Raw genomic sequence first — 144,179 nt, forward strand, 5'->3', positions numbered from 1 at the left:
CTTGCACACTTATCAAAGTATAATCTGCTCCACTGTCCATGAGCATTGATACTGGCACCCCTCCAACTAACACAGTTGCATATGGTTTCTTTTTACTGACCTTCCCATCGATGGCATTGACAGAAAAAATAACTTCCCTACCAGCATCATCAATTGATATAAATTCTTGATCTGCATTGACTTCATGTATTTGACCTGAGGCAGTATAAAAATTCCTACAGCATCTAGCCATGTGTCCCCTGACCCCACATTCATTACATACAATGTGTGTTGCATAACATTCTTTGTCAGATGCTTTGTGAGATAGACTCCCACATCTGAAACACCTCCTAGTTGATGCACCTCTAGGATAAGCAGAGTCCCTGCCACCCCTGAATGTAACATTCTCACTGGGCGACCCTCTGGTAGATGATCCTTGTCCCCATGCTCTGGTAGAGGGACCTTGGCGACCCTCAGGTCTCCTACCCATTTGCCAAGGGCGACGCGAAGTTGCCGCACCTCTCTGCATCACTCTCGAAACCTTGTGTATGGCAGCTTCATTGTCATCTGTTTTGGGCTTATCTTGAGATGTATTTTCCACTTGAAGCATTTGTATACATTTGTCTGTGTGTTCTATCATTTTCGCTATCTCAATTGCTCTATCAAGAGAAGGATTTCTTTCCTTCCATAACTCCTTCCTGATGTTATCGTTAGAACACTTAATCATGAGTTGATCCCTGACATGCTCATCTCGACAATGGTCAAATCTACATTTGATGGCTAAACCTCTGAGAGCAGTTACAAATTCCTCAATACTCTCTCCAGTTTTCTGAGCTCTCGTAGCAAATTTGTACCTTTCAAGAATTATATTCTCTTCAACACAGTAGTGTTTGTCTAATTTTGCTAATGTTTTCTCATATGGCCCCCTATCAGGAATGTCTGGAGGTTCTGGTAGTTTTTTGACCACTTCCTGCCCTTCGGCGCCTAAACAGTGAAATAGGAGCGCCTCTTTGCGCTCATTGGAGAAGTTGGGTCCAAATGCTGCCAGTGCATATTTTTGAAATCCCTCCTTCCAGTCTATCCAACGCACTCTAGGCTCACCTGGTGTAGGAAGGAAGAAAACTGGGGCTGGGACGTTTGCCATGCTGTGAATTAAAGAATGTCACCCCCAGACAACAAACTCTGCACAGCCACAATGTCACTCAACTGTACTTAATTTTACAAGGTGTGCACCCATCAGGTAGATTTCTGTGTGATCCACCGTTCCAGGTCCGGCGTCCAACTGCACAACCAGTTGCTGTGTGTCAAAGTACTCGACCGTCTCGTTAGTTCGAAACGTATTATTGACACGACGTAAAAATGGCCGCCACGTTTCCACGTCCCTTAGTCTACTTGCGTGCTGACGTGACCCCAGGCTGCAACATTCCAAGCATTCCTCGCTCGCTTGGTCGACTATTCGTTCACCTGACAGCCGGGTTCTATTCAAAAATAAACAACTGCAAGCTGCAGCCGTGTGTGTAACTGCATGACAGTGAGTAGTCAAGGCAATGGCAATCCAAATAGTGAGTGACCTCAGGTGGGACCTCTGCTGATGTTGTCAGCGCAGTCTCTCGTAATTGCAAATCACAAACCACAAATCAACCTCCTCAGTATTCGTGCTCTGCTCCAGGATTCCTTCGTGATTTACTTCACTCCCAGGCACTGACTTCTTCCTCAGAATTCGTGCTCCGCTCCAGGATGCACCTTACTGGTTTACTCCGCTCCAGGAGAATGGCCGTGTTTTTCGCCTGCTATTACACATGTAGTGTACTGCTCCGTCCAGGTGCATCCAAACTGTAATCAATATTGCTGCTGCTGGGGGCCTTTTCTCCTTGGCCCAATCCTCGTCGCCAATGTTAATAAGTAAATGACCACACTTCACTGCAATCCTTGTCTTTAGTGAGGATTTATTTAGTTAGTTCATCCAAGAGAAAGGCCCCCAGCTGTGGGCTGTCCTCCTGCTCTCAATCCTCTCTCTGTTGCTCGAATCTGGAACCCTTGCTTAATCATAACAACAAAGGTTCTTTGGTAACTAGGTTACATGGCAGCAGCTGAAATGATGTAAGTATAAACACAATGATGTAAATCTAAACACCTCCTAACAGATACGTCTTGCGGTCATGTTCTGCATGAGTTATAGAGGGTGTGGATTAGAAGCAGGGAGGTTGAGAAAAAGGCAGTTGCAGTGCCAAGGGAGTCTGGTCAGAGAGAAAGTGGGAAAGCTGGAGCAAGGGTCCCAATGCAAACAATCTTAGTCCTGCAGGCATTAAGGCAGAGGTTGTTTGCAGCACACCATGACTGAATCATGGATAGACAGTCAGATATGAGTGATGAAGAGGAGGCGGATGAGGATTGCCTGAAAGAAAGTTCTGTGTCATCCACATAACACTGGAATGCAGAGGTGAAAGTGCTAATCACACGTGCAAAGGCAGCCATGTACACCTAGAAGAACCAGGGGGATAGCTTACATCCCTGGGTAACGCCACCATTTGAAAGACCCATAGAAGAAGGAAAGGCTTGGAGTTCCACGTGGGATGGGTGGTCGGAAAAAAAGGAGGTTAACCATGCCATAGCCTGATCGATGAACCCTGCACACCATACCCACTTTAGAGGACCCTTTTTGCAGTGGTGGATGTGAACAGCTAACATACTGGTCAAATGTGTAACATTCCATAACAATCAATATAAAAGAAGATCTTACCTGTCCCCGTGCCATTCAGTTGACAGTCAAATGTAATTACATGAAATAGCCATCATTACCTAACGTAACGACCTGCAGGCAAAGAAAACCTTGAAGATAGTTCATGTACCACATACATGTGAACAAATAATTGAAGAACCACGGGCACCCCTCAGTGACATCAAACACATGCAAACCACAAGTCCCAATACAGCCATCAACATGTGTCTCTGTACACATGCACAAACACCTGCACACCGCATGCAATTCTTTCACACAATACAAACACACTCACACCCAACAACATCACCCACACTCCTGTCCCCCTCAGTGAAATGCAGCAAATCATCATCATTCATTACACAATTTCACATACACAAAGCATACTTCAATCGCCATGCTGCATGAAAATGTGAAGAGAGCACATATGGATATAATTGATCACAACCAAAACATGGACCACCCTTGGAAGACTACCAATTACATGATAAGGATGGCCATCACCTGCATATTATTGTGACAGTGCACTGCACACAGTCATGGAAGCATACTATCAATAAACACGTGTTGTTAATTGCTTAGGCACTCATCCAATACCAACTAAAGTTGCCAAGTGCACACAGGGCAACAAGTTGTGGACAGGTGAATGTAGACAATGATTTACTAACAGTGATCAATAATACAATCTATACTACCAAGAAATTATGACAATAACTGGGAGGGGAGACCAGCCCAAAACTTCTGAGTCTACACAATGTGCAAGTGTACATGTTAGGGTGCTAAGGGAAAAGGTTTGGATTGGTGCATGGAGAACATCTTGTGGTGAAATGGGCAGAAAATAATACACAAACGGCAGTGCTAATTCACGTGGTGATGCTGGTCGTGAGCAAGTTCAGTATATACACAGTGCATTACATGATATATGTAGGTGTTCAGGACACCAAGGACACATAAGGGCCATGGACATCAGACATGCTACTGTATCAATAGCACAGAAGAGAGTGGGAGAAGGAAGTGGAGAGAAAAAGGACTTGTTGATTATTGGATACTTAAGGGACGCAGAGGGAGAGTGAGTCTATTACACAGAGGGCATCATGCATAGGAAATGGACCCACCAACGGCCCTTTAAATCCCAAAGTGCATCACACACAGGGATTAGTTGCCAGAGGAATGCAGGAGTATACACGTGGAGTATTTGATCTGTAAGTGTTGAAGACGGTACATGGACGCAGACAGCCCTGTGGATGATACACAGGGATTGCAATGTAATCCCTGCTAAGTCTGTGAGCCCCTGAAGGCTTTATATTGCAGGATAGATGTGGTCCCTGGGCCTGAGTCAAATTATGAGTCTTGCAGAACTAATCTGGGAAAGCTGTAGGGGTTGCAGGGTGGACCAAGGGACACTTAGGAGTAGGCTGTTGCAGTAGTGTAGCCTGGAGAGTACTACACCATGTGTAACATTGCACCTCTGTGTGAAGGTGTAGAAGGGTACAGTTATTTTGAGCATCAAGAGCTGAAAGTCGGACTTCTTGACAATGTCACGAATATGAGGCATGAAGGAAACGGGTAGAAGATGATTAATCCAAGATTCCTGGCTTGGGATGAGGGGGCAGGGAGTGAGCCCATGGAGGAAGGACATGGTCAATGCCAGAGGTAGGCTGCAAGGGATCCAATATGGACACTCTAATTTCTGCATTGCACCAGGTCAGGATGGCTGAGAGGCAGTCATGGTGAATGAGGGTGCAAGTGTTTCAGTACATTGCTGAAGAGTAGTGTGTCATCAGAATAGCACATGACTGTGTTGTACAATGAGTCAAAGAAGCATTGCAGGACGGAAATGTATATGTCAAACATGCATGCCAAAAGAATGGACAATTGTAGGATGCCACAGGTGGAGGCTGAAGTAGGGGAGAAGAAAGGGCACAGAATGGTTTATTTGGAATGGTTGTTTAGGAATCAGCTAAGCAAGCAAGTCCACTGGCCGTTCATGGAGCATTATAATGAGGATGGAATGTCTCACTGTGTGAAAAGCAGATGAGATATCAAGGAGGATGAGGAGGACAGCAGGGGATTATGAATTGAGGGATGCTACCATTCATTCATGTGTGTTCTGGAGAGCAGGGTCTGTGGAACCGGACCATTTCAATGCACGCTGGTGTCCATGGACATCCCCAACAACAACCACATGGGTGTCTATTTTTTGGGAGGGCAAACTTGTCAAGCAGTATCCCCAGGAAGGAAGAAATGTGCCAGGAAGGCTCTGCATATGGCATAGTAAGGATGGTGCATACAAGGGAGTGCTTGATGTAGGATGGAAACTAAACAACAGGAAAGGAGTGGTTGCAGAGATCAGCAGGAGCAGTTGTCACAGAGGAGATGCTGCCATTGATGGGTCTGTAGGAGCACCGCCACACCAGTTGGGATGACACCTTCATGGAGTTGTCAGCTCTGATGACTTCTTCAGGGGAGACATGAGTGAAGGAGAAGAATGAGGAATGATGAGGATGAATGGTAGAAGGGGGCAGAGGTGCGGACTGTTGTGTTTCAAGAGCCTGTCACAACATATGAGATGCAAGAGCATTCTAATCGTACTGTAAAGGAGTTGGGGCAGAATATACAGTGTACGGTTGGCAATTACTGCAATACTCACCTCTTTGCACTCACGCCAGCACCATGCTTGATGTCCCAATGTAATGCTGCCCCCACCTCCCCCCGAGGGAACTGCTATGGAAGACACAAGCAGACAACACAAAGAAATGTGATACATCAATGAACGATAAAGATCATGCTAAAAGTGCACTGTTAACCACCAGACCATGGTCACAGCATTCAAATGGTCAAGTACTGCATTCAATCAAATGCAGCAGTACCATGCACCCAGCTGCCTTGCAGTAGAATCTGCTAACACCACGGCACATCATGCATGGTAAACCCTAATGTGCTGGTACACAACATATCATCCCACAAACATGCATACATACCAACATGTTTTTGGCTTTAAACTGGTGCTGCACACCTTAATAGTTGATCCATAATCAAAACAGGCCAAATTTGACATACAGCCATGATCCCACAAACCCTACTAGGGATCTGAAATGTCACTCATTACACATGATCAAAGTGCCATGAGCCAACTATCAGCCCAACCATCAGCACCTGCCAAGGGCCACAAACAGCTGACCATGCTACCCACTTCCAAACAACCATGAAAGCCCCAGACAGTTAGAATACACACTTTTTATAATCTGTTAACAGTGGCACAGCAATCCATCTGAAGAACATGGCCATACCCATCATCAGAAGCATCCCCTGTGAAACAACCCGTAAGAAGTAGTGTTGGACCACAAGCTAAGTCAATCCAAAGTGAACACATACAGTGCAACACTCCGATGCAAACACCCCACAAGTGTCAGCAAATGCAATTCACTTACCTTTCCAGGGAACCCACATGCCTTGCATATTGTGCTCACCATCGGAAGACGCTTCCCCTAAATTGCAAACTATGCATATTAACAGCAGAAACAGCATGCACATTCATGATAACACATGATTTTATACAGAAAATATGCAGACACCACCCACAGCAGGAGCAACACAGGGTGCCATAGGGTGAATGGAAATAGATTGTAATCATCCCAGGAGTACAGTTTACCACAATAGAGAGAGGGAGAGAGAGTGACACAGAGAGGGAATCCCAAGGTAATGCCAGATCAAGGAGTACACTGCCTGGTCTTCAGATGTACAATGACATGCTGTACAGCACAGTAGGTGTGGTTACAAACGAATACACATAGGTAGGTAACACAGTAACATGAGCACCACTTAAATTACCATACCGTCATGTCAGCATGCAAAGCACATATAAGATAGGCAAGACATGCAGCAAACATGCACACTAATGAGGCATGCTCAACATGCAAGGTAGTGCTCAAGCTTACCCGCTGACTGTGTCGGCATGGTGTCAATCCTGCATCACCTTCACCCGGAACTGTGTCTCCTAATCAGGTACAGCAAGGACAGTGTCTGGTGGAGGGCATGGGGAGCATGAATGTCAAAGGGTGCAGGGTGTCTACCCCAAGACATCAGTCGCCTGCGCGAACGAAACTGCGAGTCTGTGCGGGTATAAACGCCAGACTACGCCGGCACTCACTCAGAGATCGTACTAGTGACACTACTGCTCGCGGGGGGGTATATGAGATTTACTTGTTTACTTAATCTAAATTGCTTACTTGTTACTAGCAGAAAGCTGCCTTAGAAAGAACTTTTTCTTAGAAAGAACTTTTTAGAATTGTATTTTAAACCACATAATTGTTTAATACGTTTTAACCTTTTTTTCGAGTATGCTATAATTTCGCATTAGAATTGGTTGAACAAGTCAAGTCACATTGGCCCTCATTAAGACCTTGGCGGAGGACCATGGCGCTATTAGCACCATGGTCCATGGCGCTAAGCTGCCAACTCCGCCATGGGGGTTGGCGGACTTACCGCCCCATTCCGACCTTGGCGGGGCGGTAAGTCCCCAATCCCCATTTACCCTTCCCCATTCCCATTTTTGCCCCATAGGGTATAATGGGAGTGGGGAAGGCGTTAATTACGCCACCGTAAATTACGGTGGCGTAATTAACGACAAGGTCCCTTAGCGCCATGGATTTTAACGCCTGCTAAAAGCAGGCGTTAAAATCACCATGGCGCTAAGGGAACTCGTACTCAGGCGGTAAGGGGCGCCATGGTTTACGCCGGCGTAAACCCCTTACTGCTTGGGTCCTAATGAGGGCCATTGTGTTTAAGGCGTGTGTTAGCTCGTCCGATATTCTCGGCACACACGAGTAACGAGAGGCACGGAACTACAAATCCCATCAGGATTGTAGTTTCCGCGCTCTCCACTTATTTCGTCCTCCGGCGCGAACGCGCCTGCGCGAACGAAACTGCGAGTCTGTGCGGGTCCGTGCAGAGACGTGCTGACGTGCTTCCTGCCCGGACTCCTGACCCCATCGGCATCCAGACACTCCATAGAAAATGCAAAGTAAGACTTCTAGCTCCTCACAAAAATTTGTGCCATGCACTTATAATGATGCTATGTCCAACCCTATGTCCAACAGTCGTACTGTTGCACCCTCCCCACTTACCATAACTCTACTGAATACCCGCTGTGCAGTGAAACATGTATTGGACATACATGACTATATTCAGGAACACAAGTTAGATGTCATGTGTCTCACTGAGACGTGGCTCACTGACTCTCATGGGCCTACCATAGAACAGATCACACCTCCAGGCTACGTCTTTCTTGGAAAACACCGAGAAGGGACTATAGGAGGAGGAGTTGCCATTTTATGTAAAAAATCACTGGGTTTCTATGAGGCTAACATCAAATGCACTGGGAGTGATATCATTCACATTAAGATGACTTCCAATCCGAATTTTACCCTTAATCTAGTCTTTCTTTATAGGCCTCCTGAAGCCGACGACAGTTTCAATGAAGACTTTGTCAATACTATAACACCTATGATGACCACCAATACGGGTCTGGTCATTTTAGGAGACTTCAACCGTTGGAAAGGGGACAAAAGGGACAAAAAAGTTCTGGCCTTAGAAAAAATGCTCAATAATCACCAAGTCATAATCCAAAATATGGAACCTATACATAATAAAGGGCATATATTGGACTGGATTGTTACAAACAACATACAGATGGGAGACATTGTGACTAAACCATGTATTTGGTCCGATCATTCCCTTATCTCATGTACTTTGAAGCTTCCCGCTTTAGCACATAGGAAACATGTTCCTACATATAAAGTCAAAGCCCGAAACATTAAAAACATCACTCAGCCCATCTTGGCTGAGTGTACGCAAACCCTGTTTACTAAAACTACCGACTCCGATGATCCGGAGACACTTATAAATAACTACAATGAGGTGATCACCGAAATGCTCGACAAATTCGCACCTATGAAAGATAAATTGGTTAGAGATTTACCAAATCGCCATAAATGGTTCTCCTCTTCCCTAGAAGAACTCAGAACGAATAAAAGACAGGCCAACATACCTGGCATAAAGATAGGTATACTATTAACCTGTTAGATTGGAAACAAAAGGAGAAACAGTGCAAAGTAGAAATCATTGAGGCCAAAAAAACCTTCTACAACAATCAAATCAGCTCAGCTGGTGACGAGACGAAGGAACTTTTCCGTCTTTATAGATCCTGGGAGAAACCATCTGCCTGTTGCCTCCCTATAAAAACGACCAACGATGACTGCGAACGGGTACAGAAGGCCTTCGCAGCTAAACTATTAAAAGCCCAAGACAAAATTAAATCTGAAGCCCTGTCGTCTGCACAAATGCCTACCCCAATCCCTGCCGAGATACACCATACTTGCATACAATTGCCCCAAACTCAGTCAGGTTCTATATCAAGTAGAGATATTCAACCAGATTCTGTTTCAGGTTTCACCTTCAGAGAATCCACCGCTGCTGATATTTTGGATCTCCTTAAATCTATGCGCCCCACTAACTGTCCGGGTGAATTACTTCCATCTAAATTCATCTTGGAACATAAGGAACTTTTTGCACCCTTTCTCTGCAGATTTGCAAACGCTTCCTTCCGTACAAGTGTGATCCCCCAATCAATAAAAAACGTAGCAGTCTCACCACTGCTAAAAAAAGCAGGTCTTGATCCCACCGATGCGGCAAACCTTAGGCCCATCCCCAACACTCTGTTTTTCTTTAACCTATTGATAAGATAGCAACCATCCAGCTACAGGCCCATGCCCAGACAGCTGCCATCTTCCATGCTAAACAGTCAGGGTTCAGAAGCCATCATGGCACAGAAAGCGCGCTTCTGGACCTGCAGACATATATGCTCTCTAGACTAGAAGATAGCAAGCCGGGGCTGCTGATGTTGTTAGACTTATCAGCAGCTTTCGACCTGCTAGATCACAAAATCCTACTCGACAGAATGCGAACTGTTGGAGGTCTCTCCGACAATGGCATAACTTGGTTGAGAGCATTCCTGGAAGGCCGTCGGTCACAGGTGCATTGGGGAGACAGTTCCTCTGGGTCACAAACCATAACATGTGGTGTGCCCCACGGGGCATGTCTTTCCCCATTGTTGTTTAACATCTACATCTTTCCTCTGTGCTACGAATTAGATCTCTTCCAGAACTTTTTCTGTAACTATGCAGATGATTTCCAGCTGGTTCTTAACATCACTGGCAATTATGACAAAGATCAATGTGCAGTAAACGCAGTTTATCAACTGATCAAACAGTGGATGTCCACCAACTGGTTATGTCTGAACGCTACTAAAACTGAGCTCATGATCTTTGGCCCACGCCAGGCACAACTCAAGCTGGGGCAGGAATATACTGGTTTCACGATAGATGGTAGCTTCATCAGCACTGCGCAGAAAGTAAAAACCTTGGGTACATACATGGACAGCAGTGTAGACTGCGAAGCACATGTTGCAGCCATTACTGTCAGCACTAATTACCACCTCAAAGTGCTTAGGCAAGTTGCGCCTCTAGTTTCGGTCGACAACTGCATCAAGCACGTGAGAGCTGTTATCTTGCCTCGTATTGATTACTGCAATGCACTCTTAGGTGGTGCAAGTAAAGCAGAAATCCAAGAGCTACAAATTCAAAACAAAGCTATTCGCATTATTTTTCAAATGAAGCACTCAGAACCCACCACTGCAGCTAGAAAAAAATTGCATTGGCTTCCTGTGGAACGCAGAATTCATTTTAAATTGTTAACTATTTGCCATAAATGCATCTTTGGCAGTGCTCCTGCTTACCTCAAGGACGTCATTGGCATCTACCAGCCCAAGAGAAACCTCAGGTCAGCTGAAGGCCATCTTTTGGTTCAGCACCGAGTTAAACGCTCCCGAGGATCTGGAAGGGCCTTTTACACCCAGGGAGCTAAGGCATGGAATGCATTGCCCATATCCCTGCGCAAGATAACAGATCTTCTTGCGTTTCGAAAGCAATTGAAAATGCATCTCTTCTATTAGAGTATTCCTCTGCGGTAGTCTCTGTTCTCTGTACTCAGCACTCTCGGCGCCTGATGCCTACGGGCTTTGGCGCGGTATAAGCATAATAACATAACATAACATAACACCAGATCACAGATTACTGAAACAACATAGGAGAAGACATTAAAACAGCCATTGTGAAGTACCATTGACACAGCACACACGTGCAACGCAACACCAAACCCATAAATACCTGCACATGCCATCCTGTGCACCACCATGCAAACATGCAAGTTGACGTCACTATGCATGTCTGCATGTACACCACTGCATATGCCTGGGCCTTGAGATGTTAACCACACACCTCAAGAGAAATAAAGGAAAAAAAAAAAAATACTCCAGGAAAGGACAGATCAAAATATACAATGCCAACTTCTGGGCCTGGGGTGTAAAAAAAAAAAAGACAAATGTAAAGATCAAACATGTCCATCATGGACTGGGGGGGGGTCCACCCAGGAGAGGGGAGGGGTAGGGTGCATGTCTACTTCCGCAAGGATGGATGCTGAAAAAATAAATTAAAACCATGGCCTCATGGACCGCACGGGTATATTGGACTGGGAGGCATGTCTCTGATGGCCTGATGGCACCACCTTCCTGGATAGAATCAGAAGGTGGTAGTGGTGCACGAGGCTCACCATGCAGTGCCCTGACCTGTTCCCCAGTGGCAGCGGTCATGCGTGACACTGATGAATGCTCCAGCACAATGAGGCTTTGGAGGTCACCATGCATAAACTTACGGGATGCATGGAGTTCCTCCTAGATGGTCTGCCTCAATTGTTGCATCTCCTGTTGAAGCAGTCTCCTGTGGGCTGCCTCTTGGATTGCAGCTCTGTGGGCCAACAACTCTTGCCTCAGGGCTTCCCTGTGTGTCCAACCAGTTGCAAGCAGGGTTGCCTGCAGAGACCTCAGATCGGGCCGTCGGCTCTTGATGTGGGCCTCCATGTGCAGTCTGTGTGAGCGGCCTGTGGACTGCATTGCCTGCAGTTGGTGCTCCACCTGTGTTGCTGGTGGGATCATGGAACTGGCCACCCTATCCATGCCCTCAGCCAGACTATCATAGGCAGCACCCTATTGTTGCACTGCATGCAACATCGACTGCTCCCACACTGTCCGCCCTGCCTACGCACGTCCGCCACGTGTGCGGGCCCACGCCTGACAACCAAAGGGAGCATGACCCTTGCTGCAATGCCCCTGTCTCTGGTTGCAGGACTGCATCCCTCCCTTGGTCATCTGGCCCAGGACTAGAACCCTATACATGGGAGCATGGCCGTGCAGCCGTAACCACCACAGATGGTTGTGACACCACTGACTGGTCTTGTGAAGGCAACTGACACCCTGCAGACTCACAGGCCTGGACTGCTCCAACACTTGGTGCACTCATCTCCAACAACATTGAGGAGTGCACATCCGGTTCAGCACCAGATCTACTGAATTCATAAGAATCAGTATCATATCTGGAAAGTCCCAGGATGGTCTGTAGCACCAGTGGATACTCCTGGGTTGAAACACCATGTCCTCCACTGGTGGTCTGGACTGGCACAGACTCTTGTTCCTAATCTTCCTCCTCCTCTGCATCTGGTACCTCATCACCTGCACAAGGACATATAAAGACATGATTATTCATGTGAAATGTGTTGACAGTAAACATCTGTATCACATTGCTGCCATGCAACACAATGCCAGGCATGTCACCATGAGAGAAATTGCATACACACACTATGTACAAGAAGCCGTCCGATCATGCCATATGCAGACTTGCAACAACATTACATGTTCCTGCCAATGAAGCCAGTGGACACATTGCCAACAGACATGGTTCTCTGACAGCACATTATGGCACATGGCACATCAAGCTATTGACAAATACATGGTAAATGGGCATAGTCATGTGGCTCAGTAACATGCTATTACATTACATGTCAACACGTACATACATATTAACATCCAAGTGCACAACTCTCACATGCCACACCAGTGTTCAACTGGCACAGGGAGTGCACACAATGTGGACATGGCCTGAGTGTGGAGTCCCAGTTGAAGTATGACTATAAAAGTAACACACCTACACAAGGTGTGTGATGTGGAGAGAGTAATTACATGCATTCGGAGCTAGGAGGAAGGGACAGTGACACACAAGAGGGACGAGGGCATGGACCCATGGAATGTGTGCTGAGTGTCACAGGGTAACAGGGATGAGTCTTCACAACAATTTGACACCAGGGTGATTTCCATAGCTGCAGCAGAGACCTGCATGCCGAGAGGCCTGTTGGTAGTCTACCTGGAAGTTATCTGTGACATGAAACCACCTATGTATATCTGTGAATGGACAATTGACACCATGCAGTGCATGAAGTGTAACTCGTGCTTCGGAAACAAGCACATGTCTAGCAGAGCAGAGTCACTGACATCACTGATGCAACTAACTAGATGGCATGTAGTGGTAGCATATTGAAAATATTGTTTGTGTATGCTGGTGGGAGATGATTACTATCAAAATGCCATGTGCAACGGATGTACAACACATGGGTTGTATCCACTCTAGATTACACTGGACATGAGTCAGTACACCATGACATGCTTCAGCCAGGGCAGTCATTCAAATGCAGGCAGAAGCGCAACACGATCATAATCTTTGATTTGTTTACATACACGTAATTGATTTGTTTACATACACGTAATCATGATGCTCACTCTTGGTCACTCACCGGACGTGCACTCGTAATCTGGCAGGCCTCCCACACCTTGCACCTGATCCATATGAATGAATTTGCTCATGGCCTGTTCATGCAGGGTGAGCTCCTCCTCCACTGGTTACCCCCCTCGAGTTGCCCTAGCAGAGGTGAGGTTGGCACCCAGCTTGGACTTGGTGCAAAGGTTGCAGTCATTCCACCGCTTCATGACCTGAGAAGCAGTGTGCTTCTCATAGCCAAAGGCGTTTATGTCATCTGTGGCATACTGCCAATACACCATATGCTGAGCAGGTGTATGTGTGCTCCCAGGTTGCAAGCACATGTCATGGTGGTGATCGGTCATGTAGTACATGAGGATCTGGATTTTTGCCTCATTGAAGTTCCTCTTCCTCAACGTGCTGGTGTCCGGTGCCATGCCATGGGGTTGAGCCTGTTTGTGCTCTGCAGTCTTCGCCTGCTAGGCACGTGGTGTTGACCCTGTGTGGATGGGACCACTCAGGAACCCAGATGCTGGACCAATAGTGGCCTGGGGCATGGCATCACCCACTGATGCTGGTACAGCAGCTTCCACTGCATGTCCCTTACCCTTCTGGGCAGGGACAGCAACTTTCACTGCACGTCCCTTACCCTTCTGGACAGGGACTGAAGCTTTCACTGCACATCCCTTTCTCTTTTGGACAGGGACAGCAGCTTCCGCTGCAGGTCCCCAAACTCTTGGGGGCGGGGAGGCAGCAGCTTCCACTGCAGGTCCCCAAACCCTTGGAGGAGGCAGCAGCTTCCATTGCACATCTCCGATCCCGACCACCTCTGCCACATTTGCCTCTTGGGGCCTTTCCACTCATGGTACAGGTGTACTTGAACATTGGAAGGCACACCAAGCAATTGTCCTGGGCAATCTGAGTGAGCAGTGTACGTGATGGAAGGCATACTTCTGTGGTTCAGCAAGGCTCAAAGGTACCACTGGGGAAAAAAATAGGGGATCTGTAATGCACAGCCACTGCAAAAAAAATACAAAAATTGTGTAGGAGAGACCTTGATAGCTTCCGTAAAATAAAAAGTGTTACGCCATGTGCAGTGGCACCCAGAAACACATAAAATGCATATGCAAACCCCAGAAAGCTACTTTAAAGGTAAGAATGGAGGTACGCGATACACAGGGGCACCCAGAGTTTGAAAAATGCAAACACGACTCTCTGTTAACCTCTGAAAGAACAAAAGTAGACACCTGCATGCGCGTAGGCAAATCCCCCACCAAAATAAGAAGTTCGTACTGTCCCAGAAGTGAACAAATTGTGTGGCACCCCAAAAATTGCAGTAATCCACTCATCCGTCTACTCCCAATCGCACTTACGGATCGGATTTGCTTCTATGCATGATTCTATATCCCCGATTCTGGCGTTTCCTTGGATTCCACGTATCCATGCTAATTTCGAGCATGCAAAGTAACCATCTCTCTGTTTCTGGCTGCCCACACATTATACACGGAAGACCCGGGCTCCTGTCTATGAGCCTTTAAACCTGCCTCCTACTGCCCTGCGCTGCTCCTATCGAGCCATCTGCTGCTGCCTGCACAGTGTGTGTGCCTGCTGCTCACTTGCCCTGCATTTTGAGTGCCTGCTGCCCAGTCATTGTCAGTGCTCCTGTCTTTTGCCTTGTGACCACCTCAGCTGATTCACCGGACTCCCACCATGCCAAACCATCACTGTATTAAACACATGTATGCAGTGTTGTGGCACAATTTCGCTGAGGTACAGCCTGGGATTGCGTGTGAGGGCATGTGTTTTATCTGGGGTGCAGCCTGGGATTGCGTGGTGTTGTGGTACAATTTTGCTGCACTACGTCCTGGGCTTGCGTGTGCGGGTACGCGTTTTATCTGGGGTGTGGCCTGGGAATGCGAGGTGTTGTGTGCGTGATTTCGCTGGGGTACGGCCTGGGCTTGTGAGGGGGGGAACGCATTTTATCTGGGGTGTGTCATGGGATTGTGAGGTGTTGTTGCGTGATTTTGCTGGGGTACAGTCTGGGCTTGTGTGGCAGGGCACATGTTTTATCTAGGGTGTGGCCTGGGATTGCGAGGTGTTGTTGCGCCATTTCGCTGGGGTATGGCCTGGGCTTGCTTGGGAGGGCATGCGTTTTATTTGGGGTGCGGCCTGCGATTGCGAGGTGTTGTGGCGTGATTTTTCTGGGGTAAGGCATGGGCTTGCGCGGGAGGGCACGCGTTTTATCTGGGGTGCGGCCTGGGATTGCGAGGTGCTGTGGTGCGATTTTGCTGGAGCATGGACTGGGCTTGCATGGGTGGGCTCGCATTTCATCTAGGGTGTGGCCTGGGAATATGAGGTGTTGTCGCATGATTTTGCTGGGGTGCTGGGTCAAGGATGGCGCGGATGCTTGTATGATGTTAGTCCTTTAACATGCTTTTTGGTGTGCGTGGGGGCGTGTTGGGGGCGTTCCTCAAGCGGCTTGCTATTACTTTTGTGATGGTGCCTCTTGAAGATGCGTGCCGCATAGGTTTTTTTCTGTGCCATGGCTTGCACAGGGACCTTCTTTAGAACATCTGCCCTCCCATCAACCTCATACCTCAGCTGAAGTATTAGCTCCCTTTGCTCCACTCAAGCCTTGCTTGTCCTCCAATCTTTTAAACAAGGATCATCGAGCAAAAATGTCAGACTTTTTTCATTGTGAAGAAGAAGGGCCTTAGATCACAAAAAGGTGCCAGTGAAGCTTTAAAAATGAAAGCAGCATTCAAACCTCCACAAATGGATGCTACATCTAGTTACTGTAATATGAGATTAAATTTCAGGAGAGTATCTCGTGCTCAAAACCAGTCTTTTCAATGTGACCATTGGAGTAGTTCAAACAAATCTCCAAATCATATAAGATGTGATGTTTTTATTCTCCAATGATAAGAAAAAAAGCCAGCCGACACGTGTTTCGACCCCTGGTCGTTGTCAAGGCTGTACATTCCATAATCAAACATAAACCCATCGATAATGTACATTGCATTCAAAACATAAACACAAAATCATAGTGGTACATATATTGCAAGAAAACATGGAATTGGATGACTCATATCATATTATGGCCCACGCCAGGCCAGGTTTGGAAGGTTGGAGTCAGTGGCGGATGCAAAATTGATTCAGAAAGAATGGAGAATTTCAATGAGCAATATAACATATTTTGTATCCTCCCATTGTGTCAATTTCACATCAGAATTACGTTGTGACATGGTTTTAGAAAATTATCCTGCACGCAGTAATCAACCACTATCTGTTACAGTTCAAATTGCATTAGACCTCTCAGGTCCCAATGAACTAACAATCTACAATCTAGGCAGCATACATCCTCACAAAAATGTGTACCGACTATTGCTAATTGTATAGTCATTAAGGACTACTCCCAAAAGGACTCCCTATCAAGTGAGGGCACTGACGACACTCTCACTATTGGCACTACGGTCAAAGAAATTAAAAAGAATACAACATCAGTGAAAAAAAGCTTTTAAACCCACAGCCACCCTGAAAGATTACTACTCATGAGGGTAGAATGATGCACGATTTAAACCCTGCCTTAGCACCTCAAGGACCTTGAAAACCCTTGTCATCAGTATATTCATTGCACAATATGTCAAATTCACCTGAAAATGCTTATTTGGTACGAGATTAGATTTTTGTTGAGGAGACCCCTAAGGGTCCGGACAATTTGTATCCTTCTAATAAACCTTTGGTCACTATGGTCAACTCTCATGAAATGATAAATCTAGCCTGATCATGTGATGCACAGTCTTAAATAACACTAAAATTAGGCTTAGAATAATGATTTCCCTCAAAGGAACTCTTACCACTTAGTGGATCAAATATCTTATCACTATTTTGCAAAATACCAACACTGCATTATCTCGACTTTAAAGATATTGATCTCCATTTTTGGATGATCAACGTACTGACTTCGTCCGTTTATATTTCAATTCCCGGATACTGGCTTCTTAATTGTTAGTTCAAACTGAAAGAGTACTCTCATTGGGCTACGACTTATTTATGTTTAACGAGAGACAGTTATCTGGGACAAATGTGATTGAACAAACTGCTGCCTCGGCTCAATTGAAACGATTTGATTTGACAGTATCATGTCCCACTAGCACAACAAAGAAGAGTACAGTTCATTTTGAGTAGTGCTCCAAGGTAAAAAAAATCATTCGTAGGTTATTGATTGAGGCTCCTGGCTGCACTTGCCTCCAATCAAGTGTCCTCATAGCTGTTATACCAATCTCTTTAACACTTGAAATCTGTTGATAATCTCTTGGATCTCGCAATGGCACAACAAACTCTTTTCCTCTATTGACCTTTGCTCTTATCGTACTTCTTTCAGAATAACAATATTACAAAACTATGGCTCATCACTTGCCCTCTACTGGGTGACTTCTCAGCCTTCTATCAGCCTGCCTCTGCTGGTTTGAAGGGCAGACCAGCTGGTGGCCTTTTGACTCTGTTTTAAATTGATACATTCAAACATTTTGAAAGATTGCCATCCAGTAATCCTGAAACTCTGGCAATAAGTGCTAAATCAGCTAGTACTAGCCATTTCCAAAATGGTATAATAATTAATACATTTTGAAACCCTGCTTGTTAAGAATTGTATTACCTCTTATATGATCTTTCTGTATTTTTATATTACGGTTGGAACAAAGAAACTCTGATAATATTCTCTTGGGAGGACACTTCAATAGTTATTGCCTCAACTTAGAGGGGAAAATGTCTGTTGAAAAATCTAACACATTGGCCCTCATTAGGACCTTGGCGGAGATCCATGGTGCTATTAGCACCATGGTCCATGGCGCTAAGCTGCCAACTCCGCCATGGGGGTTGGCGGACTTACCGCCCCATTCCGACCTTGGCGGGGCGGTAAGTCCCCAATCCCCATTTACCCTTCCCCATTCCCATTTTTGCCCCATAGGGTATAATGGGAGTGGGGAAGGCGTTAATTACGCCACCGTAAATTACGGTGGCGTAATTAACAACAAGGTCCCTTAGCGCCATGGAAATTAACGCCTGCTAAAAGCAGGCGTTAAAATCACCATGGCGCTAAGGGAACTCGTACTCAGGCGGAAAGGGGCGCCATGGTTTACGCCGGCGTAAACCCCTTTCCGCCAGGGTCCTAATGAGGGCCATTAACTATTAGCTCAAAGGGAGCAATGAAAAGAGAGCAAGAGTCAGCTAATTTTTTTACACTTGGGGTTTGATCAAAATTGTATTTATTTTATTTATTTATTGAACATTTGTATGGCGCCTAGTGTTTCCAGGCACCACAAGATGAAAAGGGGGGTGGGGGAGGAGGAGAATTAACAATAACGCGCCTACTAGGCCGACATTCGGATCGTGCAAGTGTAATAACTACAAGTGCAGGAGGAGGACGCTGATTGTGGCGAGGGAAGGGGTGAGGAGAGAGGGTGAGGGGGAAGTACAGGTAAGAGGGGATCCCAGGGGCTGGGCAAGTGCTATGGGAGCCAAACGTGCCGGGGTGGGGGGTTAGTGCAGGGATAGGGGTGGCCCAGACTCAGGGCTAGTTAGGGAAGGGAGTCGATAGGCAAGTGCTAGTAAAGGTGTACCTGGGGAGACTGGTCGAGGGAGGAAATATGCAAGGGACATACCTCCTTCCCCCACTTTGCATAATCAATCTTTTGTTCTGCGCATGCATTTTCTTTTTATCTCCTTGGGTGTCTATGATGTCTCTACCCACTTCTGTGTAAGTTATACAAATATACAAAATACAGATATCTTGACGTACGACCTTCTATGATTCCCCAGGCTCTCCAGGTATTATCCAGTGGCAATAGGCTGACTTGGAACCATAGGAGTATCTCAATAGGCTGACTTGGAACCATAGGAATATCTCCGATGTTAACACTAGGAGGAGCTCTCTCTTGAATGGGGACAATGAGAAATTAATTGAAACCTTCTACATCCTGCTCAATTGCACTGTTTCATTAAAGGAAATGATGTACCAGCAACCTTCCAAAAAACCAGAGGAGGGCCCGTAATCCCTAGCATACAAAAAGATTGCACCAATGTGATGAAGACATAGAGTATAAAAAAGAAATCTGCATGCCGCACTGAGGCTACTGAAAGCTTCTGCCTGTGTGGGTGAACTAGTGTATATGAATGCCAAACAACGTCTTAAACAACAGTATAACAATGTGATGGTTGGTGAGAAGTGGAGAATGGACCATGCAATAAACTACTGTGGGTTGGAACAGTAAACTAATATTTAAAAAGCGCAATTGTAGGACTAGTGGCCCAGATTAGCATTAGAGAATACAATGTGAATGTCACCATTGCAGCACAATTGCATTCTCCACTTCTCACCATGTATGTCTTAATTTACAAATATGTTACCAATTTCTTGACATTTAGAGTGCAATTTTATGAAATTGCCAATTTCTGAACACCACTGATACCAAGGCCGCCTAAGGTAGTTTATTAGGGCATAATACATTTTCAAACTAATTTACAATGTGATCTTCAACATCTTGTGTCTTATGGTCCCTGCTTTGGTCCTGCATGAATGCTTGCCCGATGGAATGTTATGGCTATGGAATGTTGTGGTGTGACTGCCCCTGTAAGCTACATGAAGGTCAGTTGAGTGAAGCAGCCTGTGAGAGAGGAGGCTGGTAGATGTCTCCTGTGTACCTTACTACTTACTTACCCTTGGACTTACCTGATGTATGTACCTTGTCACTGGAACTTAGTAAAGAAGTTCACTTCCCCTACCTCAGTATCAGACCTTTCATTTCACTGTGCAACAGTATACTTATATGTTTTCTCTTCAATCAAGATAGACAAATCAATTTTGAGAATCATACTGTAACTGAAAAATTCGACCAAAAAAGAAGGAGCTGCCTAGAAAGTGGCCTTTACCACGAAGATCACCAGCGTGGCACAATCTAGGATCAAACTTTCCTAAATATTTGGGAGGAGTCTAATTTGGTCTCGTGCACCACTACTAGGCATTTAGCACAGGCACAATGCTTGGATTACCAAATGCCTATAAAGTCCCCATTGATTGCTCTATACAAAACAATATTCAGTGTAAAGGGGAGAAAGGGGATCCCAGTGTGCCATTCCCAAATAACCCACATCTGAAATGCATGCTTTTTAGTACTTTTCAAGTGTAATGAAAGCACAAGAAACAAACCTTTGCCCTTGCTTAGTGGTAATTATACAAGAATGGGTGACAGTAAAACAAGTAACTCCTTAAGATTGTGCACAATAAATCCAACTTGCCTTCTCAGATGAAAGAATGGTGGCCATTAAAACAAAAGGCAACGGGTAAATATGCCACTTAACGGCAAACTATTAAAACCACAGTTGTCACCTTACAAAGCAAACACATAAGCTGATGGAAAGTATGAGTGAGGTGGTAGCCATACCACTGCTGCCACTGAGACCAAACCTCAAAGGTATGTGTTTCGAGGGTTTAATTAAACAAAGCACAAATATAATGCCAGGATGGTAGCACTGACCGGAATATAAAGTATTAGTACAACGGCTCCAATGTCCAGGTCTGATGTGATGGGAGAGTCAGTGTCTCTCAAAGAATCGTCAACTTTCCCTCTTGCTTTACAAAGGTTGGTAGGGGAAATGTTCATTGTTGCAAAGTTCCAGAAAACCCAAAATAAATGAAAAATAGGTTTCTGATGCAGTGCGAAGTGTCCCAAACAAAAGAGCTGTTCTCAAATCAAAAGTACAACGTCCTCAAATAGGGTTATGGCACTTCATCTCACTGGGCAGAAGGGGGTTGCCTATTCCTTGTACCCTATATCTGGGTGACTTGGTCTGCCAAACATTGGTCTGCTGTTCCTGGACTTCCAGGTCTTTACTCAGACCTCCCTCTCAGTGATATTTTAGAGGCTTCAAACCAGGCTGGGCTCAGTGGTTTGTTATGGGCCCCTTTCTATGCTCTCCTGCCTGATCCCCAGCATAGCAGTGCCATCTCATACCTCCTACCACCTCTGCAATTCCCATGCATCAACGTGGTCCTCCAGAACCTCCCAAAAGGGTGTGGATACTTGATTGCTATCCTGCCTATAATGTTTGGCCTGCATCCCCCTCTCTAGTTCCCTTAATGTCTCTGCTGATGATTTCTCTTCTCATTCTCCTGTCCACAATACTCTTCCTTTCCCTGTATATATCTCCTTGGCCTTCAAATCTTCTCCTCCCTCCTGTGTACAATAACACTCCACTCTTCCTAAGTCTTGACCTTCTTCCCTTCCCTACTCCTACAATATTTGTCCCATATGTTTCTAAAATGTCATCTCCATCTGTTCACTCTTTTACCATATCGCCTCTCCTGCATAATGTGCCCTCCTCCTTTTTTCAAGATGGAATGCCGTGCTTCCACCCTATTCTATTTTATTTGTATTTTACTTGTTCATTTATAATGTGCTTAATACCAACGAGTCGTTTCTAAGCTCAGGATTCAAACCTGTGTCGCTTCCAAGACAAATGCATTGTTCCTGAGCTATCCTTCCTCGTCCCTATCTCCCTAAGGTGATACCCTACTACCTCTCGTCACAAACAATTCCACACTTGGCCTTCGTCAATTCAGGACATCTCTCCTGCTCTGCCATAGTATTGGTCTTTCAAAAGCCCAAGCTTTTTCTCTTTCGCAATAGTCTTACTTCTCTTTACGGACAGCACTCTTTGCTTTTCTTCCCAAGTTGATGCCCCTCTGTCTCTACACCAAAGCAGTCTCACTCTCTATCTCCCAGAAGCTAGGACCTCCATCCTGTTCCACTCAAGTACTGCTCCACTCATTTTACACCAAAAACACCATCTGCAACACAAATTCTCCCATGACCCTTTAACATACTTACACTTCCTTACCAGATACCAGTAACTCCTGGTGGGTTATGCCCCATCTGTTTCCCTAAGACGGTAGTCGTCTAGGGTCTTCTACTCTCCACCTGGCAACTCTTCCCAAGTATGAGAGGTTCTGACTGGGATGGCTATCTTTTAAAAGCTGGTCTTCCCACCTCTTGAATGGTGCCTTGGATTTTGGTGTGCACCTGTGGATTCTGGGCTGAGTTGGACTGTGTTTAAGGCATTTGATGCTGGTCATGTGGACTGCAGTCGGTGGGCTTGGGGCTAGATTAATGTGAGCTTACATTTTGGTATATCTGACTGCAACAGATGTTTTAGGAACAGCTTATGGTGCTGCTAGCATTCCAGCATATAGTTGTTGATTTGTAAGTACATGGGACACTCTGGGGGAAAGGGGTTGCCTAGACATTAACCATGTCATCTGAGATGTTTAATGTATTATATTAGGTATGTAGGTTTAGGGACTTCTGATGTGGACCCATACATTGGGCATTTTGAACTCACAGAGGTCAGGGAGCCCTGCTTATTTCTGCCCCTGACCCAAATATCTGGGACATTGTCAAAGATGTTACATCCATGGTAGATAAACTTCCTGATTATATTATACCATCTGAAGTCATGAGAGAGGGGCTACCCCCTACAGTTACCATTTCGAGTCATTAGACATATTCACTTCATCATTAATTAAGCAATAAGCCTTGAGCCGGGGGAGGGCATTGCCGAGTCAGGCCATAATTACAGGCCAGAGCGCAAACCACCACGAATTGGGACACAAAATATTTTCTCCCTTTCGATGGTGGCCATAGTAAACAAGAAAGATGACCATCATGGAATGGGAGAAGCAACTACAAGTGTTCCCTTCTCCCTTTCCATGGTGGGCATTATACATATTGCAAAAAAAAGTAAACGAAAAAATGGCTGCCATGGAACGGGAGACAGGAGACGGGACTACACCTGGTCCCTTTTATATTTCCATGGTGGTGTGTCACAGTTCGGGAGCATATGCGCCGCACACAGAAGTGTTACTGTCACGTCTGCTCCCGAAAAGGGGATTATTGCTATTAGCACCCCATCCAGTTAGGGCGGGGTACTATTGGTGTGTTTTTTTTTTCCGTTAGAAGACGCTCTGTCATTTCATGACTGGAAAAAAAGAAAATGGCCACCACGGGTTAGGAAACGAAGAGTGTTCTCCCTTTCCATGGCAGCCATAGTAAACAAAGAAGATGGCCGCCATGGAATGGGAGAAGGGACTACATGCAGTCCCTTCTCCCTTCCTAAGGCTGGAATTAAAAAAATATTGCAAACAAAAGTAAACACAAAAATGGCCGCCATGGGACAGGAGAAGGGACTACACATAGTCTCTTCTCTCTTTCCATGGTGGCGAGTCGCAGTTTGGGAGCATGTGCATCGGAGACAGAAGTGTTACCGGCACATCCGCTCCCGAAAAGGAACAAAAATGAGAAGGTAAGTGGGGCGCGAGGGGTAGGGAATTCTAAGGCAAAGGGGCATGGGGCAGGAAGAGGGGCACTTACCTTTTTCCCCGGTGTGGATGATGGCATCCTACATCCCTGAGGAGGCTCAGGGTGGCGGAATTACCGTCTGGTAATGCCCCCGTTCTGAGCCTCCTCATTGGCTGGGAGACTGCTACCTCCCCACCCCCTTGCCAGGTACTAATTAATTGAATGAAATTATGAGTATCTGTGAATAGTCAAAAAGGTTGCAGAAAATGCAGTCAATAATATCAGTCTTTCTAATAGGGTCACATAGACATGTTATAATCGAATAGAGAGCAGCCATACTAGATACAAAAGCAACAAAGAACATGATCTTTATTTCAAAGAAGTGCCCCTGAGGAGAACAGAGTAAGCAATATCAATAACAATAGTTTATTTACTTATTTTTACATTTGTAAAGCGCATCAACCCTGAGGCACCAGGGTGCTGTTGCGGACCAGTTACATGATATAAAAAGCTTCAACAGAGGAGTGACAATATACCCCTAGAACATCCAATGCAGTAAACAGTACAGATTGGAACAGTAGTCAGTGGTTGGGTTCGAGTGGGAGCACTAGGCAAATAGCCAGGTTACACGGCCTTGCGGAAGGCCCAGTAGGAGTCCTCTGCTCTTAGTTCTGGGGAGGGCGTACCATAGGTTCACAGCCACAGATGGGAAGCTCACTCTACCTCCTTTTGTTCTTTTCACTTTAGGGAGGACCAGCCGATTAGCATGGAGGGAGCTGACCGGTCTGCTGGATTTTGATAGTTCGATTTTCTTGGCCAGATAGTGAGGGGCAGTGTTGCTTAGGCATTTGTGGGTAATTGAAAATGTTTTGAAAATGATCCTTTCCCTGATGGGGAGCCAATGCACCTTTTTTCTGGGAGCTGAGATATGGTCTCTTTTAGGAATATTTAGAGCAGCTTGGAGAGAGTTATTTTGAATAGTCTTTAGTTTATTGGAGGTCCCAGCAAAGGGGACATTGCAATAATCTAGTTTTGCCCTCGTGATTGCTCTTGTGATGGTAAGCAGCTCTCAGGTGACAGGAATTTTCTCGCTGAAGTGCAACGTTTGGCGGTGTAGGCTGTCGATGAGACCACCGCACTCACTTCTTTGGTAAGAGATAGAGAGGCATCCAGATAGAGGCCCAGAGTTTTAACGGACATAGATACTTGGATCTGGATTCCATCAATTCTGAAGGACGTGTACTGGGGCTGAGCTTCTGCATCCTGGAGGGAGAACCTACCAGTAAGATCTCAGTCTTGTGTTCATTCAGGCATAAGACGTTCGTGGCCTTCCAGATTTGGATGGTACCGTATACTTTGTTAATCCTGAGGGAGTCTTCGTCGTAGAAGCCTGACAGGGGAAGGAGTATTTGGGTGTCATTGGCATAATTAGTATAGGATATACTGATGTCGTCTAGTAGGTCGAATAGGGGTTCTGTAAAAATGTTTTACAATGAAGGGGAGATGCAAGAGCCTTGCGAGATAGGCTGGGCACTCCATTGGATCTACACTTTAGGAAGGAAGCGATCCATGCTGTGGCCTCGTGTGAAAAGTTGGCAGAGGTGGTGAGGTGGTGACAAAGGGTTTGTGGCCTACCAGGTTGACGGTGGCTGAGAGGTCCAGTAGAACGAGAATGGCTTGGTTGGCCTCATCTCTGTAGGCATCCAGTTGGATTTGACAATCCAGTAGGGCTAATTCCGTCCGTGACCTGGGCGGAAGCTGGATTGTCGAACCACTAGGATCTGATTCACGTCTAAGTAGTGTTGGATCTGAATGTATGCAGCTCTGTCCAGGATCTTGAGCAGGAAGGGAAAGGTGGTGATTGGGCGGTAGTTGTTAGGGCCGTCTGGGTCCAAAGATGTTTTTTCAGTAGGAGGAGGACACAGGATTCTTTAAGGCTTCCTGGGACCAAGTTGTCAGAGAATGAGGTGTTGATAAGTTTGATGATGAAAGAGACAAGATCTTTGGAGAAATGTTTAATTATGTCTCTTTTACAGTTGGAAGGTTTGAGATGTCTGAGTATGTTGGTTTTACTGATTCTGAGATGTTTCTAAAGTTGAATGGGGCTGTGGTGTGTGTTCTAGAGATGAGTGGTGAACTGGAAGAGGTGATTAAGTTTAGTTTGTTAGCAGTTTTTTGTTGTAGCATGTGTATGTTGGTGCTCATGGCATTCTGGATGTTAGTACAACAGGTTCCATCTTTATTGAAGCCGTCAGGGGATTCTAATTCCCTAAGTATTTTAAATAGTTCTTTAGAGTTGGAGCTGGATTTGGTTATTCTGGAGTTATAAACATCCGCTTCGGCTTCTGAGATGGCAAGTTATCTTATTTTATAGTGGTTGGATGGATTTTTCTTCCAAGTGGCTCTGCTTGTCTCTTCTTTGAGCGTTGCGCTTGGAGGTCAGCAGTGAACCAAGGGTATTTCAAAGAAGTGTCCCTGAGGAGAACAGAGTAATCAGTAACAGTAGTTAATAAGACCAACATGACAAAGAGGCCATTGCAAAAATGGGGAAGATACATTTATTTTTGTCTTGGATTTGCCTTCTGCAGCTGCTCCCGTAGTGGTAGTATGGTCACAGGCAAGCATGTTGACATAATTTGCAAAAGATGATACATCAATCCTAATAAATATGTCCACCCATTGGATAAACATACATTTGAGGGAAAATGACATACATCCTAATGAGGTATTAATGGCTAGGTGGCCGTTCTATGGTGGGACAAAGGGGGAACAACTGGATGGGTGACTGTATTGTTGTGTCCTTCTGCTGACCTGAGGTGGTGAATTACCTGCTAAGTTATAATCTATCAAATTCTTGTTTGCCTAATAGATTGGCACTCTTGCTTCAATACGTTTACTTCAAGCCAAAAGGAGAACCTCAACTAGTAGTAAAGCCCAGTTCCAGTTACACTAATGCAGAGTCTAATAGGAATAGCCTATCTGTTATACTTACGTAAGCCAGATGTATGTATCAACCCCCTTACAGGAGGTAGACTGACTAAGGTTATCACTTCTACTTAAGGAATCAACATCTAGTGCAGGGACCCTGGGACGTCCAACAATTGTACTCATAAAACAGAAGGATGATTGAGAAACTATGGACCCAAGCAGACCAAATAAGGTTGTTTCCCCTTTCCATATTATTTCCAATAGCAAAGGCGAATACTTGCGGTAACCTACTGGAGTTAACATAGCCCCATTTATAAATGGATCCCCACAAGACTTTTTAAAGCCTCCCGAAATCATAATAATAAGTCTCATAATGCTGGCTGAAATCTATGATTTAAAAAACATTCAACCTTAAAGTATGCATTCTTTGGTAGAATATTATGGGTGTGGCCCACTGGCGTAACATGGGCCCCCGCAGCCCCTCGGTGCGGGGGGCCCCGCCAGCACATGTCCTGGGTGGGGCCCCCACTTGTAGAAAAAAAATATATTTTTTTTCTTTTTGAATTCCCTCTGCATTTATAAAGAAATTATTTCTGTAACAGAAATAATTTCTTTATGAAGTCAGAGTGACTTCAAAAAGAAACGATGGGCCTCATTACAGGTTTGGCGGCAACCGTGCCATTGCTACCAGCAGGTTGCCACCAGACCCGTAATGATTTACTGGCGCCCGACTTCCAGGTAACACCGGGGGATTACAACCCTGGTGGTCTGGGAAGTCAGGCGCCGGCAAATGGTAAGTCCCATTTCCATAAAGTCCTATCAGACTCTATGGGAATGGGGACCATAGAAGCACCGGCACCGTTAATAACGTTAATAACGGTGCCAATGCTTCCGTGAAAACTATGCGGGTGGGTGCCGTTCTGCCTGGCAGATCTGACCTGCCAGGCAGGACGGCAACCGCCCGCAGAGCTGTAATATGCCGGCCCGGAAACAACAGTGCCGGGGAGCTTACCAGCACCGTTGTTTACAGTCTGGCATAGTTGTAATGAGGCCCAATTTCTTTTTTAAGTGTTAGGGCACCCCTCAACCCCATAATGTGTGCGTGTGTGAGTGTATGTTGAAAGGGTTCACACTTAAATGTATAGGTGGCTGCCTGTGTGAGATTATGGTGAAAGGGTGCACACTTTAATATACGGGTGGCTGCCTGGGTGTGCCTGTATGGTGAAAGGGTGCACACTTAAATGTACAGGTGGCTGCCTCTGTGAGTGTATGGTGAAAGGGTGCACACGTAATTTTATGGGTGGCTGCCTGGGTGTGCCTCTATGGTGAAAGGGTGCACACTTAAATGTATGGATGGCTGGGTGTGCGTGTGTGTATATGGTGAATGGTGTGTGTGCTTGCGTTCAGGGGCGCAACAAAACCTACATTTCGGGGGCTAACCCTTCAAATGTTGAGAGGGGTGCCAACTTCATGGGCGGTGGGGGAGGGGCAAACTTATTTGTTTGGGTCATCTAATTTCTTTATGCATTTTTATGAGACTATTCTAGTGCAGCTTCAATGTTACAAGCAGTTAACTCTCTCTTTTAAGGTTTAAAGCACCCACTTATGGACTGCTTTGAGAATGAGTGGTCTCCTGTTCCCTCTCTACCCTTCCAGTCACTCCCCTGGCATGCAAGTATTAAACCCACATCACAATTTCAATTGCCTAAAAAATTTGGCATTTGAATGCAGGCACTAACAGTGAATTGCTTTATGTTAGTAATTGTGGGTTCTTGTTAACAGAGAAACCCAGGTGCCGTTTAACATCTGTGTCCTTTTCTGTCTGGCAACTGCTCTGAAGGTCAGCCAGGTCTGGTCAACATAGCCCAACATTTCAGGAGGGGGGGAGTGCTGAATCCCAGTCAACTCAATGGTGTTGCACCAATACTTGTGTTTAATGCCTGGATTACTTATTGGTAATCTTCATTACTCCTAGCCCTATTCTTCCTCGTTCCAGTGTGTATGAAACAGTACTTGTGTGTAAGGCACTCTGCCTCATACACAAGTACTAGGATGAGGTAGAGGTACATGGAAGTAATGCTTGATTTAGCTTGATTTAGCTATCTAATCTTCATTACTCCTAGTCCCACTCTTCATCCTCCCAGTACTTACTTATGAGGCAAGGAGCCTCAACCGTAAACTCTGGGGCAAGGAAGAGGGACGTGGAGGTAATTCTGGGCCAAGGAGCTGATTTTGGAGGTTTGGTGGGAGGGAGAGGGGGTGTGTGGGGGGGGCAGGATTATACGACAAATTATAATGGCTGTCCATGTCCAGGCTAAGCAGGCATGATATGTGGTATTAGTGGCTAGAGAGGCATTTTGGTGCAGCCAGTCTAGTCATTCCTCAGTTTGGTATGACTTTTTTTTAATGGGGCATTTATGATAAAGCAGTCCTGCTAAGTGAATTACCTGGCTAGACTGCTATTTGGGTGCTGCCAGTCAGCCGTTTCTTACTGCAGCATTGTATATTTTTCTGGGCATCTGTGATCAAATGATAAGTCATTTATAACGCACCTGCACACAAGTGGTTCTAGGCGTGACAAGACAAGGGATGGAAGATAGAGGGAGGACAAGAAAAACGATCTTACTAGGCCTTGTGTCATTCAGATTGTGCAAGTGTGATAACGAGAAGCGCAAGGGAAAAGGGACAGGGAAGTGCAAGGGAGAAGGGAGGGGAAAAACAGGGCAGCAATGCTCTGAATAAGTGCTGTCAGGGCAGCACAGCTCTGGGTAGTGCAAGGAGAACAAGGGACTGTAGGGTTACAGGTACAGCCCCTAAGTGCATGGTAGGACCAGAGGCAGTGCAAGAGTGACCGATCAAGAAAGAGTATCGACTCAGTGAGACTCTGAGGGTAGCCAAGCAACCAGTCGGTACAGCAGACAGGTAGGTCAGGTAGGCCAGCAGGGGAGGGAGAGAGAGAAAGCAGAGGAGAAGAGGAAAGTTTTGAGCTACTTCCGGAACTTCAGGAGGTCTGCTAAAGCTTGAGAGGGGCAGGGAGGCTATTACAGAGGGAGGCACCTGTAGAGGAGAGAGATCTACCCCCCACTCTCTTCCTAGAGAAGCGTCTAACCCTTAGAGAATTGTAGGTAGCTGAGCGAAGGGCTTGAGAAGGAAGATATTTTGGAAGAGAGCGTTGGATGTAGTGCGAGCCCCGGGCCCAGAAAGCCTTGTGGACAATGCAAAGGGTCTTGAACTTGATACTTGCAGCAACTGGGAGCCAGTGGAGAGATTTCAGGGCTGGAGAGATACGATCCCTGTGCTTGAGGTCAAGGATAAGTCTTGCAGTCCTTTTCTGGATTAGTTGCAGGGGCTGGATAGTAGAGAAAGGCAGATTGAGAAAGAGGCTGTTGCAGTAATCCAGCCTAGAGAGAACCAGGGCTCTGCAGACAGTGAGTTTCTGGGGGAAAGTGAGAAAGGGAAGAGTCCCTTTGAGGAGGAGCAGCTGGTAGTGGGACTTCTTTGCAAAGTCTGAGATGTGCAGAGAGAAAGAGAGTGGAGTCAAAGATGACACCAGTGTTGTTTGCCTCATAGGAAGGCGAAGAAAGAGGGCTCAAGGCGGACAGCCAGAGTGAGAGAGAGAAAGCAGGGGCAGGAGTCCAAATGAGAAGGATCTTCATTTTACTGACATTAAGGCAGAGATAGTTGGTGGCACACCAATCCTGAATCGCGGATAGACAGTCGGGAATGAGCGATAGATGAGAGGAGTCTGAGGGGAGACTGAAGGAAAGCAGAGTGTCATCCGCATAACACTGAAAGTTAGAGGAGAATGTAGAGTTCAGGTGGGTCAAAGGGGCCACATAGAGGTTGAAAAACCAGAGTGAGAGGATGGAGCGGGGAGAAAGGGACCAAGTTGGACCTGGGAGGGGCAGTCCAAGAGGAAGGAGGTCAGCCACTCAAGGGCCTGATCCGTGATGCCCAGGTTCTCATGGAGTCGATTGATCAGGATGGCATGGTTGACCGTGTCGAAAGCACAGGAAAGATCAAGGAGGATGAGGACAGAAGGAATGCTGGAATCAAGGTTAGAGAGCAGAACTTCACAGGTGTTCAGGACAGCAGTTTCTGTGTCTCTGGCACTGAAGCCAGACTGATGGTCATGGAGACAACCAACAGATTCCGTGTGGAGAGTAAGCTGGGAGATGGCCAGCTTTTTCAACAGTTTGCCCAGGAAAGGGGTGATGGAGATTTGGCGATAGTTTGCCGGGCAGGCATGATCGGCAGAAAGCTTCTTGAGGAGTGGGTGCATAAGGGAGTGCTTAACGGGAGAGGGGAAAGAGTGATTACAGAAATCGGTCAAGGCCAGAGCGAGGGTGTCAATATGGTTCTTGATGGTTCTGGTGGAGCAGGAGAGCACCTGTTTGGATGACACTTTCATAGATCGGACTTGTCTAGAAACCTTGTCAGGTGTTGTCAGAGAGAAAGAGGAGAAAGGAGGATGAGAGGTAGAGATGGCCAAACGGGGGCCGAGAGAGGAAGAGGGAGAGGAAGAGGAGGTGGAGGACAGGATGTCCTGAGTTTTAGCGTAGAAGTGAGATGACAGAGCCATACAGAGGGCCTGGGAGGGAACAGGAGATGTAAAGACCTCAACAGGATTGACCAGTTCTTTTCAGATTTTAAATAGTTTGGCCGTGTTGTTAGAGGCCATAGAGACACAGGCTTGAATGTGTGTTCTATTCTTGATGAGTGTTATTGCTTCGACTGTCATTTTGGTGCAAGCAGTCTAGATATGTCTAAATGTGGCCTGGCAAGCTTTACTATGTTGTTATTACATGTCGACACTGGTCTACCTTGTGCAGCCACTTGGACATGTTTTCATTGTGGCATGGCATTTTTAATAGCAAAGCTTTAATGTTCCTGTGCTCTGTTGGTGACTTGCATCTATTGGATTGGTGTCACCCTACAAAACAATTGCAAACACTCTGGCTTTTTAGCCAATGCTTCTCAGACAGTGTTCTGTATGTTATATTAAAACACATATGTATATCTTTCTCCTAGTGCAGTGTGCGGCATAGCCGTTCAGCAGCACGTTTGTACGTATTGCGCAAGTGTGATAATCTAGGCTGGCCCAGAGTGTGGCGCGATCCTTGATTTGTTGCTGAGTTGGGAGGCCCCCTCAGCATGGCTCGCAGGGGGGCCCCCACATCTTGTGTTACGCCACTGGTGTGGCCAATGGATTGGAAGGTCAAGAGTGGCTTGAACAGATGTCTAAATTCCAAGTGGGGGTCCTTAATGAAATATGAAATACAACTCTGCTAGAGATCAACAGTAATTTTGTTTATGAACAAATTGCATCTAAATCGTGACTGGCCCTATGTTTTACAGTAACGCTGTTCTGTTAGTAGCTAAGTATACATGTTCACGCCCCATGTACTTTCTACTTGAAAGATTGAAATTGTATCCAACGTGGATGATGTAACAACCCGAGACAATTCAAAAGATGTGGACATTTTACTATTGAACTTGACAGCATTTTGACGTACAAATTGGGCTGCCCCCTTGTGCATTACTAATGGGAGTTGTTAAAACCTCTCTGTGAAGATCAATGGTTGAAGTTTGGAGACAAAGGATGGGGAGTAGAAGAAAAGTCATCATTGAGCAATTAATGGAACTGTTTGGAAAAGTTCTCCTTACATTGAGAGCATTCTAGACTATACCTGAAAGTCAAATGCCTCAATGATATTCCCTAGTTAAAAAAATGCCTCTTGCCATTCAGGCCTGGATGTCAAGTGCCTACTTGAAACTCAAACCTTCCAAAACCATTCATCATTTTCAAGGGAGCAGCCAAACACGGCCAAGTTTATAACTGGCAGACACAGATGGATGTTGACAGCTTGTCCTCCCAACTCACCTCTAGTGAAAAATTCTCCAAATTCACCATTGATTGTGATCTCTTTCTTCAAGGCACACATTTCCAAGAAGATATCAACAGCACTGTATCAGCTCTCACCGTTGCGCTGAAGAAAACCCTTAATATCTGCTTCAGACTCCAGATCAGTCAACCAGGGACTGGTGCTCTCCCTCCAGGGTGGTGGCAATTCCATCCTGGCATGTTTTCCAACCACTTCTGTGGCCCCTCTGAAAGCTGTCCAGCATGCCACTGGATGACTCATCAAAGGAATGAAGAAATCCACCCACATTTTCACCACTATCAAAGACCTACGTTGGTTACTCCTCCAAGCTTGCATCAACTTTAAGACAGTCTACATCACCTAAAAAGCTCTAATATCCAAAATGACATTATACTTAGCTGAATAGATATGAATTTCAGGACGTCAATGTAACACCAAAAGCCTATATGTTACCAGATTGGAATCCAAGAAATATACGGAAAAAAACATTATCTTCTTGTGTTGCTATTCTCTGAAAAACCCTACCTGCTGGCTCCTTCGCTCCTGTGATTCAGAAAAGATCTGAAGGCTCTGCTCTTTAAGCAACACATTACCAGCAAATGAAGTCTATAGACTGATAAGATGATCCTCCCTCACCCCTCTCACCATATTCTACACACTTTAATTGTACAGCACTATATTATTTTCTAGCTAAGTTTGTGCTATAAACATCACTGACATAGAAACACACAATGTTACACAAGGATTAGAGATCTAAACTGCCTATACAAATCTAGAAGCCACAATAAGTGAAGAATGCTCAAGTTGAATGTTATTTCCAAATGTTGGGGCATGACAAATCTAATAAATGACTTGATGCAGCCTGTAGACAGGCCAAAGAAGACTTCTGTGGGGCCATTAAGGGAGATGCAGATACACTGATGGTTAGGAATAGGTTCCATGTGTTACTATCCCCACGAAAATATTGCCATACAAAAATGTTGCCATATTTTTGTGGCAATATTAAGGCATGGAACCTGCTGGGGACACCCCTGCAACCCATGTATTATTTAAAGGGAGCGGGGACACCCCCGCAACCCACACTCCCAAAACCTGACCTTATATAAAGCGCTATTTCTGTTGGGGATAATATTACGTAATATTGATATTGATATTGATATTGATATTTTATTTCTATCGCGCTCATACACAAGTGTTTCAGAGCGCAACAAGGCAAGGGAAGGGGAACAGAGGAGAAACAAAAACAACGATCTTACTAGGCCTAGTGACATTGAGAATGCGCAAGTGCATGGTAGAGGGGGAGAGGGAGAAGTGCATGGAAGGGGAACAAAAGGAGGAAAAAAAACATAAATAATAATAAATAAATGAATAAATAAAAAGTCAACAAACAGAGGGAGTGCAGCCAGCAAGTGACGGTGGTAGGTCTGATAAGTGAAGGAAGAACAAAACCAAGGGATGGGGGCTGTATGGGTACAGATACAGACCGGAGTTCAAGGGGTGGGCCGGAGGCAGTGCGTGCGGGTGGCAAGAGGAGCAGGTACCTGGGCCCAGAGGAAAGAGGGTGGCCAGGTGCAAGGTGCCGAGGAAGAGTAGAGTCAGCAGGGAAGAGGGGGTGCAAAGTCAGAAGCAAAGAGGAAGGTCTTGAGGTGCTTTCGGAACCGGAGATGGTTCTCCTCAAGTTTTAGAGTGGCAGGGAGGCTGTTCCAGACGGAGGCCCCAGCCGAAGACAGAGATCTACCCCCAGCTCGTTTCTTTGAGAAACGACTGACCCTGAGGGAGTTAGAGGTAGAGGAGCGGAGTACCCGAGATGGGAGGTATTTGCGGAGGGATAGCTGAAGGTATGTTGGACCCAGGCTCCAGAAAGCCTTGTGGACAATGCAGAGGGTTTTGAATTGAATCCTTGCATCCACTGGGAGCCAACTGAGAGATTTCAGAGCTGGAGAGATACGATCCCAGGGCTTGAGGCCAAGGACAAGTCTCGCAGTCCTGTTCTGGATAAGTTGCAAAGGGCAGAGAGTAGAGGTAGGTAGATTAAGAAAGAGGCTGGTGTAATAGTCCAACTTAGAGAGAACAAGAGCTTGGGAGGCAGTGAGCTCCTGGGGGAATGAGAGGAAAGGAAGAGTACCTCTGAGGAGGTGCAGTAGGAAGTTTGACTTTTTTGATACATCAGCGATGTGGGAGGAGAAGGAGAGTGTGGAATCAAAGGTGACACCAAGGTTATTGGCCTCGCAGGTAGGGATAGGAGGAGGGCCAAGGGATGCCAGCCAGAAAGTGAGGGGAAAGGAAGGTGGTGGTGTTCCGATGAGGAGGATCTCAGCCTTGCTGGCATTCAGACAGAGATCGTTGGCAGCACACCAATCTTGAATGGCAGTTAGGCAATCAGTGATCAGAGAGGTGGAGGAGGTGGCCGAGGGCACCCTGACAAAAAGCTGAGTGTCATCTGCGTAGCACTAGAAGTTGGAGCAGAAAATGGCAATATAGCGGGCGATAGTTGATAGGTATTGGTTGAAAAGCCACAGCGAGAGTTTAGACCCCTAGGGAACACCACAGGTGGAGAGGAAGATAGATGATAGGAAGGACCCAAGTTGGACCTGGGAGGGTCGATCAGAGAGGAAAGAGGTCAGCCAGGCCAGAGCCTGATCGGTGATGCCCAGGTTATCACGGAGACGGTTGAGCAGGATGGTATGGTTGACCGTGTCGAAGGCAGAGGAGAGATTGAGTAGGATGAGGACAGAGGGAATGCTAGAGTCAAGGTTGGAAAGCAGATCTTCACGGATGTTCAGGGGAGCAGTTTCCATGGTTCTCCCGGATCTAAAGCCAGACTGATGGTCATGGAGACAGCCAACAGAGTCAGAATGAAGGATTAGCTGAGAGATGGCCAGCTTTTCAAGGAGTTTGCCCAAGAAGGGGGTAATGGAAATTGGGCGATAGTTGGCCGGACAAGAGGGATCAGCTGTTGGTTTCTTGAGGAGAGGATGCACAAGGGAGTGCTTAAGAGGGGAGGGGAAGGGGATCCTGAGGCAAAGGAGTGGTTGCATAAATCAGCAAGGGCCGGAGCGAGGGTATCAATGTGGTCCTTGATAGTTTTAGAGGAACAGGGATGAACCTGTTTTGATGAGGCTTTCATAGATCGGACTTGTCTAGCGACCTCATCAGGGGAGAAAAGAGGAAAGGAAGAGAAGGAGGGAGGGGGGATGGCTGGAGGAGGGTCAGTGAGTACAGACGGAGGGGGGAGAGGGGAGGGAGTGGAAGAGAGGGTGGCCAAGATGTCCTGGGTTTTTGAGATAAAGTGAGAGGCCAGGGCATTGCAAAGAGCCTGAGAGGCAAGGGGAGGGGTAGAGACTGCAGCAGGGTTGGCCAGCTCCTTGCAGATTTTAAAGAGTTCGGCCGAGCTGTTAGATGATGCAGAGACACGGGCTTGAATGTGGACTCTCTTCTTGGTACGGACAGAGAGACGGTATTGCCTTTGGAGTAGGCGACAGGCCAGTTTGTCAGAGGATGAACAGGAATCCCTCCATTTTCTCTAAGTCGCCCTACACTTACGTTTAAGTGTAGCTAGGTCGGAGTCATACCAGGAATTGCACTTGGCTTTGGACTTGAGGCGGATCCTCATGACAGGGGCAAGAACATCAAGAGTATCAGAAATAGAAGAATAGAGAAGATACAGGGCTGTGTCAGGGTGTGAGTCAGCCAGAGGATGTGGGGGGGAGAGTAGGTGGCAGCAAAAGCCTCGACTGACACACGCTTCAGGGGCCGGATATCCAGGAAGGTAGGTGGCAGTGTTGGGATAGGCTTGGCTTGGGGGGAAGAGAGAGAGAAATAAGAGGAGAGGAGGTAGTGGTCACTCCAAGAGAGGGGAGTGGAGAGAGGGATAGAGAAGGGGAGGCTAGAGGAGATCAAGACATCAAGTATGTGCCCTGCAGAAGGCGTTGGGCCAGAGGGGAGGATAGAGAGGGAGAGGGAATTGCAGAGGTCGCGAAAGAGCAAAGTTGAGGGACAGGGAGAATCAAGATGAATGTTGAGGTCACCAAGGAGGAGGAGTTGAGTGGTTGAGGCCAGAAGAAAGGAAAAGAGGTCAGCCCACTCAGAGAGAAAAGAGGTGATCTGACCAGGGGGCCGGTAGAGAGTAGCAACAGTAAGAGTGGCTGGGAGAGATTGAGAGCCTGCAGACGAGGCATTCGAAAGAGGAGTAGATCTGAGTGGGAATGATAGTGGTAGGAATCCACTCTGGAAATATCAAGTCTACACCCCCTCTGGGCCGAGTTGACCTGGGTGCGGAGAAGATCTTGTAGCCATCAAGTTCTTCAAGGAGGTGGCAGATGTCAGAGGAGTGTTTGACAGCAGAGCGAGTGTTGAGAGTGGCAAGATGGAGAAGGTTGCCAGCCTTGAAGACCTTCCGGGGAGGGGTACAAATCAGAGGTACGCCCTGCGGAGTTGTGGAGGTAGCCAGAAGAGGGGCAGAGGAGGGAAGAGCGGAGAAGAAAGAAAGTTGATGAGGTGAGGGAACCGCCTATCAAAGAGGAGGAGATTGGCCTGGGGACCTTGGACCATGACAGTACCATTTACGTAGACGTTAAGGATGACTCTAGAGGAGTCGAAAGAAGCCATGAGGACTTACCAGCGCGTGCCTCCATTTATGGGAGAGGAGGAGACAGGACAAAGCACAGAGATCATATGGAGAGTCCATAGATCCGGCGATGGAACAACACAGAGGATGTCGGTGAGGGTCTGTCTGGAAGAGGCACTGGTATAAGGTATCAGTGATACCCTCCTAGATATATCGACCAGAGTACCATTTGGTATATTACTGCTGGGGCTCTTAAGTATCACAAGCTGTGTAAAGTGGACTAAACACTGCCTCTTGGTCTCATGACTTTTCACACTCTATCATGATTCCATTAATTAGTTTGGACTGGGAATTGTTAAGAGGTATATTCATATTGAAATAAGGGAATGTGAGAATTTTTCAACTCACATCAATAATTACCCATCTTTCTGCTTGACACACATGCCAAGTGTGACAAGATCTGTAACCTATCCTTGTCAAAATGGGCAAGACGGAAGTCAGACACAAAACAATTCTGAGCCAGTCAAAACCCTAAAGTAGAGAATGGCATCAGAGAGAGCCCCAATTCATGTCTCCTCCCCTGTTTCAGCATGCTCGCGTGTGGACCACTTTCTACTCATGCCATACATTAATTCCAATATATTTGCCAGCAACTCTCGAATTCTTTACAGGCACGCATCCCACACCAGTGAGAGGTTATCCAGCATATGACCTCTGTTTGTGATTAAAAAAAGCTCCAAGATCACTCAGGAGCTATCAAGGCACACGGCATTGCAGAATCCAAATGGAGAGAGAGACCACATCACCTTTGTGGCCCGGTGCTGCAGTCAGCAAGCAATGAGCGGAGAGAGAGCCACAAGTATAAGCCACGTCCGTACGTAGTACATAGTTCATGGAGCCAGTCAGCAATGCAGACCCATTTTTCCAGCCATGGAAACCCACTGGGGACTAATAAGGAGGACTCATACGCCCTCCCCAAATGAATCTATTGGGAGACAACCCGGATACAGGTCTCAGAACATAAAACTTAAACTTCCAACACCGCCATACTCATCACATGGCCAGCCCATGCAGAGAAATTGGGTGGGGCTTGGCCCCCACTTAAAGGCTTTTCCCTGCAGAAACACACCCTGGGAGAGAACGACAGGACTGTATTCGGTAGAGAAAGATGACCAACCAACATAGGAGGAGGGCTACTTTTTGATATTGATATTGATAATTTATTTATAACGCGTTCGTACACAAGTATTTCTGAGCGCGACGAGGAAAGGGAGGGGAACAAGGGAGTACAAAACAACGATCTTACTGGGCCCAGTGACATTTAGAACGTGCAAGTGCATGGGAGAGGGAAAGGAGAAAGTGCAAGCGGGGAGTCGAAAGTGCTAAGCAAAAAACAGATAAATAATCAATAAATTAATAGTAAGGCGACAAACAAAATTAGTGCAGGCAGCAAAAAAGGCAAATGCAAGTAAGAGGCTGCAGACAGGATGTGTCTGATAAGTGCAGAGGAGAAGGGGGGACTGAATGGTTACAGATACAGACCCCTAGTGCAAGGGTTGCCAGGAGGCCGTGGGGGTGGAGGGGAAGGTGAGCAGGTACCTGGGCCCGAGAGTCAGAGGGTAAGCCAGGTGCACAATGCCGAGGGCAGATCAGCAGGGGAGAGGAGGAGCAAAGGCAAGAGCAAAGAGGAAGGTCTTGAGATGCTTCCAGAACCAGAGATGGTTCTCCTCAAGTTTCAGAGTGGCAGGGAGGCTGTTCTAGAGGGAGGCCCCAGCCGAAGAAAGAGATCTACCTCCAACTTGTTTCTTTTAGAAACGACTGACCCTGAGGCAGTTGATGGCAGAGGAGCGAAGGGCTTGGGAGGGAAGGTATTTACAGAGGGAAAGCTTAAGATAGTTTAGACCCAGGCCCAGGAAAGCCTTGTGGATGATGCAGAGGGTTTTGAATTGAATCCTTGCAGCCACTGGGAGCCAATGGAGAGATTTCAGGCCTGGAGAGATACCATGCCTGAGTTTAAGCCCAGGCACAAAACTCACAGTCTTTCTCTGCATAAGTTGCAGAGGACGGAGAGTAGAAGTAGGAAGATTTAAAAAAAGACTGTTGCAATAATCCACCCTAGAGAAAACCAGGTCTTGAGAGACAGTGAGCTTCTGCGGGAAGGAGAGGAAAGGCAGAATTCCTCGAAGGAGGTGCAGTAGGAAGTTTGACTTCTTTGAGACATCAGAGATGTGGGCAGAGAAGGAGATCGTGGAGTCGAAGATGTCCCCGAGGTTCTTAGCCTCACAGGTGGTAGTATGAGGAAGTCCACGGGAGGGTGGCCAGAAAGTGACAGGAAATGCGGGTGAAGGTGTGCCGATGGGGAGGGTCTCCGTCTTGATGGCAATCAGGCAGAGATTGTTGGCAGCACACCATTCCTGAATGGCAGATAAGCAAGCAGTCAGAGATGAGGATAGGAGGTGGCCGAGGGGACCCTGAAAATGAGTTCAGTGTCATCAGCACAGCACTGGAAATTGGAGCAGAAAATGGCATTGCGGTGGCCGAGGGTTGCCAGGTACTGGTTGATGAGCCAGGGTGTGAGGTTAGACCCCTGGGAAACACTGCAGTTAGAAAGGCGATAGATTAAAGGATGGACCCAAGTTGGACCTGGGAGGGTCGATCAGAAAGGAAGGAGGTCAGCCAGGCCAGAGCCTGATCAGTGAGGCCCAGGTTGTCACAGAGACAGTTGAGCAGGATGGTAGAGTCGAGGTTGACTGTGTCGAAGGCAGAAGAGAGTTTGAGTAGGATGAGGACAGAGGAGATGTTAGAGTCGAGGTTGGAGAGCAGATCTTCACAGATGTTCAGGCGAGCAGTTTCCGTACTTCTGGCAGCTCTGAAGCTAGATTGATGGTCGTGGAGACAACCAACAGAATCAGAGTGAAGGTTAAGCTGCGAGATGGCCAGCTTTTCTAGGAGTTTGCCCAGAAAGGGAGTGATGGAGATAGGGCGATAGTTACCTGGAAAAGGAGGGGTCAGTTGTGGGTTTCTTGAAAAGAGAGTGCACAAGAGAGTGCCCCAGAGGGGAGGGGAAGGCTCCCGAGGTGAAGGAGAGGTTGGAGAAATCAGCCAGGGCAGAAGCAAGGGTTTCAATGTGGTCCTTAATGGTTTTGGAAGAACAGGGATGAACTTGTTTTGATGAGACTTTCATAGATCAGGCTTGTCTAGCGACCTCATCAAGGGAGAAGAGAGGGAAGGAACAAAAAGAGAGTTGGGGTGTGGCTGTAAGAGAGTCACAGTTCAAAGAAGGAGTGGGGAGGAGAGGGGGAGGAGGTGAGAGGGTGCACAGGATATCCTGGGTATTAGAGATGAAGTGAGAGGCAAGGGCTGTGCAAAGGGCCTGGGAAGCGACAGGAGAGGTAGAGACTGCAGCAGTGTTGGCCAACTCCTTGCAGATTTTAAAGAGTTTGGCTGAGTTGTTAGATACCTCAGAGACACAGGCTTGGATGTGGGCTCTCTTTTTTGTGTGGATTGAGCATCGGTATTGCCTTTGGAGCAGGAGACAGGCCACTTTGTCAGAGGATGAACAAGAAGCCCTTCATTTCCTTTCAGCCGCCCTACAATTACGTTTAAGTTTTAGCTAGGTCAGAGTCATACCAAGAATTGTACTTGGCTTTTTCCTTCAAACTGATCCTCATGACAGGGGAAAGAGCATTAAGCAGGAGACAGGCCACTTGTCAGCCCCTTGTGTTAGGGAGGGGTGCAGGAAATGCGGGTGAAGGTGTGCCGATGGGGAGGGTCTCCGTCTTGATGGCAATCAGGCAGAGATTGTTGGCAGTACTGGCTTAGGAGTAAAAGTGGTACTTCAGTGTGAGTGTTCCTTGGTTGTATGGGAAGTTTGGTTAGAAAGCTGAATGTAAGGGGTGTGTGAAATATTCTGACCCATTTGGATATGCCCCACTGCATCACTTTACAAATGGGGAAAGAAACAGCCAAAAATTGATGTGCTAAGCCCTGTGCATGAAAAAATCTGCAAAACTGTGTGTGTGTCACAACCATAAAAGGCTGCACACCCCTGCCAGACACAGTCAAAGTGGGGGTAAAAACAGAATTCTCACCGCAGGAGCATGCCAGTGGGCTCTGTTACATTTAACATGAAGCAAGGCCGCAGGATTGGGCTAAAAAATGAAAATGCCTTTTAAAATACAGCTTTGCAACCTTCAAAGTGCTGTTTTGGCGCTAGATTCATTCATTTTCCAGTGAACCATTGAAATTAAAAGGGTACTGAAATTACAGATCATCCAGGTGGCTCAGAGGAACCAGACTTCATTGAGTGACAGCAGCTAAGAAATGTATCTCATGAAAAACCAGCCCTGCAACATTTGTTTTCAGCTCCATGGGGAAAAGATGTGGCTAAAAATGGCAACGTGTAACAATGTCAGCTGTGCAGAGAGAACTCCAAGCAAAGGCTGGATACACACATCCAGATTGCAAACAAATCCCAGCACTCAAGGGAAGAACTGATGCTGAATATAATGTGTGTGCTGCAGAGGAAAATCTGATGTAAAGAACTCAATTGTATGTGCTTTGTAGGAAGGAAGGCAGATTCACCTGTTTAAAAGCATGTTTTTGTTGAAAGGCCTAATTCTTTAAATGTCAAAATCCACCTATAAACTGTGTTCATGTATATGTTTTAATGAAAGATGTAGGTAACCTAAAGTCAAAACACAGTCTTGAGTTAATTAAATAATTAATTCTGAGCTGACAGCCTCAGCCTGAGAGTGGTTGACACCTTACTACTGACAGGAAAGGACTAATTGCTGATGGGATGTTTCCGCATAATCATGACAAAGAACTCATCAGACTTTTGTCTGGGATCAGCTAAAGACAATGGCAGGCTTGAACACTCATCCCTACAGGGGAGGGGCAGGAAAATTTCCTCTCAAGGAGGAGGACCCCCACCCTGATCAAATGAATTTGACAGCTGTTGCCAGTTGAAACAAAAGTAAAAAAAAAACTGCTAAGGAATTTTGGTGGTTAAGTGCCTATTTGTAATTAAGCTTTAAATATCTGTAACTTTGCCACATAAAGGAGGACAAATCTAAAAGTTGGTAGTTGTAAATCTAATTTTATGCTCTTTCTTTGAAGACGTGATTGAACCCTGTACTATATAAGGAACAACATTCATACAGAAACAATAATTGCACCAAGACTATTGATGTTGCAGATCTAATATTTTATACCCGTGTCTAGGGATGATTGCACACATAAGTACCAAATTAGGAATTGTTAGGCCAAACCTTTATGATTAAAATTAACAAAATTCCACAGAAAGACAAAGCCAGATCTCACTGACATGGGAATTGGATGTAAAGGTAACCCACAAAATATGTAATGTATGTGTCCGATTTTATTAGAAATATGTTTTTGTGGGAAAGTTAAATTATGGTCCAAATAACTGTGGGAGTTCCCAAGTCACATCATAAAATATGACAGCTCTTTCTGGCTTCCAAACAGAAGAAGGCAAGTGCCTTTGGCCAATCACAGCCGTGTGGGTGTGGATTGTAATTCTGCCCCTACCATAAACTGAGTGATGTCACTTGGCAGGATAAATAAGGGAACTTAACCACACACAAACACACACTGATTCCTGACTTCATCCTGATTTCTGCGTGATGCCCTGTTCCAGAATTCTTCATCTTGTCCTGATCCCAGACTACTTTGCAAAACCAATGCCATCAGCATTTGCTGAACTCTTTGCAGCTAGGCCCAAATCCTGAACCATCCCAAACTTCGGGGAGATAATTCTGATCCAGTTTGGCTTACTACCATTCATGCTTGTATGCTGAAACTCGCCATCCCACTAATCTACAGTGTCCAGTGACCAGAAGGGCCAATCCAATCCAATCTGAGGTGCAGTCCAATTGACCAGAACCGCCCAGCTGACCATCCCACCAGAAGTGCCCTGATGCTTGTAGACCCGATTCGTGATGCCCAGAACCTGAAGGTCCAATCTTAATTTACAGTGTACTGTAAGTATAAACAGGAATCATAGTAACCCATAGTATATTTGCCTTGTCCTATCCTAATCTCAACCCATCCTCTCTTTAAATTAAGAACCTGTAATAGTGTCACTCCAGTTTTGAAACCTTGCTTTGATTCCTTGTGCTAGTGATGATTTCTTTAAAATCCTTTAGTCTTGTGAAATCCCAAACCCTTAAAATCATCCCACGGGTAATCCGACTGAGTCCTCCAAGGCGGACACGGAGGTGCTGGGGTTGGATTCCGTGGACCACTCTGGAGCTTACTGTGTTTCAAACTGGTAACCAGCCTTAATACCCTAGTTTAGAGCATAATTGTCACTGTAAAAACTGATTTCTGTTTTCATTTTCGCGCCTCCCATTCAAACTTACATAACTTCTTCAATTGTATATCTAGATACTTGATTTCAACTCTGAGTTAAACCTAAGACCTGTAGCTACATCCACAACCAATAAACATCACAAAACAGTGTATTTGACCCGTGAAATGTAGGCAAGAATTTGCAATCGTGCAAAGGTTTTACACGCGTGTTCTCCCATTCAAAGTATTTCCAAACTTCCATTCTGATTTAAAGTGTGTATTGTTGCTCATATGATAGCTTATGTTTGTTAGAACCTGTTCAGTATTGCTCCCATAGGAATTCATATAAATTTAAGGATTTTTGCACTCTTTTCATTGTTTCACAAAGCCATTTTCAACTGCCATTTAAAAAGTGTAAAATTTCCCAAACACTTTTCTCTCTTGTTTGGGGAGGGAATATTATATTCAAACTCTGTACTCTGTTCTTTATTCCTGAATACCTGCTGCTTACTTACATCTGTGTATAATTTCTCATTTGTGAATTTAGAACTTTGGAGGGGGAAACCTTCAACTAAGTGCTATCTTTTCAACGAGCCAAAACTATTCTTTTTCCTATGTTTTCAATTCTGTATTGCTATAAGTGAATTCAATTGCCTTACTTTCTGATTGTTTTGTCACCACATTGGTGATTGCTGCCCCAGATATATTAACTTGTGTTTGATTTGAATTTTAAATAAATAAATAAATAATACATTTACCAACCAGCCTGAATCCTGGTCCACTGCGACCTGGGGGGTATTTTGAGAAGGGTGTGATAATAGTGGTATATCACTCAGAATATTGGACCTTTAGACACAATAAATATTTCATTTGCACATTACATGCTAGGCGAGCCCCGGATGTATTGCCTGATTGAAATCCTTAACAGGTGATTTTCAAGTGGATGGTACTGATTGAAAGGAAGGTGTTTGAATAGTCAGAGGAGAGGTAACATCAATGGGTGTAGGCGAGAGATAGGAGGAATGAAGCATCAGGACGGCAGCACAGCCACAGGAAGAGCAAGAGGAGGGACCTAGAACAATGAGTAAGAGGAAGAGGTGAGCATGAGCATGACTTCACCATCTGAATCCAACAAACTAAGTGCAAAGCTCAGTCCCCAAAACCTAACTAACACACTGGGTTCTCACTTCAATAATCCCCTGAGTATCACATTGGTTCCGATCTCTGTTCTAAAGTCTCTGTTGCTGGCACATTGGTCCAACAACAGAGAAGCTCACAATATTAACTGGTCTTTGGTTCAATCGTACCTGCCTCTCTCTCCCTCTGAAGGGATGGCCTCATATCTTAATTTTGTGACAAATTCATATTCCAGGTCATTACTGTCCTGTGCGAGGCAAAATGTAATATATGTTAAAGCAGTAGCTGCAAGATGGACTACACGTTTCTTGATGGATGCCGCCTATTTAGGCAGCGCTGTTGAAACATTAGCCCATTTAGTGATCTTTTGCCATTTGTATAACGATTTGAATAAATGTGTTCTTTATGATCTCATGAAGGACTCGAGCTTTAGTCAATGGCACCCTGCCTTCCTACTGTTATTGTCAGCTAAAGACGCAACTGGTGCTTTTAAATCTGTGTCCTTTTTACACTCTGCTTTCATTACACCTCGACACTGACTGATTGTGACTTTATTATTTTTAAGAAGCTCTGTAATTAATATTGTGTGTTTTTAACTTTAGATGTGATTGCATGGCAATGTTTTTATCACAATGAGTTATATGATTACATATTCGTAGGTTTTATGGATATAATTTGTATCCAAAACAAGGAATTTTTTCTCTTTCACTAACAACTGGTTAAGAGTAGGGGCGGCTTGGAAGTCCTTAAGGGAGCTTAGAGAGCCAGCACATTAGGGAGCCACCATTAGTACAAGGGATAAATTAGACATTAGGGGTTACCGGTCGGTCGGCTAATGTGAGGTATGGACTCCTGGGCTAGGGTGGAAGTGCAAGAGAGAGAGGGATGGCCAGAGGGCCCACACAACTGACATAAACATCCAGTGTGTTATGCCATCTGTGAAACAGGGTATTTGGTATTGTGTTTCAGGGTAGATTGCCTGTCTGGGCTATTAGTAGAAAAGGCATTGTCACACCCCTGTTGGGGTTCCAGTGGCAGAAAATATACAGGAAATATGCTAGTGCACTGTTTAACTATATATATAATTATGTTGATGACTATCTCAAATAGGAAAGGTTTTTCGCACTTCCCATGATCACATAGATACTTTTGGAAGTGTTCTTCAATATTTGTGTTGTCGTGGGGTTTTCTTAAATGTAGAAGGAACTCATGTCATGAAGTACTGTGATGATCATAGTTTAACTATCTACTCCGAGAAATAAAACGTAATTGTGGTGAGCCGAATTAAACACCCCAAATATATGCTATCTGATAAACGATAATGCTCTTGAGCTAGCAAAATCATTTGGCTATGTTGCAGTCTGTTTTGCAGATAATCAGGGGCCTTGCACATGGCAAAAGTGCAAGCCAATGTGAAACAATGAACTGGAACGATGATGAAAGTAAGAGACCTCCTTTTTGACCAAGCCACAAATCTCTATGTGGCTCAAGCAGTATCTAAATCACTTTATGGTGCAGGTATCTGGCCACTCAGAAAAGGCAATGGTTTGGGAATCACTGAGAGGGAGTTTTTTTTTATTACAAACGCTTGGGAATTGATTGATCAGAAGCAGCCCTAGTGCATACTGAGGCTTGTGTAGACTGAATCATTGACAAACTACAACCTAAGGTGGCAGTGCCCATGGGTAACAGTCTGACAGAGGGCACTCTGGTCACTCTGCAATGATACTGTTGAGGAATTGTATTCACTTCTGGCACGTGACAGGATTAAATGGTTATGAGACAGAAGACCTATTAGGCATGCAAGTGGGTTTGAGGATTTGTTTATAATCGCACAAGTATCCCAGGTCCAGGTGAAACAAATACTAAAATATATGTAGGTGTCAGAGAGGTAGGAGGCCTGGTAGGCCCAAGTAAGTTGGAAGCCCTTTTTACAACAATACCTAAAAATAATGGCAATGTGTAGGACATTGTGTTACCCGAAGGATTGTTCCTAGAGGTGTGTGATAATGCAGCTGAGAGTTCATCAATTATAGTTGTTGGCAGATGCCCATAATTTAGATGGTTAAATGCGGTCATTATTTGGTGGCAGTGATCTATTGATTGAGCTGCATAAACAGTCACAACTGCATTGTCAGGCTATCTATGCCAAGTCGCATGCATGTAAAAGTTCTGTGATGCATCTGAAATTGACCAGCTAATGGTCCAGTGTCCTCTAACGAAGGAATGTTTCTCCAACTGCTTCCCCCTGGCTCTTGATGTATTTGCCATCTCGTTTTCTTCCATTAATGTTCCACACTTTATGATATATTCTAGCCAATGTTGATATGTATGTCTTGTGCACATGTTGCATATTTTACATTTCAATTATTCAATTATTGTGCTCATGTTTTTTTGGATTACATTTTACACTCCAAAATAAACTTGTATTGACTGATTGGACACTTTTTATCTGCAACATTGTTTAAGATCTTGTCGAACCACTCACAACAGGCTCCAAGCAGCTTACATTCACAAGCCACTGACTTGTGCTAACTTATTCGTTCCAGAAAAAAGAAGATAGAATTTAACACCCTACCGTGGACTAACTGTGCCAAAGATGTTGTTTGGCTTGGCTTCTCTTCTCACTTTCTGATTCCTTTTTCCTCCTAAGACTGTGAATATTTAGCAAACAACATGCTGACTTATATTAAAGTACAAGTTAATTGAAAATAAAATTACAAAAGTAACTCTTGTCATGCATAGAAACGTCATAAATATTACAATATTTTAAAATGTGTCAAACTATTATAAAATGGAATCCTCTTTATACGTTCTTGTCACCACACCTTGCTATTAAAACAGGTTCATATGTTTTAAACAGTTTGAGAAGTTCTCAAGATGATTACAAATACTTAATCAATAATGGAGTTCCGTCGATGCGCATATTGCACTTATATAATCGAAAACCAGCACCATTTTTAGTTGTTTTGAAAAGGTTTCAATCTCTGTGAATACAGATTCACATTGTGCACATCTATTAAGTTATGGTATGTTAAAAGCAAGTATAAAGCGCAAATTACGCACAAAGCCATCTTGTCGTTACTTCAACAGACCGGTCACCCAGAACCTATACACTACGTTGATTCAAAAATAAAAGTTTTCAAAGAATGAAGAAAAGAAATGTGATCAGCAGTAGCACGAAGAAGGAGAGGGAGTGACTTCCAAAACCTACCTGCGGCAACAGAAAAAGCAGCCCACCCGGCAAACCGTACATGCTAAACTTGAATGGTATACAACGCCTACGAGCAGAGGTGACGATTAGGAACATACAGGGGAAACTTGCACTGGAGATACTCTGCCCCCTGACAAAAAAGTCACAATGCACTATGCACATTGACTTAAACTGGGTCCTTTACATAAAAGGGAACTGTGCAGTGACCACAGATTGGGGGACATGCTCATTAAAAAGGAGGTCTGCGTCACCAATCTGAACTTGCAGATAGTGCAGCATGTATAATGGCTGAGCCAGGTAAAGAGAGTTGCAGTAAGTTACCACACTCAGCACCAAGGCTGCAAACACTGGGGCATGAAACTGTGGTGGTATAGAAACCAACCCCTTGCACAAAACACTGTGTTTGTAGTGTCCTGATTAACAGACAGACACTTTATTGAGCCTTGATTGACAGAGAGGATGACAGCTTGACTCCTAAATCCTCCACCACAGACACCAGTGAAGGTAAACAGTTGAGAGAAGGGGGCCAATATAAGGGAGTCCATGAAGACAAAACAAAAGGGCGACCCACCATCAGCACCTTAGTCCTGTGCCAATCCAATTTCATCCAGTTGTTGCTCATCCAGCAACCCACAGACTCCAAGCAACTCTGCAGCTAAGACACTGGATTGGGCTGGGAAAGATCAAGTCACAGAATGATTTGAGTGTCATCAGCATAGGAGTAGAAGCAGAGGACGTGAGAGTGTACGAGCTTCATCAATGGCTGGATGTAGACATTGAATAGAATAGGGGACAAGGCAGACCCCTGGAGGCCCCCACAAGACAGACACCAATAGAGAATGAAAAGGAGAAAGAGAGGGAGAGATTGTGCAGGATCAGACAAGCATGATTTAAACCAAGATAGCACCTGACTGGCTACACCCACTCTGGCCAGAAGGTTGAGCAGGATGGAGTTGTATATAGTATTGAAAGCAGCTGATAGATCTTACAAAATAAGTGTCCCCACTCTACCTTGATCAGAGAGCTGAACTAGGTCAGCTACAATAGAGACCAACACGCTCTCTGTACCACGGCCAGTGCTGAAGCTGGATTGAAATGGATCAAACAATTAGAAGTTTCAAGAAATAAACTAAGGACAGGAGAAATTAAAGATTCCAATAGCTTCATAAAGAAAGGCAACAAGAACATAGGATGAAATTGACAAGAGAAGAGGGGTCAAGTGAGAGCATTTTCAAAAGAGGCATCACCATTGCCTGTTTTAAGTCTGATTGAATGAAACCTGATTGACAGGAGTGATTGATTGCCTGGGCCACCCATGATGTGTTGCCTGGCATAATATCCTTACAGATAGCCAGTGGAATTGAATCAAGGGCGGATGCAGATTTCAATTTAGAAGTGGCTGACTCAGGGGAAAAATAAGGTACAAAAGACCACAGACAAGCTGGAGCAGACTCACACAGGACATAAGTACATGCACATCAGACAAACACAATAATGATATGTTGAAGTAAAAACAAAGGTTTGGTTTGAGAGCCAAGGACGTACCTCCTACTAACTGACAATTTATGGTCACCCAATGTTGGGGATTTGTGAATTTAAACAAGAATATTGCGTATATGACCTGTGCTCTCAACTGAACATAGGCACCAGAGGAGGAGAGGATTCTTTAATCAATAAATGTGTACACTTGATTAGAAATGTTAAAGGGTGTTGTTCAATTATACAGGATGTAATCATGAGGCCTCAAGATATCTGGGTTTATACAATTCAGGTTATGACTTTTTGAGCGCCTGGAGATTAAAATCTGTTGGTGACAGTGCTCTATATAAATACCTTTAACATTTAACATTTACCTTTATCCTGCTTAAACTGAAACACTGTAGCTTAGCAAGTGGTTTGTTATTGATTGATTACAGGATCTTTCCACCCAAGCATTCCGTCATTCACTTGAAATCTGCTCCTCGTAATGTAAGGCCTCCCACCTGGTTACCTCTGAATAACAGCGGTTCATATAGGCCATATAAAATAGTGAACGGTGAATTTGGCAGAAGACTAGGATCCCATCAAAGTAGAAGAAAGATTCTTCATTATCGGACATGTGCGTCACTGTTGTAGATGAGACACTACACAAAATGAGTGGCATCGATTGATGGCCTCTCCCCTCTACTAATCTATCCATTGTAAAAGAGATTAGTAAAAACTTGCGGAATTTAGCAGATCCTAATCAAATTCTGTCTTCAAATATCACTGGTGCTAGGTCGAAATTGGATGATACTAATTGGGTACACTTTATCAGGGACTCAGGTTCTCCCTGCTCAGGTTTATATGCTATCCCATACTAGCTTGTAAATAAAGGTATGGCCGCCAGTGTGGGGGTCTCTGCATTTGGGTTGATGTGGAAAGTTATTGATTGATTGATATTTTATTTATATCGCGCTCATACACATGTGTCTCAAAACGCGACATGGCAAAGGGAGGGGAACAGGGGAGAAAACAAAACAACGATCTTACTAGGCCCAGTGACATTGACAACGTGCAAGTGCTTGGGAGAGGGTGCCGGGAAAAGTGCAAGGGAGGGGGGAGAAGTGGAAAGTGCAGAGGAAGGGGAGAGCATAAATAAATACTGATAAGTACATAATAAAACAACAAAGACAGAAAAATAGTAGTGCATCCAGCAAGTGCTAAGTGAAGGGAAGCAGCCAGGAAGTGCAAAGGACGAAGAGGGGGGACTGTGTGGGTACAGATATAGACCCCAGTGCAACGGGTGGCCGGGAGGCAGTGCAGGAGGGTTGAAACGATAGCAGAAGCCTAGGTAGGCCCAATGGACAGAGGGTGGCCAGGTGCACTATGCCAAAGAGACCAGAATCAGCAGAGGAGAGGGGGGGGGGGGCGAAAGCAGAAGCAAAGAGTATGGTTTTAAGGTGCTTCTGGAACCGGAGGTTTTTCTCCTCAAATTTTAGGGTTGTAGGGAGGCCCCAGCCGAAGAAAGAGATCGGCCCCCAACTCGTTTCTTAGAAAAACGACTGAACCTGAGGGAATTAGAGGTAGAGGAGCAGAGAGCTCGAGAGGGGAGGTATTTGCAGAGGGATAGCTGAAGGTATTTAGGACCCAGGCCCCAGTAAGCCTTATGAATAATGCAGAGGGTTTTGAATTTAATCCTTGAATCTACAGGGAGCCAATGAAGAGATTTCAAGGCTGGAGAGATACAATCCCAGGGCTTAAGGCCAAGGACAAGTCTCGCAGTCCTGTTCTGAATTAGTTACAGAGGGTAGAGAGTAGAGGAAGGTAGATTTATTAAGAGGCTGTTACCGTAGTCCAACCTAGAGAGAACCAGAGCTTGGGATACCATGAGCTTCTGGGGGAAGGAGAGGAAAATAGAGTACCTTTGAGGAGGTTCAGTAGGAAGTTTGACTTTTTTGAGACCTCAGAGATGTGGGTGGAGAAGGAGAGGGTGGAGTCAAAGATGACCCTGAGGTTCTTAGCCACACAGGTGGGGGTGGGAGGAGGGCCCAGGGAAGCAGGCGAGAGAGTGAGGGGAAAGGATGGTGAAGGTGTGCCGATGAGGAGTCTTGTCTTTGAATATCCAGGTGATTCTTATACAAGTCAAGTTAGATATCTGTATTGTAATCTTACATTTTAAAATAGACAAGTCGCCTGCATAAGCATAGCAACTTGACGTATTAGTGGAATGGGATTTAACCTATAGTGGGAAGGGTAGAGTAATTAAGATGCTTAGTGGGGACTTGCATTTGAACTATGAATCCATGGATGGTTTCAGTGATGCTGTTGATGATGACAATGTACTGTGGAGAATCTGACCTCCTATGCACGCCAAACCTAAAATAGAAGACCATTTTGCGAGTGAAGTAGCCCAAATATGGATAGAAGCTAATGGTAGACTAGCAGGGGCTCTTCCGGCCAAACACACTTTGGGTCAGGTGTGCATATATCACTTATCGACTACATATTGGTTTATCTCAGTGAGTGGCAGGCAGGGTCAGAATGGGCCATACAATTGTCTTTCGCACCAATGGAAAAGTGGCCCACAGTTGCAAATGGCAATTCATTCCTTTTGTGACACTGTTTGAATAGTAACCAACGGGGAGTATTTTGATAAAGTATGATGCAATTTGTGCATTTTAAAGAATATGTAATCATTAACACTGGTTAAAACTACAAGCCACAGAGTGAATTAACTCATCAAACTGGCCCAAATTTGCGAAACTAGTCTCCCAATTTGACCAATAAATCTAGCCCACACCAGCGTTTTGTGTGTTTGGTTCAGCCATGGGCCTATTGTCCTGTAGGCCAGCCCTGAGCCTGATGGCAGGGAGTATGTACTCTAGAGGTAATCAAAATAGTTGAAAGCAATGTCAGAAAGAGTTGTCAGATTGCCATATTCACTTTGGCTCTCAGGTTTCGCTAATTGGAAGTACATACTTTTATCAATTCCTTTAGATTTCACTAACAATAGTGAGGTTACAAATGGTGGTGGGGGGAATTTCATAAATAAGAGAAAACTATTTACCAGGTCTCTATTTGAAGTTGCTATCCATATCAGAACTAGTACTTTTTGATCCTTGGTGAAAGGTATTAAAAGTGCATGAATCCTTTGATAGAATTACAAATGTAGTAGAAGGCTTTAATACAATTCCAATATAAACAGTATCTAAAGGCACAGGTAAACAGGAAATGTGTTGTGATCAAAATTGTAGGGTATGTATACTCAAATTCAATCATAAGCAAATAATAGTTTAGAAATAGCAAAGACACATATAGAGTATAACAATTAAATTAATTTAAAGAAAGAAAATATGCTGCAAATTATTGGGTGGCCATTATTGAGACAACAAGATGTAATAACTCAGGCATGTTTGGAACACCGTCTCAGTGAGAATATCCATAAAACACAGAGTAACAATAAAAACATGTGTTCAGCAAAGGGGACACACATAAAATAACTAAAGTCTTCAAAGGCATTTTACATTGTTGGGATAGTTCCCCGGTATTCCAGAGATCGTCTGGGAGTCCGTCCGAATCCCAAGTGCCCAACACCCTTCCCCAGAATTAACAGAGGACTCAGCCAACGGCCAGTTAGAACTGTGGTTTATTACAAAAAAAAACAACAGTGATCATACAAGACAATCAGAATTCTCCAGTACATCTCAACTTTACAATGCGTGCTCCCCAGTTTTGATGTGGTTTGTCATCATCCCCTGGGCCCTTCCCCCAAAACCTATGCCCATTGCTGATAGGGTACTGAGAGTGGTAACCCATATAGACATCCCCTAAAGAGGTTATTCTACTGGTTCTCGCATGTCAGGTTACAGACCTACTCACCCCAAGAAACTATCTATTACATTGTTGCAGAGTAGTGGGCTGACCATTGGTTCTTGCCCCTTGACATCCATCCGTGACTTTCTGTCTCGTGATTGGCTGGAGCTGGTCTCCTCAGGCCTGGGACCCAACTCAGTTCTCAGCCCTCTGTGCACCTCTTCAAAATGATGTGAAACAACTATGTGTCTGAATTCTATCTGGTAGTATACCACATTTGCCTGTGGGAGTGAGTCTCCACGTTGCAACACTTGTTAAACCTTCTGTCTGCTCTGCTGGGAACTGCTTGTCTTCCCACCAGAATGAATGCCCATTGTCTAGTTTGGCTGCATTATGTGTCTGTGGACCACACAATTGGGCTCTTCAGTCTGCATTTATGAGGATGCATTACATTTATCTGCAGCTTTTCCCTTGTCATCTAGAGTTTGGAATGTGACTGTTTTTCTCTGACCTTGGCTGTGAGCTTGCACTGCATTTCGTGCCTGCTCCTTCTGTCTGGTGTTCTGTGGTTTGAGGCCTTCTGTAATTTTCATTAGACTTCTAAGGCAATTTCTACATGTTCGTGTTATGCTAGGTTTCCTATAGATCAGTCGCATGTGGTCCTGCCAGGCTCTGTATATACTCCTGTAGTCCAATAGGGTTAATGGCTCTAAGCATCTGCAAACTTGTACAGGATTTCATGTTGCCTTGGGGTTCTGTGTTACTGCATTTGGCTAATGAGAAAAATAATAAAAGCTTTGACAGTATGTATATGTGTCCGTCCTTTATCTATAGAACTGTGTAACCATGTTCTTCTCGTATGCAAATGCGTATTTGTGTAATGCGGTGCAGGGCTGCAATTATTCTTCATGACTATCGTTGCTATGTAGTGTGTCACTAGTGACATCAGCATAGTGGCTTCTTGGCACTTAATCAAGGCAGACCATTAGGGTTTTCCCATCCACAATCTCCATTGAGGCCCCTGTTTCTGAAAGGATATGCACTGGATTTGGTCTGAATGGGTGACTGAGGGGATACCTTTCTGTGTACGTGTCAGCCAGTGGTGCACTTGGGGCTTGTCTGAAAAGGGATGAGTAGATTTGAGTGTAGTGAAAACCGAGAAAAGATGCAAAATCCTACTTTTCAATATATGCTTTGGCACCTTATCCAACATATCAGTCTTACCTAAACACATCCTAAACCCAGCTTATAAAGGTGGGATCAGACAAAGTCAAGCTAGGCTATCTTTTATCATCGGATTCCCCTCTGTTCCTGTCATTAGTGCATGACAGAAAAGAACAGGTCTAGAATGCAAAAGATCCACTAAGTAGGCCACAGCAGTCTCCGGATGGGTCAGATAAACCGGAGTTGATTGTTTAATGGAAATAGAGGTGTCAGAAAGGCTTTTTCGGCTTTCTATAATGAGTCTAAATTTCCTTAATACCAAATTTCACACCCATATGACCCTGTAAGTATGGCCTTACCCCTAGACATGGCCAACACATGGTTGGTTGATCAGTGCTAATTGTTTTTTGCCAGTGGTAGAAGTGTACCAATAAAAGTAGTGGCACTGCAGTCTCGGCAAGGGATAGGGTAGGCGGAAGCATGGTGCAACATGTGACAAGGTGCTGAGGCCGGGGCATTGCAATATTTTAAGTGACTAGTAACTACGGATCCTATTAAAACCTTACTCTTGCACATGGACATGAATGGACAAATCCTCTGTATACAATTGTGAATATGGTCCTGAAAAGTAGAGCGATGGTAAAGCGAAAAAAATATAAGTAGTGGAACACCACTCCCGACCATTCACGCTCACTTCGATCACTGTTTTTTGCAAACCTAAAGATTCCACCTGATACCTGCCTGTTTTTGGTTGTTAACTTTGCTTTTGATTCTCCCATGTTAACCTCGAATTACATCTAAAGGCCCGAGTAGTCAAAGTTTTCACATACTGCAAGTTTTTGACCATCCATATTAGCTGCAGTAAATCTCTTTTTCGTGGTCGTTGCACACATAACAATACATTTGCTACAGTAAAGTAATAAACTCCTGGGAGACATACCGCGTTTGTATTTATCAACCAATTCTTTTATTGAACTTGGCGCCAGAGGCGTTGCTAGTTGGGGCTAAGGGGGTATAGCCCCTGATCTTTTGGTTGTAGCCCTGGATAGAATCTCAGGAGCTACAACCAAAAAACTAGCTAGCCCCCAGTCCCGACAGTTCTGACATCAGCGTAGCCCCGGGTCTTTTCCAGACCTAGCAACACCCCTGCTTGGCGCAGTTGCCAAAAGCACAGAATCGTCTGCAGAACTCAACACTGGGAGCCTCCTTTCCCCACTTCTTGGTACATCTGCTTTAATGGCCCCCGAGCTATTTACAAGTGAATTTATGGGTGTAAAAAGAGGGGAAGCCAGCACACAACCTTTCCGGACCAACTTGATTACTCCAACACATTCGCTTATTTAACCATATTCCCATTGCTGATAGATACACTGGAATTCATATGAAGAGCAGCTTTCATGGAGAGCAAACGTTTGGAGACTCCCACATCGCACAGGGCAGAGACGTGATGATGAAAATACACTTCTCTGCATGCTACTATCCCACCGCCATAATACTACTCCCATTTTCAAGCACTGTATAATGGCAATGAAGAGGAAGAGTGTTTGAAGAGTGTTATCAGCAGAGAATTATAGACAATGACGATGTGCTTGTTTTTGCGATAGTAGAGGTGGTGGCAGCCACAAAAAGCTAATTATTGCGCAAAACTCCAGAGCCACACAACATCCCAGCCGATTTGCTTAATAGTGAGGTAACAATCTAGGCACCTTATGTGACTGCAATTTTTTTATAAGATTGTTAGGGCTGGTGTGGGTCCCAATAACAGGTGATACATGGTGATAGTTGTAAAGGACCGTCTGTACTTTAGCTCTCTATATGGTAGAGGGGAGGCACAGAGGACCCCAGCCAAGATTCTCTATTATTGGTACGTGGTCGAGCAATCAAGGCCTAGCTTCTCAGGAGGTGATGCAGACTGGTTCCTAAGTACAGTGTAAGCCCCAAGCACCCACAAAGGAATGTCCGCACACTGTATCAGTTAAAACACAGTCTTTATATAATTAATATTCAAGGTTATGTACAATATCACGATAACTCACTTTGTACTCAGTTATCTATAATGGCAAATATACAGTTCTACGTGGTACCACAATCACTTTTAGATCTCTTTAAAGTGCATCAACAGTACGGTTAAATGTCACACAAATCAGTTTGTAAGGGAAAACAACAATAGATATAAGAGGAAAGCAGTTGGTTCGAACAATTTGCAGAATACTGGCCCCAATACCTAGACACAGCTCTGTGTGGAGATCCCCCCACCTGGGCAACCTGTAGAATAAAGATATCTCACAAGCACAGTCCATATATTGTCCACAAGAGACTTTCCAATAGTTTTTCAACCCCAAAGTACCTGGCGTTGTAGCGTTCCTCGTCGGTGAATCAATGGCCCTTCTTGAGTGCCCTCCCTTTAAGCCAGGATTCACGGGTCATCGAACGTCCGACGGAGAACAGGGTGAGCTACGACGGTGAAGTGGCAGCTTCTTTCCTAGCGGTGCTTGTCGATGGGGAAGCGTAAACATCCTGCAAGGAAGAGGTTTGCAGGGCACCTCGATATCGATAGTTCTGGACCGCAAAGAGTTTGAAGAACTGTGGCCCAGTAAGGGTGTCGAGTCGTTGGTGTCTTTGTGGTCTTTGGGTAGTGGGAAACCCACCCGCGAATGCTCCTCGGCGTGTCGACGGCCTGGCTTTCTCCAGCGGGATCAAACGGGCGATGATGCAGAAGAGAGCGTCCTTGGTTCAAGCGTTTTTAGGCAACGGGAGCACGGCGGCTCCGGTCGGCGATGGCAGTCATCGACAATGGCAGACAACAGTCCGAGCGCTTCTTTTTGGGATTCCGCGGCAGCCCTCGTCTCCGGTCGGTAGCCTGTCGTAAGTCTGTCTACCATGGAGCTTTGGCAAAGATCAGCTGGTGCACGATGGTCCCTCGTAGCTCAGGAAGAGGGTGCCTTACGAGGTCCTCTCTGGGTCAGTCCTTGGAGACACAGCATCTTTCAGATTGATGAAGGAGAGCAACAGCAATTCGTCTCTTCCAGCAGGGCTTCAAGGTCAAGCGTCAGTTTCACTCCAGTTACTCTTAATAGTTTGGACTTCAGCTCTGAACACTTCTGAATACGATTCCTAGCAGTGAGAGGTCCCCAGATATACTGTTGATCTCCCATTCATTCCACTGGGTCACACTTAAGCATCCAATCACTATGAAGGGCATTCAGCAGTCTGTCAGCCAATCAGGCGCACGGTGCATTCAGGCCATTCTTCTCCATCCAGACACTCACAACACAGAATGTGGATTCAGACAAGCACAACTACACATCTACACACTGAATTCATACCAGTTTTGGGCAGGGCTGTCTCAGTCATTGTTTCAAAAACCAGAAACTAGACATCCATAACACAGAATGCGTATTCGTCACACACTCCATTCACCAGGTCCCACCAACAGGTGTACCCACAACATATGATCTTTGGGAAGGCTCCAGCCAGTCTGTTCGGCACTTCCCCACACTACCATATATGGAACTTCCACCCAACAGCCAGTCAGGGGGAAGGGACAGAGTCAGGGATTCCCGGGACTTCGGGAAGATCAAGGTAACAGGCGATGGAAGGCAAGAGGCCATGGGGGCCATCTTGTCTCCATCAAGAATCTACCGATTCCAATGACAGGGCCTGGGCATCCCAAAATGGAGGATACTCAGGGCACCAGTCAATTCAGCATGGAGCTGCCATCAGCCCGTACCCTGCTCTGTGGGCCACACACAGGTGCCCAAAAACATACACTAGGGGCACAGGGTTGTACCCCCACCCATGGGTGCCATCGGGGTATCCCATGGGTTCACCAAAACCAAAAGAGAGAGCTCCACCGCCAGGAGTCCCATATGAACTGTTGCGCGGAAAACATGACTGAACACATGATAAAAGCAGTAAAGGACAAGAATACAGAGGCTCTGATCCTCCGATGCATTTCCAGCATCACAATATGGTTTATTTATAAAAAAAGGGATGAGAGATTCTCTGTTAAATGGATTCAACCTGTGAAATGCATGAGCAGGATTTGCAAGCCAAGTAGGAGGAAAAGATCGAAGAGAATGGGGTAATTTCGGACCTGGAAACGGGATTCTGTACAGGGACGTATACTACAGAGCAATCTTTCAACTTTTCTTACTGGTGCAGAAATGTGCTTTACTGAGAAAGATGCCTATGTGTATGGCCTTCGTAGATCTGCAGGAGGCTTTGATGGAATAATGTTTGGCTCACATTAGTAAAAAAAGGTCTACCAAACTCCATGATTAGATACATTGTGCCTTTGCACCAATTATTTTTCTATCGTTAGGAGAAGACCATGCTTTAGAGTAAAGAGAGGCGTGAGACAAGGATGCGTCTTGGCCCCAAAACATTTTTAATTTAAGCAATAAACCCTGAGCTGGGGCGAATTAGCACTTCAGGTAATGCCCCGGGCCCATAGCTACTGGCCCTGGGGCATTACCTGAGGTGGCTATGCACCCCAAGTGAGGGACTTATTGCTATTAGTACCCCGGCCTGTAAGAAATAGAAAAGATGTCAGCCATGGAACGGAGAGAAGGGACTATACTTCGTACCTTCTACCTTTCCATGGCGGCCATTCAACAAAAAAGAATAAAGTAAACAAAAAAGATGGCCGCTGTGGAACTTGATAAGGGAATACAAGAAGACCCTTCTCCCTTTCTTTGGTGGCCATTAAAAAGGGCTAAAAAAGTAAAGAAAGAAAACGCTCACCAGGGAACGGGGAGCAGTGACTAGACGCAGTCCCTTCTCCCTTATCATGGTGACTAGTCGGAGGAACATCGGGGGACACAGCAGCAAGTAAGGCTTTGTGGGGCTGGTAAAGACCCTCCGAGGGCCAATCAAATTGTTTGTAACAATCTGATTGTGCTTCGCCAGGTACTAATATATATTATAAAATTTGCTGTGGCAGTGTAGCCCCTAACAGCTGATGTGCTCGTATTAAATGGTCAGCATACTAGTATACTAGTATACTATTCTTTGCAGGTAACAAAGTGATTCCCTTTAAAGCTCTCAGTGGCCCAAATAAACAACTTATATTGTTTTTGGACATGTGCGGGTACAAAGATTTAGAGATAAACCACAACAAAAAGAGGGTGGAGGAATGTGAAGGGAAAAAGAGGTTGGGAAAGTTCAGCGCTCAACTAAATGGTCATCTGTTAGCAGAAGTTAATATTTAGGTTTGCGGTCTACGCCCATAGCAAAGTGGTACATGCACCTTGAAAAGAGTAATTTGACTTTAAACGAACACAGTAGGGTAATTGCTCAATTTGCACAGTGGTGTGGTAATCACTCAATTGGGCCTGCTTCAAAGATTTATAAAATGAAAATGTTCCAGTCCTCGCTTTATGGAGCTAAACGTTGGGGCTGCAATAGTATAATGTGCCTTGTTTTAAGGAAAAATAAGTTCCAAAAGCTGTTTTTAGACTTTCAGCGATCTGCATCTACCCATGCGACACAGGACCACAGGAGACACTGGTCGATCGAACATAGCACATTATGCTACTCCCACGCAGCAAATCCTTTAAGAAGTGAAAACCAGACCCTCTGTGGCAAAGCCTGCATTGGCTAAGGGCGGGGTGTTGTGTGATGCAGGACCGCACGAGATGCTTGGCGATCGAACATAGCTCATTTCACTACACCCATGCACCGAATCCCTTAAGAAGCGCAAACCGGACCCTCCATGGCAAAGCCGGGATTGGCTCATGGTGCTGTGTTGTGTAACCCAGGAACGCAGGAGACATTGGCTGATCGAACGTAGCACATGACGCTACACCCACACAGCGTATCCTTTAAGAAACAAGGACAGGACCCTCCGTGGCAAAGCCTATGTTGGCTAAGGGGTGCAGTGTTGTGAGAAGCAAGGCCGCAGGAGATGCTGGCCAATCAAATACAGCAAGTTACACTACACCCACGTATGAGTATCCATTAAGAAACGAGGACTGGCCCCTCCATTGCAAAGCTTGCGTTGGCTAAGGGTGCAGTGTTGTGTGAAGCAGGACCACAGGAGACAGTGGCCTATAGAACTTAGCATGTTACACTACAACCACGCAGCATATCCTTTAAGAAGCGAGGACAAGACTCTGTGTGGCAAAGCTATTTTGTGCTACACAGGACCACAGGCGATGCTTGCTGATCAAATATAGCGTGCTACGCCCACACAGCATATCTTTTAAAAAGCGAGGACCAGACCCTCTGTGGCAATGACTAAGTTGGCTAAGGGTGCAGTGTTGTGTGACGCAGGACTGGAGGAGTGGCTGGCTGATCAAACGTAGCATATTACGCTACGCCCACACAGCATATCCTTTAAGAAGCGAGGATCTGACCCTCCATGGAAAGCCCACTTTGGCTAAGGGCGCAGTGTTGTGTAACAGAGGTGTTTGGTGACGAAGGGGTGCAGCACAGGGTGTGGGTATGCAGCACAGTCGGCAACCAGCAGCGACCAAAATAATAAGAAAGGTTTGAGCGGAGCAGCCACTTCTGCTCTCAACTAAACTTTCCGGCCTTTATTTGTACTTCCAGGTAACCATTCCACTTAGTGTACTCTGTCTCCATGCAGCCCTAATCTCCCCTATAGCATGTGACCATTTTTGTGTCGTGTCTCTCCGCCAGGTCCCTTCATCTGTTGCTAGCGTTGTGCTGTGAACTGTGTCCTATTAGGTACTCTCCCATCCTCTTGGTCCCATTCAACTCTGGTTATTGTTGTGCTGTGAATTGTGTTCTATTAGGCTCTCTCCCACTCTCTAGGTCCCCTTCAACTGTGGTTATTGTTGTACTGTGAACTGTGTCCCATTAGGCTCTCTCCCACTTCTCTGGGTCCCCACCCCGTTGGGGTCCCGTGTACTGTTTGTGTCACATTTCTGCTTCTCTTGTGTGCTCCCTACTGTTGTCACCCCACCCCGGGCATCCTGCATAATGCAGCGCTATGCTGTGCATCTCCCTTCTCACTCTCGCTCCCTCATCCTCCTACTTTACTTGTTGCACCCCCAATGGTGCTCTACATTTCTCCCATCTTCTCTAACTGCTACTCTATCTCTTACCCAATCCCTCTGACCAAGTCTGGAAGGAAGAGGTTCAAGAGGGAAATACTTGTCTCCAATCCGGGCCTCCCTATAGCTGATACCTACATCAGTGCTTCCTCCAGTCTCTCATTGATATCCTCTTTTTTGGTCCCTCACCAGACCTATGGACCCCTCACACGGGGTCTCTCTCCTATCCCTTCCTCTACCATTAATCGTGGCACTCGGTGGGAAGACCTCTTGGCGTGTTTCCTCTCCTGTAAGACCATCATTAATGTCTCGATCCAGGGCCCTCAACCCAATCTCCTCCTTTCCGATAGGCATCCACCACATCTTCTTAACTTTCTTCCTTCTCCAGCTACTCCTTCTAGCAACTCTCAGGCTCCTCCGCCAGCTCCTTCTTCCACCGCATCTCTGGCACCTTCCTCCTCCTCTCTGACTATTATGCCACTTCCTGCTACCATCTCTGCCCAATCTCGGGCCCCTCTACCTCCTCCGCTGGGTGAACCCAACCCCAGAAGTCTTTTTAATGTGGCAACCTTCTCCACATTGCTACTCTTAACACCCCTGCTGCTTTCAAACACATCTGCCACCTCCTCAAAGAACTTGACCTGGATGTCCTCACTCTCATTGAGACACGGTTCACGGCCTGCTCTGTCATGAGTTTTGACACTCTCCTCCCTAATGGTTACAAGATCCTCTCCGTACCCAGAACCAACTGACCCGGAGGTGGACTAGCTCTGATCTTTCGGGAGTGGGTCCCTGCTTCTGTCATTCCTACTCCTTCTTTGATTGCTTGGTCTGCAGGCTCTCTATCTCTCCTGACCTCTCTCTGACTGTGGCCACCATCTACAGGCCAGCTGGCCAGGTTGCCCTCTTCCACTCTAAGTGGGCTGACCTCTCCTCTCCCCTCCTTGCCTGTACCTCTCAACTCCTCCTCTTCAGAGACCTCAAAATCCACCTGGATATGATATGATAGGTTATTTATAACACGCTCAATACCCAGAGGTTTCTAAGCGCGGACCCAGGGATCGAACCTGTGTTGCTCCGTGTCTTCTTGCTTCCAAGGCGAGCATGTTGCCGCTGAGCTGTCCTCCTGGGGATGCTTCTAATCCCTCCTCTGGGCTCTTCCGTAGCCTCTGCAACACTCTTCCAAATTCCATTCTCCCCTGTTCCCCAACACACTTGGATATTCTCATCTCCTCAGACATCACCCTCTTAACTCTCCTCTCTCTTGGACTGACCACTTTCTATTCTCGATCAGGTGTTAGCCTGTTTCAATTTGGAATGATCAAGGTTCAGTCTTCAATGATAGGTGATACCATTTTGTGCTTTCAGACAAGCTGTTTTTATTGCACCAGATCGTTGATTGCACGTTAGTCAGTAATGGTTGTCACTTGTGCGAAATGCCTCTCAGTGTGCATTTTTCAGACTTAGGTCTTAAGCAGCTGGCTTGTGCTTTCAGTGTCTTGATCATTCCAAATTGAAACAGGCTAACAGCTGATCCAGCACCACAGTACAACAGGGTTCCAACTCTTAAAAAATCATACACATTTTCATAAACTGTGACTGCAGGAGCTCTGTCCCTTTGGAATCCCAGACAAATATCTACTATATATGTATAAAGCAATGTGTGTGCTCTAGCGCAGAGATGCACAGTTTTGTTAAGCTCCAACCGCCCAATCTAACACGTTCTTTTCTCCTCTCACCTGAAACTTTCTGGCCCTCAGGTTAAGTCTTCCCCAGCACTGCCACCCACATTCTTGGTCATTCGGCCCCTGAAGCGTGTGTTAGCGGAGGCTTTTGATGCTACTTTCTCTGCTCCTCCTTCGCTTGCAGCTGACTCACACTCTGACACACCCCTCTCTAATCTGAATCTTTCTATCTCCAACACCCTGGACGTCCTTTCCCCTGTCATGAGAATCCATCTGAAGCCTTCCTCTAAGTACAACTCTTGGCATGACTCCAACTTTGCCACCCTAAAACGCAAGTGCAAGGTGGCTGAAAGGAAGTGGGAGGACTCAGGAGCATCCTCTGACAAACTGGCCTGCCGCCTGTTACAAAGGCAATGCATACTCTCTATCCTGTCCAAGAAGACTGTCCACACTTGTCCACCTCTCTGTGGCCTCTAACAACATGACCAAACTCTTTAAAATCTTCAAGGAGCTGGCAAATCCTTCTGCAGTCTCCACCTCTCCTGTTCCCTCCCAGGCCCTCTGTATGGCTCTGGCTTCTCACTTCACTACTAAAACTCAGGACATCCTGTCCTTTCTCTCCTCTCCTATACCTCTCCTTCTACTTCTCTCAGCCCCACTCTGCCCGCCCCTCCCTCTCCTCCACCTTTCTCCTCTTTCTCTCAGACAACATCTGATGAAGTTTCTAGACAAGTATGATCTATGAAAGTGTCATCCAAACAGGTGCTCCCCTGCTCCTCCATAACCATCAAGGACCACATTGACACCCTCTCTCCAGTCTTGGTACATTTTTGCAATCACTCTTTCACCACTGGAACTTTCCCCTCTCTCCTCAAGCACTCCCTTGTGCACTCCCTGCTTCAAAAGCCTTCCGCTGATCTTAACTGTCCGGCAAACTATCGTCCCGATCTCTATCACTCCTTTATCGGGCAAATTCCTGGAAAAGCTGACCACTCCCAGCTTACTCTCCACACTGAATCTGCTGGTTGTATCCATGAACATCAGTCTGGCTTCAGAGCAGCCAAATGCATGGAAATTGTTCTCCTGAACACCCGTGAAGATCTGCTCACTAATCTCGATCCTAGCCTTACGTCTGTTGTTATCCTCCTTGACCTTTCCTCTGCTTTTGACATGGTAAATTACGCCATCCTGATCAATCAACTCCATGAGAACCTGAACATCGCCGATAAGGCCCTGAAGTGGTTGTTCTCCTTCCTCCTGGACCAACACTCCCAGGTCCATCTTGGGTTCTTTCTCTCCACCACCTCTCTCTCCACATGTGCTGTTCACAAGGGCTCTAAACTTTCTCCTTGGCTTTTCAATTTCTACTTGGCCCCTTTGGCCCACCTTATCTCTACCTTCTCCTCTAACTTTCATTGTATCCGGATGCCACTCAGATCTCTTTCAGGCTCCCCTCAGCTTCCTCTATGCTCTCACACATTCTTGACTGTCTACCCGATTTTCAGGAGTTGTGCGCCTCTAATGATCTCTGCCTTAATGTCAGTAAGACTGAGACCCTTCTCATTTGAACTCCTACTAATCTTGTCTCTCTCTGGCCGCCCTCCTTGGGCTCTCTTCCTTCACCTTCCTATGAGGAAAAAACCCTCTTCGACTCCACTCTCTCCTTCTCTCTGCACATCACAGACCTTGCCAAGAAGGCCCACTACCAGCCACACCGCCTCAGAGGTATTTTTCCTTTTCTCACATTCCCCAGACGCTCACTCTCTTCAGAGCCCTGGGTCACTCTAGGCTGGACTACTGCAACAGCCTCCTTCTCAATCTTCTTTCCTCTACTCTCCGCCCTATGCAAGTAATCCAGAACATGACTGCAAGACTTTTCCTTGGCCTCAAGCCCTGGGATCGTATCACTCCAGCCCTGAAATCTCTCCACTGGCGACTGGTGGCTGCAAGGATTGAGTTCAGGACCCTTTGCATCGTCCACAAGGCCTTCTCGGGCAGGGGCCACACTTCATCCAACTCTCTCTTCCTGAACACTGTCCTTCTAGAGCCCCTCGCTCAGCCACCTCCAACTCTCTGAGGGTCAGACATTTCTCCAGGCAGAGAGTGGGGGCAAGATCTCTCTCCTCTTCAGGTGCTTTCCTCTGGAATGGCCTCCCTGCCCCTCTCAAACTTGAGCCAGATCACCTGAATTTCCGGAAGCTGCTCAAGACCTTGATTTTTGCCTCTCTTTCTCTCTCTCCCTCCCCTGCTGACCTACCTGACCTACCTGTCTGCCGCACCGACTGGTTGCTTGGCTACCCTCAGAGTCTCACTGGGTTCCAGGCTCTCCCTTCATCGGTCGCTGCTGCACCGCCTCTGGGCCTTCCGCGCACTTAGGGCTTGTAATCTGTAACCTCAACAGCCCCTTTCCTCCTTTGCACTTACCCAGAGCCGCAGAGCACTGTGCTGTACTTACTCAGAGCATTGCTGCCCTGCTGTTCCCCATCCCCCTCCCTGGCACTTATCCCCCCCCCCATTACATGTCTTTTCACCAAAAGATTGTTCAACTAAACTTTGTTCATCCAATGTTTTCTGAAGACAAAATGTTCACGGAATGCATTTTCTTTTTAAAAAAATGTTGGGGGGGTTCCCCCTGCGACCCCCACCCCCGTTTAGCACCATTAAAAACCCACCCCAAACATTTTGCAAACAAAATGAACCCTTTACCAACCCAAGCGTATATTCAGTGAAAATGTTTTCGTTAGAAAATATTCGGTGAAACATTTTTCAGTGAAAAGACTGGATACCATTCCCCCTTTCTCCTTGCACTTCTCTTTTTTGCACTTGCACGATCTGAATGACGCAAGGCCTAGTAAGATCATTTGTCTTGTCTGTCTTCCCTCCCTTGTCTTGTGCTGCCTAGAAACACTTGTGTACAGGCGCTTTATGAGTGACATTATAACATATCATATCATTTATTCATCAGTCAAACGATCTTTCTACTGTGGATGTGCCATAATCTCCCAAGTATTATCTAAGAATACCCTATTCTTCAGCCATCTAGTATGTGTGCTATTTAAGACCGTTTCTGCTGGTCCTTCCTATTTGAACCTACTAAGTGCTCAGAGGTGGCTATATGACAACTTGTAGTCGTGCACATGATACTGTCCCAATTTACTTAGAGGAGACTATAAATGGGGCTTGATATGTTCATAATAAGTCACACATGTATTTCCACCCTGGACGGCATGCCCGCGTGCTAACAGGTAAAACCCCCTGGTGGGTGGGCATTACCTGTCAGGTGCGTATTACCTGTCAGGTAATGTGTTGAGGCCGATGCTAAGGCCCTCACACAGCTCTGGGTTTATTTCTTCAGTATTGTCATTGTGCAGGTCTTCTAGGATGGTGTATTTTCATGTGTACTCTTTTTACAACGTTTTTGATGTTTTTCACATAACGTGTTTTGATAACAAGTGAATGCATATACACACCTTTGGCACTGGCTGTTTTAATCCCATAGGACATATTTGGTCTGAAGCTTTTCCTTTCAGTGCCGAATAAAGTGCTTCAGGAATACAAAGTCGAGCCCCGCATCAATATGCAAAGAACATCAAACGTGTTTTATTTTCAGCTCCTGCAATTTTGCGTTTCTCCGACAGAAAGTAGGACCAGCTTTTGGAACTCGGCTGGGAAATCGCATTAGCCAGGCTAGATGTAAAACATTGGGCACCTCCTGTGCTCTAATGGAGCTCGTCGGCAAGCACAGCGTCTCAGGGCAGCCTCCGAGAGGCAGCCATCCTGCACTGCTAGGAAACAAGCGAAATGGAGAGCAAGAATAGTCCTCCAGGCCCACTGGGCTTTGCAATGTGTACTTTAATGAACACGGCAAATGCAAACCAGTCCACATTTTGTTTAAAACAAGAAACCAAAAAAAAGTAGATCTTGCAGAGACGGTACTTTTTATTATGGTTATTCTTTTTTTGTTAGCTAGCTTTAAAGATGATCTTAGTCCTTTGCTGAAGAAATATTAAGCCTATTTTTGCTTCAAAAAAGTGCATTCTCCTTTTTCTTTCACATTTAGGGAACAACCCGAAATTACGGCCAACATATTTTTAGTTTTATGGGTACACGTGGCTGCTGCAGAGACTTGGTTGCAAGATGGGGAATGCAGTTTGAGCCTCAGCCTTTCATCCTGTCCACACCAAGAAGAGAGCCCTCATCCAAGACCTGCGGCATCCAACAACTCGGCTGAACTCTTCAAAATCTGCAAGGAGCTGGCCAATCCTGCTGCAGTCTCTGCCTCTCCTCTCCCCTTCCTCCACACGGCCCTGGCTTCCCATTTCATCTCTAAACTCTCTCTCTTCCTCTCCTCTTCCTTACCCTATTCCACGCTCTTCTTCTGGCCCCTCTGTGGCCACCGCTCCCACCTTCTTCTCTGCCTTTTCCCCTGTTCTCCCCAGGCGAGGTTTCAAGACAAGTCCAATCTATGAAAGTTTCATCAAAACAGGTTCTCCCCTGTTCCTCTAAATCCAGCAAGGACCCCATTGATACCCTGGCTCCTGCTTTGGCTGACTTCTGCAACCAGAGTCTTCCCTTCCCCCTGAAGCACTCCCTTGTGCACCCTCTTCTTAAGAAGCCGACACCTCCTGCCCTGCAAACTACCGCCCAATCTCCATCACTCCTTTCTTGGGCAAACTCCTGGAAAAGCTGGCCATCTCCCAGCTTAATCTTCACACTGAATCGGTTTGTTGTCTCTATGACCATCAGTCTGACTTCAGAGCTGCCAAAAGCATGGAAACTGCTCTCCTGGACATCCGTGAAGAACTGCTCTCAAACGTTGACTTCAATTGCTCATCTTACTTGATCTCTCTTCTGCCTTTGCCACAGTCAACCATGCCATCCTGCTCTCCGTGATAACCTGGGCACCGATCAGGCCCTGGCCTGGCTGACCCCTTTCCTCTCTGATCGACCCTCTCAGGTCGAAGTTGGGTCCTACCGCTTCTCTATGTCTATTTACACCTTTGGTGTTCCCCAGGGTTCTAACCTCTCTGCATGACTGTTCAACCAATACCTGGCACTTCTTGCCCACTGCATTGCCACTCTCTGCCCCAATTTTCAGTGCTATGCAGGCAACAATCACCTAATTTTCAGGCTCCCTTCTGCCACCTCTTCTCCATCTCTCATCTCTGACTGTCTGTCTGCTATCCAGGAGTGGTGTGCCGCCAATGATCTCTGCCTTAATGCAAGTAAGATGGCGATTCTCCTCATCGGTACACCTGCTCCCTCCTTTCCTATCGCTCTCTGGCCAGCCTCTATTGGCCCTCTTCCTTCTCCCACCTGTCAGGCTAAAAACCTTGGGTTCATCTTCGACTCCACACTCTCCTTATCTCTTCACATATCTGACATCTAAGAAGCCAGACTGCCATCTGCACCTCCTAAGAGGTATTCTTCCTTTTCTCTCCTTCCCCCAGAAGATCACTGTCTCCAGAGTTTTAGCTCTCTCTAGGATGGACTACTGCAACAGTCTCTTTCTAAATCTACCTGCTTCTACTCTCTGCCCTCTGCAACTCATTCAGAACCGGACTACGATACTTGTCCTTGGCCTTAAGCCCAGGGATGGTATATCTCCAGGACTGAAATCTCTGCACTGGCTCCTAGTGGCTGCGAGGATTAAGTTCAAAACCCTCTGCATTGTACACAAGGCCTTCTGGGGCCTGGGACCTCAAAACCTTCAACTCTTTCTTCCAAAATATCTTCTTTCTCAAGCTCTTCACTCATCCACCTCCAACTCCCTCAGGGTCAATCGCTTCACCAAGCAATGAGTTGGTGGTAGATCTCTTTCTTTGGCTGGGGCATCCCTCTGGAACACCCTCCCTGAAACTCAAGGAGAACCATCTCTGGTTCCGGAAGCACTTCAAGGCCTTCCTCTTCGCTTCTGCTTTCTCTCCTCCTCTCTCCTGCTGAACTCCTGACCAAAACTGTGCTGATCACCTGGATACCCTCTTTCCCGGACCCAGCTCCCCTCCCCCACCAGCTGCACACCTGCACTGCCTCCCGGCAACCCCTGCACTTGGGGGCTGTTTATGTATCCCTACAGTCCCCACCAGCTCTTGACACTTGATGTCTGCACCTACCCCTGCACTTGCCACAAGCTGGGCGCACTTCTCACCTATTGTTTTTTATTTATTTATTTATTACTGTTGATCCTATGTACTGCACTGCCCCCTCCACCTTCCACCCAGCACTTGCACCTTTCCCTCTCCCCTGCACTTGCATGATCTCAATGTCACCTGGCCTAGTAAGATCATGGTCTCAGTCTTCCCTCTGTTCCCCTCCCTTGACTCGTCGCGTCTTGAAACACTTGTATATAGGCGCATTATAAATGCCACATCATATCATGTCATGGAGAGAAGGGGGGGTTAACCTGGATACTTCGCCTCTGCTTTTTCAAAAGAAAAATATTTCCCAGGCAGTTGTCACTCGTTTGTGCTCAGTTGCAAGAGGGTTTGTTTATTTCATCTAGTTAGATTGAGAACCCCATGTGGTCAGCCGACATGTGTTTTGACCCGTAGGTCCTTTTCAAGGCTATGTAACACAGTCTGGCGCCCCCTATGGTACCTGGTTTGCTAATGTGCATGAGTTCCTATAATTACAGCGTGGCTCTTGTTGGGACCTGGAGTTTCCTGTACCTGCGCGTAATGGCGTCCTGCTATCTGACAGTATCAAACCAGGACCCCCACAGGGGGCGCCGGCCTGAATTACGTAGCCTTGAAAAGGACCTACGGATCAAAACACTTGTCGAGGGACCACATGGGGGCATAAGAGCCCCCACTGTATCTATAAGAGGTGTTCTCAATCTAACTAGATCAAATAAACAAACCCTCTTGCAGGTGAGCACAAACGTGAGACAACTGCGTGGAAAATCCATTTCTTTTGAAAAAGCAGGTGTGGGCTACACCTCAACACAAACGTGTGACCTTGCCACCAATATAACATAAAACAGACTTACTAAAATAGAGTTTAGCAAGGTTGGTTCCACCTCTAGGGCCCCCGTTCTCCTTTTTCATATCATATCATATCATATACTGGGCATCTTGGTGAAAATAATTACAATCCATTTATGGAGTAGAGATGGCAGCCGGATTGGGAGCTATAGCATTTACAAAGTCGAGTCCAGGCTATGGAAATGTGCACTTGCTACGCCGGATTGTGTCCCAATCTCAGCCCTAAGATTCGATCTAGGTCTAACTTCTTTAAGCCGTACAGTCGATTGGAGAATTCTGTCTTCTATACAGAAGAATGATGGTTTCTGTGGTGGATTCACTTCATGAAGATCTAGCTGCAACATTGAAGCCCCCACTCTTCACTCAGTAGTCAAGTTTAAAGAAAAAGCAGAGCTGATCTTGTCTGAAATTGAGATGTCATCAAAAGACCTCATTTACCATGCTAACGAGGTACAAAAAACCCCTCTATTCAGACAAGATTGGATGAGGACAATGTCCATGATGAGAGAGTCGAGATTATATAAGAGCTTGTCGCCCCTGGACAAGCCTCTGGGAAGGATACCTAAATGCCTAAAATAATTCCCTAATGGCTATTGGACATCTGCATTTCTGAGATCTAGACTGCACATACTACCCATGGGGGTAATTCGACAAATTAGATCCTTCGAGAGGGGAATGAAAATGCGCTGTGACTCATGCAAGAATGAAAGTGTGCTGCAAAATAGAGAGCACCTTCTCCTCAAGTGGTTAGCATTGAAAGAGTCCAGGTCGTTTTGGTTGGGCAGGTTTGTGCATACTATTGTTGGGGAGTGAGGAATAGCTCAGGGGCAACGTGTTTGTCTTGGAAACAAGACAGAGCAACACAGCTTTGAATCCCTATGCCACGCTTATGAACCAATCTCTGGTATTAAGCACATTATAAAAGAACAATTTTATTCATAATTGTAGTTTTGGATGAGGTGAACTTTTTCACTCTTATTTCAAGTGGGGAGGAAACTGTGTTAACAATAGCTGTGTTAAAGATATTGCACAAGCAGGCATAGTCATGTTGAGATGGTAATTTCGGTTGTCTGCTTGGATATTGACCATAGTTCTTCTTTTAACTAGATAGTTGTGTAATTAGCCCTATAATCTGTCCCAATACATAATTTAAATTATAGTGAAGTAGAAGTTGTATTTTCTTTGACCACACTTATTCCCAAGTATTAGTGCCCACAAAGGATCTTCACACTGGTGGGATGACTATCCCAAAGTTGCAAATAGTGAGGACACTCAGTCTACCATCTCAACTTCCTCCCCCTACCCTTGACTCAAGTACTAAGAAGGTTTGCGGCAGGAATTAAGCAATAGAACCCGAGGAGCGGGGCATTACCAGTCTGGTAATGCCCCGGGGTGTCAGTTACAACCCTGAGTGAAGCAAGGGCTTCAATGTAAGCCTGGGGCAATACCAGACCGGTAATACCCCCCTCGAAGTGTTCTATTGCTATTAGTACCCCAGGACATCATACCAGGGTACTAATAGCATTTATTTCTCAAACAGAGAAACATCCCAACTGTTTCTCGACTCAAGAAAAAAAAATACGAACAAAAATGTCCAGCAGGTATCGGGCTGAAAGGATTTAGTGCCTTCTCCCGTTGCATGCCAGCCACTAAAATCAATGGGAAAAAAATAAACATAGAAAATGGCTGCCATGGAAAGGGCAAAGGGTCTACACGTAATTCCTTCTCCCTTTCTCCCTTTCCATGGCGGCTAATTGCACACCAGAGATGCGCCGGGACCAGGACTGTTCCCTGTGCCAGCATGCGACAACGCTGCAGAAGGTAAGTGGGGAGGAGGAGGGAGGCCCTAAATATGTGGAAAAGTGGGGTGTGGGTTGGGGGAAGGAGGGGCAGGGAGCGAGCAGACTACTTACTTGATTCCCAGCGAGTGAAGATGGCGGCCTCCGCTCCAAGAAGGCTTTGAGTGGGGTCTTACCCTGTGTGGTAAGTACCTCGTTCCAAGCCTCCTCATTGGCTGGGAGGTCACTGCACCTCCCTAGCCTGGTACTAATTATACATACACCCTGTTTGACAGATCCTTAAAGCTGATTGTTGGCGCAATTCTTTTAACTAGATAATTACAGATGTTCCTGAGATTTCCATTGACCGAACCACACATGATATGGCAACCTATTAACAGGCACATATCTTGTGCTGCATTTAAAGTTGCTTCTGACCTTTTCCCAGCACATGATAAAATGTAAGATCTCTGCATGCTGCTCAATTGGCATTCACATTTGGAATCTTTTGGAATGTGTCAAAAGTGACGCATTCATGATTCACACTCCCCAAGTGAGTTCAGATTACACTTAATTTTCCCTTTTTGATGCACCCACAATTAGAGGCACAAATAACACACATACACACACACTCGCTGTTGTGGCTCACACAACATGTGTATGAACTTTGAAGTGACGTTATAAGGCTATGAACAATGCACAGGTCAATCATTCATGTAGTTCCAATAAATTGAGCATGTACCTCTTGGTAACAGCAGCGCTGTCTTTAGCAAAACATATTCATATGCAGAAAAGAGAAGACAAAGGAAGGAAAAACACAATGAACTAACAAAACCATTTAATGAAGGTTTTAGAAATAAAATAACAAGAACCATGTAATGCAGCACTCACATAAATGTATCAAGCAGCAGGGAAACAAGGATTAGTCACAATTCTCTCTACAATTTGGGAACCCCCACTCACTCCAAAAAGAAGCTCTCACTGTAACAGAGCCTTTACAGCATGCACTCGTTCTGCATCATGGAGCAGCCGGGTGGGAGCAGAGACCCTCTCTACTATGTGTCTTGACGTCCCTATTCAGGCTTTAATATGGAGCCAGTGAATGGTGCATGAGCCAATTTCATTCATTTGAATGGAAAGTAGTCACCTTCTAGCTGATTTATAATGCACATTCGATCCATGAATAATCTGCCAGCAACAATTATTTTCAGCCAATACAGTTCGTCAAGTGATGCAATTAATTTGCCACAGCAATGAATGACTCGAATTTGTATTGTATTTGGATTTTTTGTGTTGGCTGAATTTTGAAGAGATTCGGTTGACAGATTTGGGTTAAGGTCATGACAATGCCATCCTCATTAAATGTAGCCTTAACCAGTGGGTTGGAGAGGTCAGTTCATTCTTCTGCCAGCACATATTTTAAGCAAACAGGGTGTACAAGTAATGAAAAAGATCACAACCTTTGCTGTCAGGGATGCCCATAGAAAAACAATGTATTTAATTGGTGCGTGCCGTTCACCTGGCTGTTTCTAAAACCTAGAAAACAAAATCAACTTTTGGGTTTCCAGCTGACAATTTTATTTTTTTTTAAAACACATGATGTTGAGATACCCTAGGTTGTTGCCCAGATAGAGAGCTTTTAACATTGCAATAATGCCTGATTAAATGGTATTAATTTAAGCAATGTCAGATGGATAAACGTCTACATCATACATTCCTGCCATGTGACTATCACTGCCTCAGCTAGGCTGGCCTTTCCAAAGTTGTTGACTTGAAACCATGGACTTTCCTTAGCATACATTAATTAACCTCTATGCTCCCCATGGACTCAAACACAGTTGGATGGAACATTGTGCACACCCAAGACATGACTTACCTTTCCAAAGCCCTTTTCTGTTATGAATTCCCTACATTGCAATATTATTAACCTCAATAATACTTAGTAGTACCCGGCGAGGGTCAATCAGAATGTAACAAACAATCTGATTGGCCCTCGCCCGGGGCTTTTCCTGACAGGTATTCCCTCACTGGGATTCCTTTCCTTTGTTCCCGGTGGGGGCGTGGCAGCCCCTCAGCCAATGAGGAGGCTCGAAATGGGGCAATCCCTGCTCCGAGCCTCCACACGGCTCGAGGCTTCCATCCTTCCCCCACCGGGGATTCAGGTAAGTGTTTTTTTTCTTCCTCCCCCCTCTGCTGCAAACAATACCTTCCCCGCCCTCCCAAACCCACTTACCTTCTATTTTCTCCTTTTTCAGAAGCGATCGCGGTGGGAGCACTTCTGTCCCCAGTGCTCTGCTCCCGATGGCCGCCATGGAAAGGGTAAAACAGACTCTTTTCCCTTCCCCAGCGGCCATTTTTTTGATATATTTTTTTTCTGTTCCCGAAACGCTGCAGGGTTTTGGAACAGAAAAAGAATGCTATTAGTACCCCAGTCTTGTGGCCCGGGGTACTAATAGCAATTAGCTTCGCTTGGTCCTATAACTATGGGTCCTGTGGCATTACATGACTCGGTAATGCCCCGCGGCTCGTGGCTTATTGTTTAAATGTATCTACGTTCCAGTGAAGAAAAGCAGACCTTCACATGCCTGAGAAGTGCCTCTCCCTATTGGTAGGACACAACATCGCACAATTACCCACATCAGCTTCGCTAACATCGAATTAAGAACCTCCTGAGATGCCCTCTCTGGAAATCTTGCACAGGTGCACAGGACTCCATGCCCTATTGCTATACCCTCTCTTTTGCCTCACAGATGTATTTCCCATTGGTCAACATTTCCACCTTTCCAGCAGCCTTTAAACTTACTGTATGAACTTACTGTATGCACACTTCTTTTCCCAAGAATCAACCAAACCTGGCCAAACTTCTGATGAAATTCTCTGAAGATGTGTAGCTCTTAAAGGAGATTGGGGCAGCTTCAGGCAAATTTGGGCTGGTAGAAAGATCAGTGGGAATCTACAAGCCTGCACAAATCTGACAAAAAGATTGGAGGGAGACCATTTATCACTTTTGAGAAATGTCACCCAGACCTACTTGGAGCTGCCCCTTTCATTGCTATGCCCGCTGGAACCAATCCATAGCATTTTGATGGCATAAAGAGCTGGTAAGGAGTGAAGAAGGAGGTACAATTTTGCTCATCCCATGTGGGTTGACATAGCGCATGAGGTGAAATGTCATTGGAATTTGATAAAAAGTTGGTGGAAGTGACTCCAAAGCTCATGTAGATTAAAGTAAGGGGTGGCCTCTCCTGGAATCCTGGGAGACCTTATAGGGCTAAAGGGAATCTCTTAGCAGCAGAGGTCAAAGTGGGCGGGAGTGGTCGGGAGCGGTGCTCCTATACTTTTTATTTTTAAGTTTTACTGTTCCTATACTTTTATTTTAAAAGAAACCGTTCTGGAATGGTTTAGTTTTAAAATATAAGTGTAGGAAGAAGTTGAAGCTTGCACTTGAATGCAGTGCACTGAACATTCCCATAAACAGCAGGTGTGTTTGTTTCGGGGTTTGGATTGTGTGTCGAAGAGGGGGTGGCGATGGGGTTTATGGGGAGCGGGGCCAGGCCTGTGGGTACATAGTTCCACTACTTCTTTTCATACACTTCGACGAATGCTTAGCAGAGTAGCAAGATGATGAAGGAATTGTTCATAAACTTGATAATCAGGGTAGAGTGGCTTTGCTGTGTATGTGGCAGCTACAGGAAAAACAAAATTATATGCTCTAAAACACATGTGCTTCGCCCAGCTTCACAACACTATCATACTGTGATCTTGAGCACAATTTTATCTTAATCTTATCAGCCACAAACAAACATCATGCAACTGGTAATATTCACACATAAGAAGATTATGTAAACAAGTTTTGTTGGAGAAAATAAATGTTCTCTTTTTTGGGGGGGAACATCTCTTTTCTGTATGTCTTTTTTTAATCTCTTGATGACCATTATCTTTTATCTTCTTTTAATTGGTGATCCCCTGTTTCTGATTTTTTTTACCACCGTACTGGGTTCCCAAACTTAGGTGTGTCTCCGGTGTACCTAAATTTTACTGTGAATCCACCACACAGGGCCCCCAAATCTAAGTGCACCCCCCATTATCTGCATCCATACTACCAAACGTACTGCATTCAAAACCTAGACCTCTCTCCTACATTACTGCACTCTCAAACCTAGGCCTGATCTCTTAACACTCAAATTGTCCTGCTCTGTGAAACCTAGACTTTTCCTGTATATCTCGCCCAACTGCCCGACCGAGCACCATAGACCAGGCAGACACCACACCACACACTGGTCAAAGCAGAGCAGCACACTGGTGAACCAGTAGGCCCCTTGACATCCACTGCAGCCGAGCTCTACCTCTGCCAACACACAGCCCACTACCCCAACACTGCACTCAACTGGCAACCCTCACACCTCTCCTATCCCCCCTCCTGGCCAAACCAACCCACCTCACCTAGATCCACTATCCCCCACTAAGATTCCACTCTGCACAACCAAGAACGGCAAGATGGAGACAGGGAGCAGAGAACATTTCTCCCTGGAACATACAAGAAGGCACAGTGAGCCACATAAAACACCCAGCACGCACCACCCTCGCCACCAACCACTCACTCACACCATCTGCACACACCATCCCTATACTACAACAGCACCTCAAACTTGCATTTGCCCAGCCTTAGCGCAGCAAGAGCAGCTCTTGCCAAAACCCCTAGCTCTACAGCTCTCCCCACTCACACACACACACCCAAGACCACCCAAACGACAAGGAAAGGCAGAGACCAAAGGCACTATATACCCCTCCTAGCATCACCTTTCCTCCAACCTAGCTCGCAAACACTGCCACCATGGTATAGCACCCAAACCTCCCCTCCCATGCCCAACCCAGTCCTAGCCCTATTTTCCTCTCCTTCCACTCCCCTTGTTCCTTCGCCACACTCCGCCACCACCCCTCATCATGCACCACTCTACTCATTGCCCGGCCTCTTTTCGCCCACTGCTATCCCCTTCAGCCCCACTCGGCCTCAACACAGAAGGGCAACTCAGCAAATATCCTGCACCCTCATCAACACCAGGTCAGTTTCCAAAAACAAATTCCACATCTATGACCTCATCACAGATGAAAACCCAGACATCCTCCTTTTCATCACTGAGACCCGGTTTTCCGACAACTATGAGCCCATCGCACATGAGACTTTCCACCTGGCTACAACCTCACTGTGCGGAACAGATCATAAAGGGGAGGGGGGCTCGCAATATTACACAAACACCAAATTCAGCTAATAATCAAGGACACCTCCACCAACACCACGGACTACGAACCTCTCTAGGTAAAACTGCAACTCTCATCCTCTAGATTACACAGTTTCTTACTCATCTACAGACCCCCTGGCTACTAAAACTTAGCAGACACACTTGTTGAAACACTAGCCACCTACATCATCCAACACTTACCATTTTAGGGAATTTCGACATATGATTTGACTCACCCTCAAACCCTATGACCCGTTCACTCACAGACAATCTAGAATCACTCAACCTGACACAATACATCTCCACACATACTCACACGAGAGGTCACACCCTCGATGCGAATTTCAGCACCACAAATATATCTACCCAGACCCTCCACCCCCCTATCATGGATGGATCACTCAGCAAATTACTTCTGCATACTGCTGAACACAGCAGCTGGCGTTCAAGGCCACTCACGACCACCGCCAACCACCCCCCCACCAGTCCTCTATGGAACAAAGTCATAATCAATCCAGACCTAGCACACTCACACCTCAACTCTCTCCGTACACTTGGTATCCAGGAAGGACCTCCAGCAATTGAATCCTTCGACCACTGGCTTACAAACATCCTCACACTCCTCACTCCAACAAAAAAGACCTCCCAGAGATCAGGACCAACACCCAGGTGGTACACCGCCAGTCTCAAATTGCTCAAAACTCTCAAGCACCGTCTTGAACAGACCTGGAGCGCCGACCCTTCAGCCCAGAACAAAATGGATCTAGTAAAAACAGCCAGAACATGACAGGAAATCAAAAAAAGCAAGAAACCATTCTACGGGAACAGTATCCTAAATGCTCATAACCCAATCAAGGCACTACACACAATCATAGTGGAATTCAAAACCCCTGCAAGCCAGCCGCCAGCAATCTCCCAAGCCCTGCGTGACACCCAATCACTGCACTTCTACAATGTCGCCAATGACAGACACTCTGCCATCATTTCTAAATTAAAAGAAATGTCACCACCGCCCGCCCACTGATTGACCTTCAAACACCTCCCATGATACAAATGCTCCACTCTTTTTCCCAATCACACACCAAGAATTCCTCTCACTCGTAGCGGATAGCCACCCTCAGGCGCTCAAGACCCGTGTCCACCCTCACTCCTCAAAAACATCCTAGCCTCCACCTGTGCAGGTAGTGTCTCACACACAATCCTCAACCACTCACTCACATCAGGATCTTTCCCGAAAAGCACTAAAAACCTCTTACGGCAAACCCATCCTCAAAAATCTGACACTCGACCCACTCCTCCCCTAGAACTACTGACCTATCTCTAACACACGCTTCATTGCCAAACTCATGGACCGGGCAGGATGCAAAACAGCTTGGCCACTTTGCCAAGCCAACAACCTTCTACACCCTGCACAATCAGGATTCAGGCCACTCAGGGGAACAGAATCTTCCCTAGTTCCCATCTGGGATGACCTAAAAAGAATAGCCGACGCAGAAAGCTGCGCAGTACTCATCCAGCTGGATCTCTCCGAGGCCTTCGACACCATTGATCACTCTATTCTACTAGACAGGCTAAAAACACTAGGAATCAGAAACACAGCCCTCCCATTGATCTCATCTTTTATCTCAAATCGATATCAAATCATGCACCTCCACCAGTACACTTCCACATTGTGACCAGTAAGGAAAGGTGTCCCTCAAGGAGCATCCCTATCTCCCTTAATGTTCAACTTCTACCTAAAACCCCTGCCTGCAATCGTCTGCTCATAAAATCTTACCTGCTACAACTACACAGATGACACCCAGATCATCCTCAAAATCCCAAAATCTCAAGGATTTGGCAGTCCGTACCTGTCTACATACCTCTCGGATATTGACCACTGGATGACGACCAACCACCTCATCCTCAACCCGGGGGAAAGTGAAATCCTAGTCTGCGGGAAAACTGCCCTCCTCCCCCACTGGCAATCTCTACGGATTCTCAGACATATCTTCCCTTACCTCACCTATCCCAATCGCTTCTCAGCCATCAACTCGATAATCCTGTCCCGCCTAAATTACGTAAACCGGAGCCTCTACCTAGATGCTTCGGCATCCCAACTAAGGAAACTCCAAAAAATGCAAAATGCGGCAGCACGCCTGCTCATTAACCTACGCACCAGAGAACACATCAGTCCCACAAAAAAAGTCCTCCACAGGCTCCGGATTGGTCGACGCACTACCTTTAAAGCCATGTGCATCACCCACTTAGCCGTCCACAACACCGGACCGAATTTCCTTCAAGACAAAATCATGCCCTACCATCCCTCAAGAAATCTCAGATCTCACACAACATTTCGCCTAGTGGTCCCAACTCACAACTCTTCGAGGCTGGGCGTATCGGCCTTCTTCGCCCTAGCACCAATCATCTGGAACTCCCTTCCCCTATACATATGCACCACTGAAAACCATTGTAAATTCAGAAAGGCCCTACAATCCTGCCCCTTCCCATAATATCCCCCTGAATCAGGACAGGACACCCTTACACTAATTACAACACAGAGGCCGGTAGCATTTGCACCGGCTCACCTGACACACTGTCCCACCATACACAAAAACATACATTACCTAACAAATACTCCAGGGAAGCCAGTAGACTTCGCTGTGGCACACTGGAATAAACTCCCCCGCCCTCCTTGCACCCATTCCCTTGAACCTAAGAGACCTCTCAGACTGAGCACCAATCATCTGGAACTCCATAACCCTACATATTCGAAACACAGAAAACCATCAGAAATTCAGAAAGGCTCTAAAAATACTGGCTCCTCCCAATAAACTTCCAGACCCAACATCCGCCTTACTCAAACTAGAACACAGTGGCCAGCAGCTTTCATAGCGGTTCACCTGACACACTTTCACCCCATGCACAAAAACATTCCTACCTGACAAATACACCAGTGAAGCCAGCAGTCTTCGCTGTGGCACACCGAAATAAACTCACCCGCACTCATCGACAAGAGAGACAGTGACTAATGAGACAAATAGACCAGGGAAGCTAGCAGCCCTTGCTGAGGCACACAGCAACAAACTCACCCACGCTCACCATCTGCTCGGAACCTCACACTAGAGAGACCATGAACAATAAAACAATCATCCACACGGGACAAAGATCACTCTAGCAGAACAACTCCGAAGACTACATTATGCATAACCTTTGAAGAATATGGTACGTATACCGAACACCTAATGTTCCTCCTCACCACTGCCACTAGCATACAGTGACTACCAACAAAAGAAAATTCAGAATAGCTGGCCACACATCGACTCTCACAACATTAGCTCTCTATCGCAAACTACCAACAGCGCCCACCCATGTGCCTGACCTCTTTTTGGGCTGCTTAGATGTGCCTAGCCAGCCACCCAAGTCCTAAACCGGTGAATATGAACACAAGTATCTCCTAATGAAAACTCTTTAGAATTTTCCAGCTCATCAACTACAGTCACCAAGGGCATTCCAACCACAAAGTGCATTGGGGCCATACAAATGGGGAAATAGTGCTAAATAAATAACCAAGTACAATACAATACAATACAATTGGTAATCTCCTTTTTTTAATGATTTTTTTCTTTTTTTACTTTTAATTCTTTTGTAAAAATAATAAAAATATATAGTCTTTGTAAAGTTAAATCAGAAATCGTTCAAGAAACCGTTCTTGGCAAAATTAACCTGTCTGGGTAATTTCCCAAGGGCCGGCAGGGCCGTCCACGGACCTCCAGGGTTGGGGAGGCCCCAACTCCTCCCGCATCCAAAGGAGTATGAGACACACACAAGAGCAAAGAGTTACTGCTGTTCATTGCACGAAACAGACAAGGACAAGTTCTCAGATCACCGGCATCCAGGAGACCTCTCGTTCGTGGTGGGCTTGCAGGCCCTTTTTCTAGCTCTATGACGCGACTACATGTGTCACCTGGGAGAACTAGCCCCAAAACCTAACACCATCTCAGGTTGGCTCCCCGAGTGGTAGGGTCAGTATAGGCACATATATAGAAAAATGTTAGTGGTGGAGAAAGGGTCCGGTGGTACGCTTGGGACGGCCCTAATAGTTGCTACAAGAGAATTGTTACAAGGGGACAATTAGTGATTGGCTAAACTATAGTGGCGTCAATGGTGAGCCCCTCGTATTCTGATTGGTCCACCTGCGAACCCCAAGCCTGGGACCATCGCTGTTCCCAGCTCGTGTTGTACCTGGTGCTGGCAACAATGTATGACTATGTGTCAGTGGCGGACAATGGACAGGTCTGACTGGTGTGCGTGCCTTTCCCATCGCTGCCGGTGTCCAATTTGTCACTTTATTGTTGCAGTCTGTGTCCCAGACGTGAGACCCCAGAGCTTCTCTGGTCTTTGGGGCTTGGCATCGTATCAGGTTGGCCTGGTCACATGTTGTGAGACCGTGGCTGGAGCAGAATTATGAGCATTTGATTTGTATTTCCGTTCTGAGGTGCGTTTAGCAGTGGCAGGTGTAACCTTGGCACGGGAAGCGCAGCATGTAGATTGCAACATTGCGGCTTTGGCTGTGGGGTCTCGTCAGGGCTCGTTCTGCGTGATCAGCATCTTGCAGCTTTGTCTGAGCTGCTCCGACCTGGGGACTCTGGCTTTGCGGCCTACCTTGGCCTGGTATATAGGTGAAGGTACATAGTCCATAATATGGGGTCGCGAGGGGCGACTGAGATTCATATGCATTAGTCCATATACAGGGTTACATCTTCATGGTTTTAGTGGCGAGGAAGTGTCTGCAAGCATATACACCAGCTCTTCTGGCGTCTTGCATTTCTGCGGTGCTGTAGTTGGCCTATGTGAAAAAATAACAACGATGCATGTGTGAGTGTGAGTGGTCCTCTGCGTCATAGCACTGAGTATGTTCTTCGTGTGGATTGGTGTATGATCAATGTGCTTGGTGGCACGTGTGTTCTTGTCCGCTGGGTGTGTGGTCATGGCATCTCTAACGATGGCGGTATTTGTGGGTGCTGTCTAATCGAGTTGATCCATATGGTCGGTGTAAGCTCCACCTGAGGTCCCAGCACGTGGTTTGATTGACTTGCAGCTTCCCTGGGTGTGTGGGGCGTGCCCACAGTGGATCTTTTTATAAAAACTTTTTCCCGAACCCCAAGCCTGGGACCATCGCTGTTCCCAGCTCGTGTTGTACCTGGTGCTGGCAACAATGTATGACTATGTGTCAGTGGCGGACAATGGACAGGTCTGACTATTAGCTGGTGTGCGTGCCTTTCCCATCGCTGCCGGTGTCCAATTTGTCACTTTATTGTTGCAGTCTGTGTCCCAGACGTGAGACCCCAGAGCTTCTCTGGTCTTTGGGGCTTGGCATCGTATCAGGTTGGCCTGGTCACATGTTGTGAGACCGTGGCTGGAGCAGAATTATGAGCATTTGATTTGTATTTCCGTTCTGAGGTGCGTTTAGCAGTGGCAGGTGTAACCTTGGCACGGGAAGTGCAGCATGTAGATTGCAACATTGCGGCTTTGGCTGTGGGGTCTCGTCAGGGCTCGTTCTGCGTGATCAGCATCTTGCAGCTTTGTCTGAGCTGCTCCGACCTGGGGACTCTGGCTTTGCGGCCTACCTTGGCCCGGTATATGGGTGAAGGTACATAGTCCATAATATGGGGTCGCGAGGGGCGACTGAGATTCATATGCATTAGTCCATATACAGGGTTACATCTTCATGGTTTTAGTGGCGAGGAAGTGTCTGCAAGCATGTACACCAGCTCTTCTGGCGTCTTGCATTTCTGCGGTGCTGTAGTTGGCCTATGTGAAAAAATAACAACGATGCATGTGTGAGTGTGAGTGGTCCTCTGCGTCATAGCACTGAGTATGTTCTTCGTGTGGATTGGTGTATGATCAATGTGCTTAGTGGCACGTGTGTTCTTGTCCGCTGGGTGTGTGGTCATGGCATCTCTAACGATGGCGGTATTTGTGGGTGCTGTCTAATCGAGTTGATCCATATGGTCGGTGTAAGCTCCACCTGAGGTCCCAGCACGTGGTTTGATTGACTTGCAGCTTCCCTGGGTGTGTGGGGCGTGCCCACAGTGGATCTTTTTTTTTAAAACTTGTTTTATTAAACGGCTTGGCAGCAAAACACAGGCGAACAATACACAAGGTAAGCACAGGGTATGTACAGTTAAAACAGTACAGGCATACAGTCAGTGCATCTAGTATTAACATTTTCCATCAAGGACGCACACAGTGCGAACGCAGTATAAGAGAGCCCTTAGCTCAGGATAGACCACCCGCATGAGTAGGTGTAGTAGTTGGAGAGGTTGTATCAGGTGTCGCATTTAAATCTGACATATCGGAGCGAAACTGGATCCAGACAGCCCTAGGCCTCGAGTGGGCTGGTTGTATGCAGGACCACGCTTCCCCAGTGTCTGAGGCCCATGTGAGAGCCCTGAGCCATTGCGCGTACGTGGGGGGTGCGGGGCGAAGCCAACAAAGCAGAATGGCTCGTACCGCAAGGAGCATGCAAAGGTCGGCCATTTTCTTAGGATTTCGGGGTATCCCTGGAAAGTCATGGAACAGGCCCTTCATTGGGGAGGGGTCAATAGATTGATCGAGTATAGCAGATACGGTTGAGAACACCGTCTCCCAAAATTGGGAGAGGCGGGGGCAGGCCCAGATCATGTGCATATAGTCGGCGCCATCCTGCCCACACCTGAGGCATCTTGGGGAGTGATCACTAAGCATACAATGCAACCTGCTCGGGGTATAATGAAACCTATGCAACACCTTTAGTTGAATCAATTTGAAACGGGAATTGAAAGACACCTGGTGTATACGGGCATACATGTGAGCCCAGCGCTCGTCAGTTACCTCCACCCCGAGGTCCTCCTTCCACGCCCGCCTTAGCCCAGTGAATTTCGGAGTGGTTCTGGATTGCATCATTGTGTATAGCCTAGATATTTTCCCTCTGGTAGGTGTGGGGGAAGTCAGTTATTCGATAGCGGGATCATCCGGTGGCATTGCTGGAAACATGGGGTAGTTTCTTTTAAGGGTTTTACCTAGGGATGAATACTGAAGCCATGCACTCGGGACACCCCTCAAGGGCAGCGGCAGGTCAGGCCACTCTACAAAGCTACCCTGCTCGAATACGTCCCGGAGGAACTCATATCCCGCCTCCGCCGATCTGCGCACAGTCGACGGCGGTACTCATGGGATCCCGGGTAGAAAGTTCCACAGTGGGAGATTGCCATGAAATGGATGAGGAGTATCTAGCAATTTCCACGTTTTCGTTAGCGCCAGGGAGGTGCAAGCCACCGGATTCAGTGTATCCCGTGCAAAAGGAATGGGCTGTATCACCAGGGAGCGGATGTCCCGGTCGCTGACCACCAGCCTTTCAAGTCTAACATGTGGAGGAGGGTCTGCTGTGTTAAACCAGTAGGATGCGTATTGGATTTGAGAGACCAACCAGTATTTAAGAAAATCGGGGGCCCCAAAACCGCCGTCAGCCATCGGGGTAGACAAGGTCCCGAGCTTGAGCCTGACCGCGCCCGAATGCCACAAAAAAGAGTTGGTGGTGCGTGTCAATGCTTGAAAGAAACCCTCGCCCGGCCACAGGGGGACGTTGGTGAACCTGTATAGTAGTTGGGATAATACTATCATTTTTAATAACCCTATTCTACCTGCCAGGGAGATCGGCAATTTGCTCCATGCCAGAGTCTTAGTCTCCAGGTGCGCAAGGTAGTTTTGATAGTTCTCCTCGAGGGTCGTCTCAAACTGACGTGTTATTTCAATCCCCAGTTAAGTGAACTTCGATTGCGCCCATGAGAACCCCATAGTGTCAGGGGGGGAAGGGTGCATTCCGTAAGTGGAAAGAGCGTAGATTTTGCGCAGTTCACCTTGAGGCCTGAGATGTACCCGAACTGAATAACATCTTTCAATATCAGGGGTATATTAGTGGAGGGGGACCGCACTAGAAGGAGTGCATCATCAGCATAGAGGGATACAATATCGGCCTGACCCGCCGAGCGAAGCCCTCTGTGTGAGTGAAGTTGTCGAAGCATGTCGGCGAAAGGTTCTATCGCTAAAGCGAAGATCAGGGGAGAGAACGGACAGCCCTGTCTCGTTCCCCTGGCAATATTGAAGAATGTGGAGCATCTGTCCTCCGTGCAGACACTGGCCACAGGCCTTGAGTAAAGCACCTTGACCCAGGAGCGAAAAACCGGCCCGAATTTGCATTGTTCGAGCACCCGCCAGAGAAATCTCCAAGAGACTGAATCGAATGCCTTCTGCATGTCGAGGGTTGCGGCGGCCGCATGCACATTGGGGTTGATCCTGCTAATTATATTAAAGAGCCGTCTAAGGTTCAGAGCGGTGGAGCGACCTGGAATGAATCCAGCCTGGTCCGGGTGTATAATAGATGGCATACAGGGAGCAAGCCTGGTCGCTAACATTTTAGCAAAAATCTTTGAGTCACAGTTTATGAGGGAAAGTGGGCGATATGAGCTGCACTGGGTGGCAGGTTTACCAGGTTTGAGCAGTACTGTAATTGTGGATTCGCGGAGTGATGAGGGGAGTGTGCCTGTCTCTACCGATTCCTCCCAAAGAGCTATTAAGTGAGGGAGTAAGAGAGTCTTATAGCATTTATAGAATTCAACCGGGATGCCATCAGAGCCGGGAGCCTTCCCCGAAGAGAGAGAGTCTATGGCCTCCGTAAACTCTTCCGGGGTGAGTGTAGAATTGAGGGAACCAGCGGTCTCAGGAGAGAGGACCGTTAGAGGGAGAGCCGCAAGATAGGAGTCCACCTACGCCTCCGTGGCCTCGTCCGAATTGGAGTATAGGGCTTCGTAAAAAGCGAAGAACTCCGAGTTGATGGCCTGTGATGTGATAGCTAAGGAGCCATCCGAACGAACAATCCCAGGTATATGTGGAGCACCCAGCTCATGACGGATGAGTCTAGCAAGGAAGCGGCCGGGGCGCTCGCCCTCTCTGTATCTCCTCGCCAGGCCGGGGCTATCTAGGAATTTTTGTTCCCGTTCTGCCAGAGAGCGAAAGACGTCCAGCTCCACTCCTATAGCTGCAAGGGTCGCAGAGGTTGAGGACCGCGAGCACTGGGCCTCCAGGGTCGACAATTTGGTTTCACTGACAGCGATATCCCTTCGAATAGTTCTAAGTATGCCACTCTCTTTGGACAGTGCTATGCCCCTAATATATGCCTTAAAGTCCTCTCATAGGGTGGCCTGGGAGGACACTGAGTCCTTGTTTATTTCAAAATACTCCTCAATGGATATCTCGAGCTCAGATCTGAACAGGGGGTCAAGGAGAGAATGAGGTTTCATCATCCAGCGTCTGGTACGGTCACCGTCCAGCCCCCAGCCCATGGTGATGGTCACCGGGGAGTGGTCAGATGGTTCCTACGGAGGATCGTTAATTGTACCACATTTTTGATCAATACATCAGAGATTACCCACCTATCAATTCGGGAATAGGAATCATGGACTGAGGAGTAAAAGGAATAGACACGGGAATCAGGGTAGAGTAGTCTCCACGCGTCCACGACCGCAAGGCGGGGAAGGGACTACAGTGCAGCATAGGCTGCCTTGGTGAGTTGGCAGGGCCTGGACCCAGATCTATCAAGGTCTGTATCAAAAATGGTGTTGAAGTCCCAACCCCAGAGGATAGGAACCAAAGGGAAACCATCTAGAAGGGATGTGAGGTGTGTGAAAAACTCCGGGTCATCTATGTTGGGGCCATAGATGTTCAGCAAGATCACCTCCCTATTCTGGAGTGTAGCATGGAGTAGTACATATCTACCCTGGGGGTCTATTTGTGAAGAAATGAGTGTAAATCTGAGACTCTTATGAATAATAGTCATAACCCCACGACTTTGAGTAGAGAAGTTGGTGAAGTATCTCTGGGGGCCCCAGGTTCTGGCAAATCTCAAACAATGTTCCGAACGCGCATGCGTCTCCTGTAAGAAAAGGATCTTGGATCCATGCCATTCCGCTTGCAGCTGTATCTGTCTCATTTTTTTAAAATTGTCCGGACCCTTCACATTCCAGCTCATGAAGGTTAGATTGTTCTCCGTCAGAGGAGCGGTGACGCTCATAACGCCAGGATGATAATGTCCAGTGGGTCGATATAGCAGTCCTGTAGCCCCATTAACACTGCATTACCCTGCGGTCCGCCCTCGCTGCCAATGCCAACCTTTTTAACAAAACACCCATCACAACCCACCCCCACCCACATCCCTCCCCCAACTAGAGGAATGACAACCCCAAAACCCCTTAACCAAATCCAAACCAGTGGCATCAATGCCTGGGGGCCTGTGGGCCGGACTGATGACGCCGCTCCGGGCCTGTGGCAGATCCAGCGAGAACATGGTGCCTACAATGAAGCTTCGGACGTAACTTGACAACTATATTTGGCACAATTTAACTTGGCACAGTCATGCAGAGTAATCCAACTGACAATTGTTGAGAAGTACAAGTGCGGTATATTCTTGGCGTCGGGAGAAAGCCGGTGTCAGCGCCTTCCCAACGGGCAAGCTGAGTAGCTGTAGAGGAATAGCTGGGTAGGAAGGTCAACCTGGGAAATGATCGTCGATAAACCTGGAGGCCTCCTCCGGAATCGTGAAGAATGACACCTGATTGTTGTGCTCCACTCGTAGCTTAGCAGGGTATAACATGGAGTATTTGACTCCGTGATCCCTAAGCCTTCTTTTCACAGCCAAGAAAGTCTTGCACTCCCGCTGGACAGCCACCGAGAAGTCAGGGTATAGGTGTATCCTGGCTCCATCCAGTAGAAGTTCACCTTTGAGTCTTGCGGCTCTAAGGAGGGCATCACGGTCTCGAAAGTTAAGGACACGAGCTATAATGGGTCGCGGAGGTGCACCCGGCTTGTGTTTAGGCGTCAGGGCCCATTGTGCCCGCTCTATAGCAAACTGCAGAGAGAGCTTCGGTGAATCCAGAAGCTACAGTAATGTGTGTTCCACAAAGTCTTCCATCGGCTCTCCGATGCCACTCTCAGGGACCCCAATGATATGGAGGTTGTTACGCCTCGAGCGAGATTCCAAGTCCTCATTTTTCTTCTCCACCTCAAGGACGTGGTTGGATAGAGCCGTGACCTCCGAACGAAGTGCCCTCAGACCGTTCTCAGCGGAGCTCACCCTGGTTTCAACCTCCAACACTCGGCTGTCAGTCCTCTCAATATGGGCCTTGATAGAGGAGATAGTGCCATTCATGTCATCTAACTTCGAGTGGAGCGTGGTAAAACCCTCCCGGATAAAGTCCATCATGTTCTGAGATTCTGAGGTAGCAAGGGATGAGGCAGTGGCAGGGGCCTGCTCGGAGACCTCCTCAGCAGGGCCGACCGGAGTCTTCGTGAACATGTTTATTGAGCTCTGTTTTTTCCCAGTCCCTTTAGTCATTGTGGCGGTGATGTGACTCAGGAGAGAAGAGGGAGAGCTGATGGTATCCCTCGCCTTCACGGACAGAAACAACGAGGTACAGCCCCCAGGGGATCCAGGCCTCAATGGCAGAGGTTGGCAGGGTACAACCCAAGCAGCGCTGGGGAGCCCAAAGTCAGGTGCCCCGGAAGGAGGAGAAGTGGGGCCAGGGCAAATCTTCAGGTGTCGCAAGGTATCTGGCGCGTGGCAGCAGGGCCGGATGACGAAGACCACAGGGGATACTAGCAGGCCGCAGCCAGGCCACCAGGGGTCCGAGCCCCTCCAGGTGCAGACAAGGATCTAGTGCGGTCTGCGCCGCACTGAGAGGGTGCAGGATGGTGTTGGTGCAAACACTCCGTCCGGGGCTGCAGGGGGCACCCTGCGTGGTGATCCGGGACAGGAGCCGGGCCACAGCAAGTCGCTCGGCAGGTGCAGGCTGGTCACAGGGCGTCCTCTATCGGGTGTGGGTGATTGGTGACCCCCCCGGAGCAACGCAACGATTTATCCTTATCTCCGCTCCGGGGCGGCCAGGGGTTAGCAGCATCCCCCACGTACCTTGCGGCTGCTAAGGGTCCGGCAACCTAGTCCACGACAGCGGGGAAGCGCAGCACCCAGCGTCCGTTGGCGTGCCGCAGCTCCACCCGGGGCGCTGAAATCTTGTTGAGCGGGGGCCCAGCGAGGGGGACAGCAGGATGAAGGCCGATGTAGGAGACGATGAGGGCCTGAGTAGGAGCCACCCAGCTTGGGCGCAGGTCCAGCACACAGGCGGTTACAGTTCTAATATCTGCGGTGCTCCGCGCCGGCGCTGTACGGCCCCAGCAATCGCGTGGTTCTCTCCCGGTCGTCGACGCAGAGGTGTTCCACCGCTACACGGGCCTCCACAGGGGTGGCAGGGTGTTACGGTACCACAGGCTTGGACCGTCTGACTCTCCTCAAGTGCTGGATTTCGGTGCGCAGATTCACGGGCAATGGGGGATGGTCGCGGCAGTTCCCGATCACAGGGTTACCGGCACCGATTTTCTTCGGGATTTGGACCAGTTTGTCCCTCGTCCAGCAGCTCGCGAATCGTAGCAGTCTGGTACAAGTTGTAGATCGTAAATGCCCAAGATCAGGATCGAGCGATCTGCCTGCCACGGAGCTCACGTTTCAGGCGGCCATCTTGTTCGGCGCACAACAGCGCCCCCCGCCCACAGTGGATCTTGACATCTGGGGCGGCAGTGAGCGGGTCACATTCCTCTTGCAGTGGGTGCTTGGGTCGTGATGTCCTAGGCCATGGTCTGGATGACAATCGGGGCAAGAGATCGTCACATTTTCCCTCTTCAAACCTCCATTCAGGGACATTATGGAACTTCTTTTGGGGTCATCATCTTCACCCCTTTTTTAAGTGCAGGGGGCTTTCCATGGGACGCCAGTCCAGTGGTATCCTCCAGGAATCTGGAACTCCAAGGATTCAGCGCTGATGGGGATAACAATTACTTTTCTAGAGTAAAAAAAAACAGACAATGTATCAAACACATCAAACGCTTTTCCTTTCTCACTGCAATATTTGAAATCAAATTCAGTTATGCACACAAATGCAGATTAAACCAAATAACATATAATACATCCACGATATCTCCTTATGACCAACTAATAATAAAATGAATTAAACACACAAATATCACATGGTGTCTTTCAAGTAACCGTCTCAAACACAACAGTCCTTTCTCTTAGTTATTTATTCACATTTTTGTTCACTAACTTGATATAGTTTTCCCTTTTTTATTTTTACCACTTTAAAACTCATTTTGACATCTTCACACTATTTATACCTATCCCTCTGCTCTGGTAACTCTATTTAAAAGCTAAGCGCTTCACGGTTTCACTCCCTGCTAGTGCCAACTCGCTCTACCCTTTCCCCTTCATATTTCGGATGAAAGGGCTTAATTTGATTAACATGGACAAACTGTTCCACTGTTAATTCTCCCTCCTTTTTGGCAATTCTCTAGACCACAGGTGAAACCTTATCTACAATTCTCTATGGCCCTTTCCACACTGAAAGGAATTTAGAGTTTTTATGTTTACCCTTTCCGAAGTTAAACTTATATACCTGGTCTCCAATTTCATATTCTTTCGCAGATGCCTTCCTATCATAATATTTCTTCACACCATCAGCGCTTTTTCCAAATTTCTCTGCACAAATGCAAATGCATATTGCAAGTACTTTCTCAATTCTTCCGCATATTCATGAATTATGGATGCATTTACAAGCACCTGTTCATTTGTTCTGTAAAGTAAGTGTTGTGGCAAAACCATTCTTCCTGTAAGATTTCATGGGGGCTGAGATGTGTTGATTTAGAGGGTGTCGACCTGAGAGCCATTAGTGCCAATGGAAGCCACAAATCCCAACTGCTTCAGCTACAAGCGTTTTCAAGATATCAACTATCGATCTGTTACACCGTTCCACTCCCACAGAAGAGGAGGACCAGTAAGAAATGTGTAGCTTCCTCTTCACACCCAAGATTTGCCATATTGTTGTCATTAATGCACTAGTGAAATGACTTCCATTGTCCGATTCTATTCTTTGAGCTAAACCAAATCTTGAAAAAATATGATTTATAAGTAAAGTGGCTGCTGCTTGCGTGCTGCAATTTGGAGCTGGAATGTATTCCACCAATTTGGACATTAGACAAGTGACTGTCAGCATGTAACTGTTTCCCCTTGTTGATCTCCTCATGGGCCGACATAGTCGACTGGTAAATCAGACCATGGGAGTGTCAAGGCCCTTTTCATCAATGGTGCTCTATGAGCTGGTGACACAGGTTGAAACTGTAAACACACTAAACACCCTCTGGTGTAGAGCTCAACATCTTGGGACATGTGTGGCCAATAGGCGTAATCTTTTAAAATGTTCAAAGTTGTCTGTGAAACTCTGTCTCCTGCAGTTATGGCATTGTGGGCATGATGTAACATCAATCCCCGAAAATGACAAAGGCACTATCCATCGCAGAGTGTTGGATGAGTGTGGATGACCTGGGACCGGTGAGCTACTCTCAGTACCCTGAATATCTCTTCCATTGCTATTGATGCTGTGGGAGGCAGTCCCAACTACTGTAACAGCATCACTCCAAACGTGGAGCGTTTCACGGAGTGGTGGACGAGTGTTCGACGAGAGGGCACCATGGATCCAAATTCAATGCCGGACATGCCAAACACGCAAAATCTGCTTGCCCCACGCACTCGCAGTTGAGCAAAACTGCCTGTTGTTGGAGACCTAAATTGCGTGCATAGGGAAGAAGAGAGAAGACCCAGAAAAGAGCCAGCAACGAAGTCAGACCTTCAGGAGGCACCTACCTGGGGGCCAAAGGGAAAGCCTAAAACACAGGTAACCCCAAGTCTGTTTTGACACGTGAATTTCACACTTTCTGCAGACGGGCACACCATACAGATATGGGCCTCAGGTGTCCAAGCCACCAAGGAAAACAGGGAACCCCATGCATTTCCGAAAAGAGGACACACGTGGGAATCTGCAGAGGAATAATTTGCACAAATCGGCCCAGAGTTTATTACCCAGACACCCCCGCAAAGTCCAAAATGTGGGGAAAAAAACAAATTTTTCGCACATTTCACTCGGCTCACCTATTGAAACATGCCGCCAATAACACATGGCCTACTGTCCCGCATTCCCACCGGTGTCCTGATGAAAACGGTACCTCACATGTGTGGGTACACCTACCTGGGCGCCAAGGGGAAAGCCTAAAACACAGGTAACCCCAAGTCCAAGAAATTAATTCAACATGGCAGCCTGCCCTTTAGCGGGGCTGAGGAGCACCCTACACCGCTTGGAAATGTTCTAATGTGAAGGGGGGTGCACCTCTCCACCCCCACCCCAATTGGAGGGGTGGCACATCTCCCCGGGGGCAGATAAGAGGGGGGCTGTCCTGCACTCCTCCCTGGGTTCATGCGTCCCTTCCTATAAGCAGATATCTGGTCCCAGGGAGGGCTGCATGATATGGCACCCACTCCATTGCAGGTGGGGGGTGGAGGGGTCAATATCCCATCCCATTAGATAATTCCCCATCCCTTTGCGGTGCCCCACAGCCCCCCCTAAAATGCGTTCCTCCATTTTCCATTTTTTTCTTTTCTTTACAAAAATGGCCTTGGCGCAGAGGGGCACATTGGTGTGCCAGTCTGGCCCCAGGGTGCCCAACCCTTACTGCTCCACCCACTGGGGGGCCTGTCCCACAATTTTTGATGGCCCTCTCCCCCCTCACCCCAAATGGGTTGCGGGGCACCTAATGCAGCCTCCCTTGGCCTCCTACAAACGGCTGTGTGAGGTAAACCCCCCCTCCATTTGGGGTGGGGGAGAGAGGGCCACCAAAAATGTGTGGGACCGGCCCCCCGCTGGGTGGGGCAGTAAGGTTTGGGCACCCTGGGGCCAGATTGGCATCCCAATGTGCCCCTCTGCGCCAAGGCAATTTTGTAAACAAAGAAAAAAATGGAAAATGGTACACTACACTTTATGGCGGGCTGAGGGGCACCCTAAACCGCCAGATGACTTTCTAATGTAATGTGGGGTGACCCTCTACCCTCCACACCAAATGCAGGGGGGCATCTCATTCAGCCCTCCCTGGGGGCAAATCTCATTCAGCCCTCCCTGGGGTCAGATGCCCCATCCTAGGAGCAGATATCTGCTCCCAGGGAGGGCTACAAGGGGTGCCCCCATTTCCCCTTGGGTTGAGGGGAAGGTGCCCACCCTCCATTTCTGTAAAATAAATCTGTGGTAGCTAGTGGCCCCCCCACTCCCACCCAAAATTCCCTTTTGTATTTTTTTTTATTTCTTTTTTTCATTTGCCCCTTCCCTGGGGGCAGATAATCAGCCATCTGCCCCCAGGGGGGCTGTAACCTGCAGGTCCCATCCTTTGGGGGGCCTGCACACTTATTCCTGGTGGACTTCCCCCCCATCCCCCAATTGGATGGGGGGCCACCTCATGTACTGCTGCCTGGGGGCATACATCTGCCCCCAGGGAGGGCTACAAGGGGTAGCCCCACTTTCCACTTGGTGTGGGAGGGGGAGGGCCACCACCTTTTCAGGGGGGCAAAAAAAACAAGCCCCCCCCACCTCCACCCCCATCCCCATTGATTTATTTTTCTTTATCTTTTTTTATTTTGCCCCCTTCCCTCGGGGCAGATGATCAGCCAACTGCCCCCAGAGTTTATCAGATATGTGCCCTCATGCTTTTGGGGCCATGGGGGAGAGGGCTGCTTACTGTAAGCAGCCCCCTGCCCTCCCACATCACAAACGTATCCCTGGTGATCCAGTGGGTTACTGGTCACGAATCGAGTGCTCTGCACCGATCCGTGACCAGCAATGCATCATACATGGTGTTGTTGGAAAGGGGAGAATCTCCCCTTTCCAATGACACCACTTTTTCCAATATCCCTGGTGGCTAGTGGGCCCCAGGGCCCCAAACCCCCTCCCACCTCCCCCTTCCTTCGAAATTATTATTATTATTTATTTTTATCTTCTCCCCTGGGGGCAGATGATCACTGCCCCCAATGGTCTCCAGCGCTGTGCCCCCATGCTTTGGGGGCCGTGGGGAGAGGGCTGCTTACTGTAAGCAGCCCGCTCCCCCCCATGTCACAAACGTATCCCTGGTGATCAAGTGGGTTGCTGGTCACGGATCAAGTGCTCTGCAACGATCCGTGACCAGCAATGCATCATGCATGGTGTTGGTGAAAAGGGGGGAATCTCCCCTTTCCAACAACACCACGTTTTGCTATATCCCTGGTGGCTAGTGGGCCCCAGGGCCCCAAACACCCTCCCCCTTCCTTCGAATATTTTTTTTAACCTCCACACCCCTGGGGGCAGATGATCACTGCCCCCAGGGGTTTCCAGCGCTGTGGCGCCATGCTTTTGGGGTTTGGGGGAGAGGGGGCCGCTTACCTAGTAATAAGGGGTTAACAGTGCCGGTAAAGGCGCCAGAGCCGTTAACCCCATATCGCCCCTATTATGAGGTCCCCTTGCAGGACCCGCTGTGGACGTCTGGTTTTACCTTACAGACTCAACTGTTTTTGGAGTTTTGGAAGGTGTTATCGCATCTAACTGTATTTCACCAAGAATGGCTAATAACAATTTAAAAGTGTACATTAATCATATTAGTAATAATAATAGGAGAAGGGAAGGGGAAACAAGTGACATATATTGATAGATGAGAGAGTTATCATTTTGTTCATGGAATGTTAAAGATCTGAACTGTACTCGGAAAAGAAAGGAAGTGATGCTGCGAAATTGGAATAGTAAGAGTGGATGTTGCTTTTGTGCAATAAACTCATTTAGTGGAGGATTCTAAGAATGTTATGACCAGCACAAGATACAATAAGACAATGTTGAATTATTGTGTCTCAAAATCTAAAGGAGTGGGAATATTATTCCGCAGGGCATTGGGTATGGTGGTGGAGAGGATAAGTATGGATGATGATGAGCGAGTGATTCTGGTTGATGTGAAATATGAGATAATTCTGTTTTTCCATATTGTCACATTTTATGAGGACCAAACTGCATGGGCATAATTGAAGTTATATCTAGTATGTCGTGGTATTTTGCAGTATTTTTATAGTGCTGAGACTAATTTCAGAATACTGCCTAATAATGATTTCACCATGGTCACTAACAATAAACAAATACTGGACGTAATGCAATCTGAATAACATGGCTCATGCTCTCCTTTGATTTTTTACCTACAACATCACTATGATGCCCTTTTGGCTGTGTTTTGAAATAGTATACATAAAGCATGCAAATTAACTACAAAACTTTCATTCAGCCTCTCTAAGTAAAGCAATTTACCATGACTAACTTTGCTTTGAGATATTTATTACTGCCAGTTTATCTCTCTATGCATGTCACATCAATGAGATTGAATGCAGAAGAAATACACTGAAACTAAATTACCTTTTCAAACGTGTGCTTTGTCATAGACTAGAAATATGCAAGTTTCACAGAATGACATGGGCACACCTATTGGAATTCACAACATGAATAAGGTTTCCTGCAATGGCTTTCAACGCTCTATCTGTGAAAATGTGCCAAGCTCTGCCAAATCAACATTGTCTTTGCAACAAATGTAGGCAGGATAAATATACTTTGATTTGCTGCAAAACCTAGAGAAATACATACACAGTGGTACTGACTCCTTCGTCAGCGGTGCAAGAATAAGAAGGTCTCTCTAACTCTGCCTCAAACCCTTTTCATAATGAAACCTGTCACTCAAGAGCACCTCCATTTGACAAGATCATCCCATTAAAACATCACACAATTTCCTCTTTGCCTTTTAGCCGAAACACACACTGCATTGCTGAATAGAACTTGCTACATTTTTCTTGCGCTTCCTGCTCCAATACAATGCAATGTCTTTAGGAATGGATCTTCACTTTCCTCAGTTTACAGCACAGATCCAGCACGTTTAAATCATTTTTCATTTCCATTTTCATAGCAACATGCATTTTGATCAATCTGCATCCTGCTTATATCATGGACTAATTTGCACTACATTTTATTATGGGAAACAGTTACATGTTAAATGGGGTTGGGTTACTTAGTATATTAGTTTTATGTTAGTATCATATTCCAGTGCAGCTGAGCCCATTAAAATAGCATCATGCAGCAAAGTGATCCTTTTCTTGCATGTGCTCTGTGCATTGGCATCTATTTAGGTCCATCAATTAGTCTTGCACCCTTGGCCCTATTTCAAACCCTTTCATTAATGTAAATGATGAAATGTGGAGTCTAGATGTTGAAATGTGGAGTCTAAATGTTGAAATGCAGAGCCTAGATGTTGAAATACAAAGCCTGGATTCCTACACATGCCAAAGTTTGTTTATGAACTGATAAGTGCATCAGACAGAAAATGATCAATAGGAATCTCTGTTGGATTGGCAGCTAGTAGAGGGAGTTCATTGCTCCACTTGCCAAGATACATATCTGAACAAGTTAGAAAGTATATTTGCTGCTTCTGATTGAGCCTTTGTTGACTTTTCAGGATATTTATGAGAATTATGTGGTAATCTCCATTTGTGTAATTCATATGGATGCTCAAATTGGCTAGAGTCACTATAATGTGTGCGGTTTAACTGGATTTTTGAATAGATATCTCAAGGGTCTCAGGCAACACTGGCAGTGTTATACATGTTCATCATTAGTGAGTTTGCTGTTAAATGTGAACCCTAGATTTCTAGAATGATTTCTGCACACAGGGTGAGTACCCAGGTGTCATGAACACTCTTGAAGCAAGGAGAGTGTTGTTTTGGACTGAAAACAATACTCTCCGTGTTGAATGGGTTCAGCTTTGTCTGATTAGTGGTCATCCAATGGTAAATGTGCAGGAGAAAAGGGATGAATGCTTCTGGTGGTGTTTCTGTTGTTCGTTGTAGCATGATCAAAATCCTGGTATCATTCATATATTTGTAGGTCCTAACCATATGATCAAATGATCTTGATGAATGGAGGAATGAACATATTAAAAATCAGGGAGGATAATGCACGGCCCTTTGAATTCTACATGGCAGTGGGTGGTGTATGAGACTATGAGACACAAGGGGGCAATGCTACCTCCTGTTCAGGAAAAAAATAAAGCTCAACACTAAGAATAATGCATGTTTTAACTCTCATCTAAAAGTGATGAAGACTAATATCAAGACTGTGACTAGGGGGTTGTCCTTACCTCTATAGTTCGAAAAAGTTGCATCAATGATTTAAGTGCAATCTGGTTTTTAAACCCTTTAAGGTACCCATATATTTGGGACAGCCATTGTTTGAAACAAAAACCTTATTGGTGAAAAACACATATTTCTTACTCATATGTACAATTTTTCAGCATAATTTTAATGCAAAATATATTTTCTAGTGAAAATGTTTACAGTGATTACAGCAAAACAAAAACCATTTGTAATTTCAACATGCAGTTTGTTATTCAATAAAATGTGCCAATGCATCAAACCACAAAGGTAGAAATACAGTTAGGGGAGACATTAGGCATAGGTCTCAGGTGCCCGGCTGGAGTCTGACCTCATATATGGTCAAGACTAATATCAAATCACTTAAAAGAAAATGGTGGAAAGATCCCTCTGCAGGTATGGACAGGGCACTGGAATACCTTCTACTTGAATACAAAGTTACCATCACAGAGGCAAAACATATGCATGTTGAGAACCAAATGAACAGTGTACAAAAAAGCCTCTAAGACACGTTCTAGATTGTACCTTAATTCAGCAACACAGATGCTATTTTAGAAGTTATATTCCTGCATCTTCTGGGTGGAGTGATGCTCTGGCATCTAATTTTCAAAAGAACCATCACTAGAAGAGAAATTGCACAGAAAATAGGTGATCATACCTTTATAGATGACAACTCTTTTTACCTAATGAAATAGAAAAGAATTCCCCTCCCCAGGTATTTGATTTCACAGTTGTCACTATAGACCTGGTCTACAGCCTAATATCTTCTATACATTACCACATGTCCTGGTGACCCCTGTCTTTGGAACATCATTCAATCTATAATTCATCTGTAGAATGTTTCAATACCAACTTTATCAATAGGTCATTTGCAAGAGGGCACGTTTCTGCAGAGTTAAAACAAAAGTGGGTTACTCTGCTGCTGAAGAAGACATCACTAGATACATTAGACAATGGAGACTACCAACTAATTGTTCACTTCTCTTGAAAATGCTATATAAAATGTGCCACAAACAACGGCAGGAGCATCTGGAGAGTTATCAACTGCTCGGGGATTTCAGTCTGGGTTTCACCCAGGGAGGATCCCTGAAACAGCACTTGTTGATGTAAAAGACCAGCTCGTCAGTGTTATGGATCAGAGCTCTACAGCTCTACTTTTGTTATTGGATGTTCAGCGGCCTTTGATACCCTGGACCATTCCATCCTGTTTTCCAAGTTGAAAAATGTTGCCAATATTTTGGATAATGCTTCTAAATAGCTTAACTCAGTTTTAAAGGATCACTAAATTGATCAATTCAAATCGAAAGAACATATTCTAGACTGTGAGTTTCCTCAAGGGGCATGCTGGTCCCCGCTTTTGTTTATTGTCTATTTAAAACACCTTCATGACTAGCTGTTGCCTCATAATGTCATCTTCCAGGAGTATGCAGATGAAACACAATTAATTTTCTGTCTGAATTTAGCTGGCTCTGGAAAGAAGCCGGAAGGCATAAACACAATTTTGAATGCATGAAACGTTGCATCGAACGTTTACAGGTTGAGCCTTAACGCTTAAAAAACAGAATGTCTGAATGAATCACTGGACAAATGAAATATTAAGGTTCAACTGATTGTAAAAATCCTAGGGGTCTATTTTGATTTGCATTTGTCTATGTTCCAGCATGTAAACAAATTATTGAGTGCCTCAAACTTTCATTTAATGATCCTCAGGCAAATGTGCTCATTCATCTCTGAGCATCAACCAGCAACTGTAGCCCGAGCATTCATCAGTTATTGGGTAGATTATGGTAATGCCTTACTGCTTGATTCACCTAAATATGTTCTTAACCTGTTGCAGATGATCCAAAATACAAGTATAATAGTTACAGGTGTTCCATTAAGAACGCACCTCTCACCCAGGTTTAGGAAACTACTTTGGCTGCCAGTCTCCACCAGAATTAAATTCGAGTCACTGACCTTAGTATTTGAGATGCTTCAGAATACAGGTCCCAAGTACCTTCAAAGATCATTTCAGTTTCATTTGCATCCATGTGCTCTTAGGTCCTCCCATGCACTGCTCTCATCCAGCTTCAGAGTAGGACTATCAAGAGAAATGGGAAGGTCCTTTCAAGCTTTGGCCATTAATCATTGGAATGAACTCCCTTACGATCTCAGAAAGTCTAAAAGTTTGCTTGATTTTAGAAACAGACTTACAACTCTTCTCTTTATGTAGTTATTCTTTAGACACATTCTGATTGTTTTCCAATGATATTGCTAAAATGCCTTGGCTGTAGACTCTATTTAAATACTGACAGCAAATACAAAATAGAACATTGTGTTCAGAGTTCTTCTATTTGACTAATATTTCTGAATCATAAATATGTTTCTATTTGCAGATATTTTTTTTTAATATGAGAGCAGGCCTGCTTTGGCTAGACATTCTGGCTAAACCACAGTTCAGTATTCAGAGCTGTAGTAAATAATGCCAAACAATTGAAGTATGATGATTTAGGTCATAATTATCAATAATCTCTTGAAAGGTTTATCATAAAACATTGGCGATTCCACATAATATCAAAAAGCATGTGTCCAAATGGGGGTCACCACCATTAGCAACTCTTTTTCATTATTTGCCAAATACATTGTCTTCTTGAATGATTGTAACAGATTGTTGTAGTTACTCTTCTCCTCTGTGGCGTGCAGGTGAGTGGTTCACAGCTTTTAAGACCCTTCCAGGGCCTCCATTATTTGAATACTTGGTCCTGTTTGAGCCCCTAGTCCCGCATTGCTCCCTCTCTTCCCCCGCTCCCTCCCACGACCTCCATTTCCCTGAGCCAGTCCCCTCCCGCCTCCTATCCTGCCCTCCTTTCCGGATTAGTTGCCCTATCTGGGCTTCCAGCCCTAAAGCGAGCAGGATATCCGTGCCTGTTCTTCTCCTCTGTGTCATGCAGCTGCACGGCTCACAGCTTTTTAGACCCTTCCAGATCCACCATAATTTGAATACTTTATCCTGTTTGAGCCCCTAGCCCTGCATTGCTCCCTCTCTTCCCCAGCCCCCTCCTGCGACCTCCACTTCCCTGAGCCAGTCCCCTCCCACGTCTCATCCCACCCTCCTCCACGGATTGGTTGCTCTATTGGGGTTCCAGCCCTACTGCGAGTGGGAGCTCCGTGCCTGCTCTTCTTCTCTTTGGCGTGCAGGTGAGTGGCTCACAGCTTTTTAGACACTTCCAGGGCCTACATTATGTGAATACTTGGTCCTGTTTGATCCCCCATCCCCGCATTTCTCCCTCTTCTCCCGCTCCCTCCCGCGTCCTCCACTTCCCCGAGCCAGTCCCAGCCCTCCTCCCCTGATTGGGTCTAATTCTGGTCTTAAGTGACCTCTCCTGATTAGCCCTCTGCCTTGCAGCCCCTGTGAGTAAGGGCCCCAAGGAAAAGGGCGGCTCCAGGCCTTGTCTACAGATGTCCGCAGGGGAAGACAGTGGCCAGCTGTCAACCAGCAGCGACAAAACAAGGTAGGTGCGGCCCTGGTTAGTTATTAGAGCCTGCACTCTACCCTGACATCCCTGCCTCCTTTCTCAGACTTGTACTGTGAAAGTATTTTTAAAATTGCACTGTGAAACCTAAGCCTTTATCCCCCTTATAGGACTCTCAGACTTAGGTGTGTTTTTCTAGGTGTGCGCAAACAAAAGTGCATTGCGAAAGGATTTAAAATTGCATTGTAAAACTTAGGCCTTTTTCCCCCTTACAGAACTCTCGGACTTAGTTGTGTTTTTCTAGGTGTGTTCAACAAATGTGCATTGTGAAAGGATTTAAAATTGCATTGTGAAACCTTGGCCTTTTTCCCCCTTACAGGACTCTGAGACTTAGGTGTGTTTTGTTTTTTCTAGGTTTGTTAAACAAAAGTGCATTGGGAAAGGATTTAGAAGTGCATTGTGAAACATAGGCCTTTTCCCCCTTTACAGGACTCTCAGTATCTAAATAACACTGTGATAGTAGTGCCATCCTGTGGTTCGACTTCTTAGCTAAGCATTCATCTAGCATCTGTCTACCATTGTCTGAGTGCCACTGTCTTGTCCAACTGCCTGCTATTGTCTCATCTCTCCCTGTCTCGTCTACCTGCACCCCTCCCTGCATCCTTCCCTAGTGTTCTCCCTGCCCCCTTTCCCACCTATTCTATGGTGCTCTCTGTCTCTCCTATCTCTTCTAACTGCTTCTCTATTGACTATCCTTCGCTCCTCACTAAATCTGGTAGGAAGAAGTTTAAAAAGGATATCCTGGTCTCCAACCCAGGCCTCCCTATCGCTGACACCTATGCCAGTGCCGCCTCTAGGCAAACCTTCACCGGCATCCTCTTTGTCGTTCCCTCGCCAGACCTATGGACCCTTCATCTGGTCTCTTTGCTTTCTCCTTTCTCTTCTTCTCCCATCAATGGTGCCACCTGGTGGGAGGCCTTCCTGGCCTCCTTCCACTCCTCTAAGGTCATCATTAATGTCTACTTGAATGGTATTGTCCTGGTCCAAGGCCTTCAGGCCAATCTTCTCTTTGATAGACTCTTCCTGCACCTTATCAATTTCCTTCCTTCTCCTGCCGTCTCTTCTCTTCCCTCCACGGCTACCCCCTCACCTTCCCCTGCTATCTCCTCCTTGGCTACCTTGCCCTCTCCTCCTTCCACTTCTACACTTCCGCAGGGCATACCTCTGATTTGTACCCCTGCCCGGAAGTCTTTCAAGAATGGCAACCTCCTCCATATTGCCACTCTTAACTCTCGCTCAGCTGTCAAACACTCCTCTGACATCTGCCACCTCCTGCAGGAATTTGACCTCAATGTTCTCTGTCTCACCGAGACATGGTTCACTGCCAGCTCTGTCATGAGTTTTGACACTCTCCCCACCGATGGCTACAAGATCCTCTTCACGCCAAGGCCCAACTGCCCCGGATGGCGTGTAGCCCTGATCTTCCCCAAGTGGATTCCTGCCTCTGTTATTCCCTCGCAGGCCTACTCCTCCTTTGAATGCCTCATCTGCAAGCTTGCGCTCTCTCCAAGCAATTCCCTTACTGTGGCTACTATCTATCAGCCACCTGGTCAGATCTCCTCCTTTCCTCTTCCCTCCTGGTCTCAACCACTCAACTCCTTCTTCTTGGAGACTTTAACATCCACCTGCATGCTTCCTGTCCTTCCTCTCATCTCTTTCGTGACCTCTGTGACTCTCTCTAACTCTCTATTCTCCCCTCTGACCAAACTCACTCTGCAGGGCACACTCTGGATGTTAGAATCTCCTCAGACCTTCCCCTTTCTAGCCCTCTCACCACTACTCTCTCCTGGAGTGATGACTTTCTCCTTTCCTCCCTGCTCACCCTCGCTACCCCCCAGGCCAAGCCAACATCAGCACTGCCACTCACCTTCTCAGTTATCCAACCCATGAAGCGTGTGTCAGTTGAGGCTTTCGCTGTCACTTTCTAACCCCCCCCCACTTTGGCTGACTCAAACCCTGACACAGCCCTCTCCATGCTCCACTCTGTTATATCTGATACTCTCGATGTTCTTGCCTCTGTCATGAGGATCCGCTTGAAGCCCAAAGCCAAGTGCAATTCCTTGTATGACCCTGACCTCGACACCCTCAAATGCAAGTGCAACGTGGCTGAGCGGAAATGGCGTGCTTCTGGTAGATCCTCAGTCAACTGGCCTGCCACCTGCTCCAAAGGCAATACCAGCTCTCTGTCCGCACCAAGACGAGAGCTCACATCCAAGCCTGCATCTCTGTGGCATCAAACAACTCGGACAAACTCTTTAAAATCTGCAAGGAACTGAGCAATCCTGCTCTAGTCTCTACCTCTCCTGCTCCTTCCCAGACCCTCTGCACGGCTCTGGCTTCTCATTTCATCTCTAAGACTCAGGACATCTTGTCCTCTCTCTCTTCCTCTGCCCCTCCCCACTCTACTCCCTGCTCTTCCGCTGGTCCTTCTCTGGCCACCCCTTCTCCCTCCATCTCTGCCTTTCCCCTGTTCTCCCCTGATGAGGTTTCTAGACAAGTCCCATCTATGAAAGTCTCATCAAAACAGGTTCATCCCTGCTCCTCCAAAACAATCAAGGACCCCATTAACTCCCTGGCTCCTGCTCTGGCTGACTTCTGCAACCACTCCTTTGCCACTGGAGTCTTCCCATCCCCCTGAAGCACTCCCTATGCACCCTCTTTTTAAGAAACCCTCTGCCGACCCACTTCATTCCTGGGCAAAATCCTGGAGAAGCTGGACATCTTCCAGCTTAATCTTCACACGGAATCTGTTGGTTGTCTTCATGACCATAAGTCTGGCTTCAGAGCTACCAGAAGCACGGAAACCACTCTCCTGAACATCCGTGAAGACCTGCTCTCCAACCTTGATTCCAACACCTCATGTGTCCTCATCTTACATGATCTCTCTTCTGCCTTTGACACGGTCAACCATTCCATCCTGCTCAACCGTCTCTGTGATAACCTGGGTATCACCGGTCAGGCCCTGGCGTGGCTGACTTCTTTCCTCTCTGATCGACCCTCCCAGGACCAACTTGGGTCCTTCCTCTCCTCTATCTCCATCTATACATGTGGTGTCCCCCAAGGGTCTAACCTCTCTCCCTGGCTGTTCAATCAATACCTGTCACTTCTTTCCCACTGCATTGCCGCTCTCTGCCCCAACTTTCAGTGTTATGCGGATGACACTCAGCTCATTTTCAGGCTACCCTCGGCAACCTCTTTCCCGTCTCTCATCTCTGTCTGTCTGCCATCCAGGAGTGGTATGCTGCCAATGATCTCTGCCTCAATGCCAGTAAGACCAAGATTCTCCTTATTGGTCCACCTGCTCCTTCCTTTCCTGTCACTCTCTGGCTACCCTCCCTTGGCCCTCTTCCTGCTCCCATTTGCGAGGCTAAAAACCTCAGGGTCATCTTCGACTCCACACTCTCCTTCTCTCCTCTTATCTCTGACATCTCGAAGAAGTCACACTACCAGCTGCACCTTCTCAGGGGTATTCTTCCTTTCCTCTCCTTCCCCCAGAAGCTCAATGTCTCCAGAGCTCCAGTTCTCTCGAGGCTGGATTACTGCAACCACCTCTTTCTAATATCCTTCTAAATTAGCCTGCTTCTACACTCCACTCTCTGTAACTCATCCAAAACAGGACTGCAAGACTTGTCCTTGACCTCAAGCCCAGGGATCGGATCTCTCCAGGACTGACATCTCTGCACTGGCTCCCAGTGGCTGTGAGGATTAAGTTCAGAACCCTCTGCATTGTCCACAAGGCATTCTGGGGCCTGTGGCCTCAATACCTTCAACTCTCTCTTCCTAAATATCTTCCTTCTTGAGCTCTTCACTCATCTGCCTACAACTCCCTCAGGGTCAGTTGCTTCTCCAAGCAATGAGTTGGTGGTAGATCTCTCTCTTCAGCTGGGGCCTCCTTCTGGAACAGCCTCCCTGCCTGCCTGAAACTTGAGGAGAACCATCTCCGGTTACGGAAGCACCTCAAAACCCTCCTCTTTGCTTCTGCTTTCTCCCCTCCTCTTCCCTGCTGAACTCCTGGCTGAAACTGCACTGGTTACCTGGCCACCCTCTGATCTCGGGCCCAGGTCCCCTCCCCCACAAGTTGCACACCTGCGCTGCCTCCCTGACAACCCCTGCACTTGGGGACTGTTTTCTGAATCCCTACAGTCCCCCACCAGCACTTCACACCTGATGTCTGTACTTACCCTTGCACTTACCACCAGCTGGCCATACTTCTCTTATTGTTATTTATTCTATTTATCCCATGTACTACACTGTCCTTGTGCCCCCACCCACCCCGCACTTTGCCCCTTACCCTGCACTTGCGCAATCTGAATGACACTTGGCCTAGTAGGATTGTTGTCTCTGTCTTCCCTCTGTACTCCCCTCCTTGCTTCGTCGCGCCTTGAAACACTTGTGTATAGGCGCGTTATAAATGCCATATCATATCATAACATATGAAAAAGGACCAATACACTAGGCCTCATTATACACACTGTTAAGCCCGTCTGAAAGCGACTGAAACAGTTTTTCCAGGATTATTTTAAATGCAGTTAATGCCTAGATTAAATACAGTTCAATACTAAATGCAGACCAAGTTGGATTTAGAACTGTATTGTCAACTATTGGCCACATTGTCATACTTGAAATTTGTCACTGTGAAAAATATATCACTTTATGTCACTTTCTTAGATTACTCATAAAACTTCGTCCTGGTGTCTGGAGCTAAGCTCTGTGATAGACGTGGAAGTCCCAAAGAGCACAAAAGAGCTTCTTCCAAACACATCAGCCCTTGTTTATTTTGACCATCCTTGCAAGCTCTCAAATATTCACAACAATTAGAGAAGTTAAACAAGGTTGGCTTCTGCCGCCTACACCATTTTGTCTTTATGTAAACCATGTTGTCAATGCAGTTGCAGTTCCTGAAGGTGCTAAGCAGACCCCCATCTATCTACATGCTGATGATTCAGTGCTCCTCACAGCTGTGGAATTGTACTTTACTGTACCAAATTGTCAATAAGACCAAATAATAAATAATGGTATTTGCCCCAAAACAGAAAAGGAAACTGAATACAAGGTTAACTTCGAATTACATACCATTGAATGAAGCTACAGGATACCCCTATTACAGTGTCACAAACTCAGTAACATCTAGCTGGAAGTCATATATTGCATCAACATTTAGAAAGGCTGAAGTATTTAGTAGAGCCATAAACAAAATAGATTGTAAGGCTAATTAAACCTCTTAGGAGGCACAGTACTGCAATCAAAATATGGGAGTGAAACAGTCTTTGCAGCAGAGTTCAGAGTCCCAGCCAAAAATGCAGTTAGGCTAGGCAGAAGTGAAAGAGCTGTTTTTGAAAAAGCTAATGTTCCTCCCCAAAACCTTGTCCCAAGAGGTATTATCAGTGGTTATTGTCTTTCTTTAGTAAAACACACAGCAGGAACATGTCTAGTGAGGTATGCATTAATAGCAGCACTGTATGAATAAGACAATTTAGTCATGAGGCTTGGAAGTAACATTTGAACTAGAAAACCTTATCCAAAAACCAGAAAGTCTTCAAAGCCAACCTACAGATCTTGAAAAGGAATGACATCCTTGGGATAGAAAGTACTGCTGCACTCAACACAGTGCATACTTCATCCAGATATGCAGCAGCTAAAGTACCTATTCCATAACAATCAAAATAAAAGCACATGTTACCTGTCCCCTTGGCATGCAGTCAACAGTCAAATTTCCTCCCATGAAATAACCATTTATTTATGTATGTATTTATTTATTTGCATTTTTTAAAGCACTCACACAGCCCGCGGACATCGAGGTACTGTTAAATTGTTTGTTTTGTTTGCGTAATTGTTTTTTTTTTTTGGTCTCAGTTGCGTATTTATAACGTGCTTAAATACCCAGAGGTTTCTAAGCACGGACCGAACCTGTGTTGCTTCATGTCGTCTTGCTTTCAAGGCGAACACATTGCTGCTGAGCTATGATGGAAGGAGCTGCAGGCAATGAACAAAATGAAACAGAGTCAGCTAACACATCAATGCACCCAAAAAATCAAGACCCACATGCCCCCCTCAGTGACATACAACACATGCAAACAACAACTAACAAGACAACCATCAACATGTGTTCCATCACACATGCAGCAACACCTGCACACTACATGCAAACCAAAAACACACACACTGACAAATAACAACCCCCACACTGCCTGTGCCCCTCAATGACATGCAGCAAATGTGCATGTCACATACCCACATTAACAAGACGATGGCGCATACACAACATACGCATCAGTCAGTATGCTGCATGAAAATGAGAAGACATCACATGTGCAGATAAGTGAGCCCACAAAAAAGCAGGGACACCCATGGAAGTCTACCAATGACATGACAAGGCATGCCATCACCTGTGTAGTATTGGGACAGTGCACTGAATACAGTCATGGGAGCCCATGTATTTATTTATTAAATTATTGGTCACGTGTTAGGACATTATACAATTAGCAAAACAGCTTCAAAGCTCCCACAGGGCCAACAAGGTGGGGACAGGGAAGGTAGACAATGAATTACAACAGAAAAAATAATTGAATTAATAGTACTAACAAATCATGAGAATAACAGTGAGGGGAGACACACCTACTATGCCTTGTGAGTGTTCAGAACATGCATGGGGATAAGGGAAAAGGTGCTGAGGTGCTCATGGAGAAATGCTTGTGGTGAAGTGCTAAGAAAAGAAAAGAAAAACATAAGTGCAACCTCCCTTGGGGAGGCTGACTCAGAGCAAGTGCAGTATATAGACAGCAGCTTGGATCAGAGATGTGGGGAGGCAGGGCCCTGAGGATACATAAGAGCCCTGTGCATCAGTCATGAGGATTAGCAGGGAAGAGAGGAAGTCAAGGAAAAGGAGAAGCGAAAGGTCTTGAGCCTTTTTCAGAACTTAAGGAGGTCCTGCTCAAGACGCAGAGGGAGAGGGAGGCTATTCCACAGAAGGGAGCCCACAGAGGAAAGTGATAGACCACCAGCTCTCTGTTTAGAAAACCGCTTAACACGCAGGAAGCTGGTGTCGGAGCAAGCCATGAGTCTAGACAGGGACTATTTGATCTGTAAGCATTGAAGATAGAGTGTTCGCCGGACCGAGATAGACTTGTAGATGATACAGAGGGATTTGAGTTTAATCAGTGCTGAGACCCGAAGCTAGAGAAGGCTTTGTAGGGCAGGAGAGATGCAGTCCCTGGGATTCAGGCCAATGATAAGCATTGCTGCCCTATTCTGGGTAAGCTGGAGGGTTCAAGGGGGGGCGAACTGAGATTAAGGAGGAGGCTGTTGCACTAGTTTAGTATGGAGAGAACCAGAGCACGGGTAACATCGAGTCTCTGGGGAAAGGTGAGGAAGGGTAGGGTTCCTTTGAGAAGGGGGATCTGAAAGTGGGACTTCTTCACAATGTCCTGAATATGAGGGATGAAGCAAAGGGAGGAGTCAAAGATGACTCCAGATTCCTGGCTTCGGAGGATGGGTCAGGGGGGGCCCATGGAGGAAGGCTTTAGTGAAGGGGTAAAGTAGGGTGCAGGGAATCCAATAGGGAGAATCTCTGTTTTGCTGGTGTTAAGGCAGAGGTCATTAGCAGTGCACCAGGCCTGGATGGCCTAGAGGCAGTCAGGGATGAAGCAAGGTGAAAGGGTGTCAGTGGGAAGTTTGAAGAAGAGTTGTGTGTTGTCAGCATAGCACTGGAAGTTGGGGACAAGGAGGCAATGAGGTGTGCCAGCAGGGAAAGGATTATATTAAAGAGCCAGGGTGAAAGAATGTAGCCCTGGGGGACGCCACAGGTGGAGGAGGAAGTAGGGGAGGAGAAAGGACCCAGAATGTTTTTTGAAGAAGGGTCGGCTAGGAAAGAGTTAAGCTAGTCCAGTGCCCGCTCCGAGATACCAAGGGTATCATGGAGACTTTAAATGAGGATGGAATGGTTCACTGTGTCAAATGCAGAATAGTGATCAAGGAGGATGAGGACAGCAGGGGAGTTGGAATTGAAAGATGCAAGCATCTCTTCACAGGTGTTCAGGAGAGCAGTTTCCATGCCCCTGTAAGCTCCAAATCCAGACTGGTGGTCATGTAGACTGCCAACAATTTCAGTATGAGCGTGGAGTGGGGGAGGGCCAACTTCTAGAGCATTTTCCCCAGGAAGGGGGTGATTGAAATTGGGCAGTAGTTGGTTAGGCAGGAAGGATCTGGAGATGTTATTTTTAAGGAGGGGGCACACAAGGCAGTGTTTGAAGAGGATGGAAAATAACCAGTAGCAAAGGAGTGGTTGCAGAGATCAGTAGGAGCAGGGGTGAGAAAGGAAATGTTGTCCTTGATCGTTCTGGAGGAGCATGGGGCAGCCTATTTGGAAGAGGCCTCCATGCAGTTGACAACTCTGATGACTTCTTCAGGAGAGACAGGCACGAAGGAGGAGAAAGAGGAAGGAGTAGGGTGAGTGGTGGGGGGGCAGAGTGGGGAGGGCTGGGTTGGAAGAGTGCATGATCAGGCTGTTCAGTATGTCGTATGTCATGGGTTTTGTAAAAGAAGGGAGAGGCTAGTGCATTACAAAGGGCCTATAAAGGAGTAGGGGCAGAAGATACTGTGGGTGAGTTTGCAAGTTCCCTTCACATTTTGAAGAATTCATCCGTGATGCAAAGTATAAGAATGCAAGTACATAAATACTCACTTCTTGCACTCCATGCAGGATCATGCCTGATGCATCAATTCACAGAGGCCAATGTCAGATTGGAAGACTGGCCACTGAGGCAACTGCCATGGAAGGCATACGCAGACATGACAAAGCAATGTGATACTGCAAGCAAACATACATGCATGCTAAACATAGGATGCAAACTAAAACTCCTAAGAAGTCCCACACAATTGGAACTCCCACAATTTTGAATATGAAACCAGTGGCCCCACCAATCCATAGAAACAATACCATGCCCAGAAATTTCACCAGAACCACACCCTGTGAAACATGTACCCATGAAGTAGTTCTGGTGCCCCACAAGGTAAGTTAATCCCAAGTGATCACACACAGTGCAAGATTCCCAGCCAAACACCACACCAGTGTCTGCAAATTCCCTTCATTTACCTGCACAGGGTACCCATTTGCCTTGCATACAATGCAACCCATCGGGAGACACATCCCCTAAATGAAATTACATGCATTGTAACAACAGAGAGAACATGCACATCCATGACAACAGAAGAATTGATCCTGAAAATATGCAGAGCAAGGGGGTGAAAGGACATAGATCATGATCTGCCCATGAGTACAGGGAGCCACAACAGAGCAAGTGAGAAAGAGTGACACTGAGAGGGAAGGCCAAGTTAAAAACACATCAAGGAGTACACAGCCTGGATTGGAGATGGCAAATCACATGCACTACACCACAGTAGGTGTGGCCATAGATGAAATGACAGAGGTAGGTAACACAGTAATATGAGTACCAGTTAAATAACCCATCCCGGCATGGTAGCATGCAAAGCACATATAACTAAAGTTACACATGCAGGAAACATGCAAGACAATGATCATGCTTACCTGCTGCCTACGCTGGCATGATGTGAATCCCACATCACCTTCACCATGAACTGTGTCTCCAAATGAGTGACAGGAGGGACAGTGCATGGTGGAGGGCATTGGGAGGATGGACATCCGAGGGTGCAGGGTATCTCCCTCTGGACAGCAGTCACTGCCAGATCATGGGTTACTGGAAAAACGTGAAGAAAACATTAAAACAGGCATACTGAAGTACCATTCACACAGCACACATGTGCGAGGAAACACTGAACCCATAGTTACCTGCACATGCCATCCTGTGCACCACCATGCAAACATGCAAGTTGACCTCATTATGCATGCCTGTATGTCCACCACTGTAAACGTCATGGCCTTGAGAGTTTAACTGCACAATTTAAGGAAAAAAGAAGTGAAATAATAAAAATAAAATCTGGAAAGGGCAACTCAAAAATAAAATGCCAACATCCGGTCCTGGGGTCAACTAAAGTATCAAAAAATGTCCACTATGGACCAGGGTGTGGGGTCCGCCCGGGGGGCGGGCAGGGTGCATGTATATTAAACATAATAATAAATACAATTCCCTCACTGGCCCATGGAATGCACGGTTATGGTGGACCGTGAGGCATGTCTCTGTTGGCACAACCATCCTGCATGGAAGCAGTGATATAGGCTCACCATGCAGTGTCCTGGCCTGGTCGTCAGTAGCAGTTGCCATGCGTGATACTGATGAATGCACCAGCAGACTGAGGGAATGGAGGTCACTATGCACAAACTCATAGGTTGCACAGGGATCCTCTGTGATTGTCTGCCTCAATGATAACATAACCTTGCCGAAACGTCTTCTGATGGCTGCCTCTTCCTCATGGATTGCAGGTCTGTGGGGAAACAACTCATGCCTCAGGGCTTCCCTGTGCCTGACCTGCAAGCAGGGATGCCTGCAGACAGTGCAGATCTGCCCGTCGGCCCCTAATTTTGGCCTCCATGTGCAGCCTATGGGAGCGGCATGTGGACCATAAGACCTGCCGCTGTTGCTCCACCTGTGTTGCTTGGGGGGATCATGGAACTTGCCACCCTATCCATGCCCTCAGCCAAACTCTCATAGGCAGCATCCTGTCAGTGTGTGGAATGTAACCTCTGCTGCTACACACTATCTGCCCAGCCTGCACACATCCCCCACACATCAGGGTCGCACGCCTGCCTGATCCAAGGGAGCATGACCCTTTCTGTGATGCCGCTGACTCTGGCTGCAGGACTACAACCCTCCCTTGAACATCTGCCGCAGAACCAGAAGCCAATACATGAGAGTGTGCCCTTGATATTGATATTGATATTTATTTCTATCGCGCTCGTACACAAGTGTTTCAGAGCGCGACAAGGCAAGGGAGGGGAACAGGGAAGAACAAAACAGCGATCTTACTAGGCCCAGTAGCTGTAACCAGCACAGATGGGTGTGACACCACTGACTGGCCTTGTGAAGTCACCTGACCCCATGCAGACTAATGGGGTCCAACTGCTCCACCCATTGTTGCACTCACCTCTACCAGCATTGTGGACTGCACATCCGGTTCAGCATCAGAGCTACTCAAGGCCAAAGAATCAGATTCGTCTGCAGCATGGCTCAGTATGGTCTGTAGCACCAGTGGATTATCATGGCCTGTCTGTCAGGTTCTCCACTGGTGGTCTGAAGCGCCAAAGACTCTTCTTCCTTTTCGTCCTCCTCCTCTGCATCCTCACCTGCACATGGACAGAAAAAGACATGGGGAGTCATGTGCAATGTGTCTATAGTAAACATGTATCACATTGCTGTCATGCAACAAAATGCACGACATGTCACCATAAGAAATACAGCATCCACATACTATGTACAATAACATATCTTAGCATGGCATATGCAGACTGGCAACAACATTCTCTGCTCAGGGCCATGCTGCCAGTGGACAGTTTTCCAACAAACAGGGTCGTTAAGAAACACATTATGGTCATTGGCACAGCTAACTGTTGACTAATACCAGTGAAATGCCATACATTGCAGACACACATATCCACATCCAAGTCTGCATCCATCACATGCCACACCAGTGTTGACCTGGTACAGGGACCGTACACAATGGGAGCATGCCATAAGTGTGTGAAAAAGGAAACAGCCCCACTTGATGTATGGCTGTAAGAGTACCACCTAGCCAAGGTCTGTGAAGTGGAGAGAGTAGGACAATGGAGTTGTAGAAAGGAACAAGGTAGAGTGACCCACAAGAGGAAGAGGCACATGGACCCATGTAATGTGTGCTGAGTGTGGGAGGGTAACAGGGATCAGGCCTCACAATGATTTGTATCAGGAGTCATTTCCATTGGGCCAGCGGGGTTGTGCAGAGTTGAGACATATGCACACTCACTCATGGCACGCCGTAAGGCATGTTGGTTGTCATTTTATATGTTCTATGCAGCATTGAAACACCTACATACAAGTGCGAAAATAGATTCTATACCATGCAGGGCATGAAGTGTAACTTGTATTTCGGACACAAGCACATGTCTAGCAGAGCAGAGTCACTGACTTCAAGAATGCAGCTAGCAAGAGTGCATGTTGTGGTATCATGGTGCAGATGTTGTTGGGGTATGCTAGTGGGGGATGAGTACTGTCACACGGCCATGTTCAACTGATGCACAACACATTGGTTGTATTTACTCTTGTGTACACTGGAGAGGGGTCAGTATGCCACAACATGGTTCACCAGGGGCAGTCATTCAAATGCAGCCAGATGTACACCACAATTATACGTCTTGGTGATGCTTCACTTCACATATTCAGGATGCACTTGCTGTGATGCCACTGTCTCTGGCTGCAGGACTGCAACCCTCCCTTGGACTGGGAGTGTGTCCTTGTGTGATGCTGCAAATGCATCGGAGGAACAGGGCCTCTGAATCCTTGTCCTTTACTGCTTTTTATTGTGTGTTCTGTTGTGTTGTCCACGCAGGAGTTCATCTGTGACTCCTGGCGGTGCAGCTCTCTCTTTTGGTTTGGTGTACATACCCAGGGGATACCCTTATGGCACCCATGGGTGGGGGTACAAACCTGTCCCCCTAGTGTATGTTTTTGGGCACCTGTTTTTGGCCCACAGAGCAGGGTACAGGCTGGTGGCAGCTCAATGCTGAATTACTGGGGCCCGGAGCGTCCTCCATTTTGGGATGCCCACGCCCTGTCATTGGAATTGGTAGATTCCTGATGGAGACAAGATGGCCCCTGTGGCCTCTTGCCTCCCATCTCCTGTTACCTTGATCTTCTCGAAGTCCCAGGAAGCCCTGACTCTGTCCCTTCCCCTGACTGGCTTTTGGTGGAAGTTCCATATATGGTAGTGTGGAGAAGTGCCGACCACACTGGCTGGAGCCTTCCCAAAGACTGTATGTTGTGGGTACACCTGTGGGTGGGACCTGGGTGAATGGAGTGTGTGACGAATCTACACTTCTTGTTATGGATGTCGGGTATATGGTGCTTGACACAATGACTGAGACAGCCCTGCCCAAAACTGGTATGAATGCAGTGTGTAGTGTTGAATGGCATGGTACTTGTCTGTATCCACATTCTGTGTTGTGAGTGTCTGGATGGAGAAGAATGGCCTGAATGCACCGTGTGCCTGATTGGCTGACTGACTGCTGAATGCCCTTTAAAGTGATTGGCTGCCTGAGTATGACCCAGCAGAATGAATGGGAGTTGAACAGTATATCTGGGGACCTGTTACTGCTAGGAATCATGTTCAGAAGCTAAAGTCCAAACTACGAAGAGTAACTGGAAAGAAACTGAAGCCTGACCTTGAAGCCCTGCTGGAAGAGAAGAATTGCTGAATTGTCCCACCTTTTGTTTTTTGAGCTTTTTTATTCGGAAGCCTGTTCACCAGAGCTGAGTCAGTATGTTGCTGACCAGAACATTTTGGACCCCTTTAAGCTGGCTAGGTTGGCTGACAAGTGGGTCTCCCACCGGGTGTCCCCTAAGGACTCCAGTGGGCAGGACAAGAACAAAGAAAAGGGGACCTCCTAGAAAGCTGAGGAGTCCCAGGAGCAATCACAGTCGGGTAAACCAAAACCTTCCTCTCATAAGACCCAAAAACCTAGTGGGGATAGGTCTGTTGTGGGTGGGAGTAAGAGTAGTGGTCTGCCTGCTACAAAGCAGGATCCCAGTGGTTCCAGTACCGTACCCCACACTCCCGGCACTTGTTGGGATTGTGGGGCTCCGGATCACAGCAGGGAGGACCCCAAGTGTAAGGGTAAGGCACTTGCAGTCCAGGCTATCAGCCTGACCTACCCCTACTCCGTACCTGAGGTGGAGGCCACTGTCCTCCCCTCCTCTACCGGGATCACATTCGGTGCTCCCGTAGAGATTCCTTAGTGTGCCTTGGGGCCTGGACCAGTACGCAGAAGTACTGGCGACTATCCCACAGAACACCCGTAGGTTTTTGAGAAGTGTCCTCTTGAATGACCAGCCTTCTACTGGTTTGAGAGACACTGGGGCAAGCATGACAGTGATGGACATGACCCTGCTCAAGCCAGAGGACTATGTAGGTGCTCCTCTGAGAACCACCAGGTTAGCTGGTGGGCCTCCCAAATTATTGCCTGTCGCCTTAGTCCACATCACAATTGGAAACAAGTCAGCGAAGCTTCCGGTCCTGGTTCAGGACAACGTGCCTGTGAACATTTTGTTAGGCAACGATTTGGTTGAGTTGGGGATGATCACGGATGGTCTACCCATGGCTCCTGTGGCGGTCCCCCGATCGCATGTCACACAGGGTCCGGCTGTGAGCCCGGTACCCTCGCTGACGGGGAAACCCAAGGCACGAAGGAAACGGAAGAGTAAGAAGGCCACCTCTGTGGAGAGGACTCCTGCTCTTCCTGCTGTTCCAACAGCACCCATTGGGATCCATGCTCCTGACGGGCTGGGTCCAGTGGTGAACCCCATCTCAACTCCTGTGGGAGAAGAGCCAGAAGACTTTCCTGTGGGAGAGGTACTCAACCCGGAGGATCATCCTGACCTTCAATGCTTGTTAGCTGAAGGGGGACCCTCCCGGGCGGACTTCTGTAAGGGTCAGAGAGAGTGCCACTTTCTCGAGGGTCTGCGAAAACAGGCTCTGTCCCAGGCACAAGGAGAAGTGCCTAGGACATCCCGGATCTATTGGGAGGGTCAGCTCCTTGTTAGTGAGCCCACTGAGCCTGAACATGGTTCCCTCAAGAGGTTGGTGAAACCCCAGGTTTACAGGCCCTTCCTACTGCAGTTGGCGCATGAGGTGCCCTTAGCTGGTCATCTTGGTACCACGAAGATTAAGCAGAGGCTCTCTACCCATTTCTACTGGCCTTGGATGGCAAGACTGAAGGCAGAGTCATTGCCCCACTGCAGCTGTTGCCAGTGGTTGGCACACCGTTTGAGAGGGTGGGCATCGACATTGTCGGTCCCCTTGACTCTTTCACTTCAGGTGGATTCGGTTCATCCCGGTCTTGGTCCATCATGCCACCAGGTACCCTGATGCTATACCCCTTCGGACTGTAACTGCGAAGGTGGTTGCCAGGACTCTCCTGGGTATCTTCACCTGTGTTGGATTCCCTAAGGAGGTTGTCTCTGACAGAGGATCCAACTTCATGTCTAGTTACATGAAAACCATTTTGAAAGAGTGCGGGGTAATCTACAAGTTCTCCACCATCCCCAGACAAACGGTTTGGTTCAGAGATTTAATAAAACTCTCATGGGCATGCTAGGCGCTTTGGAGGAGCCCCTAAGGTGGAAATGGGATCTCCTCCTGCCATGCCTGCTCTTCGCTTACAGAGAGGTACCTCAAGAGGGTGTTGGTTTCAGCCCCTTTGAGTTATTCTTTGGACATCCTATGAGGGGGCCCCTTGCCTTGATCAGGGAAGGTTGGGAGGCCATCCTTCCAATTCCCACCAAGCAAGTCGGGGACTATGTGTTAGGCCTCAGACAGAGGATGACACAGATGATGGGTCAGGCAACAGAAAATCACAAGGCCAGCCAGTAATTGAATAAGAACTGGCATGACCTTAAAGCATCGCAAGTGGATTGGACTCCGGGACAGGAGGTCCTCGTGATGGAGCCTACCAAGCCTTGAGCTTTGGCAGATAAATGGACTGGACCCTTCAAGGTAATCTCCAAGATGGGCGAGGTTAATTATCTGGTGGACATGGGAGTCTCTGGGGTAGCCCCTCAAGTATTCCATGTTAACAGGCTCAAGCCTTTCCACAGGCGAGCAGAAGTCTCATGTCTCTTGCTATCTTCAGAGAAAGAAGAAGATGAAATTGAGCCCCTTCCGGATTTGCTGCATAGCAACCCTCAGGATGGCTCAAAGGAGGGAGTGCATCGCTCTCCCGATCTGACGACAGATCAACGGAGTGCCTGCAGTGCTTTGCTCCGGCAGTATGCCTCTCTGTTTTAACTGACACCAGGCCTTACACCATGGTGTAGGCACAAAATCGACACTGGTGACAGTAAACCTGTCAAAAGCAGGTGCAAACGTATGTCAGATACTGTTAAGAACCACATCCAGGCTGAGGTCGCCAAGATGTTGGATCTGGGTGTTATTGAACCCTCAACCAGTCCCTGGTCCAGTCCCGTGATCCTTGTCCCCAAGTCAAGTTCCCAGGCAGGCACCAAGGATTGGAGGTTCTGTGTGGACTACAGATTAGTCAATGCCGTCACCAAAACTGACGTGCACCCATTGCCCAGGGCTGATGAGCAAGTGGACACCATAGGTGCTGCCAAATTTGTGAGCACCTTTGACCTTACCTCAGGCTATTGGCAAATAGCACTGACGGACCATGCCAAGGAAAAGACGGTGTTCTCAAAACCTGAGGTACTGTACCACTTTAGGGTCATGCCCTTTGGGATGAAGAATGCCCCTGCCACCTTCCAGAGATTGGTCAATCATGCGCTCAGTGGGCTGGAGGCCTTTTCTCGTGGCCTACTTAGACGACATTGCCATCTACAGTTCCACGTGGGAAGAGCTGATGACACATCTGGATAAGGTGTTACAGGCCTTGAAAGGGCTAACCTCACTATCAAGGCCACCAAGTGAAGATAGCTCAGGGGAAAGGCACGTATCTTGGTCCTGAGGTAGGAGGGTGTCAAATCCAACCTCTCCCCAGTAAAGTACAGGATGTACATGACTGGGAGTCTCCCACTACTCAAACCCAGGTGAGAGCCTTTTTGGTCCTCACTGGGTATTATCGCAATTTCATGGCAGACTATGGAACCATAGCTGCACCCCTGACAGCTATAACTTCACCCAAACAGCCTAGGAAGGTTAATTGGACTGAAAACTGTCAGAGGGCCTTTGATGGCTTGAAAGAAAGTCTGTGTAGGGCACATGTGTTGTATGCCCCTGATTACAGCAAGCCCTTTATCATTCAAACTGACGCCTGCGACACTGGAATTGGAGCTGTCTTGTCCCAGTTACATGACAAAGGAAGAGAACATCCAATCATGTTCATCAGTAGACAACTTCAGGGTAGAGAACTTAGGTGGGTTACGGTTAAAAAGGAATGTTTTAGTATAGTTTGGAGCCTTAGGCGTTTTATACCCTACCTTACCGGGTCGACATTCAAGGTCCATAAGCCTGAAGTGGCTTATGCAAATGAAGCGTGAAAACCCGAAGTTGCTCAGGTGGTCCATTAGCCTGCAAGGGCTAGACTTCACCATAGAGCATAGACCAGGGAAGAGTCACGATAATACAGATGGCCTTTCCAGAAGGTATGTTGACCGTCTGGATGAGGGTGTCTATTTTGTGGGAGATTAGGCACCCTAATCTCAGTTTGGGGGGGGCGACTATGATGCTGGAAACAGACGACAATTCTGTGTCTAGGTATCGGGGCCAGTATTCTGCCAATTACTCTAACCAACTGCTTTCCTCTTATATCTATTGTTGATTTCCTTTTTGAACTGATTTGTGTTACATTTAACGGTACAGTTGATTCACATTAAAGAGATCAAATAGTAATTGTGGTACCACATAGAACTGTATAGAGTTGCCATTTTAGATAACCGAGTACAAAGTGAGTTATCGTGATATTGTACATAACCTTGAATATTAATTATATAAAGACTGCTGGCCTCATTACGAGGTTGGCGGAATGGGTTTACCGGCACCGGTAATGGTGCTGGTGCCGGTAAACCCATTCTGCCCTATTACGAGGATCCCTTGCAGGACCTGCACAGAACGTCTGGTTAGACCAGACGTCCATTGCGGGTCCCGCAATGGGACCCAGGAGCTAATATCGGGCCCGTTATTAATGGGCCCGTTATTATCTCCATCCCCATTCGCATTGAGCTCTATGGGGGCTTGAATGGGAATGGGGAATGTTTTTTTGAATGGGGACTTACTGGGTCCTCCAAGGTTGGAATGACCTGATAAGTCCCCATTCAGGGAATCCGGACCTGGACACGATTTTGGAGGCAGCCATGGCGCTAATAGCACCATGGCTACCTCCAAACTCGTAATGAGGTCCTGTGTTTTAACTAATACAGTGTGCAGACATTCCTTTGTGGGTGCTTGGGGACTACACTGTACTTCACCTTCCGCATCACCTCCTGAGAAGCTAGACCTTGATTGCTCGACCAGCGCTACCCTATACAGAATCTTGGCTGGGATCCTCTGTGCCTCTCTGCCATATAGAGAGCAGGAGTACAGACACCCCCCTCCGGTCTTTACACCTTGCAGCTGTACCCAGCACAGATGGGCATGCCACCATTGACTGGCCTTGTGAAGGCACCTGACCCCCTGCAGACTTATGGGCCCCAACTTCTCCACCCTTTGGTGCACTCACCTCCGCCAACATTCAGGACTGCACATTCGGTTTAGCATCAGAGCTACTTGAGTCCAAAGAATCAGAATTGTCTGCAGCACGGCTCAGGGTTGTCTATAGCGCCAATGGATTCTCATGGCCTGCCACGCCACGTCCTTCACCGATGGTCTGAAGTGTCACAGAGTCTTCTTCCTCCTCTTCCTCCTCCTGTGCATCTGGTACCTCCCCACCTGCACATGGACATAAAAAGACATGGGGCTCATGTGCAACGTGTCTACAGTAAACATGTGTATCATTTTGTTGTCATGCAAGAAAATGCAGGGCATGTCACCATAAGAAATACAGCATCCACACACTATGTACAACAAGCTATCTGACCATGGCAAATGGAGACTGGCAACAACATTCCCTGCTCAGGGCCATTCTGTCAGTGGACACATTGCCAACAAACAAGGTTGTTGAGAAACATATTATGGGCCATGGCATAGCTAACTGTTGACTAATGCCAGTGAAATGGGCATGGCCATGTGGCTCTGTGATGTGCAGACACACATATCCACATCCAGGTCCGCATCCATCACATGCCACAGCAGTGTTGACCTGGTACAGGGACTGTAAACAATGGGGACATGCCACAAGTGTGTGAAAAAGGAAACAGTCCCAGTTGATGCATGGCTGTAAGAATACCACCTACCCAAGGTCTGTGAAGTTGAGAGAGTCCATCAATGGAGTTGCAGATATGAACAAGGTACAGTGACCCACAAGAGGAGGAGGCACATGGACCCATGGAGTGTGGACTGAGTGTGGGAGGGTAACAAGGATCAGGCCTCACAATAATTTGCTTCAGGAGTCATTGCCATTGGGTCAACGGGGAGGTGCAGTCTAGACATATGCACTCTCACTCAGGGCACACTGTAAGGCGTGTTGGTTGTCATCTTGCATGTTCTATGTAGCATTGAAACACCTACGTACATGTGTAAAAAGAGATTCTATACCCTGCAGGACACGAAGTGTAATTCATGTTTCGGACACAATTACATGTCTAGCAGAGCAGAGTCACTGACGTCAAGAAGGCAGCTAACAAGAGTGCACATTGTGGGATCATGTTGCAGATGTTGTGGGGGTATGCTAGTGGGGGATGAGTACTGTCACACGTCCATGTTCAACTGTTGTACCATATATTGGTTGTATCCTCTCTTGTGTACGCTGGAAAGGAGTCAGTACACCACAACATGGTTCACCCAGGGCAGTCATTCAAATGCAGCCAGATGTGCACCAAAATTATACATCTTGGTGATGCTTCACTTCACATACTCAGATTGCACAATCTTGGTCACTCACTGGAGGTATACTTGTAATTTTCCAGGCCTCCCACGCCTTGCGACTACACCAGTAGAATGAATTGGCTCATAGCCTCTTCTTGCTCAGTCAGCTCTTCCTCCTCTGGTGATCCCCCTCCAGTTGTCAGAGCAGAGGCTAGGTTGGCATCCAGATTGGACTTGGTGCGATTGGTGAGGTCATTCCAGCACTTCACTACCTGTGCAGCAGTGAGCTTCTGAAACAATAAGGCATTGATCTCATCCATGACATGTTGCCAATGCACCATACGATGAGCATGTGAATGTTTGCTCCCTAGTTCGTGGCATATGTCACAGTGGTAAATGGACACATATTCCATGAGGATCTTGAGTTCTTCATCATGGAAGTTCTTCTTCCTGAACCTGCCAGTGTCCTGTGCCATGCCATGGGATTGAGCCTGTTCCTGCTGTGCAGGCTTTTGCCTTCTTGCCACGAGGTTTGGTTGCCACCCCTGTGTGGCTGGGACCCCTCTGGTGTCCAGATGCTGCACCACAAGTGGCCTGGGGCATGGAATTACCCCCTGGGGCTGGTGCAGCTGCTTCTGCAGCATGCCTTACACTTTTCGGGTTGGTGCAGCTGCTTCCGCAGCACGTCCCTTACCCTTTTGGGCTTGGGCTGCTGCTATGCAGCATGTCCTTTACCCTTTTGGGCTGGGGCAGCTGCTTCTGCAGCACATCCCTGAACCCTTGGAGATTGGGAAGCTGCTTCTGCAGCACGTCCCTGAACCCTTGGGGCATTTGCAGCTGCTTCAACACCATGTCCCTGAACCCCCATGGCTTAGGTAGCTGCTTCCACAGCACTCCCTGAACCCTTGGGGCTTGAGCAGCTGCTTCTGCAAGACGTCTCTGAACCTTTGGAGCTTGGGCAGCTGCTTTCTCAGCACATCCCTGAACCCTTGGGGCTTGGGCAGCTGCTTCTGCAGGACATCCCTGACCCCCGACATGTCTGCCCCCTTTCCCTCTTGGGGTCTTTCCACTCATGTTCCAAGTGTGAGGGAAAAATGGAAGGCTCACCAAGAATTGTCCTGGGCAATTTAAGTGAGGGGGCAGTGTATGTGATGGAAGACAGAGTTCTGTGGTCCAGCAGGGCTCAAATGTACCCCAGATGTGAGAAATACAGTATGCATAATGCAGAGGCACCCCCCACCCAAAAATATAGATGCGTATGCGAGAACTGGATAGCATCAGGAAAAAGAAAAAAGCAGTATGCGATACGCAGTGGCACACAGCAACACAATAAATGCATACGCGAACCCCGGAAAGATACCCGAAAGGTAAGAATAGAGGTACGTGATACACAAGGGCACCCAGAGTTGAGACAAATGCGTACGCAACTCAAGAAACACCTCGCAAAAATCTAAAGTAGATGCGCGTATGCGCCAACGCAAATCTCTCACCAAAATAAGAAGTTTGTACGGTCCCTGAAGTTAATGGATTGCATGGCACCCCCAAACTACGCACTACTCCACTCGTCCATCTCCTCCCCTTCGCAAGCACATTCAGTGTTGCTTCTACACGTTCTAATTGATCCCCGAATACAGTGTGTTGAACGCCTGCGCTCAGCGCATGTCACATAAGTTACGCGCTGAGGGCCTTTCCTATGATTTCATGTGTCACTGCTTTCTGCATTGTTTACGTGCAGAGACACTCTGTTCAGGTCTCCGTTCATTGATATACACAGAAGACTCACACTCCTGCCTCTGTGCCATTTTACCTGCCTCCACCTGCCCTGTGCTGCCTCCAACTTTTCCATCTGCTGCTGCCTGTCTCGTGTGTGCACTGCGTTTGGAGTGTCTGATGGCCTGATGTCCTGCCATTGCCTTTGACCCTGTGACACCCTCAGCTACTACATGGGACTCCCACTGTGCCATTCCAACACCACCGCTCCACAGCCCAGCTCCAGGACCACCTTGCCCGTCCACACATGCTTCAGGGTTTGTCATGTCTGCATCATCATCATTAGACCAGAGCGGCAACCTCTTGGCAGCGAGGCAGAAGGATGTCAACTTCAGTTCCAGGGAAGTTGACATCCTGATGGTGAAGGTCCTGTTGCATTATGATGCACTCATAGACCCTGTGGTGCAACTTGGCAAGGAAGGACATCAGCCGATCTGGCATGGGATCACAGATGCCATCAATGCACAGGGGGTGTCAGTCCGCTCCTTCAAGACCATGCACAAGTGATGGGTGGATCTTAAATCCAGGACCCACGGCATGGCACTGCGATTCATCCAGGCTGGTGCTACCACGGAGGTGCACTGTGCACACATGTGCCGGATGTCGAGGGAACAACCTGCGGGTCCTGGAGAGGTTTTACCCAGTGCTACACACCCAGGTCTGCGAATTATGGGACCGTCTAGAGTTGACTGGTGAGTAGCCATGTTGTGCACTGCTGTACAGTGCATGTGTGTTGTGCATGTGCCAGCATGTTGGCAGTGACCCCTTTAGTCTAGCAGCAAGCGTGCTTCTGAGACGGATGTCTTTATGCATGCCCCCAACATCGCTCTTTATGTGTGCATTGTGACAGCTCTTGAATCCAAATGTGCTCTTACTTGCATTATGTGTTGTAATGCTGTCTTGCAGACCATGCACATATAATGTTACTTGTGTCTGCAATGTTCCAGGATGGCAAGTGTGCTAGTTGAGGTAGTGTTGCCCATGTCATGTGCATGCATGATGCTCATGTGCATGTGCAATTGATACATGTGTGTATGGCATACGCAATCGATTGGTTTTGACAGTGGCATGTAGTTTGATGTGATCATGTGGAGTGATGGCCAGGCAGGTGTCTGCATGGATGTGGATTGCATGTCCTTGTGTGTGGTCGTTTATGGTTGGTCCCTTGACAAGTCATGTTCCTGTGAATATTGATGATGCCACGCTGGCTTTGGTGCAGTACACTGATGTTGGAGACTCTGTCTCCTTTTCCAAAGTTGCATCTGATGAAGAGGGCAGAAGCAGTGCTGTGGAGCAGGGATGCCTCCACCAGGGAGAGGCGCAGGCCACAGCCATGCACCCCGTGACAACTCATCTTCGGGCAGCGATGTGGCTGTGGCAGTGCCGGTGACATCGGGCATGGCTACTGGGGGTAAGTCAAAGAAGGTGAAGGTGGAAGTGGCTTCCTCAGCAGCGGTAGGGACAGGTGATGCCACACAGGGGCCATCCATGGTGGAAGACACCCCAGAGTCATCCAGGTTGGCGGAAGGAGAGGTGAAGGAGGTGGCCATTGAAGCACAGACCATGGAATCAGGTAGGGGTGTTGACGTGGGTGTGCGTACTGCAGTCCTGGCACAGGGGAATGAGGATGTGCAGGCCAACATGGAGGTGCCTGTGCAAAATCCGGTTCTGGTCCATCTAATGCAGTAGTGTGCACCTGCCGGGAGGCCTCCCCCCAGACCCATCCCCCGTTGTCGGCTGGTGTGTCCACCCAGATCGACACCCTGTTACCATGTGATGTGTACATCCAGGATTATGTACTACCCCTGCTGGCCGGATTGATGAGGCGGACAGGTGTCATTTGTGATGATCTGCAGGCTACTGTCATTGGCCGCAACATGCCTTTTACGTGTTGTACTCTGTGGGATGTTCCCTGATGTGACCATCTCCTCAACTTCCTCCGCTGTTCACCAGTCATCCTCCGGGGTACCTTCCGGCCCAGGTATCAGCAGGGTCCCCTGTACACCAGTCCCACCACCAATGCCCCATCTGGTGGAGTTAACATCCCTGCCCACATTCGGAGCCCAAAGCACAGCAGCTGAGGTGGCCACCGTGCCTACCTAGGCAACGACAGGGGCATAGGCAATGGAAGGACAGCAGCACCCATGAGCAGTGCAGGTGCCGTACTCCCCCGGGTATCATCAGCAGCTCGGAGGGCGTATCAAATTAGCAGGCACCGGGCACTGGAGCAGCAGGAGGAAATAAGGAGGAGGAGATTTATTACAGGGCAGACCACCCAAAGGAGGCAGGTGGCAAGAGTGAGGCAGAAGATTGTCTTCTGTGTTCAGACATTATGACAGGCAGATTGTGGCAGAGATGTAGTGGGAAAAGGAAGCAGGAGTGGTGATGGTCAGGGCTGAGATTGCACTGCGCCATGAAACGGGGCAGGCTGCCATCCAGGAGGCAGCTTGCAGGGAGGCGGAGGTTATAGAGACATGGATGCTGGACAACCTGCAAGCCCTGCAGGCAAGAAGGCATGCCCGCCTGACAGGGGGGAGACATGGCATTCTACCCAGCCCTGGTGGAAAGGCTAATTAAGAACTGGAAGAAGGACTAGACTGCTGCTTATATAATTAGTTATTTAGATAGGTTACTTTTTTATTTGTTATTTTTCTCTGACTTGCCAGACTTTCCTTCTCAGTTTTTCATGTATATAGTTAGCTAGGCAAAGGTTTTTTAGTTCTTTTCTTTTTTTCCCCGGACTGCTTTCAACTTCTTTCCCCATTTATATTGCAAATATTTCTATGCAAAACATATTTGATTTGGTTACATTCCATGTTTCATGCAGTTCATTTGTGTGTGTGCAACTTTGATACTTCACTTTTCAGCTAGTGCATCTTGCCATTGCAAGTCATGTGTCTTGTGGCGTGTATGCATACATGTGTGTTGTTGATGTGGTGGTTGTGGCTGGAAGGATGCACATGTTCCTGACGCATGGGGGTGGGTCCATCAGACGGCTGTGTCTTCACTGTATGTTTTCATTTGCTTTTAGCCCTGCAGCATCACTCCAGACTGGACACCCCCTCCAGACTGCACCCCCCAGTCAGCACCCTCCAGTCTGCATCCCCTCAGGGAGACCCTTCCAGACTGGACACCCCCCTGCATACTGGACACCCCAGCCCAGGTATCAGGTAAGCTGCAGACACGCATTGCACTGTTATTGTGGAAGACTGTCAGGAGGCTACCTGGGGGGGCTGCAGTCTGGAGTGGGATGCCTGGAGGGGCATCCATTCTGGAGTGTGATGCCTGTGGGGGTGTCCATTCTGGAGGGGGTGTCCAGTCTTGAGGGGTGTGTAGTCTGGAGGGTGCTGCCTCAGGGGGTGTCCAGACTGTAGTGGGATGCCTGGGTGGTGTCCAGTCTGGAGTGGGATGCCTGGGGGTGTCCAGTCTGAAGGGGGCCTTCTGGTGGGGGGTGCAGTCTGGATTGGGCTGCCTGTGGGGGTGTCCAGTCTGCAGTGGGATGCCTCGGGGGGGATCTCCAGTCTGGAGTTGAATGCCTGGGTTGGTGCAGTCTGGAGGGGGCTGCCTGGTGGGGTGCAGTCTGGAGGGGGTGTCCAGTCTGGAGTGGGAGGCCTGGGGGTGTCCAGTCTAGAGGTGGTGTCCAGTCTGAAGTAGGATGCCTGGGGGTTGTTTAGTCTGGAGTAGTTTGCCTGCGGGGTTGTCCAATCTGAAGCAGGTGTCCAGTCTGGAGTGGGATGCCTGGGGGGTGTCCAATCTGGAGTGAGATGCCTTTGGGGTGTCCAGCCTTGTTGGGATACCTGGGTGGGGGTGTGCAGTCTGGAGGGTGCTGCCTGGCCTTGCGAGGGAGGGCCCGCATTTTTGCTGGGGTGCGACCTGGTCTTGCGAGGGAGGGCACATGTTTTCTCTGGGGTGTGACCTGGGCTTGCGGGGGAGAGTATGTGTTTTCTCTGAGGTACAGCCTGGGCTTGTGAGGGAGAGAACATGTTTTCTCTTGGGTGTAGCCTGGCCTTGCGAGGGAGGACACGTGTTTTCTCTGGGGTGTGGGCTTGGCTTGCAAGGTGAGAAGCACGATTTTGCTGGGGTGCAGCCTGGGCTTGCGAGGTGAGGCACGCCTTCTCGCAGGGGTACTGAATGGTGGGCCTGGGGTGGCATGGAAGCTTGCTCCGTGTTAGTCCTTTTGCTTGCCTTTTTCTGTGCTTGGGGGCGTGTTGTGGACATTCCTCACGCAGATTGGTATTACTTGCTCAACGGCTAGTAATGCGTCTTTAAATCCAGGAATACGCGTGGCGTGCAGTATTTTTTCTGTGCCACGGCTTGCGCGGGTGTCCTTCTCAGCTTGCGTACCTTGCGCCATTTCTGCACCCCATTCCATGAATCGGACCCTTAGTGTGTAATTATTGTACAGTGCATTGAGTAGATGTTGTACATTGCTTTTAGGGGTTCTCAGTATTGTGATTGTTTAATGTATGTATTCTCTGCACATACGATTTAAACTTGTTCTTTTAAATTTAATTACACACAATGCTCTCAGAGCATAAAGTGCTAATAAATAAATTCAAATTCAAGAAATAAGGCAGTACGTTGAAAAGCTATCCGTGCAACATCCTTGTATGTTTGGAAAGGTAAAATAAGGTTTGCTAGACATTTCTGATAAGCGTTAACAATTTTGTGGGTGAGATCATATTAAGAAATAAGAATGGTTGTCCAAGCTGATTCTGCCTATCAAGAGGAAGGAGATCCACTTGCAGCCATACCATTTACAGCAAAAATGTATTTTAGGTTGCTGCATAAGTTGGAGTGGTCAAATGCCAGTGAAAGATTGAAAAGGAGGAAGCTATCTTGGAAGTTATTGTGTGGAGACTTCCGTTTTTTATCCCATGTATAGAAGAGCAGATGGATCTATATGAAAATATCGAGAAAAAACACTGTGAACCCGAAAATAACAAATGTTTTTTTCTTTTACCCCACTTCATTGCATATATATGCAGGAGGAGACCCCCTGCAGCCCCTCTCATGCTGCCCCACATTTATTATTAACTTAACCCATTCCCCCACACATGTATAAAGTGAAATGGGGCTTGAATAATTTGACATTTTCGGATTTGCAGTGATTGACTGTGATATTTTGTAGTAATAACGGGCTGGAAGAACTGATTTCAAACTGGTGAACACGGTGATCAAGGAGGAAGTTGTTGGAGTCAGGCTACATACAATATCTAGTGTTGAGATAGAGAAGATTGTCTGACAATTTAAGAGGCTCAAAGATAGTTCAATAATCAAAAAGTATACTTAAAATCTGTTTAGTCTAATACAAACTTATTCTAAAAACATACATATATAGTGAATTTACAGAACGTTAGTGAATACATTCATCAATGAATAAAGGAGAAAATGATTCATACAACAGACACTGGCGGTTGTCTATTTCTTTGGAACATATAGTTGTAGTCGGTTCTAGGTACTAAGAACTCGGCTTGTGGGTGGTGTTCTATCCTCTACCTCTTCTTTGTCTTATGTACTAATACAAAAGATTATGGTCTCAACATGTATCAGTTCAATGTCACATTAATAGCGAACATTCATCAAGAGGTATCACCATATAGTCACTTATGTAGCGGTAAATAGAATATCACCAGGCTTTGGTAAGTATGTCATTGACTCTTGGTCTGAAACGGTTCGTTAGGGGCAAAAATACTGGCTGTTATTGTAGGGAAGACTTCTGACTAGTCTTGCTTCTCACAATCTGTTGGCAGGTTCTTATCTGGTACCTTTGGTTCTGCGTTCCGACTTTCAATTGGATTGGTTCCTAGTTTAGATTCTTGCACTTTTCCATATAGTTTCTGGGGTGTCTTATGAAGAATATTGTCTCTTGTCTTCTTTCATGCTGTTATTTTGTCTTGGCGTGACTCTGAATATTAGGTCGGGGTCCTTATCTCTGTGGATACTGGTGCTGTTAGTCACTGTCCTTCTCAGGTGTCTCTGTACATTGAGCGATCCTATTTTCAGGGTGACGTGCTCTTACTGCTATTCATTTTCATAGATATGCCTTGCAGAGTTTGGAGTCTCTTAGTCCTTCTCGTTCTACCGGAGTCAGGGTACGTCATAAAATGTTGGATTGCTACCTTATCCAGGATTTTGCAATGTAAAGTAGTGATTTATATTTGTCAGTAATTCCCTGGGATGCTAGAGTCAGCAACGTCTTTTTAGGATGTTCTTACTTGAGAATGGCAGTGAAGTCACCTGAAGACAAGGAGGTGCTTTCCACTGTTGAGGGTTAGATGCTACACACAAGATATTCTCTTTGAATGTGTTGATTTGTCCTGGGTAGACTTGATTGTGATTTTTACTGACTGGCATGACTACAGAGCTAAAACAAAGGCTTGGAAGATGAGAAGGGGACTGCAGTTTTAGTTTCGAAGATCATGGGAGCTGTGGATTTGGTCAGTCCCAAGATGTGTTGCCTTTCTCTCTTATCTTGCCAAAGAAAATCTGATCATTGGGCTAGCAACAAAAGATATGTATTGGATCAGTAACCTCACTTGCTTGTAGAGATTAAAAGGTAAAGCCACTGAGTTGTTAGACTGGTATTTGTGACTGTGCATTAAGGCTTTCGGCTTTATCAGTATTATTGCATAGTAGCTTTCCAAATGAACTATAAAGGCCTATTTAGTTTTTTAATGTATTTATGTATTTATGTATATGTGATATAGTTGAACATGTCAACCGTAGACATCAAACAGACATGAATATCAAATAACATAAGTATAAAATAAAACATTTAATCATGTGAGAAACATTACACAGATCTTTATATGAACCATCTAACAATATTCTAGTAATATTCCTATTCAAATGTTAAGAAATTCTAATTACACAGCCACAATAGTGGATGTGTAGTTATGGTTAAGTTGCTGTTTCCATAGGAAGAGCCCTTTTTGGGTGGCTTATAACTTCGCTCTCCCTGGACGAATCCCCACCAACCTTTGCAAAAAAAGTATATTGGTCACTCTGTCACTCTGAATTTTTTTGCAAAGTTCGGTGAGGTTTGGTCTGGGGGGGCAAAGTTATAAGGGGGTCCCAAAACTTATTTTTTTTCCCATAGACTGAATGGGGAAAAAACTTTGCTCACGTCTACAGCCCAAAACCGCTGGACGGATTTTCACCAAATTTGGACCAGGAGCAGCAGCTTGGTCCCGAAAGCGTGCTTTTGCAAATTTGTCAAGTAGTTTTTTATAAGATTAGCAAAAAATAGGTAAAAAAAAATTAGTGATATTTATGTTCAGTCCGCGGACACACTTCCTTGTTCGCTCTGCGGACAGTGTCCTGATTGGCCAACCGGCTTGCATCATGTCCGCCGACATGCAAAGTGTTCGTTGATTGGATCGTGAAGAGCATGAAGCGCATCAAATTTTCGGGAACGCCCACCATGTTGGATTCGCGGACAGCGTGGTGAAACTTTGTTGAAAAATACTATTTAGTAGAGTGTGTTGTTGTGTGAAAGTGTTTGGGGAGGGTGGGGGAGTAAGAGTTGGGTTAAATGTTGTGTTCGCTTTGTCCGCGGACAACGCGGATGTTCTAAAATGTTCAAAATAAACGAAATGGGGGTGTTCTGAGGACACTACGCCTGTCTGTATTGTTCGCAACCAAGCATGAAAGTGTTCTAAGAACACTGGCGGTGTCCTGAAATCTTCGAAAATAAATTAAATGGGTGTGTTCTGAGGACAGTAAGCTTGTTCGTTTTGTTCGCAGGCAAGTTGAATCTGTTCTAAGAACACATCATGTGTCCTGGAATGTTCGTCAATAAATAAAATGGGGGTGTCCTGAGGACGGTATGCCGGTCCATTCTGTTCACAAGTAATTTCAAATTGTTCTAAGAACACATGTTCGCAAGCACGTTCAAAGTGTTTTTGTCACGTGTAGACAGGGATGGCGGTTTTGGAACCGCTGGCGCTTTGGTCTACCATAACGTTCCCATCACGTCCTTCACTCTTACCTGTATCGCTCTAGATGTTGCACGCACACGTAACTGGAAGTATTTATTCCACCACTTCCGGGTTGTGAGCGCATTGCAACGTTTCCGGTTTCTCCTATGGTGTTGCTTTCGCTCTCGCTCGCTTCTGCGTTCTGCTCCCTCGCCTTCCTTGTACCTCCTCTGTGCACCTCTTGTCAGCCTTTCCTCCCTCTTTACTTCTTCCTTTCCCCCCTTTCTAGTTCTTTCCTGTCCCAGCCGATATCTCGTTATCGGCTCAGCTCCGCTCTACCTTGCCTTTCCATCCGCTGTGTACCAGAACCCGGTCTGCTCTACGGATTGCCTTACTCTACCCCTTGCATCCATGTTTACAGTTGTGTACAGAACTCTGCCTGTTTGCCGGACTGCCTCTGCCTTGCCCTTGGTGCAACCTGTTCGCTACAACTTCTTGCTTGTTGGTACCTTCGTTAGCGCCACCCTTTCAGTGGCGTCCTCATTCCTGGAACCTCCATCCACACCAAATGCCAGCTACTCGAGTCGGAACACCATTTCCTTGGATTTTACCTCTTCGGGGTTTTTTGTGCCTCCGGCTTTTTCCCCGTTCTTGGTGACTCCGGAAGGGTTCCCCCTGTAACACCCTTATTTTGGTGGCACGGTGGCATCCTTCCGGGGACGTCCATTTCTTCGCAAAAAAAAAGCAGAGACCCTCAGACTCCAAGAAAGGGAAATCCAAGAAGAAGGTAGAAGGTGAGGAGTCGGGGGAGGGGGGTGAACCGGAATTGTCCAGTGAAGAAGAAGATATTACAGACTATCGTGATAGTTTTAGAACATATTATGTGTCCTGGGATGTTCGTAAATAAACAAAATGGTAGTGTTCTGAGGACGGTAAGCCTGTTCGTTTTGTTCGCAGGCAAGTTGAATCTGTTCTAAGAACACATCATGTGTCCTGGGATGTTCGTCAATAAATAAAATGGGGGTGTCCTGAGGACGGTATGCCTGTCCGTTCTGTTTGCAAGCAATTTCAAATAGTTCTAAGAACACATGTTCGCAAGCACGTTCAAAGTGTTCTTAGAACACATTATGTGTCCTGGGATGTTTGTAAATAAACGAAATGAGGGTGTTCTGAGGACGCTATGTCTGTCCGTACTGTTCGTAGGGAAGTTGAAACTGTTCTAAGGACACTCATGATGTCCGCGGACATTAAAAGTGTCCATATGGTATAGTTAAAATGTTTGACTCTATGCTTGTGATATGCTGCAATGGTTGTGGCTAGGGCATAGAATCTTGGGAGCATGGCCATATGGCCATGCACCCATGACTCTATGCCCTGGCCACAACTACCGCAGCATATCACACCCATAGTGGTTTATAACTTTGGGATCCAAGAACAAATTTATAAGCAACGAAGTTATAAGCCACTATGGGTGTGATATGCTGTGGTGGTTGTGGGCAGGGTCTATAGTCTTGGGTGCATGGACAAGATCAAATTTATAGGCAGCAAAGTTATAAATCACTATGGGTGTGATTTGCTGTGATGGTTGTACTTAATATAATATACTTACTGTTTGGTTTAGTAACTGGAGTACATGTATTTCTTGTTTATTTCTGTGATAAAAGAAAAGGTCATGTTAGTATTGGTATTTTGTAACAACTTATAACATTGAATAATCAACATTTTTTTTTTACCCTCATATTTAGTAGATTACAAACCAGTGTACTGTGCAATTTGTTAAATTTCTGTGTTTGTTGCTAAAATCATTGGGTTTGTGGGAGAAAAAAAAATCCATGTTGGATTAAAAAAAATACTTTTTTTGTTATGCTACAGTCTATTTGTTTGTTTGTTTTCAGTGTTCACGTGTTGTTTCTGTCTAATGCTCTATATATTGGCTTGTTGCAGATTTTTGGAGCAGTTAGATACCTGTTGACATATTCTAACAGTCTATTTTTTGTTATAATTAAGTGGTATTGATTTATCTATTTGGATATTGTAAAATTTTGGGTTAGTTAGATACCATTTGGCATATTCTAACTGTCTATTTTTTGTTATAATGTAGTGGTATTGATTTATCTGTTTGATTATTGAAAATCTTGGGGTAGTTAGATACCAGTTGGCGTATTCTGTTTATTTTTTTATATAATTTAGTGGTATTCATTTATCTGTTTAGTTGTTGTAGAATCTTGGGGCAGTTATATAGTTATTGGCCTATTGTAACAGTTTATAGTTTTCTAATAAAAGTTTAGTTAATGTTTAAGTACAGTTTAGTTAATAGATTTTGGTTTTAAGAAGATTAAATAAGCCTTTGTAAGATTTGCAGGTAATCTCTGCTTTAGAGTAATGGTACTATCATTATATTCGAACCATCCACAATTCTTTTTTATATATGCAGTATAGTGACCTGCATTGGTTGTGGCTTCTGTGTGGTAGATTATACCTACTGTTGTGAAGGTTTTCTTACCAAGTTATACTTGACCATGTGTGAATCCAGTCAGCTAGCAGTTGTTTTTGGTACCATCTGCATTGTAAAGCAGAAGCATTAGTTTTACGTATTTACTATGTGTTTGTATTAGTAAGGTGGAGCGATTATCCCAATTGCAGGTAGTACATAATCTACCATGGTTTGCATTTTGTACAAGTTGCTGAAATGTAACGGATTCACAATTAGGTATTGATACATATAAAAAGCACTCATTGGGGATTTGTTCTTGTGTCACATTGTTGCACAGAATGCATGTATGTTTCCACATGGATGAAATCTGGAAGATTTTATTTATAGGTATGTTTTTGTTTCCCAGTACTTGTAGTAAGTACATTAGAAATACTTGTGGATCTTCCTGTAAGTTTATAGTGAATTTCACCATTCCAGCACAGTAGTCCATTTGTTGTCTTATTCCATAAACACTATATGTGTTGTCAGGATTGTTTGTTGCGTTTCTATGAAGTACTAACATTTGCAAACACAATTGGTCTGTACTGTGTAAGTAAATGTTGTCAATTATTGGTGGTAATTGAAATAGAATCTTCATTGCTACATTTGCCTAGCAACTTTCACCATTTACATTTAAAAGTTTAAATGGACCAGGTAGTTCTGTATCTGAGTGCTTTTTTTGGAGCTTGTCTTCCTTCTTTGAAGAAGTACCTGGTTTACTTTCCCTAATAGGTTCGTTTTTGATTGTGGTACTTGATGAAGTATTCGTTTCTTTTAAACTCTTTGGAGGATTTGCAGTGACATCCGGTTGTATTTCTGTTTGATTTAGTTTTCTTTTAGAACATTTTACTTTTTGTGGACTAGGATATGTTTTTAAATGGAGGGTGTATAGTGAACAAAGTCTATTGTATTCTGAACTGCAAGGAATATCAGCCTTTACTTTACTTCCATCAAAGTTGATTAGAAATAGACCGTCAAGTGTACATAAGCGTGATAGTGCTACGTAGCTCATGCCTTCTTTAAAGACTGTGTTACCAATGTCTATCAATGCTTTGTGTAGGGTAAGACCTTGTGATTTATGAATGGTGACTGCGTATGCAAGAGAAAATTGTTCTCTTTGTACATACATGTCGTTGAAGAGAAGGAATCGAGCTGTTGAACGTCCTATCCTTTTCACTTCTGAAAGTTTGTCAAAGAGAATATTGACAAACTGAATGTTGTTGTCACGTGGGTATGTTTGAAAGCCAGCAACTGTACCCAGTGCTCCATTAACTAGTCCTTGATCCACGCCAAGGTTACGTTTACGCATTACTCTGCAATTTAAGGATAATTTTAATATTTTTTCCAATCCAGCTGTGTTGGATATTGAATTTTCTAAACTATTTAGTCTCGTTGTGGCTTGTTCACACATGGGTAGTGTCATACCATGTATGTCTAGTTTGTCTGTGGCGCTAATTTCAATTATTGGTTGCATTTCTTTTTTTTTTAACATTGTTTCATTGAATTTGAAACAGCTTGCAAGAGTTGGCATTAAGGCCATACAATTGACATTTTTGTGGGCTAATTGTTCCATAACATCCATAGCACATGCATAATGGCCATAAAGTGCATGAATGTGGCGGGTTAGCAATATTGCTTGTGCTTCTTGACATAATATGCCAACTCTAATAATTTTTAAGATGTTGGCATAAGGCAGATTGCCGCATGTTTTCTGTTAATTCTCTGTATTGGAAATGTTGCCAAAGGTTGACATTTCCAATGCTGCCAACAGTTTTACAGCAGAGTTTGTGTCCTAAGGTTTAAAAATTGGCTCACCTTTCACTGGTGTCAATTGAAGAAGATCTCCGAAAACAATAATGTGTTTTCCTCCAAAGAGCTCTTCATAGTTTGTTTTGAGTACTTCTTGTAATCTGAGGTGAATCAAGGCCAACATTAGGTTGGAGACCATGCTCACTTCATCTATTAGTAGCATTTTCATTTGTTTTAATACTCTATGTAGTTCCATGCAGCTTCTGTAGAAAGTTTGTAATAGTCTAATTTGTTTTGGTGTTCTGCTGGCAGGAGTAGTAATCGGTGTAAAGTGACACCGCCTATGTTGTAGGCAGCTAAACCTGTGGGGCAGTGAGAACAGCTGACAGTTTGTTGTTTGTCAATTGTTGAAGGAATTTACTGATGATTTTGATTAAGAATGTTTTGCCAGAACCAGCTTCACAACTGACGTACAGTAGTATAGGTTTGTAATTTTGGCAGGTGCATTCTTTGTTTTCTTGTTGTACACCATGTGCAATTTATTTTGTTACTTCTTCAAAAATGTTACGTTGTTCATTGTTTAGTTTTGATTGTAGTATAGTTAAGTCTTCTTTATCTTCATACTGGCACATGGTGTTTTCTACTTCTGTCATAGCTAATTCTGCCTCATTTGTTATCAGTTGCTCTCCCAGTGGTTCTTGGCTTCCTGTTACAGAAGGTTGACTACTGTCAGGAGTATCCTTATCTAGTTGGGCCTGCAGTTCTTCCTCATGTTGCTGTTCATTATGCAACATTGTTTTGTACTGTGTAAAGTTTACATCAGTTATAGTGCTTTAATTTTCTTTGCTTCATAGGAGTCATAGTTATCTAGTATTTCTTCTTCTTTTCTCCAGGGTTTAAAGAGTTGTAATATAGTTCTTTATGTTAAGGAGTCTTTAATGACAATTTGATATGATTAATTAAATTTGGTTTGGTGAGATTTACTAAGCTGCCTTCACAATTTGTCACTCTGTATCTACCTTTTTTTTCATCGGGTTTTATATTATTTTTGTATGTGAAGTTTTGGGCTATGTGGTATAGACACATGGGGCCTCATTACGAAACCTCCTGGTTACCGCCAGACTCGTATTACAATTCTGCCTCCATGACTCCCAGAAACACCAGGGCATTACGACACTGGTGTCCTGGGAATTCCGGAGGCGGAATGGTGTAAATCCCCATTCCCATTGAGTCCCATAGGACTCAATGGGAATGGGGAAGTGGAAACACCGGCACCATCTTGTGATGGTGCTGGTGTTTCCACGTCTGCCTGCAGGTGGGAGGTGTTCAACCCGCCAGGTCAGACCTGGTGGGAAGATCACCTCCCGCCTGCAGGACTCGGGATTGGGCGGTCCGGAATTAACAGAGGCGGCAGGTTTACCGCCACTGTTAATTCAGGACCGCCCGACTTGTAATGAGGCCCATGGTTTCCAAAGTGGTACTTCTGTTTGGGTAGTATGTGTCCAGCAAATTGTTTATTTAAATGTCATGGCTGTTGGGATCATGTTTGGCTATCTATATCTTCTTATGATTTTAGAACTCTTTTTCTAGATTTAGCAGGACCAAGACTTAGCCATACTATATTTTCAGATTTTCCATACAAAGCAGTACCAGTTAAACGATCTGCTGCTTCATAAGAGCCACATTCTCTATGGGAGAGCATTTTTATGCAAAAGCTGTATAATTTTTGAGACAGTGTTTTGTCTGATGACAGGTCATTTCAGAGGTCTTGTAGCTCTGTTTTTTCTGCTTTGGTTAAGTATGCTGTAACATATTGTGCAACTGCAGTGGAATTGTCAGCAATGTACTGCACATCTATGTTTGCATTCCATAAGTGGGCAATGATTGCATTGTAATTATTGATATATTTTTCTTCTTCTGTTCTTTTTATGTAATATGTATTTTTAGGGGATTTACCTTTAACACTATGTCTAACTGAAGACATGAAGTTGTTCACTTGACCTATTTTTGTAAACGGTGTAGGGAAACCAAAGCGGCATTCGGTGTAGTATTTCCCTTTGTTTTTGTATTTGCGACGACAATATTTGCCACATTTGTGTCTTTGAAATTGTAAAATTTGTGCTTGATCACTATTTTTTGCTTCTGATGGAATTTGACAAGTGACATATTTTTCAATAAACTGTAAAACAGTGGCGTCATGTCTGGACCAAATTTAGGAGCATCTTTAATCCATAAAATCATGTGGATATGTGGTGCTCCTCTGGCTTGGTATTCTTTTCTCCAAAAGAAGTGTTGCACTTCTCCAAGCGGAGGAGCAGTTTTATTAAAAATAAAGTGTAGCATAGCAATGAAGCAATGGTGAAAATATCTTGAAACATTAACAGGATCTAGAGAACAAAGTTCTCCAGCTGTTAGTATATCTATGTTTGTTTTGTTTTTGTTTGATATGCGTAGGAAATCATGTAAATCTTCCCATGCATATTCTGCACAACTTAATGTAACAAACCAAGTAGGTGGGCCAAGGTTTCTTATCATACAACGTACATCTCTGTGACGTCGAAACCAGTATTCTTAAGTACCACGCATATTTGCTAATAGATATGTAATATTTGATTGTAAAACCTCATCTTTTTGTTGCACTTTTTGTAATAATTGTGTGGCTGACATGGTTTGAAAGTGGGATCCTGATTTTAATGTGTGTGCAACTCCGTAACATAAAGTTGCTAGCTCTCTTTCAAAGAGTAGGTGGAATATGTATTCCACTTTTTGTCTAAATCTGGGATCTTCAGAATACATCGTAATGAGCGATATTCTGATGCTGTTATTTTAATAGGTCTATCATCGTACCTTCCTCCTTTGCCAGTAGGAAAAAGTAGAGGAAAAGCATGTGCTTCTATACTTTTCTCCCATATGCTGATTGGTGACCCTTTTGTTTGACGCATTTGGTACGTTTCTAGTACATCTTCTATGGTGTCATTAGAATGCAATGGGTGAATTGTATAATGGTCTAAAGTATTGGATCTTGTAGCAAGGTCTAGGAGCTCGAATTGACCATCTTCTTGTGTCTCTTGAATTATTTCAGTGGTATCCTTCAAGTTTTCTTCAATATTAATTTCTTTGTAGTATTCATTATTGTCTTTTAGATATTGCAAAGCTTGTCTAACTTTATGTAAATCTACCAGTTGTAGCCAATTTTTTTTGTCTTTTGTAGGTACACCATTTACTAAGATAATTAAAGATTGCTCCATTGGACGTTGCACTCCTAGAGTGTGCACATTTTCTTTTAGATCTAATGGTAAATACACTACTTTTACACAAATACCTTTCACTAATTTAGAGGGAGGTAATTTTGCTGTTTTTGGTTGAAGACGTATTATTGCTTGAAAGGGGTGCAATGTTAGAATTATGATGCTCTCATATAAATTGAGTTGTTGTAGGGGTTTTGGTAGTGGAAATAATTCCAAATTATTTGTGATAGCACGTGAAGGAGTTTGGTTGTTGTCAAGTTTTGTAGTGCAGTAACTGCAAAGTATTAAGGGGTCAGTTATTTCGTATTTGTTTTCTGCTATAAGGTAGAGAGCTAATTCAAACCATTTAGAACCTACATTGTCTTCTATTTTATATGTTAAGCCTATAGTTTTTGTGTTACTTTTATAGAAAGTTCTATGGCAACATACACACACATGGTTTTGTATTTCAGCAGATGTACTTTTAAATTTCAGTATTTCTTTTTTGTATGTGTGTAGTAGAAGGTTGCCATGCATAGAATTCTTGCTAATTTGCTTTAAAGGTATTTCATTCTGTAAGTGGCTTTCACTTGCAAAATATTTTTTCTGGATATAGTCGATTTCTTCAAGTAGGTCTTTTGCTGTACCATGTAGAAGAATGCTATTTAAATTGGCTAGTGCTAAAGCAGGACTTTTAGCATAGAAATGTTTTCAGAGCCTCCACTTCCTCCCAGATAAAACTGCAATGGTTATGATAGGGTAGCACCCCAAAATTTTAGATGTCCGTGGACTGTCCGCGGACTTCTTAAAAATACACAGGGTCCTGCTTCATTTATTTTCACTTCTATTTTTTCACTGTAAAAGGCGGCACTGAAAAGAGCCTTTTTTTATTTTTGTTGTTTTACATTTTTTTAGTTTTTTTTTATACAAGACACACTAGGAGAGGAGGGGAAAGGAGGGTAAGGTAGGGGACACCAACCACGCAGATAAGAAAGGGCGAGCTGAGAGAGGAAGATGTAGAGTGGGTTTCACTTGGGTAGTGACCAGACCTTCTCGTGCTCTGAAACAATAGCCTCAAAAGCACTACAAAGTCTCTCCCCCCTGCACAGTACTGCATCGCAGTACATACACAGAACTGTGACCCTCGAAAGGTAAGGGTCATCAGCATTGCATATGGCCTGTGAGGCAGCTTGAGGAATACGCTGTCGCACAGGAGTGTTCCTTGTGGTGACAGGATCGGAAACAGAGGATGAAGTAGAGGAAGTCAACCTGCTACGCTCCTCGCAAGGTTCAACTTTGCGAACGGCCCCTGAGTGGAATGACTTTAGGTCTTGCTTCATGGTAGTTGTCCCAAAGCTGTATGAACCATGCTTCCCGCGACTGAGTACCATTTTGCACTCATTGCAGGTGACTTGGTTTGCACGTGCCTTAGGACCATTACCACGAATGGTAAATAACCGCCACACCCAAGACTCACGCCGAGTGCTGGTAGGAGGGACTTCCACTACCTCATTCTCATCATCCTCTTCTTCCTCCTGTGCATCCTCACTCCTGTTCCCCTCTTCAGGCCCTTGGGGAGGTGGTGGTGGTGGAGGGGATGGGGGTGGTGCTGAGGTAGATGCAGCACCAGGTGGCAGTAGTGGAGCCACGGATGCCATCAAGTTCGCGATGGAAATCTGCAAATTGGCAGCAAAATTTGCTGTGCTCTGTAGGATAGCCAGAAACACAATGAGAATGAGCTCTAGGGCGTGGTCTTTTATAGGGGTGCTTGTGCGCAGTTCGCAGACATGCGTGCTGTCCGCAGACAGATTGAATAGAAAAAAGGGTTCAAAAAGTTTCAAAAAGTATGTAGAAACTCAGGATTACTATGTGGGGCTTGTTCTATGGTGAGTTTTTGTTGGAAAATATTGTGGATTACTGGAAGATGAAGTTTTAAATTGTTCGGGGACACGACCAGTGTTCGCAATCAGAACATACGCTGATCGTGGGCGCGGTCACATGATAGCTTTGCGAACATGTCCGCGAAGGGAGCGGGTGTCCGCAGGTCACCAAATGCACTGAAACTGTTTTGCGCATGCGCGTTGGTGTTCTACGGACACTGTTCGGGTCCTGGAGTGATTAAAAGTGTGTCACAAGTGAAACGAACAGTTACGGACAAGCGTTTGTTCTTAGAACAATTTCAACTTGTCTGCGAACAATACGAAAAGGCATAGCGTCCTCAGGACAACCCCATTTTGTTTATTTACGAACATTCCAAAACACTTGATGTGTTCTTAGAACAGTTTCAACCTGCCTACGAACAGTACGGACTGGCATAGCGTCGTCAGGACACCCCCATTTTGTTTATTTACGAACATCCCAGGACACATAATATGTTCTAAGAACACTTTCATCTTGCCAGCGAACAATACGGACAGCGTCGTCAGGACACCCACATTTCGTCCATTGACGAACATTTCAGGACACTGCGTGTGTTCTCAGAACAGTTTCAACTTGCCTGTGAATATTACGGACAGGCATAGCGTCCTAAGGACACTCCCATTTTGTTTCTTTACGAACATTTTAGGACACAGCCTGTGTTCTTAGAACAGTTTCAACTTGCCTGCGAACAATACGGACAGGCATAGCGTCCTCAGGACACTCCCATTTTGTTTCTTTACTAACATTTTAGGACACAGCCTGTGTTCTTAGAACAGTTTCAACTTGCCTGCGAACAATACGGACAGGCATTGCATCCTCAGGACACTCCCATTTTGTTTCTTTACGAACATTTTAGGACACAGCCTGTGTTCTTAGAACAGTTCCATCTTGCCTGCGAACAATAAGGACAGGCATAGCGTCCTCAGGATACACCCATTTTGTTTATTTCCAAACATCCCAGGACACATAATATGTTCTAAGAACACTTTCATTTTGCCAGCGAACAATACGGACAACGTCCTCAGGACACCCACATTTCGTCCATTGACGAACATTTCAGGACACCGCGTGTGTTCTTAGAACAGTTTCAACTTGCTAGTGAACAGTACGGACAAGTATAGTGTTCTTAGGACACCTCCATTTTCATTTCCTTACGGACATTCCGGACACCCGCGTTGTCCGCGGACACCTGAATTGCTTTTTTTTAAAAAAAACAAGAAATTAATTAGGACACAATATAATAATTTTACTTTATTTTACATGTATGTTAAATTTATTACAGAGAAGGTGAGGCAGAAACTGAAACAAAAACAGGAGAATTAGGGGTTTCAATAGGATTTATATGAGGTGACGAAGGGATGGAAGTCTCATCAAAACGTTTTGGTTCATGGAGAGGGTTTGGGGATAATTGACTGAGATATGGTGAGGGGGGACAGGTACATGTGGGACAATGGTATGTAGTTGTTTATTTGAAGTGATTCACAAAGTTTTTTAAATTATTAAAATTTGCCAAGAGTAGGTCCATTTTTTCTTCTATGTGCTGAAGAGTCTTATCCAATACAGCTTTTTCATTAGTATTTTCAATTTTTGTATGGTCTGTACAAAATAAAATATATATGTTAAATGTATATAAAATAATATTAATTAATTGGTTTATTTAGTAAAGTGTCTGCCATTAGATTCACTATCTTATGACATTTCCTCACTTGGGAAATGCTCCTCTAGCCACTCCAGAGTACTAGACATTTCTGTGAGAAAAAAAACATAATATCATTCTTTTTTGTATCTGATACAGAAAGTTTACAAATATATGAGTAAAGTGCAGTACACTTACTATTTCAGGTAAGGTGTGTTCTGAGTGGTCTGTAGATCGGCTGTTGCTCTTAGTTGTGCAGTTTCTGTGAGGTAATCATGTTGGAAGCCTATCTTTCTTCTTTTGGTTTATTCCATTTTAGAAAATATTGTATTTAAATGAATGGTTAGTGTGTTATATATATATATATGGGTTATACTTCTTATTTATTACTACATATAAAGTGTATGTGTGCTGGTTTGTGAATTTGTAAAATGTTCATATGTTATGATATAACAATTAAACATACCCCCCAGACTTTTTGGGTAGTGGTGCTGTTGTCCGAAGATGTCCGCGGACTTTAAAAGAGTTTGCGGACATCAAATTCAGTAGAGGGGGTCCAGTATGTTCCATATTACATGTACCTAAAGTCAGAGTTATTATTGTTAAGTTGTGCTATTAAAAACCTATGAAATTCAGAGAAAAAACTTTGTTAAAGGGACGTTATTGTTAAGTTGCACTACTAAAAACCTATGAAATTCAGTGAAAAAACATTGTTAAAGGGACGTTATGGTTCCAAGTAAAACCGAAAAACCTCTGAAATTCGCCAGTTATGGTAAGCTAAGCAACCATAACTCGCGCCACCACTGTGCACTGAAGTTTCCTACCTGTAGTGACAACTTCCTTTCTCTTTCAGCTCTTTCAGGGAGGATCACACTTCACGTAATAAGCCCCGCCCCCTGTACGCCGTTTCAGCCATAACACTGCGGTCCTCGCGCACCCACGCACGCGCACCCGAAGTGTTGACCGCAAGTGTGTTGGTTGTTTGGCTATTCAGGGGTCGGGGTGACGGTGAATATCTCTCATTTACACTTATTCCGTGTTTTGAGTTTGATTATCTGTTACTGAGCAATTTGCCTAAATACGTGGGTGGATACTGTGATACAAAAGGTGCTATGAGGAAACAAAAAATGCCCGCAATTAGGAAGGATCATGGGGCATATTTTTTCAATGCGGTCAGCCCGCAAAGAGCTAGCCTGGCGCGTGCGGCGGCGCTTCCCCTACCCGTGCCTTGCGCGGAAGAGGAAGAATTGCTGCAGTGTGCCCAGGACTGCTCCATGGTTTTCAAAAACATGGATATTAACATGGATTTCTCTGAACCCCTGTTTGGAGATGATTTGAATCGTGGTGTCCCCAGAGAAGTCCCATTTGTGGGGAAAGGTAGGGTCTTTGATGATCTTGGCGTAAACACCCCGGCAATCTTTATTTCTGATGACATTTTTGAAGATCCGGAATATGACATTCAGTTGGGTTGTAGGGATGAGTCCCCACTGGGAGATGAGACATCAACAATGATAGGCATCTTTAATGGTGCCATTCTGGTGGAGCTCAGGAAACAAACTGAGGTTCTGTCCAGGATTGTTAAGGTAACAGATGAGCTGCCTAACAGAATGTCAGACTATTTGTTTCTATTCTCAAGGAGGGTTTTTTGGGTTTGGGTTTGGAGTTGAAAATTGTGCACTCAACCGAAGGGAGTGGATTAGAGAGGGTACAATTTCTTCTTTCAGATCTCCCAATTGAAAAAGAATCCAATGGGTTAATTTCTGCTCAAATATTTTCTGAGGTGGTTGCTAAGAGTGTGCAAAATGGTCGAGCAATGTCAGCAAAGAGCGGGGTGAATGATACACCAAGCACTAAAGGTACGGGTGGAGGGGCTCCTTTTTCCATTGTACCCTCATGTATTCCCAACTCCAAAGCAGCCAAAAAACAGCCTAAGAAAAATAATAATAAATCAAAAAAAGGTGATCTGAAAAATAAAATGTCTAGAAAATATCTGAGGGACCTGTATTTCAAACATCTGATTGAAAGTGAAGCAGCTGATTCAATAATATATGTAGGCTCTCAGAGAGATGTTACAAATGAAAAAGTGGTCCCAACCATTCTCCCTGACGAAAAACACTCTACTGATCAATCTACACAGTGTGAATATCAGGAAGGGGTTGATGGGATGTATGAAATTATGAAAAAAGGAACCCTCTCATTACCAAATAAATAGCCTTGAAAGGGGCCTAAGTGATATTTTTGATATTTTTAAAAATGCTTAAAATAACTCAGATAAGGAGTTTGAAGAGTTAGGTCGTAACAATCATGTTTTGGTCACTAGCAAGGTTAATGACAAGGAAGGTGTTGATAACAAACAGATGCCCAGGGAATCTGGAACCCTTATAAATCCAGGCAAAAGAGATACTGTGCAGACAGTGAATAAGGGCCTTTTTCATAAGGATACAAGTGTTTGCAACACTCTGCCTTTTACCAACCTCACTATTGTAAGTGTCTTTACGTGGACCCTTGCTATCCCATCATTTTTCATCTTGCTACAGAAATGTGATGAAATTAAGTCTTGTAATAACCTGGCTCTTCAACACCACAGACTCAAACTAAAAACTGAAACAGAAAGGAAAAGGGATGACCAAACTAGACTAGACACGGACAACTCCCAGAACCGACTCGGACGTGTGACAGACGAGTGACGCTGGGTAGAGTGCAACACAGCGACTCCCATGGAGACTGAAACAACAAACCCACCTTAATCCCACCCAACACCCCCACTCGCCCCTTAGTTACCACCAGGCACTACAGTGTTATGGAACTACTGGGATATTGGCTATCGCGACACAGTGGTTGAGCTGTGGACGTGGGTGGATGCACGGGCCATATGAGTATGAGGGGAGGATTGGTGGGGCTGCAGGGTGGGCTGAGGGAGGAGGGGGCCAGATGTGAAAGGGACCTTGAAGGCCGGACGGACCCAGATCAGGACAGAGCCGTAGGGGTGCTACTGAAACCCATCGGGGGATATTACAGAAGCCCACCGGCTCAAGCCAAGATAGAGATGCCAACTAACCAATTGCACTAACAAATTTCCCCCTCGCATCCATCTCTCAAACACCAAACCAAACACAACCACAAACCTACAGCACAACAAACTGCACAAACTTCACTACATGGCAACAACAAAACAAAAACACACATACACTTGCACAACAGTACACAACGACTACTGGCTGCAAACACCCCAGGCTCAGCCAACGGACCCACCGGGTTGAGGCCACCAACAGCACATCACTGCTCTCTTGCACTTTTCCAGCTC

This window comes from Ambystoma mexicanum, chromosome 14 (assembly GCF_040938575.1).
Source record: "Ambystoma mexicanum isolate Mex_15411 chromosome 14, UKY_AmexF1_1, whole genome shotgun sequence".
Classification (NCBI taxonomy): domain Eukaryota; kingdom Metazoa; phylum Chordata; class Amphibia; order Caudata; family Ambystomatidae; genus Ambystoma; species Ambystoma mexicanum.